The sequence below is a fragment of the Perognathus longimembris genome, chromosome 2 (assembly GCF_023159225.1).
Source record: "Perognathus longimembris pacificus isolate PPM17 chromosome 2, ASM2315922v1, whole genome shotgun sequence".
Taxonomy (NCBI): domain Eukaryota; kingdom Metazoa; phylum Chordata; class Mammalia; order Rodentia; family Heteromyidae; genus Perognathus; species Perognathus longimembris.
In genome coordinates, this window is record NC_063162.1 from 136,251,318 (window position 1) to 136,388,609 (window position 137,292).

A 137,292-nucleotide genomic window follows, 5' to 3' on the forward strand; every position below is an offset into this window, starting at 1 on the left:
CCCCTTCTCTCCCTTCTCTCCGGCCATGGACCACCTCGGCCACAGGCTAGCAGTTTGGTAATAAACTTTACCGGCTACCCACTTTAAAACCTAACATTGAACTCAGGGCCTGACCACTGTCCCTGGCTTTTTTTGCTCAAGGCTAGCACTCTACCACTTGAGCCACAGCACCACTTCTGGCTTTTTCTTTATATGTGGTGCTGAGGAATTGAACCCAGGGCTTCATGTACACGAGGTGAGCACTTTACCACTAGGCCATATTCCCAGCCCCTGGTATTCTGGTTTTACACAATGACCTGTTTTTACAGATCATTGCCAGTTTTGTGCTCCTGAGAGCAATACCACCATGATTGAAACATACTAGGACTAGAACTGTTGGGACACAAAATATGTATGTGTTCAACTTCACTAAATTCATTTTCCACAATTTGTTTTTGTCAGTCTCTGTTATCTACCTATGGTCAACTGTGGTCCAAAATATTCAACAGATTGGCTCATGCTTGTAATCCTAGCTACTCAGGGGGCTGAAATCTGAGGATCACAGTTCAAAGCCAGCCTAGGTAGAAATTATCTCCAATAAACTATTCAGAATAGGCTAGAAGTGATGCTATGGTTCAAATGGTAGAGTACTGGCCTTGAGCAAAAGAAGTTCAGGGACAGAATCCAGGTCCTGAGTTCAAGTCCCAGCACCAGTGCACATACACAAAAAATTCAACAGAAAATCCCCATACAAAATGATTCATAAGCTTTAAGTTGTGTACCATATGAGTCCCATGATGGAATCCTGCTCCATCCTGCTTCCTGCAGCCCAGGGTGAGAACCTTCCCTTTACCCAGAGTATCCATGCTGTATATGCTACCTGACTATTGCTCACTTAGTAGGCATCTAGCTATTGGATCAACTCATCATGCTTATTTTACTTCAAAATTTTCCTGAAGCACAAGAGGAGTAATTCTGGATATGCCAAAAAGAAGGTATAATTGTGTGCTGGTGGCTCATGCTTGTAATTCTATCTATTCGGGAGACTGAGATATGAGGATCACAGTTCAAAGCCAGCCCAAGCAGGAAAGTCAGTGAGACTCCTATCTCGTTGCAGATAAGTAACAGCTGGAAGTGGCACTGGGGCTCAAGAGGTAGAGAGAGCACTAGCCTTGAGCAATAGAAGCTCAGGAATGGCGCCCAGGCTCAGAGTTCAAGTCCCAGGACAGGCCAAAAAAAATGTACAAAATAATTCCCTTAAGTGAGAAGGTAAAAGTACCCTGAGAGACCACAGGCACACAATTGTTATGACAATTTTATGCTATAATGGTCTATTTTATTAGTAGTTGTTAATCTCTCACTGGGTGTGATTTTTTTTCTTTTTGCATGCCAGTATTGGAGCTGGAATTCAGGGCCTCTATTCTCACTTGGCTTGCTACCTCATGGCTGGCTCTCTACCAACAAAGCATTTTGTTGGTTAATTAAGAGATGGAATCTCACAGACTTTTATGTGTGGGCTGGCTTCGAACCTCAATATTACAGCTTTTGTCCTCCTGAGTGACTAGGATTATGGGCATGAGCCACAGGTGCCTGGAGTGCCTAATTTATAAATTAAATTAAACTTTATCTCAGCCTGGGGTAGCTCAGTAATAAAGCTCTTGGCTAACATGCACAAGTTCCTAGGTTTAATTTACAGTACTGCCAAAAAGCAAACACCCACTGTGTAGAATGAATCCCAAAGGATGCATTCATACATGCATGTACACGTGAGCACGCATGCGCACACATACACACACACCTTTAGTTCCCAAGCTGCCTTGGGAATCCTTCAGCCTCAGCCTCACAAATGTTGGGATTACGTGTGTGTGTGTGTGTGTGTGTGTGTGTGTACTACCATGCCTGGGTTTTTGTGTTTCATTTTGTTTTGTTTTTGCCAGTCCTGGGGCTTGAATTGTTGTAGGGAGCAGAGCTGACACCATTTTGATTAGGGAAACATGGTAGGAAATGTTAGGGGGAGTAGGTCAACCTGACCCCAAAATTCTGCTTCTGTAAATGGCTTGCTTAACTTGTTTGTTGCTTGCTCTTCCCCCTGCATCAACCTCCTACATCTGTGCCATGCTTGCTTGTTAATGTTTCTTGCTCTAGCCCCTGCGTCAAGCCCCTACATCTGTGCTATGCTTTTACCTTTATGAACCCCAATTTGAGGACTGCTCGGGGTCGCAGTGTCAGCTCCTGAGTCTTCCCTGTGTCCCTGGCTGGTCAGCCCACTTTTCAGGGACATAGTTTCAGCTCCCAAGTCTGTGCTGCGTCCCCAGTTGGGCAGTTAAACCCATCTTTTTGCTTGAGACTGTCTCTGAGTGGTGGACTCTTGGGGGAACATAGAACCTCCCCCCACCCCTCCCGGACCCTGTAACAGAACTCAGGTTCTGAGCACTGTCCCTGGCTTCTTTTTGCCCAGGGATAGCACTCTACCACTTGAGCCACAATGCCACTTCTGGCCTTTCTTGTTTATGTGGTGCTGAGGAATCAAACCCAGAGTATCATGCATACTACGCAAGCACTCTACCATTAAGACACCTTCCCAGCCCTATACTGGAATTTTTTGACATGCCCCAGTCCTTTTTGCATTTTAGTTATTTTTCAGATGAGATCTTATGCTGGCCCTCTGAGTAGTTGGGATTACAGGAATGAGGCACTTCCCCTTGCTAATCTGTTTTGTTTTTTATAAAGACATGGGTTGTATTGGATTAGTCCTACCCTTAAGACCTCACTTTACCTTACTTCTTTACAGTTTCCATCTCCAGGTTTAATAACAGTGGGTCAAAATCACTCTTGCTAGGTGCCAGTGGCACATGCCTATAGTCTTTGCTACTTATGAGGCTGAGATTAAAGGATCAAGTTTTGAAGCTGGCTCAGAAAAACACAGGACTCATATATAATAAACCATTAAAAAGCCTGAAGTAGAGATGTGGCGCAAGTGGTAAGAATACCAGTCTTGCATAGAAAAAAGCTAAGCAAGAGTGAGGTCCTGAGTTCAAACCCCAGTACTGGAACACACACACACACACACACCCCTCATAACTTAAGCCAGTCTAATTAGAATTTTTTTCTTTCTTTTTATTTTTTTGTCTGAGACCAGGGATCAAACTTGGCATTTGATACTTGCTTTCACTTATTAGCTGGTGCTCTATGACCAGAGCCATGCCTCCAACCTCTCTTTTTTCTTGTTTTTGTGTTGTTTTTGTGTTTTGTTTTTTTTTTGATCCAGTCCTAGGATCTGAACTAAGACCCTGGGCGCTCTTCCTGAGCTTTTTTGTTCTAAGCTAGGGCTCTACCAAGTGAGCCATAGCTTCATTTCCAGCTTTGTAGTGTTTAATTCGGGGTAAGAGTTTCATAGACTCACTTGCCCTTGCTGGCTTCAAACTGTGATCCTCATATCTCAGCCTCCTGAGTAGCTACCAGCCCTTGGCTAACTGGTATTCTTTCCTTCTTTCCTTCCTTTCTTTTTTTTTTTCTTTTCCTTTTTCTTTCCTTCTTCACCCCCCCCCCTTTTTTTGCCAGTCCTAGGGCTTGAACTCAGGGCCTTGGCACTGTCCCTGAGCTTCCTTTGCTCAAGGTTAGCACTCTACCACTTGAGCCACAGCTCCACTTTCAGCTTTTTCTGTTTATGTGGTACTGAGGAATCAAACCCAGGGCTTCATGCATAGTAGGCACTACTATGCACTCTACCACTAAGCCATATCCCTAGGCCCCTCTACTTTTTTTTTTAAGATAGGATTTTTATTGATAAGATTTACCTTTACATGATTACACTTTACAAATAAAAAATTGTTTTGTAAAAAAAAAATGAAACATTTTCTGGATTTATCATTGTACAGATGAAACAAAAAACTATAATATATAAATATGAAGGTCATTTTCCAAGTATTAGAATACAGATGGAATTACTTCAATAGTATTGTTTTTGGTGCGGCTGCCAGCCCCTCTTCTTTCCTTTCCTTTTCTTTCTTTTTGCTATGTAGCCCATTCTGGCCTCAAGCTTCTAATCTACTTACTTCAGTCTCCCAACTGCTAGAATTACAGGCATGAACCAGCATGATCCAAAATTGGGATTTTTTTTTTGTTTTGTTATCTGTGATTGAGAACATCCTAGTTCAATTACTTTCTGAAATGATCTTACTTACTAACTAATTCATTTACTGATTGTATAACCAGATTGTCAGATTGTCCATGAGGGTAAGGACCTAGACTAGCTTGTATCTTGCTCCATCTCTGATGCCTAGTGTCAGACTAAAAATAGACACTCCTATGTAAACAAACAATGCCTAGTCACCGCTCCTTAACCCTGTTACTCTTGTTAATCCTGCTCATGTTTTGTATTTAAAAACCAGCTGGTGACTCACACCTGTAATCCTAGCTACTCAGGTGGCTGAGATCTGAGGACTGCAGTTCAAAGCCAGTCCAGGGCTGGGAATATGGCCTAGGCAAGAGTGCTTGCCTCATATACATGAAGCCCTGGGTTTGATTCCTCAGCACCACATATATAGGAGGCGAGTTTAAGAGGCGAGCACTTTACCACTAGGCCATATTCCCAGCCCCAGCACCACATATATGGAAAACGGCCAGAAGTGGCGCTGTGGCTCAAGTGGCAGAGTGCTAGCCTTGAGAAAGAAGCAGCCAGGGACAGTGCTCAGGCCCTGAGTTCAAGGCCCAGGACTGGCCAAAAAAACAAACAAGCAACGCCAGTCCAGGCAGGGCTGGGAATATGGCCTAGTGGTAAAGTACTCACCTCATATACATGAAGCCCTGGTTTTGATTCCTCAGCACCCCATATATAGAAAAAGCTGGAAGTGGTGCTGTGGCTCAAGTGGTAGAGTGCTAGCCTTCAGCAAAAACAAAGCCAGGTACAGTGCTCAGGCCCTGAGTTCAAGCCCCAGGTCTGGAAAAAAAACAAAACAAAGCAAAAAAAACCAGTCCAGGCAGGAAAGTCTATGAGACTCTTATCTCCAGTTAACTACTAGAAAACTGTAAGTGGTGATGTGGCTCAAAGTGATAGAGTGCTAGCCTTGAGCAAAAAGAGCTCAGAGAGACAGCACTAAGGCCCCAAATTCAAGCCCCATGACCAACAAAAATAATAATAATAAAATTAAAACCAGACTCCAGGAGCCAGAGCTGCCAATCCCTCGGCAAATAAGTTTTCTTTTGGAGATCTAGTGTCTGAACAGTTTTGATGAAATCTTTGTTTTATAGAGAGGCACAAATGACACTGGCTTCCATCTGCACCTCAGCAGTTTCCAGTTTCAATCAAACCCAGAAGCAAGGATCCAAGAGCATGTGACTGGTTAGGACACCAACTCAGAGCTTGCTGTGAATCAGAATCACCTGGAACCTTGTTTAAAGAAAACAAAAACAATTCAGTTGTTGGGCACCACCCACGAGTCTCTGATTTAAATGGGGCCCAGGAACCTGTGGCTTTCTTTTTTTTTTTTTTTTTTGTCAGTTTTGGGGTTTGAACTCAGGGCCTGGGCACTGTCCTTGAGCTCTTCAGCTCAAGGCTATGCTCTACCACTTTTTTTTTTTTTTTTGGCCAGTCCTGGGCCTTGGACTCAGGGCCTGAGCACTGTCCCTGGCTTCTTCCTGCTCAAGGCTAGCACTCTGCCACTTGAGCCACAGCGCCGCTTCTGGCCATTTTCTGTATATGTGGTGCTGGGGAATCGAACCTAGGGCCTCGTGTATCCGAGGCAGGCACTCTTGACACTAGGCTATATCCCCAGCCCTTATGCTCTACCACTTTGAGCCACAGCACCAGTTCTGATTTTTCTGATGGTTAATTGGAGATGAGAGTCTCAAGGACTTTCCTGCTCTGGCTGGCTTTGAACTGTGATCCTCAGATCTCAGCCTCCTGAGTAGCTAGGATTTCAGGCGTGAGCCACCTACTCCTGGCTTAAGGAACCTGTGTTTTTAACAAGCCATCTAGTTGATCTTGACAATCACTTGCATCTTAAGCCCAGGACTAGGGCCTGCTGGAAGAGGAGTCTGAACTGGGGAAGGAAAATATGCAGCCATTGTCAGTCCTGGTGATATGAGGATGCCTCTAACCTGCTCTGGAGGGCCAGGAGCTTGGGAGGATTATGACCAATTTTCTGTGCAGGCACAATGGTGGGGCCAGATCATGGATAAAGAGCCATCAGTCACCTCAGACACAGGCCTGGACATTAGCCTGTGTGTGTGTGTGTGTGTGTGTGTGTGTGTGTGTGTGTGTGTGTGTCTTGAACTCAGGCCCTGGGTGTTGTCCCTTTGTTCAAGGCTTGTATTCTACCACTTGATCCATAGCTTCACTTTCTGGCTTTTTGGTGGTTCACTGGAGAGAAGGTTCTCACAGATTTTCCTGCTCTGGTTGGCTTAAAACTGAGATCCTCAGATCTTGGATCTCAGCCTCCTGAGTAGTTAGGATTATAGGCAGGAGCAACTGGCTCCCAGTGTAGTCTCCTATCCTTTACTTGGACCTTTGTTTTCTGCTTTTCAGTCTATTCTGAGACAGACAGACATAACTTGAGTTGCTGAAAGTTCTGCTAGTGACTTGGAAGTATGTTCAGGACTAGAGATAATCCAATCTACCACAAGGTCTAAAAATAGAACCAAGCCAGAGAGAAGCTAGCTGAGTACTTCCCAAGGCTCCTCAGCAATGGCAAGGCCTCTGAGGTGCCTCTGTTCTCAGTTCCACACCTTAGTAGTTCCAACATGCAAGCAGTTACCACCTGACCCCCAAACAAGCCACTCAAGTAGGCAGGCTGCCAGATTCAGGCCCCTGTTGTATTGGGTTAGCTGGGCCTCTATCAGCTTTGCTGTCAGTTTTGCTAGCTTGCTCTGGCCACCAGGAAGCCTCTGTCTATTTTAAATCCTGAGAGAACAGCCCCAATGGAACAGCTGAAACAAGCACTTAAAATAGAGGGTCCTCTGTTTCCTGTGCCTACCCCACTCACCCCCACCCTGCTGTCTGCCGAGCAGAGTAGTATGAAGACTCACTCCTCTTGACTTTTATTTTGGGGAACAGGAGGAAGAGCAGACATGATCACAGGAAATGTACTCACCAGGAGGGGTGGGCAATGGGCTTTCATCAGTTTGGGAAGTGTTTATTGGGACACAGAACTAGTATATGTGCATGCAGGCTTTATTCTGGATTTATTTATTATTATTATTATTATTATTATTGAGTGCATATCATGTGTTTTGAGCTTTCAGGTACCATGACAAACAGAAGTACATCTATGGTCCTTGTTCCTGGAAATCCATAACTGTGGCTGGAAAATTACTCACCAAGTTTTCCTGTGTGCCAGGCTCTGTTCTCCATACTCATCATGTCCCAGTGCACTGAATTTTCATACACTGACAGAATGGTTTCCAGCAAATCACCGTGGTTATTGTCCCTATTTTAGGGGCAGAGCTGAATCTAGCCTCTGGCCCCTGACGGTGTGTTGGTCACTGTGGTACTCCACTGACCTTACACATGGTAGGTACCTGCTGGGTGGTTCAAAGATGCTGCCGGAGTCCCCCTCCTCCTCAGGGAGCTCATCGTGAGGAAGGAATGAGATTGTGAGGTGAAAATAGAGCCATCGGCTTGTAAAAGGAACGGTAGGGTTATGGAGTGTGGCTACTCTGCTGCATGTGTTTTGGAGCCTTCTATCCCAGTCCCTGCACTGTGGTGCCAGGGGCCTCTAGTGCTGCACTTGCAAATTCCAAAGACCTGTGTGTGTGTGTGTGTGTGTGTGTGTGTGTGTGTGTGTGTGTGTGTGTGCGCGCGCCAATCCTGGGGCTTGAACTCAGGGCTTGGGTACTGTCCCTTAGCTTTTCTGTTCAAGGCTGGTGCTCTACCACTTGACTCACACTCCACTTCTGGCTTTTTGGTGGTTAATTGGAGACAAGAGTCTCATGGACATTCCTATCTGGGCTGGCTTTGAACCTTGATTCTCAGATCTCAGCTTTCTGAGTAGCTAGGATTACATGTGTGAGGCACCAGCTCCAGGCCAGAGACTGTTTTTGTGCAGGACAAGAATCAACCTCCAGAGAGACTGACAATTCATTCCATACTTGCCTACAATGTTATTACCTAACTTTATCTCACAAACTATTTGCCAGACTTTGCCTTTTGGCTATATCATTCCTAGCTTTGCCACCTCTGAGGTTATTCAAAAGAATGTGCCAGAGGCCCTTGAAGTTACTTCAGGAGAAGAGCTATAAAACAAAACCTTCTGAGCAAGGGAAGCCTTGTGACAAGGGTTGGTCAGGTTTTCTCCCCACCCCCTCATTTTGCAATACTGAGGATTCAACTCAGGGACTACTTGCCTAGCCCATCTCTTGTCTTATTTATGGCTGGTACTGGGACTAGAACTCAGGGCCTTGTGCTCTTGCTTAGCTTTTTCCCATCAAGGCTCCTACCACTTGAACCACAACTCTACTGGATTTTTGCTGATTAATTAGAGCCAAGAGTCTCTTGCATTTGTCTGGGGCTTACTTTAAACTGAGATCCTCAGATCTCAACTTCCTGAGTAGCTAGAATTACAGGTGCAAACCACCAGTGCCAAGTTTCTTGTCACTTTTAGAAGGGAGCATTCCTTTGCATGTTTCAATTCTGTAGAGGGTCGTCTTTGCCCCTCTTTGCTCTCTGGATAGCAGATGTCTACTTTGTCCACTGTGGTATCTCCAGTATGTAGCACAAACTTTGGCTTAGAGCAGTGCTAAAGAATGCTTGCTGAACAAACAAGCATGGACTTTCCTGCTTGAGCTGGCTTTGAATTGCAATTCTCTGATCTCAGCCTCCTTAGTAGCTAGGATTATGGGTGTGAGCCATCAGCACCTGGTCTCACTAATTGTGTGTGTGTGTGTGTGTATATATATGTGTGTGTGTGAGGTTGTATGTTAATTGCATCACAAAGCATGTTTTCAGTGTCATATACCAGGATTTCAATTTTTTTTTTTGGACAGTTCTGGACCTTAAACTTAGGGCCTGGGCACTGTCCCTGAGTTTCTTTTGCTCAAGGCTAGCACTCTACCACTAGAATCACAGTGCTACTTTCAGCTTTTTCTGTTTATGTGGTACTGAAGAATCGAACCCGGGGCTTCATGCATGCTAGGCAAGCAAGCACTCTACCAAGCCACATTCCCTTCCCTAGAGTTTCAATTCTTTTTAAAGTACCCATTATGGTATTTATATACATTTTGATCATTCATTTGTGAGCATCTGGGTTGGTTCCACTTTTGGTCTTGTGATCAGGGCTATTCTGTACGTGGTATATAAAAGCAGTGATATTTTGGCAGTAGAGCTGAGTCCTGCAGTGGGGACACGACTGAGATAGAGGGCTACAGGAGGGGCATGGAGCATGGGAAAGGCAGGGAATGGAGGCTCAACTGAGGGTGATTTGTTTGCTATATACATGTGTAAATCACTCTTTTCAGAAAGCAGAAACAAGACCAGAAACACTGAGTGTGGTAGTATACAACTACAATCCCAATACTCAGGAAGCTAGGGCAGGAGGACTTTGAATTCTAGGGCAGCCTGAGCTACCTAATGGGATCCTACAGAGTGAGAGGGAGGGAGAGGAAGGGAGGAGTGAGATACAGAAGGAGGAGGAAGGAATTGACCGAAAAACTTGAGGATGGCAGTAGCTCAAGGCCAGTGTTCTACCACTTCAGCCAGAGTGCCACTTCCGGCTTTTTCCTGTTTATGTGGTACTGAGGAATCGAACCCAGGGGTTCATGCATGCAAGGCAAGCCTGTGTGTTTTTTTCAAAACAAACTGTGTGTGTGTGTGTGTGTGTGTGTGTGTGTGTGTGTGTGTGTGCGCCAATCCTGGGGCTTGAACTCAGGGCCTGGGCACTGTCCCTGAGCCTATTTGTGCTCAAGGCTAGCACTCTACCATCTGAGCCACAATGCCACTTCTGGCTTTTTTTTTTTTTTTTGAGTAGTTTATTGGAGGTGAGTCTCACAGACTTTCTTGCCCAAGCCAGCTTTGAACTGTGATCCTCAGATCTCAGCCTCTTGAGTAGCTAGGATTATAGGCGAGAGCTAGCGGTGCCCAGCTCATAACAAACATTTTCTAAGATGGGTTGGTTCAAAGGCTCTGGGCCACAAGTAATAACAGCCCTCCTAGTAAACTACGATTTAGAGAAGTTGGTCAGTGGATACTGATAGGGGCAGAGAGCATTGTCAAGAATGGACTTTTATGTAGTCTTAAACTATCTCAGCACAAATTACTTATTAATTACAAAAGAGAGATAATAGCCATACAGAAGAGAAACAAAACAATATCTTAGCTAAGTAATCTAAACAAACATTTAATTAAAAAGTACCATGTAGGGCTGGGTATATGGCCTAGTGGCAAGAGTGCTTGCCTTGTATACATGAGGCCCTGGGTTAGATTCCCCAGCACCACATATACAGAAAATGGCCAGAAGTGGCGCTGTGGCTCAAGTGGCAGAGTGCTAGCCTTGAGCAAGAAGAAGCCAGGGACAGTGCTCAGGCCCTGAGTTCAAGGCCCAGGACTGGCAAAAAAAAAAAAAAAAAGTACCATGTATCATGCCAGGTGCCAGTGGCTCACACCTATAATCCTAGCTTACTCAGGAGGCTGAAAATTTAAGATTGTGGTTCAAAGCCAGCCTGTATAGGGAAGTTCATGAGACTTTTAGCTCCAATTAACTACCAAAAAGCCAGGTGCGGAGCTCAAGTGGTAGAGCCTTGAGTAAAAATGCTCAGGGATGGTCAGATGGTCAGATCTTGAATGAATAATGTTGAGCGAGACAAGCCTAGAGCACAGAGGACAAAGGCGCATTGTCTCCCTGATATGTGGTTGTTGGAGGGGGAGGGGAGAACAGTAGAGATCATGTCTGTAAAATAACAAAGTTGTATTTCTACATGTTTTGGTCAGCGACTTTACATCATGTCTCTAAAACCAAACAATTACTAAATAAACATAAAAATGTCTAGGATAGACCTGCCAGGAGCACAATAGCTCAACAGCTACATACAAATGGTTATATAAGATGAGGCTAAGCAAAATGAACTCCAAGAGATGGAAACAGGAGGATTTTACTGTTGTCATTATGTTTAATGTACTAGATGAATTTCCTTTGACGTACTCCCTGTGGTCACTGTATATGATTCTGGTACACTGGATATTGTATATATGCTTATCTGAACTGGAGAAGGGAAAGAAAAATGAGGGAGGATATAACAAATATGACAAGAAATGTACTCACTACCTTATTATGTAACTATACCCTCTCTGTACATCACCTTATCAATAAAATTTAATTTCAAAGAAAAAAAATGCTCAGGGATGGGGCTGAGAATATGGCCTAGTGGCAAGAGTGCTTGCCTCATATACATGAAGCCCTGGGTTCCATTCCTCAGCATTACATATATAGAAGATGGTCAGAAGTGGCGCTGTGGCTCAAGTGGCAAAGTGCTAGCTTTGAGCAAAAAGAAGCCAGGGACAGTGCTCAGGTCTGGACAAAAAAAAGAAAATGCTCAGGAACAGTGCCCAGGCCCCGAGTTCAAGTGTTAGGACTTGAACTTGTGAAAATACACACACACACACACACACACACACACACACACACAACTGATAAAATTAGAATATGGACTATAGATTAAAAAAGACTATTAGGTAAGTGTAAACCTCTCTAGATTTTATAACTGGGCCATGGTTCTAAAATATTATCATATTATTATTATTGTTGTTGTTGTTGTTATAAATTGAGTCTTGCTGTGTTGCCCTGAGTGGTCCTGAAATCCTGGACTTAAACAATCATGCTTCAGCCTCTTGAGTAGCTATGCCACAATGCCCTTCAGAGAACACATAATGTTTGGTACTGGGTTTTATCCTCACTTGAGCACTTAAGCTATGTTTCCAGCTCTGAGAATTATCTTGTTCTTAGGAAATATATGTGAATAAAAATAGAAAAAAAATTCCTGAAGAATTTCCACCCTATCAATATTCACTCTCAAAATATTCAGAAAAATTGTTTCCATTTTTTTCTGGGGGGGGGGCAGTTCTGGGGCTTGAACTCAGGGCCTGGGCATTGTTCCTGAGCTTCTTTTGCTCAATGATAGTACTCTACCACTTGAGCCACAGCTTTACTTCTGGCTTTTTCTGTTTATGTGGAACTGAAAAATCAAACCCAGGGCTTCATGCATGCTAGGCAAGCACTCTACCACTAAGCCACATTCCAGCCAATGTGTGTGAATTTTATATGTAAGATTAATTCATTTATGAAATAATTTGTTTATGGTAAAGCACTATAAAGGTTAGTTATGATTATTTTATTGTGACAGTCCTGGGGCTTAACTCAGGGCTTGGGTACTGTTCCCAAACTGTTTTGTTTGCTCAAGGCTAATACTCTACCATTTGAATCACAGCTCCACTTCCAGCTTCACCTGTGAGTAGTTAATTGGAGGTAAGAGTCTCATGGACTTTCCTGCCCAGGTTGCTTGGAGCCCCAATTCTCAGATCTCACCCTCCTGATTAGTTATGATTTAGGCATAAGCCACTGGTGCCTGGCAGTTACACTTATTTTATTTTTGCCAGTCCTGGGGCTTGAACTCAAGGCCTGGGCATTGTCCCTGAGCTTCTTTTGTACACGGCTAGCATTCTACCACTTGAGCCACAGTGCCACTTCTGACTTTTTCTGTTTTTATGGTACTGAGGAATGGAACCCAAGGCTTCATGCATGCTAGGCAAGCACTCTATCACTAAGCCACAAGCCCAGCCCAACCCTTAGTTTAATAAAAAATAAACTTAAGGGATTGCACAGTTCTCCTCTTTACCTTCCCAGGTTGAGGAACAGGTGCTATGGAAATATGCTATGTCCTAGCTTTCCCAGTGGGATTTGTCAAAGTCAGGCCACAAATGTGTCCTCTTCATTTCTCGGCCTAAACATAATTTATAGCTCCAAGTTTCCCCTTCCTGGTGATGGTTACAATCCTCTTCCCCTTCCTACTCTGCTCTTCTCATAGAGGTGGCTAATCTTCCAGACCCCTCTTTTTTTTTCTTTCTTTCCTGTTTTCTTTTGACAGTACTGGAGTTTGAACTCAGGGACTCAGGTTTACAAGGCAAGTTCTTGGTAGACTCTGCCACTTGAGCCATATCCCATTCTCTTTTTTCCTTTCTTTAATTTTTCTTTTATCATTAAAAAAAAGTGACAGGTCTATTATGTATCATAGGCTAAACTCAGAATCCACTTGCTTTAGCCTCCCCAGTGCTGGAATTACAGGGATATACTATCACATCCTGCTTCTAGACCTCTTTCAAAACAGGGTCTTTCTTTTCCTTCCTTTTCTTTTTCTTTCTTTCTGTCTCTTTCCCTTCCTTCTTTACTTCCTTCCTTCTTGCTTTTTTTTTACTTTTTGTATTTAGAATCAAACCCAGGGCCTCCTTGTACCTGGTTACCATGTGCTCTACCACTGAATTACACTCTCATCCCTCCAAAGTAGGTTCTTCAAAGGACCAGAGTGGCCCTTCGTGCCAGGCACTGTGTGTGAGTACTGAGGATACAGGCATGGGGAAGAAACATGGAGCCCAGAGTTAATAAAGCAGCCTAAAGGTTGAGAGATCAAAGGTCATCTTACCTAACTGAACTCCTTTCCACGCTCCATTCCCCTTCCTTATTCCCATACCTTGTAACGTTATGCTCCATAGAAACTCAGCCTTGAGACTTGCAGTGAGCCCCAGGGAACAATCAAAATCAGCTTCTCAATGGAATGCTATTCCATTGCCAACTTCTCTTTTGGACACCCGGTACTTGTTTTTGGGGGTGGGGGAAGCACTAAAACTGATCTTGCAGATAAGAGGAATAACTTCTTCTGAGATAGAATGCTGGATGTGTCCTGCTCTAAGGGCTGAGAAGACAGGTGTCCCCTCTCTCTTCTGATCCTCAGTCTCAGTGCCAGCTCCCCTGGTCTGAGCACAAGTGTCCAAAGCTGACTCAACAGTTCATCAATGGCCATGGTTGAAGATGATGCACTAAAGATTTGAGAAACATTGACAAAACTTGGCACTAGGCTGGGATTGTAGTTTAGTGGCAGAGTGCTTGGCTAGCATGCATGAAGCCCTGGGTTTGATTCCTCAGTACCACATAAACAGAAAACCTGGAAGTGGCTGTGGCTCAAGTGGCAGAGAGCTAGCCTTGAGCAAAAGAAGCTCAAGGACAGTGCCAGGCCCCAAGTTCAAGTCCCAGGACTGGCAAAAAAAAAAAAAAAAAAGAATAAAACTTGGCAATGACTTAGGCATATCATTATCACAATAGAAGCATGACTACATTGTCTCCCTCAAGTAGCTTAGGGGTGAAAGGCCAGCAAATGGAGTCAAAGCCATAGACAGAGGACTTGGTGACATAATAGTGGTGATCTAACAGTGGCCAAGGGAAAGGACTTCCTCCACCTCGGTCCCCAATTCTCTTGCTTTCTTCCACCCTAGCTAAAAGGTCTCAACCTGATTCATTAGGTCTTTCTTCCTAGGGCCTTGAGTTTTCATGTCTTCTCTGTCTCCTGATATTTTCCTGGTTTTGTCTCGGGGGATCAAATCCAGATCCTTGTATATGCTGCTTGTACATGCCACTGAACTACATCTCTGGCCTTAAAAAAAAAAAGTCTTTTGTTTTGTTTTCTGTGGCTCAGGCTAGCCCCAAACTTACGTTATTCCTGCGTCAGCCTCCTCAGGCCTAGGAGTGCTGGGATTACAGGTGCACCAGGCCTGGCTTCTTGCCCTGAACTTCTTGATTCATTTACTAGTCATGGTTAATTTCATTGGTAAAACCTCCCATCCCCAAATCAAGTCCTCATATAACCTGCTATACTTCTCATGGGTTGGGTATGCATGTGTGATAGTTCCTAACTTTTCCCAAAAGTTTTAGATATGTTCTAAACATCAATAAGTTGTTCTGAACATCCTTAGATACTCCTGAGTAACTTTTGGACAGATATAGAGAATGAAACAGAGACTGTCTTTCTTCAAGTCCCCAGGATGAGAGCCAAGGCTGGGCACCAGGACAGCCAGGCAGGCTCCTCCACACCACGTTATCTGCATTCTGACCACCTGACAAGTCTTCTAGGCCAGTCCTCCTGTGCATACTTTTTCTCTGACACAGTCTTACTTGGTGGCTCAGACTGGTCTCAAAGTCTTTGATTCAAGGCGATGTTCCCTTCATCTTCATCTCCCCAGTGGCTAGGAACACAGCTGTGCACACCACACTCAGCTGGGTAGTCTTAGTTTTTCTTTTTGGTGCGAGTACTGGGGCATCCTAGAGCTCATTTTCTTTTTTTTCTTCCTTTTTTTGCCAGTCCTGGGGCTTGAACTCAGGGCCTGGGCACTGTCCCTGAGCTTCTTTTGCTCAAGGCTAGCACTCTACTACTTGAGCCACAGCGCCACTTTTGCTTTTTCTGTTTATGTGGTGCGGAGGAATGGAACCCAGGGCTTCATGCATGCTGGGCAAGCACTCTATCGCTAAGCCACATTCCCAGCCCAGGACTCATTTTCTTGCTTGGCCTTTTCTGTTCAAGGCTGGTATTCTACAACTTGAGCTCTATGTCTACAACTGGATTTTTGGTGGTTAATTAAAGATGAGTCTAACAGATTTTTTTTTGCTGACTTTGAACCTTGATTTTCACATCTCAGCCTCATAAGCATCTAGGATTATAGGTGTGAGCTACTGGCACCGAGCTATAGATAGCCTCATGTTTGGTTTTACTTTTGAGACTAGGTTCTGATATATTGCCCAGGTTGGGTATGAACTTGCTACATATCTCACTAGACACTATGAACTTGCTACATATCTCACTGTCCTAGAACTTTTGATCTTCCTGACTCAGCCTCTTGAGTACTGGGATTATAGGAGTATGCTACCATGCCCAACTCAACCCATTTTAAATTATTATATTGTCTTTATGAATTCAGTCTCTATGTCCTAATTTTTCTAGCAGAATATATGGTGATGAAAGTCTTCTTGAGTCACAGACCCAAGTTATGTCCTGGGAGTCACATTATCAGGTCCTGTTTAACAGATCATGAATGTTGGTGCCACCCTGACTGAAGGCTGATTGCTCCCTTCCCACCAAGAGCCACAATACCCTTGATGAGGCCATGTTGAAGGCTAGGGTGGGGTGGCACCCCAGGTTAGCAGATTAACCTGAACACCAGTCATTATGACTCTGAGGTCATGTTTTAGTCAGCCAGGCCAGAACTAGATCCCTCTCCACCCTCCTCCCCATCCCTTCTCTCAGGCTCACTGCATGACCAACTAGAAAGCATGATAGGTTATGGGTGGCAATGAGGGCTGAGGCAAAGGGTGACACCACCTCTCTAATGATGTGGGAGCTGCCAGGGGAGATGGGAGGGAAGAAGTACCACAACTCAGGGGAAGCCGGCCTGCCTCATGCATCTCCCCCACCCCCCCAGGCCTCTCAGTTTTTCTTATGTTGCCTGTGGCCTTCTGATCTACCTATGAACTCACTGCCTTATGACACTGCTTCCTTGCTTCCTGTGGCCCTATATCACACACAGGTGTGCCCACTGGAACCTGCTCAGGTACCGGGAAATGGTCTCTATGTGGAAATCCCCTCAGGGTGGAAATGTTTGGCTCCCTCCTCCCCCAGCCCCTAAGGGTGCCCCACCTTTCCCCTTTGACTAAGTTCTTGCTTCCCTAACCAGTAAGTCAGAAGCAGCAGGGTCGTTTGTTTTAAAATTTTTAAATACCCTTTTTACTTTGGAAAAACCCCTGAATCGAGCTTGTGGTAGTTAAGCCCAGATCATAGTTGACAGGCAAGTTGGGCTTGGGTAGAGACGAGATTGGCAATTGAGCCAGGAGTCACCTGAGGGGCAGTGGGATAGAGGGAGGGGACTGGTGGCATGGGAATATGGTAGAGATGAGGGAAGCCACTGTCCTGCCCATTCCTTACTTCTCTCTTTCAACCCTGTACTCTGTGAGGTGACTTTCCAAAGACTCGGAAACCTTGGCATTCATTCTGCTTTCTGCAGAAAGAGCCTAGGGGGTCTTTGGCTGTCACCAGGCCTTGGCCAGGCTCTTTACCGGTTTGGAGCTACATCTGTGGAGCTAAACTTCCTCGATTGCCTCAGGGGAGAACAGACAGGAAGTGTTGGCACCTGCTAGCCTCAGCACACAGAAGGCATTGCAGACTCCCTGCCCTGGCAGCCTGCTGGTCCAGCTCCAGGCCCAGGTGGCTCCAGGCTCCAGGATAGATGACTCAGGTAAACTGTGTTGGACAAACAAGCCAGTGTTCTCAACACACCAGGGTGATCCTGTAATTAGCCCTCCTGTTGTCTTTGTTCCATACCACCACCACCAAAGGGTGACCTTGCCAGGCTGCAAGCCAGGGCTGGAGGAGACTGGCAGGAATGTGGTTCTCTTGCTGTGTTTTGTTGCCCCAGGTGCTTCCAGATGCCTCTAAAGCTGGACTTGGAGCTGAACCACTAGCACCTGCATAGTCTGATGAAGTCAGGGAGGCTGATGGATTGAAGGAGCCCTGTCTAGAGCAAAGACAACCACTGAAAAAATGATGGGATATCTTTTTCCTAATTCCAGGTCTAATGTTACAGTTGCTTCCACAAGCTGGAGACTGATTGGCCAAAGAGAAGACTACCCAACAGGGTAGCTGGGTAGCCAGGTGTGCAGTTTAGGATTGCCAAACAGCTAATACTGAGCACTACTATGTTCTATATGCTGTTCTAAGCATTTTGATATCTCATTTAATCTCCACATATCCCTATGATATAGCCTCTGGTATTGTCCTCATATTACAGATGAAGAAGCTGAGGCTGAGGAAGTGGCTCTGAAGCACATGGCTGGCACACAGTGAGCCCAAAAGGGAAACTAGACAAACACATCTAGAGTCTGCTAGGCTTTGATCTCTCACAGACACTGCTTCTTTTTTTACATCGCTGTGACCAGGAGAGCAGGAAAGGGACATAGAAAATGAGGTCACACCTATGTGACCTTGGCTGTCACTTCCCTATGCTGGCCTTCAGCTTCCTCATCTCTGAACTCCTGGCAGTTTGGCTATTATGTTTCTATTTCTAAAGATCTACTAGCTTGGAGAAGGCCCTGAGCCCTGGTCCCTCTCTTCTGTCTGGTCATCCCCATTGGAAACATTTACTCTCCTGATTATCAAGGGCAGTTTCCTGGACATTAGGGTGGGATGCTGAACAATCGCTCCAGATGCCACTGACTAATGGAGCAAAGCTGCTTCCCCACTCAGTCCTCAGTTTCCCCACTGATCCAGTAAAGATAATGACCTCTTTGTGTCCAAGGGTTGCTGTGAGTCAGAGTTAATTAGCATGAGTCACAGACATTGGAATCCTCACAAGCAGAGGGGTCACTGGCTGGGTCTACACTGCACTGTACCCGGGATGACATGCCACTTTGGCCTGTGGCCTGTGAATAGGCAATCAAAGCTTCATAATTGGCTTGCCTTCCTCTGTGGGTTGGCCTTGGGGTGACCCAGCCTGAGTGTTGTGTGGTGGCGGGACACGAAGATGACACCTTGGGATGGCTGCCTCAGCACTATCCTGCCTGCCGAAGTGGCTGCCAATGGCTTATCTCTCCTGGTTTCCTTTTTCAGCTGCCTTCCTAGTCAGCCAGGTTTTTAACCTTGCGATTTGTACCTCTATTCCAAAATGTCAGGTTATTTTCCTTCCCTGGCTCTTTAATAAATATCCATTCTCTCCATTTCTCCCTATCTTCACTGACTCCCTCAATGCTTTTGATTTCTTTCTTGCTTGCATTTTTTTTTTTTTTTTTTTTTTTTGCTTTTCTGCTAGTCCTGGGGCCTGAACTCAGGGCCTAGGCACTGTCTCTGAGCTTCTTTTGCTCATGGCTAGCCCTCTAACACTTGAGCCACAGCACTACTGGCTTTTTTCATTTATGTGGTACTGAGGAGTCAAACACAGGCCTTCATGCATGCTAGGCAAGTACTCTACTACTAAGCCACATTCCTAGCCAGCTTTTGATTTCTTTTCCAGTAACTGGTCTAATTGACAATGCAGACCAAGCAGCTTAAGCCTTGAGCAGCTGAATTGAAACTGGGTTAGAAAGCAAGACCTACAACAAAATAAAGACAAGCAGGTGGCTCACGTCTATCTCAGGAGGCTGAGATAGATGTGAGAATCAAAGTTCAATGAAAGCCCAGGCAAACAAATAAGAGACTCTCTTTTTTTTGTTAGTCATGGGGCTTGAACTCTGGGCCTGGGTGCTGTCCCTGAGCTCTTCAGCTCAAGGCTAGCACTCTACCACTTGAGCCACAGTGCCACTTCCAGTTTTCTGGTGGTTAACTGGGGATAAGAGTCTCACAGACTTCCCTGCCTGGGCTGGTTTTGAACTGTGATCCTCAGATCTCAGCCTCTCGAGTAGCTATGATTACAGGTAGGAGCCCCTGGCCCCTGGCTATCTCCAATTAACCAGCAAAAAGTTGAAAGTAGCACTTAATCAAGTGGTAGAGCCACAGCCTGGAGCAGAAAAAGCAAAGCGTGTAAAGCCTTGAGTTGAAGCCCCAGTACTAGCAAAAAAAAAAAAAAAAAAAAAGGACAAAGTAAGAATGATGCTAAAATGAGAAGCCATTTGAAAAAGGGAGTGATGGGGCTGGGAATATGGCCTAGTGGTAAAGTGGTCGCCTCATATACATGAAGCCCTGGGTTCGATTTCTCAGCACCACATACATAGAAAAAGTGAGAAGGGGCGCTGTGACTCAAGAGGTAGAGTGCTAGCCTTGAGCAAAAAGAAGCCTGGGACAGTGCCCTGGCCCTGAGTTCAAGCCCCAGGACTGGCCAAAAACAAAACGAAAAAGGGAGTGCTGTACTGCTCACCACTGTTAATTTGCTAGTGACTGGTAGGCAAGTCCAGAGGCAAGGTTTGTTTTGCTTTTGCAATCCATGGGAAGTCAGTATGGGACACTGGCAGCATCTAGTGGCTCTGGTAGGTACTGCTAGCACTATGACTGGGTCCTCCCCCCAAGTCTCCCTCCCCTGGTCCTAAGGTTTGAATTTTGGGACTAGGAGCTAACTGTCCTTGAGCTTGTTTTTGCTCAAGGCTAGACTCTCATGGACTTTCCTGCCCAGGCTGGCTTTGATCTCAGCCTCCTGAGTAGCTAGCATTACAGGCATGAACCACCTGTGCCTAGCCTACTGGGTACTTTTACTTTCAAGTAACCTACAGTGGACTTAGTCTCCGGGTTTTGGAGACTTGAGAGATGACATAGTCCTCAAGGAAAAAAGATTTTCTTTTTTTTTTGGCCAGTCCTGGGCCTTGGACTCAGGGCCTGAGCACTGTCCCTGGCTTCTTCCCGCTCAAGGCTAGCACTCTGCCACTTGAGCCACAGCGCCGCTTCTGGCCATTTTCTGTATATGTGGTGCTGGGGAATCGAACCTAGGGCCTCGTGTATCCGAGGCAGGCACTCTTGCCACTAGGCTATATCCCCAGCCCAGAAAAAAGATTTTCTAGACACTTGACATCTAGTAAGTCATTTTTTTTTTTTTTTGCCAGTCCTGGGGCTTGAACTCAGGGCCTGAGTACTGTGCCTGGCCTCTTTTTGGCCTTTTCTGCTTATGTGGTGCTGAGGAATCGAACTCAGGGCTTCATGCATGCTAGGCAATCACTCTACCGCTGAGCCACATTCCCAACCCCGTCACATTTCTTTTAATATCACAGAAGAGATATCTCACTTTAGTTTCACAGCTGTTTTCTTCACATATTCAAAAAGGGGCAACTTAAAAGGGTGAACAAGTACTGGGTACTGGTAGCTCATGCCTGTAATCTTAGCTACTCAGGAGGCTGAGATCTGAGGATCACAGTTAGAAGTCAGCACAGGTAGATAAGTCTGTAAGACTCTTATTTTCAGGGCTGGGGATATGGCCTAGTGGCAAGAGCGCTTGCCTCGTATACATGAGGCTCTGGGTTCAATTCCCCAGCACCACATATATAGGAAGTGGCGCTGTGGCTCAAGTGGCAGAGTGCTAGCCTTGAGCAAAAGGGAGCCAGGGACAGTGTTCAGGCCCTGAGTACAAGCCCTAGGACTGGCCAAAAAAAAAAAAAAGACTCTTATTTTCAGTTAACCACCAAAAAGCCAGAAGTGAAGCTGTGGCTCAAGTGGTAATGTCAGCCTTGAGTGAAAAAGCTAAGGACTGCACCCAGGCCCTGAGGTCAAGCCCCAGTACTGACACAAAAAACTATTATTCTATTGCTATTGTTTCTCAACTGTCTTCTATTAGAGATATATAAACAACAAAAGAAACAAAGTGTATAATTAAAATAATACTGGGGGAGGAGAGAGAAATGCTAGGTTACAGATTCTACTGTTTGTTGAACTAGAAAGATAAGAGAAATTTTTATTTTTTTAATTTTTTGTGCCAGTCCTGGATCCTGCCCTACCACTTGGGCCATGACCTCAGTCTGGCTTTCTGTTGATTAGTCTCTAGTAAACTTTTCTGCCCAAGTTGGCTCAAACCACGACCTGCAGAACTAAGTCTCCTGAGTATCAACAATTTTAAGTGTCAGCCACTGGTTCCTGGCTTGAAAAGGACTTTCAGTCTTTGTGATCCTGGTTTCCTTCCTTGTAGGGGTGTCTTGAGTTCCTTCTATGTCCCCCATGTAAGGTTTCTACCTCCAATATCCTGAGGGTTGCCGCTGCTCATGAGAGAACAGTCTGTTCCCACACATTTGCTACCTGGATAGCATTAGAGGGCTGAGTAGAAGTGAGCCCAGAAAGTTGGCACTATAATAGTTTACAGTGCTCTGAGTCGTCTGATAAATGACCCAGAGGCCTTTGTGTGACCCCTTTCCCTCTACTGGTTTCAGCTGTATGGCAATCAACTGAATGGGAGAAGCAGTATGGAGAGAAGCAATGGCCACCATAACTGTAGGATGGGCAATGAGGAAGGAGAGACCACAGGCTGAAGATGAAAAGACGGGTCCCTCATTAAAGGGCCCATGTCCAGCATTTTTGTCTTAGGGCATGGGTCAGCTGGCCAGATGATGGCTATATAAAGCCACAGAGAATCCAGAATAGCAACACAGCTAAAAATAGAGAGGAAAGCTGAGGAGGAGGAAGTGTCTGCACTTTTGTTGTTGGGCAAGCTATACACGCAGCTGTTTTGCTGCTAAGTGGGATGGGGTGGAAGAGATTTGAGAGTAAAGAGAGGACCTGGAGGTAGCTGCCACTGTCCAGAGCACAGGGTGAAAAGCCCTCAGAGAAAATGCTCCATTTACTCAGTCTAGGAAAGATAGCTAATGTCTAAAAAGAGCTAGGAGGGGCTGGGAATGTGGCTTAGAGGCAGAGTGCTTGCCTAGCATGCATGAGGTCCTCAGTACCACATAAACAAAAAAAGCCAGAAATGGCACTGTGGGTCAAGTGGTAGAGTACTAGCCTTAAGCAAAAGATGCTCAGGGACAATGTCCAGGCTCTGAGTTCAAGCTTCAAGACTAGCAAAAATAAAAATAAAATAAAAATTTAAAAAGCCTAGGAAGATTCCCTTCTGGACACTAGTATCTCATGAGCCATTTTAACAGATCCTTTCTATTATAAGAGACAGGGCTCAGGTTTTTGAGTTAGCAGCAGAAAAATCATAGAATCACACTGCTTGACAGATATTTCTAGCTGGTGAGAGCAATAGAGGTCAATCTAACTGAAATATATGTGCATGTAAATTACCATGGTGAAACCCCTTTGTACAATTAATGTACACTAAAAAAATGACAGGACAGTAAAATGTTGGGGGGTGGGTAACATTAGGAGTGGGGAAGGCCCAAAAAAGAGGGTGAAGGAAGCTGAATTAGGGTCAAAGTACTTTATATACATATTATATATATATATAGAGAGAGAGAGAGAAAGAGAGAGAGAACAATAAAACCTGTTGAAATTGTTGTGAGGCAAGTGGCACTGTGGCTCAAGTGGTAGACTGCTAGCCTTGAGCAAAAAGAAGACAGGGAAAGTGCTCAGGCCCTGAGTTCAAGCCCCAGAACTGGGGGGAAAAAAATAAGCAAATAAAATTGTTTTGTGTGGAATAAGGGAGAGGCAGATAGGGCGTGAAGCTGGTAGAGTGTCTTGTATACATGTGTGGAAATGTCATAATAAAAGCCTCATTGTACAAAAAATTTTTGCAAGTTAAAAAAAAATCTTGCAGGGCTGGGGATATGGCCTAGTGGCAAGAGTGCTTGCCTCGTATACATGAGGCCCTGGGTTCGATTCCTCAGCACCACATATACAGAAAATGGCCAGAAGTGGCGCTGTGGCTCAAGTGGCAGAGTGCGAGCCTTGAGCAAAAAAGAAGCCATGGACAGTGCTCAGGCCCTGAGTTCACGGCCTAGGACTGGCCAAAAAAAAAAAAAAAAAAAAAAAATCAAAAAAATCTTGCAGTGAAGCTATTGACAATATGACAGGCAGGCTAGACCTTTAGGAAAAGAATGTGGAAGCAGCCTCTGAATAGTCTGGTCCACTAGCTGAAGCTTGATCTGGGACAGAGAGTAAATGTCTTTTGCGATGAGAAGGCACCAGTGGCTCATGCCTATAATCCTAGCTAGTCAAGAGGCTAAGATCTGAGGACCAGTGTTTAAAGCAATCTTGGTCAGAAAAGTGCATAAGACTTACCTTCAATGAAACACACACACACACACACACACACACACACACACACACACACACACACACGCGCACGTGTGCGCGCCAAAAGTAGAGCTATAGCTCAAGTGGTAGAGTGCTAGTTTTGAGAAGAAAAACTCAGGAACAACCCTTATACCCTGAGTTCAAGCTCTAGGATCAGCACTAAAAAACCAAACTAAACCAAAACAAACAAACAAAAAAAACCCCCCACTTTGCCTGAGCCTTAAGAAAGACTACACCTCTTTGAGTAGAATTACAAATAAGTCTTCATTTCTGCAGCCAATTGGAAAACCCAAAGTTCAACTCTTTTCACTGTTCTCTGAAGTATGCAACCCACCAGAACCCACCAGACTAAAGGAAAACAGTTTTCTAGCAGGAAGAATTGTAAGAAAGCTTTTATTAACACACTTGTGTTCCTGGGATATGAGTGCTTATAACACTGCCGTACTACAGCATAGACTGGACGTTGCCATTTGGGTCTTCCATCTGCTTTTCTAAGACCAGTCTTTCCATAGAAGGCAGCTTGCTTACCTTCCCTGTTCACATTCCTGTGAAGCAACTTGCCTCTCACTAGCACGGATGACTGACATGTAATGTCTTTGTGAATGCAGGGACTCCTGTGGTTAAGCCAGGATGGAGACAAACAGCATGGGCTGACCAAAAGGGAATTCTGCCTCTGTTTCAAAGTCTCTCTCATTCAGTCCTCTTGCAAGGGCTGGTATATCTTCAGGATGAGGATAAAGATTCCCACTGCCGGAATATCCGGAACACTTTCCTTGATTTCTCCGAGAGACTCTATAGAGAGAAAGATATATTATTAGGATTAAATTCTTTTGTAGAGACAAAAGCTAGGAGATAACTTTAGAACATTTCTCCTACAATGATCTAGATATACCTAGGATTGAATAAAAACTATTTATTTATTTACTGTGTCAATCCTGGAGCCTAGGCACTGTACCTCAGTTTGTTTTGCTCAAGGCTAGTGCTCTGTCTTTCCCTCTCCTCCTCCCCTTCCCTTCCCGCCCTCTACCACCTTAGCCACAGCTCCACTTTCAGCTTAAAAAAGTTAATTGGAGATGAGACTTTCCTGCCTAGGCTGGCTTCCAACTGCAATCCTCAGTCTCTTTTGTTGTTGTTGGTTGTAAGGCTTGAGCTCAGGGCCTGAGCACTATCTCTGACCTCCTTTGCTCAAGGATAGAGCTCTACCACTTGAGCCACGGCACCACTTCCGGTTTCCTGGTGGTTAATTTGAGATAAGAGTCTCAGGGACTTTCCTGCCTAGGCTAGCTTGGAACCGTGATCCTCAGATTTCAGCCTCCTCAGTAGCTAGGATTACAGATGTGAGCCATCAGTGAGTGCCTGGTAGATCTCAGCTTCATGAGTAGCTAGGATTAGAGGTATGAGCTCCTGGTGCCCAGGAAACTAATTTTATTCTATACTATGCATAATGAACAACTGAAGTAAAATAACTAATAAAGTTTATATTCTACTGTGAGACTGATGCCAACTCTGAGCTTCCAAAATGTGTCTCACAGCCTCCTTTCTATCTGTATGTATCTAATCTGTGTATGTGTGCCCTGACTCTTCTGGCTTTGTGCAACATCTATTCTGTACTATTCTTTTTTCTTTTTTTGAGGGGGGCAGTAATAGGGTTTGAACTCAGAACTTTGCCAGGCAGGCATCAACCCCGTTTGCTTTGGATATTCTTGGAAAGGGATCTAATGTTTTAGAAAAAAGGTCTTCATGTCCTGAACCATAGTCCTCCCACTTATGCCTTCCATGTAGTTGGGATAACACGGTCATACCACCATGTCCAGCCTGTCTGGACTGGCTTTGAATTGATCATCCCAATTTCTGCTTCTTGAATAGCTGGGATGTCAGGTCTGAGCTACTGCACCTGGCCATATGTTTATTTATTTTTGTTTTGTGTAAATCCACAATGCTTAAATTGTCCTAGTGCATTATTTCTTCTTTTTTTTTTTTTTGCCAGTCCTGGGCCTTGGACTCAGGGCCTGAGCACTGTCCCTGGCTTCTTTTTGCTCAAGGCTAGCACTCTGCCACTTGAGCCACAGCGCCACTTCTGGCCGTTTTCTGTATACGTGGTGCTGGGGAATCGAACCCAGGGCTTCATGTGTACGAGGCAAGCACTCTTGCCACTAGGCCATATCCCCAGCCCCTAGTGTATTATTTCTTGTGAACAAGGATTCACATTTATGTGACACCAGGCTAAGACACCAAAGCTAAGAAATAAAGTTGAATGACCCCTAAGAGTTTCAACTATGACCTTGGCTTTCTCAGCTCAGGTTTTAGCTAGCAGAGCTAAAAATAGGAAGACTATCATTGCCACTTGATTATACTTAGGAAGTGCTCTGAGGCTATGAGAAATGGTGTTACGGGGAGACAAAGCAATTTAATAGAAATAGAAGTTCTTAGTAAGTCAGAACATGGTCTTCTCAGCCTCTGAGAGTAACAATAGAGCACAGATTTCCCACACAGACAGAGCCTTAGGGAGAGGACAAAGGACATTTAGGGAGACATACACAAGCTATGACCAGTTCCTAACATAAGATGGCATTTCTATTTTTCCCTTATCCTCTTATGGATAAGGATTTCAATAAAATAAAGTTCCAGGAGCTGGGCATTGGCCCATGCTTGTAATCCTAGCCTCTCAGGCTAGCCTGAGCAGAAAAGTCCCTGTGAGACTTACTCCAATAAACTATTCAAAAAATCTGGAAGTGGCTTTTGGCTCAAGTGGTAGAGTACTAGCCTTAAGCATAAAGAGGCTCAGGGAAAGCACCCAGGCCCTGAGTTCAAGCCCCAGGACCAGCAGAAAAATAAATAAATGGAAAATAAAGCCTCAGGATGGAAAAATTTGAGTTGGGACCCAAGGGAGTTTGGTTTAGTGACAAAGCTGAAACTACTTTGGAAAAAAAATAATAAAACCATCAAGATCCTTCCTCACAGCTCCATTAGGATTTGTATCACCCACAGCAGTGAGGTTAATAACCCACTTCCGTAATGAACCTGAAAAGTCCCAGAATCCAGAGCCAATTAGGACATGCTGCAACTCTTTCTTCTGACAATAACACCCTCACCATTACACATACAAAAGCCCTGGGTTTTTTTGTTTGTTTTACTTTTACATGTGTGCTAGACCTGGGGTTTGAATTCAAAGCACTGTCCCTGAGCTTTTTAATTTTTTTTTGTGTCAGTCCTGGGGCTTGAACTCAGGGCCTAGTCACTATCCCAGAGCCTCCCTGTACTCAAGGCTAGCACTCTACCACTTGTGCCACAGGAACACTTCAGTTTTTTTCTATTTATGTGGTACTGAGGAATAGAACTCAGGGCTTCATGCATGCTAGATAAGCATTCCAACACCAAGCTACATTCCCAGCCCTCCCTGAGCTTTTTGCTCAAGGTTAGCACTCTACCCCTTGAGCCACAGCTCCACTTTTGGCTTTTTGCTGGCTAATTAGAGATATAAGTCTCACAAACGTTCCTGCCCTTGGAACCATATTCCTCAGATCTCAGCCTCCTAAGTAGTTAGGTTAACAGTGTAAGCCAAGTACCCGTGTTTTTGTTTTTGCCTTTTTAATTTGACAATATTAAAGGGGAGTCTTAACAAAAGCTGACAAACATTATCTCCTGAAGACTTAGGCAGAGAGAATTTGTAAGCAAAGGTAGATTTAATACCTCCAAGTTGAGTGCCGGGTCAAATATTTGTCTTTAAATAACTATGTATTCCTAAAGGATTTTTTTTTTTTTTTTTTTGCCAGTCCTGGGGCTTGCATTCAGGGCCTGAGCACTGTCCCTGGCTTCCTTTTGCTCAAGGCTAGCACTCTACCTCTTGAGCCACAGCACCAAGGCTTCGTGCATGCTAGGCAAGCACTCTACCACTAAGCCACATTCCCAGCCCCTCTAAAGGATTTTTTAAGTTGAAAGAAAATGCAGGCTTTATTTTTCCATGAGCAACTTGGAAACCCTCAATATTCACTGAGGGCATTCATGTATACTGCTGAGCTTTTAGCATCCTTTCAGCTCCCTCTTGTGGAAGCCTGTGGTCCTACCAAGACCACAAGAGACCATGAATGAAGGCATGCAGGCCAAGTGTTGTTCACTTATTATTTACTTGGGAGGGTGTGGAGGTCAGTAACATATTTACAGTAGGCTACAAGACAAATGTGGAACCAGCCTGCAAAGGAAAAAGGAGTCCATGGTGGTGACTTCTTTACGTCTGTGAGCTTCATTCTTGACCCAGAGCCAACATGTTTTCTCAGTTATTTCATGAGCACAGCAGTCTGAAAAGGCTGGCTAAGGATGGACTGGAAGATATATGTGTAGGCTATGGACCAGAGTAAAGTGATATATCCTACACAAGGAATGGACCCTTTTGAGCTCCAAATGGAGAGATACTAACTGACAGAGAAAGTAGCTGCTCTGCATACTGCTGATCCAACTAATTCCCTTTCTGCATTCCTTCCCTTCTTCTCGTCTTTTAAGTTGAGAGCACAAAGAATTTAGCAGAATATAATGGAATGTCATATGCTAAATCGCAGAAGGACTGACTCACTCTCATGCTTTTCTCTGACATATAAACAACATGAGTGCAATGACTTAGGAAAGCTTCAGGCAGGTAGAGAAGAAGTACAGGACAAGCCTCTGGGCCCATCTCATGGACAACAAGAGCCCTAAACATGCAGGGCAACCTCTGCTCACCATGGAGTCTGGTTCAGCTGGCTGCTTAGATTGTTTGTAGGCCAACAGGATAGACAGCACTGCCCTCCAGCCTGGCTCTGACGGAATGCTAGCATCCACCTCTGTTTCACCTTTCTCTCTGATTTCTTTACCAAATGTGATATTCACCCAGGGGCACCAGTCTCGATGCTGAGAGGTGGGATCAAAGAAACTTCGGGAAGATGTGTCCTGAGGGCAGATGAAGAGACATAGGGTTAATGCAGGACAGATGCTAGGTCTATTCAGAGAAGCAATTGCCTCAAAATCTTTTTTTTTTTTTTTTGGCCAGTCCTGGGCCTTGGACTCAGGGCCTGAGCACTGTCCCTGGCTTCCTTTTTGCTCAAGGCTAGCACTCTGCCACTTGAGCCACAGCACCACTTCTGGCCATTTTCTGTATATGTGGTGCTGGGGAATCGAACCCAGGGCCTCATGTATACAAGGCAAGCTCTCTTGCTACTAGGCCATATCCCCAGCCCCTGCCTCAAAAATCTTGCAACTGCTTCATTTCTAGTTTTATGTTCCTATTTATGCCTGTCCTGGGACCTGAACTCAGGGCCTGAGTATGGTCCTTTAGATTTTTCACTCAAGGCTGGCACTCTACCACTTGAGCTACAGTTCCACTTCCCACTTTTTGGTAGTTAACTGGAGATAATGAGTCTCCTGAACTTCAAACCATGATCCTTATAAATCTCAGCCTTGGGGCTGGAAATGTGGCCTAGTGGTAGAGTGCTTGCCTAGCATACATGAAGCCCTAGGTTCAATTCCTCAGCACCACATACCACACATACAGAAAAAGCCAGAAGTGGAGCTGTAGCTCAAATGGCAGAGTGCTAGCCTTGAGCAAAAAGCCAGGGACAGTGGTCAGGCCCTGAGTCCCAAGCCCCAGGACTGGCAAAAAAAAAAAACACAAAAACAACAAAAAACTCAGCCTCCGGAATAGCTAGGATTACTGGAGTGAGACATCAATGGCTGTCTTACGTTCCCCTTACTTATTTCTTATTTAATTTTAATTGTTATTATAAAGGTGATATGATATACAGAGGGGTTACAGTTACATAAATCAGGTAATGAGTACATTTCTTTTTAGAGAATGTCACACTTCTCTGTTTTTCCCTCTCCTATAAGTTGTTTAGTTCATTTAGCAGTGGCTAGCTAGTGAGTACTTCGGCTGCAATTTGTTAACACTTTGTCCCTCCATTTCTGTGCTTTCCTTACCCTCACAAATTTTATTTTTATGCCAGTTCCAGGGCTTCAACTCAGGTTGTGGGCACTGCCCCTGAGCTTCTCCTGAAGGCTTGAACTCTACCACTTTTGGGTGACGTATTGCAAATCAGAGTCTCATAAGCCTGGCACTGGTGGTTCATGCCATGCCTGTAATTCTATACTGAGATCTAAGGATTGTGGTTTGAAGCCAGTAGGAAAGTCAATGAAACTCTTATCCCAATTAACCACCAGAAAGCTGGGAGTAGAGATGTGGCTCAAAGTGATAGAGCACTAGCCTTGAACAAAAACTCAGTGAAAGTGCCCAGGCTCTGAGCTCAAACTCCAGTACCAAAACAGGAAAAAAAAAAAAGTCTACGAGACTTTCCTGCCTGGGCTGGATTTGAACTGAGATCCTCAGATCTCAACTTCTTGAGTAGTTAGTTAGGATCACAGGTGTGAGCCACCGTTGCCTAGCTTTATTTTTATTTGAGACAAGGTCTTGCTTTATATATATAGCTTAGGTTGGCCTCAATTTCCTGATTGTCGTTCCACATTTCTGAGTACATTCTTATTTAACTTCTCTTTTTATTTTCCTCCCTTTCTCTCTTCCTTCCTCCCATTTCCCTTCCTTCTTTCCTTCTCTGCTTTCCTTTATTTGCAGTACCAGTGTTAGAACTCACAAGCTTAGGCTTGCTTAACTGGTGCTCTACAACTTGAGCTATGCCTCAAGCCCAGATTTTTGCTGGTTATTTTATTTTATTCTTATTATTTTTTTCTTGCCAGTCCTGGGGCTTGAACTCAGGGCCTGGGCACTGACTCTGAGCTTCTTTTGCTCAAGGCTAGCATTCTACTAATTGAGTTACAGCACCATTTCCAGTTTTTCTGTTTATGTGATACTGAGGAATTAAACCCAGGGCTTCATGCATGTTAGGCACACACTCTACCACTAAGCCACATTGCCAACCCCTGGTAGTTATTTTAGAGATGAGAGTTTCACAGACTTTCCTGCCTAGGTGAGCTTCGAACTGTGATTCTAGGCTGGGAATGTGGCCTGGGTGCTTACCTAGCATGCATGAAGCCCTGGGTTCAAATCCTCAGTACCACATAAACAGAAAAAGCCAGAAGTGGCGCTGTGCCTCAAGAGGTAGAGTGCTGCCTTGAGCAAAAAGAAGCCAGGGACAGTGCTTAGGCCCTGAGTCCAAGCCCCAGGACTGGCAAAAAAAACCTCACCGAGCTGCTGGAAGAGCAAAGACGAGCTCGTTTGGCTTTCCGGAGAGGGCTTGAGGGTACATCAAGGCCAGTGCTGTCTCCTGTTCCCATGCTTCGAGTCACTGGACGGCTTCTGGTGGTAGGGCTGGCTGCCTCTGGCTCAGGCCGCTCAATGGGACTGGAAGAGTCCCAACTTCGGGTTCTAGAGACAATGAGACCTGGGCTCTTTTCAGTCTGAAAGAAAAAGGGAAGACAAGGAGGTATATAAGTGATGATGATAGTTATGATTGGAAGTTCTTTCAAAAGCAGGTGGTCTAGTATTTTATAGTTTAAATGATAAAAACTTAGCTTCTGAATTGTCAGCATAGCCACTATTGTCACAGACTATTCTATTTTGATACTGAATTTCTGAAACATATTTAGTTTTTCCACTTATGAAGAGAAACATGATGGAAGAGCCTGATCCACAGGGTTACAAGTAAAGCCAACTGCTGGGTGCGGTGGTACAAGCCTGTCTTCCCAGCTAGCCAGGTAGGCAAAGGAAGCAAAAACCTATCTCAAAAGCAAGATAAAAGCAAAAGGGCTAGGGACATGGCTCAAGTGGTAGGGTAGCATGGGTAAGGCCCTGAGTTCAATTCCCAGTACAACAAAAATCAACAAAACAAAACATGGATGTGATGACTCACATAAAAAATTCAACTACTGGGGCTGGAGATATGGCCTAGTGGCAAGAGAGCTTGCCTCCTATACATGAGGCCCTGGGTTCGATTCCCCAGCACCACATATACAGAAAACGGCCAGAAGTGGTGCTGTGGCTCAAGTGGCAGAGTGCTAGCCTTGAACAAAAGGAAGCCAGGGACAGTGCTCAGGCCCTGAGTCCAAGGCCCAGGACTGGCCAAAAAAAAAAAAAAAAAAAATTCAACTACTGGGGTAAGAATGTGGCTTAGTGGTAGAGTGTTTGCCTCACATGCATGAAGCCCTGGGTTCGATTTCTCAGTACCACATACACAAGAAAAAACTGGAAGTGGTGCTGCAGCTCAAGTGGTAGAGTACTAGCCTTGAGCAAAAGAAGCTCAGGGACAGTGCCCAGGCCCTGAGTCTAAGCTCCAAGACTGAAAAAAAAAGATCCAACTACTCAGGAGCTAGACATTGGGAAGACTGTGGTTTGAGGCTGGCTTGGGCAAAAAGTTAGAAAGACCCCCATCTCAATTAATAAGCTGGGCATGGTGGTTTATATCTTAGGTTCTAGCTATTCAGGTTATAGGAAGGAGGATCATGGTCTGAAGCTAGAACTGGGCAAACATTTGAGACCTTACCTGAAAAATAACTAAAGCCAAGAAAGGCTGGGGGGTGTGGCTCAAGTAGTAGAGTGCCTACCTAGCTAGCAAGTATGAGACCCTGAGTTTGAAAAACAAAAAAAAAAGGTGAAGACTACAAGTCAATTTCCAACTTTCTACCACTAACACTTTTAGCAAGAATGCTGTTAAGCTATGTTAATACCTGATCTGAAGCTGGGAAAAACGTGGCATCCTGGCTCCGAGTCATCATCCTCCTAGGAGATTCAGGCACTAGAGGGAAGCGATCTGGCCGACCCTCAGTGCCTGAAATGGGGGAGCTGGAGAAGCCAAAGGACGCATCCAGGTCAGTCACAGACGACTCAATCTGCTGGAAGCCCCAGAGTCCCACCTTCCGCATACACTGTGAGCATGTCATCAGGGAGAGCTGCATGGGTTCCAAAGAAGAGCTAGGAAGAAGTGACAAAGAAAGTGTGTGTTTCCAAAGGAGCCAGTTCCACGCAAAGTACATGCTTTATATGTTTTACCTCATCAAACCAACCCTGACTGGTCTAGTGGTCTGGAACCATGTCCTCGGCTCTAACTTCACCCACATATTTTCCATATATTTTGATGTGCTCTCTCCCCAGGCTATTTACTTTTTGGAGGGGTTGTGGCTTTTTAACTTTCAAAGGATTGTATGAAAGGGTTACAATTTAACATTCCTCTTTGTGTCCAGTGCATTTTGATCAGTCACTCTTTTCATCATTCTTTGCCATCTCTCCTACCCCTTTCCCTGGAGTTCTATCAAGTCTCCACTTCCTTTTTCTTATATATACACTGAGTGTTAGGACTGTATTAGTCCTCTATTTCCTTGTCCATTCACCCACAAGCTACCCATTACCCCCCATTAGCTGAAACTGTTTCAGATTCCTGATAATCATTTTAGAAAACTGTTAACTGTTAGAACTCCATGGAGTTTCACAGCTGCATATACTATACTTTAGTTAATGTCATATACTGATGTTGTATATGTGCATATGCCCTTGTGTGCATTTAATGGGAGACTGTATATTAAGCCTAAGATCCTCAAGGCTATTTTGAAGTTTGTTTCATAAAGCTATCGGGTCCTCTTAAACTCCTTCCTTAATCTACTGCAGAAAGCATGTTTGGGGTAAACCAAGGTCGGTTCTAACAGCCTTCACCTCAGAGGGAGGCCAGCCAAACTGGCAGCTGGGATGGAAATACCAACAAGGGGAACGTGGGGAACTCCAGCTGGTGACTCCTTTGCTAGCGCTCATCAATTAAACTTATTTTCCTTCCTTTCTCACAATAGAAAGGAGCTCATTTTCTTTCTGTTTTTAGAGAAGAGCTTCACTGTTTATAGGAACACAAGTTTCCAGGTGGGAACTGGGAATACAAGATAGGAAACTTAGGTGTAAACACCATGCCTTCTCAAGTTTGGATTCTCCCCTCCTCCCACCACCAATATTCTTTGTTTCTTTTCTCACAGAAAACATCACCTGATTTCCAGATACAATGAGTGACTACAATATATAGGTATGTGTTGTTGTCATGGTTCACACTGTCAGACAGAAATAGCTGACTAACCTCCATGCCCAGCCACACAGAGAAAGAACACAGGCAGTGACTTGGACTTGGATGTCTGAGCCTAATTTGCTTGCTGTTTTCCTCTCTTCAGTTATAGGGTCAAGTTCATCTTCAAGCAAATGTAGCAGATGACTGATCTTGTCTTCTGTCAAGCACTGAACAGAACCAAGGTAAAAAACTTGAAGTTTCAACCACCATAAAAAGAAAATGTATTCAGGATAATGCATGTAGATGGGAGAAGGCAAAATCCTGGGTAGAAAGGACAAATAGAAAGGCAGCATTTCCACAGAGAAGACTTATTCTAGGACAGGGCTAAGGGGTCACATAGCAGCTTTCAGAGCTGCTGACCTGCTGACCCAGAAAGGGAGTGGTTTTCCTGGAATTATCAAACTAAATTGTTTTCAACTTACCAATTGTAGTTCTTCTCTAAAACCTATGAAATTTAAACCCAAACAATGAAAATAGTCCTATTTATGTCTTGGCCTGACACTGAATTAACTTTCTGAAAGAACAGAGTTTGTCAGCCTTAATTTTTGTGCTAAGAACAATAGTAACTATGGGAAACAGGGGATGACTTGACCAGGAACAGTGTGATATTTACAAAAGACAACAAGGTTAATAGTTGACTGCTAAAAGCTGCAGCACAGTGTTAATTTAAACAAGCAAAGGCTGGAAATGTGGCTTAATGGTAGAGTGCTTGCCTAGCATGCATGAAGCCCTGGGTTCGATTCCTCAGTACCATATAAACAGAAAAGGCCAGAAGTGGTGTTGTGGCTCAAGTGGTAGAGTGCTAGCCTTGAGCAAAAGAAACTCAGGGACAGTGCCCAGGCCTTGAGTTCAAGCCACAGGACTGGCCAAAACAAAAGCAAGCAAAATAATCAGCTTTTACTTCCTAAAATACACTTCAAAGAGAACTCACAGGCTGGTAATATGGGTCAGTAACATTCAACTTCAAAAAAGAGAAAGGCTAGAGCATTTCAATGTTTCTATTCCCTGGAAAAGGGAGTTTTTAGTCCCCTAGCGTTGGGAAAATTGTATGTAATAAACCATTTGCAAGGGCTAGGAATGTGACTTAGTGGTAGAGTGCTTGCCTAGCATGCATAAAGCCCTGGGTTCAATTCCTCAGTTCCACATAAATAGAAAAAGCCAGAAGTTTCCCTGAGTTCAAACCCCAGGGCTGGCAGAAAAATAACAAAAAATTGCAAGCTGTATGCTTGTGGCTCTCGCCTGTAATCTTAGCTACTCAGGAGGCTGAAATCTGAGGATCAAGGTTTGAAGACAGCCTAGGCCAAAAAAAAAAAAAAAAAATCTGTGAGACTCTTATCTCCAAATAACCAGCAAAAAGCCAGAAGTAGATCTCTGGCTCAAGTGGTAGAGCATTAGCTTTGAGCAAAAAAGCCAAGGTGATAATAATAATAATAACAACAACAACAACAACAAAAGCCAAGTAAGAATGTGAGGCCTTGAGTTCCAGCTGTAGTACAGACATAAATAAATACATAAACAAGCCTTTCACAGTCACATTTCAGTATTTTCTATCAAATAGTCAAATCAAAATAAAACTGAATTTATGCCACTGAAAGAACCATTCTAAATGTTCAAATGGAATTTATTTACTCAAACTCTCCACAGCTGCCCATCTGGTAGTTCTTTTCCCAACAATCTGCACCTTCCTGGCATTAAAAGAAATGCTCGCTACCAACACTGATGACCCCTACAGGCCGCTATAACCCTGCCAAGAAAAACTCACCATGGTCTTCAAATCCTCTGACCTCAAGGAAGGAAGTTGAAGGTCCAAGTGACAAAGGCTTTGAAAACGGTCTAGGAATTCATTGACAAGGACATTAGGCTCATCCAATGGCAATGTCCCAAATCGATCTATGGACCAAGTAACACAGAAGATAACATTGGTGTTAACAAGTAAACACAAATGGAACAATTAGAGAAACATGAAATGGAGGGGAAGAGGTATTTGATGATACTAAGAAATTATTGTATTGCTGTTCACAAAAACCCAACAACATAAGATGGCACTGGTGGCTCACGCCTGTAATCCTACTCAGGAGGCTGAGATCTGAGGATCACAGTTAGAGCCAGTCTGGGCAAGAAAGTCCCTGAGAGTCTTATCTCCAATAAACTACTCAGAAAAGGCCAGAAGTGGTGCTGTAGCTCAAGTGGGAGAGTGCTAGCCTTATACCAAAGAAGCTCAGGGACAGTGCCCAGGCCTTGAGTTCAAGCCCCAGGATGGCACAAAAACAAACAAACAACAGCGGTGCCCAAGAACACATGGATGGATAAAGAAGATGGAGCACAGCATATATAAATATAAATACTTACATAATATGGAATGTTATATAGCCATAAAGAGAAATGACCATTGTGTCATGTGTAGGAAAGTGGATGAATTGGAGTGTAATATATTACAGCATATTAAGCAAGACTAATCAAGCTAAAAACAACCAGATAATGTATGTTTTTGCTCATATGTGGAAGCTAGACCTAAGACATACATATTCATGGACAAGAACAGACATATATATAGTCCCCTATACATCATTACATATATAAACACAGAACTGAATCTAAGGGATTACTTAGGAGGAGAAGGGAAGGAGAAGGAAAAAAGAAAGAGGGTGAATTTTATAATATATTGCAAGAACATATGCAAAGCTGTTATTGAAAGCTGTTATCAATAGGGATGCGAGGGACCAGGGAAGAGAAAAAGGCTCTGTGTTTGCGGGGTTAGTACTAGCAGAAGAGGGTTGGGCTAACAAGGAGGATGAAGATAGATTATTTGCAACTACGAAATCTGAACAATGAAACCCACTGAAATTGTTTTGGAAAGGGGAAGGGAAAGTGATATATAAATTATATAATGTTCTATATAATCTAATTTTATGTAATTTAACATGAAAGATCTACAGATAAATAGAAGATCTTGGAACCAATCCTTCATGGCTAACAAGGGATAACTGTAACAATTTATATAAAAATATGAATCAGCCAGGCTCAGGCCTGCAATCCTAGCTACTCAGGAAGCTGAGATCTGAGGGTTGCACTTCAAAGCCAGCCCTAGCAGGAAGTCCCTGAGATTCTTATCTCCAGTTAACCACCGGAAAACCAGAAGTGGCACTGTGACTCAAATGGTAGAGCACTAGCCTTGAGCAGAAGAGCTTAGGGACAGCACCCAGACCCAAAGTTCAAGCCTCATGACAAAAAAAACCCAAAACCCAAAACATGAATCATTTTACTAAAAATGTCCCTTCTGCTTAGCATATATGAGACATTGGGTTCAATTTTCAGCACTACAAAAAAGAAAAAAAAAAGAAAGAAAGAAAGGCAGGAGCCAATGTCTCATGCTTCTTTCTTTTTTTTATATTTGTTTTGTGCCAGTATTGGGGCCTGAACTGAGGGCCTGGGGACTGTCCTAGTGAAATGCCTGGCTTCGTGTCTGTATGTCTAATTACTCAGGAGGCTGAGATCTAGAGGACTTAAGTGTGAAGCCAAACCAGGTAGAAAAGTCCTCAAGACTGCATCTCTACAAAAATCAGCAAAAGGGCTGGGAATATGGCCTAGTGGCAAGAGTGCTTGCCTCGTATACATGAAGCCCTGGGTTCGATTCCTCAGAACCACATATATAGAAAAGGCCAGAAGTGGCGCTGTGGCTCAAGTGGCAGAGTGCTAGCCTTGAGCAAAAAGAAGCAAGGGACAGTGCTCAGGCCCTGAGTCCAAGCACCAGGACTGGCAAAAAACAAACAAATAAAGTAAATTTTTTTAAAAAAATCAGCAAAAGGCTGGGCTGGAGGTATAGCTCAAATGGTAGAGTGCCAGCCAAACAAGCAAGCTGAGCAAGCACAAGGCCTTGAGTTAAAAACTCAGTTCTACATTGTCCAAAAAAGAAATATACTCATCATGTGACTTAGGAAATGGTGATTCCTCTGTACAACATCTTAATAATGCAAATGTATAACAAAAACAATCTCAGTACTAGCAAAAAAAATAAAATAAAAGGGAAAGGCATATATATATATTAAAAAATCAAGAAAAAGCTGGGTATGAAAAAGCTTGGGAGGCAGAGGTAGGATTACAAGTTGAAGGCCAACTCAGGCTGCATAGTTGAGATCTTGTCTCAAAAAACAAACAAACAAATAAAGTTGAACAATAAAACATGCTCTGGGGCTGGGAACGTGGCTTGGTGGTAGAGTGCTTGCCTATCATACATGAAACCCTGGGTTCAATTGCTCAGTACCATATAAACAGAAAAAGCCAGAAGTGGGGCTGGGAATATGGCCTAGTGGTAGAGTGCTTGCATCGTATACATGAAGCACTGGGTTAGATTCCTCAGCACCACATACATAGAAAAAGCAAGAAGTGGAGCTGTGGCTCAAGTGACACAGTGCTGGCCTTGAGCAAAAAGAAGTCAAGGACAGTGGTCAGGCCCTGAGTTTAAGTCCCAGGACTGGCAAAAAAAAAAGCCAGAAGTGGAGCTGTTGCTCAACTGGTCAAGTGGCAGAATGCTAGCCTTAAGCAAAAGAAGCTTCCGGGACAAAAAGCAAAAAACAAAACGTACTCTGATGACCAGGAGCTGAGGTTTGGTTTGGCAAAACTTGGGAGAAAAAACTAGGTCTGTACACTTTTCTGTACATCTTCTAATTCAAGGTTTAGTCTAACTGCTACACTACTTAGAAATTCACAGTAAAATCTTCTAGAAACAAGAAAAAAAAAAAAAAGCATACAAGCTGGGTGATGCTAGTTCATACCTGTAATGCTAGCTACTCAGGAGGCTGAGATCTGGAAGATTTGAGTTTCAAGCCTGATGGAGCAGAAAAGTCCAAAAGAGGAAGTAGAGAATGATAGAGCACAGAAGTTCAGAGAGAGCACCTCAAGCCCTGAGTTCAATCCCCCAAACTAGCAAACAAAATAAAATAAAATAAAAACTAGCCAGGTGCTGGTGGCTCATGTTTGTAATCCTAGCTACTCAGGATCTGAGGATCTTGGTTTGAAGCCAGCCTGGGCAGAAAAGTCTGTGAGAATTTTATCTCCAATAAACTATCCAGAAAAAGCTGGAAGTGGCACTGTGGCTCAAGTGGTAGAGCCTTGAGCACAAAGAAACAGGGACAGTGGCCAGGCCCTTAGTTCAAACCCCAGGTCCTGCAGGGGGAAAAAAAAGTCCATGAGACTCTTATCTCCAATTAACCAGCAAAAAATGATGGACTGGAGGCATGGCTCAAGTGGTAGAGCACTAACAGAATGAGAAATCTAAGCAAACTTGAGACCCTGATTTCAACCCTTGGTAGTGATAAAATAAAACAAGAAGGTATGAGTCACCCTCAAAAGTGAGGTCTGGAAAGAAATTAGATATCCTCAAGGAAGTTAAAACCGTGAATGGGGTCAAGAAAGAAAAGCATGTAACAACAAGAGCTGGGGACCAGTAACAGAGCTCTGGGCAGAACCTAATACTTGCACTGAGTACAATGATAGGTTCAAATGCTCACAAGGTTGAGCTGTGGGAAACATAGGCCTATGGCAGGAAATCCTTGTTATAGGATCACCTTCACTTAAACAATTTCATCAGAGGTCACCTTCAACCATTTTTTTCCCTCTTAGTGGTCACTCATTCCTAGCTATCACTAACCCTGGAATTAACTTGAGCTCTCCAACTTGAAATAAAACCTATACCTACCCTGGACTAATCCTGATCAAGGTATAAAAGGTATGAACACTGTTGTTTTGTAACATGGAGGAAGAATTTTGTACTTGGTGAGATTTCCCCACCAGAGGGCTCTGCTGTTGAAGGTCTCAGCAGAAATAGGCCTGCATGAACAACAAACTATTCTAATATCCCAGGGGATACTAGGTTGTGCGTTCTCTTATTCAGAAGTCCTCAGCATACACACCAGTGTTTCCTATTTCAATAGAAACAGTGTCCTGACACTGATACTGGGAAGAAACCCAGAGCATGGACATGGCCCCTCCTGATGCCTGGCTGAGGCAGCCTTGGGCTGGGATGAGGTCTTACCTCAGTGTGGCTGCTAAAGTATACTGTTTTGCTGTAGTAAGCTGGGAGTCTTCCACAGCCATCATTAGTACAACTACTGAATCTTCCTTTTACAGGAAGCCGAGGTAGAATAGGAGCTGCTCAATGGGTAGGAGAAACAGAATTAGGAACCAGAGAAAACTATAGACATGGCATTTCTCTAGTTCATTTTAGGACTTCTGATTCTTAGTTTCCTCACCCCAAACAACTAGTTGATGATAGCTGCCTCCTAGGGTGCTTGTGAGGATTCAACTGGCACTTGATAAAGTTAAAACATAAAATAAGGGCTAGGAATATGGCCTAGTGGTAAAGTGCCTGCCTCATATACATGAAGCCCTGGGTTCGATTCCTCAGCACCACATATATAGAAAAAAGCCGGAAGTGGCCCTGTGGCTCAAGTAGTGCTAGCCTTGAGCAAAAAAAGAAGCCAGGGATGGCGCTCAGGCCCTGAGTCCATGCCCCAGGCCTGGCAACAAAAACAAAAAACAAACAAAACATAAAATAAAAGTGTAATCAAGTTCTTGAAAAGTACAAAGAGAGGAAAAACAAACTTCAAAGAATAGGTTTTTTCACAAAGTAATGGATGATATTAGAGAAGAGATCTAGGAGAGATGATAAATGGAAATTATCACAAGTAAGTACCTGGAGAGGGGCTGTCTGGCCAGAAACAGAACTTTTCATGGGCAGTGCACAGGGATTTTGTCAGCTCAGCACAGCGTTCCTTATCTGAAATCCACACAGGTAACATGACTTAAAATTGTTCACAAAGTAAGTTAAACTGAGAGCCTAAGATCAACACAAGCATATTAAATAAATTATTAGGGCATTTCAAAGTGTGAGCCTTCTAAAAGTCCTGTTTCTTTAAGATTATAAATTTAAAATAAACATTCCACTATCAGTTACTTAGGATATATAAAGTCAATATATCAAATCAGGTAGAAAAACAAGGGAGGGGGGAGCAACTATGATAAGAAATGTACTCACTACCTTACCTTACATATGTAACTGTAACCTGTCTGTACATCACCTTGACAATAAAAATAATTTTATATATATATCAAGTCAATTCAGCTGCCTGGAATTACATAGCCTAGGCTGGTCTTAAATCTTCCATCCTCCTGCTTTAGTGTCCTGAATGTTAGGATTTCAGGTGTGTCCCACATGTCCAGCTCTAAAACAATTCAGTCTTTGTGGAGAAAAATATAATCTGTACTTTATACTTACATCTGTCAAAGTCAAAAGCTGGCTGCAAACTGGCACAGAGAAAAGCTTGGCAGCTGGAACATTTCAGCATGTCACATTCAACTGTGACCCAGCCATATTTCGCACAGACAAGTGGAGATAGCTCAGGGGGCTTCCCTGCCCATTTTAAAGAGTATTCATGTTAAGAAAAGCAAGAGTACAAGTAAAGAGCAGTGAACAGAATTAAAACTTTAATAAGCACATTAATGAGATAAGCAGTAAGAAAAATTACAAACCAATTTCAAAGTATAGACACATACTTTGCAAAATGATGGTCATTTGAGCATCAAGCAGAGTAATACATTAATTTTACCTCTAGGAAGCTTTTTCTCTATATATACAGACACATATATATGCATATTACACACATATACATAGGTGTACACATGTATACTGTATATACACATGTGTGTATGTGTATATATGTATGTATACATATGTATATGTATGTATAAGATATATATTGGCTGGCACTCTACACTTGAGCTATGCCCCCAGTTCAGGCTATATTTTTTAAGTTTTGTCCATTGTGGGGCTTGAACTCAGGGCCTGGGCACTGTCCCTGAGCATTTTTGCTCAAGGCTAGCACTCTACCACTTTGAGCCACAGTGCCACTTCCAGTTTTGTCTGTTTATATTGTACTGAGGAATCGAACCCAGCACTTCATGCATGCTAAGCAAGCACTCTATCACTAAGCCACATTCCCAGCCCCCCAAAGAAATTTAAATAGAAAAAAGAAAACCAATACTAATTTTCATAGCCAGATACAGTGATTCATACTTATAATGCTCACTACTAAGAAAGCTGAGATGGGGGGACTGCAGTTCAAGGTCATCTTGGGCAAGAAGTTTTTGAAACCCCCATCTCAACCAATAAAAAAAGCTGGTGCTATGATGTGGGCTGTCAAACGAGCTACACAGGAAGCATAAGCTAAAGGACTACAATCTAGGACAGATTAGACAAAAAGGAAAACTTTATTTGAAAAAAAATAACTAAAGTGGGCTGAGGATATAGCCTAGCGGCAAGAGTGCCTGCCTCGGATACACGAGGCCCTAGGTTCGATTCCCCAGCACCACATATACAGAAAACGGCCAGAAGCGGCGCTGTGGCTCAAGTGGCAGAGTGCTAGCCTTGAGCGGGAAGAAGCCAGGGACAGTGCTCAGGCCCTGAGTCCAAGCCCCAGGACTGGCCAAAAAAAAACAAAAAAAAAAAAAACTAAAGTACAAAGGGTTGAGAGTGTAGCTCAAGTGGCAGAACATCTGTCTAGCAAGCACAAAACCCTGATTTCAAATCCTACAAGTACTAAAACAAAATTTTCATTATCCTCCCAAGTTTACTATTTATTAATATGCAGGTCAGTAATGTCTTTTCTTTCTTTCTTTCTTTCTTTTTTTTTGCCAGTCCTGAGATTTGAACTCAGGGACTGGGCACTATCTTTTGCTCAAGAGTAGAAATCTACCACTTGAGCCATAGTGCCACTTCTGGCCTTTTTCTCCACTCCAGCCCTGAGTGAAAAAGTTGCATGAGGTCCTGAGTTCAAGGTCCAGTACCAGTACCCCCCCCCCCCCAAAAAAAAAGAATTTAAGTCAGGCACCAGTGGCTCATGCCTGTAATTCTAGTTACTCAGGAGGCTGAGATCTGAGGACTGCAGTTCAAAGCCAGCCCAGTCAGAAAAGTGTAAGACAATCTTATCTCCAATGAACCACCAGGAAACCAGAAGTTGCAATGTGGCTCAAAGTGGTAGAGGCTTGTGCAAAAAGGGCTAAGAGGCAGCGCCCAGGACTGGTCAAGCCCTATGACCACCCCACTACCAACAACAACAAAAGGATAATTTACTGGGCTCTAATGGCTCATGCCTGTAATTCTAGCTACTCATGGGATCCTGATCTAAGAATTGTGGTTCTTAGCCAATAGGAAAGTTGTGAGACTCCTTCTCCAATTAACTACAAAAAGCCAGAAATAGAGCTGTGGCTCAAGAAGCAGAGTGCAAGACTAGAGAGAAAAAGCTCAGGAACAGATCCTAGGCCCTGAGTTCAAGACTCAGGATTGGCACAAAAAAAGAAAAGGGAGGATTTAGCTGAAATGTAGGAGACAAAAGAGTAGTATAGTTTTTAAAAAATTAGATTCTAATCCTGCTCTGTCATTTGCTACTAGGTTGTCTTGAACAAGTCATGTAATGATTTCTTAAGTAAAATGAATACTAATAAAGCCTTCCTAGAGGTAAGGGGAAGATGAAATTGATGTGAACACAACCAATATACAAGTATCAGTATCATTCCTTCTCTCATGTTCACTTTTGCTTTTGTTAAAAAAAAGTTTAGGGGGCTGGGAATATGGCCTAGTGGCAAGAATGCTTGCCTCCCATACATGAAGCCCTGGGTTCAATTCCCCAGTACCACATATAGAGAAAATGGCCACAAGTGGCACTGTGGCTCAAGTGGCAGAGTGCTAGCCTTGAGCAAAAAAAGCCAGGGACAGTGCTCAGGCCCTGAGTCCAAGGTCCAGGACTGGCAAAAAAAAAAAAAAAAGTTTAGAAAATCTCAAATGTCCTTTTGAGGGAACATATTACGATGCTAATTTTCCTATAAAAGTTCTTACCAAGACTGACTTTAGTTTAAAACATCAGAGTAAGCCAGAGATCAGTGGTTCAGGCTGAGATCTGAGGATCAAGGTTGGACGTCAACGTGGGTATAGAAAAGTCAGACTCTTACCTCCAATTAGCCAGGCATAATGCCTCTGATCATTTAAAAACTATTTATCAAAACGAATTCCAGGATATACAAACATTTTTTTGTTATTGTTGGTGGTAGTGGTAGTTGTGTTGATAGTTTTTGCAGGGTTATGGGATTTTTTTTCTCTGTCTTTTGAGGGGAGGAGAAAGAGAGGGGTCCAGGAATAAAGGGAGGGAGGATGAACAAAGCAGACATAGTACTCAGTAGACACTATGTGAAAAATGAACTATGCAACTTGTGGACAAGGACAAGAGGGGGACAGTGAAGGAAGGAGTGGCATTATCTAAAAAGAAAACTGCTCTGTATAACACCTTAATAATAACAATTGTCTACAGTATAGTAATAACAATAATCTATCTACATATATATTTATATGGACATATCTACAGAAAAAAAAAGATGAACTGGAAGTGTAGCTCAAGAGGAAAAGTGCCATCTTTCTTGAGAGCCTGAGGCTCTGAGTTTACAGTCTAATAACAGCACAAAATAAAATAAAACAGCACAGTAAGTAGTCTAGCATCCTAGAGGAATGACAATTCCAGGAGCAGGAGGAACTGTTTAGGTTCACTGCAAAAGGATATAGAAAATGTTTCAACTCTGTTAAAGAAAGCTTCTTTGCTGGTAGATTCCAACAGGGGTTGCTGTGCTTCAGGTGATCCATTAGCTGGTTGGTCTGTGGAAGATGTGTCCTTCCTAAAATAAAGTAGACTGGTGGGCAATCTTTCATTGTAACATTATTTAGTTTATCTATACATCACAGTACCAATCACACCCAAACTATATTTAATTTAATTAATTTATTTATTTTGTAAGTTGTGGGGCTTGAACTCTGGACCTGGATACTGTCTTTGAGCTCTTCAGCACTCTACCACTTGCGCCACAGCGCCACTTCTGGTTTTCTGGTGGTAAATTGGAGTTAGGAGTCTCATGGACTTTCCTGCCCAGGTTGGCTTTGAACCTTGATTCTCAGATCTCAGCCTCCTGAGTAGCTAGGATTACAGGCATGAGCCACCAGGGCCTGGCTATATTTTTATTTATGCACTATTGGAGTTTGCTCTTGTTTAGTAGGCACTCTAAGTGAGGCCATACCTCACTTTCAGCTCAATTTGCTTTAGGTACTTTCTTTTTTATTTTTATTTTTTTCTGGTCCTGGGGCTTGAACTCTAGGTCTAAGCACTGTCCCTGAACTTTTTACTCGAGGCTAAAGCTCTACTACAAGAGCCACAGCTCTACTTTCAGTTTTTGGTGATTAAATGGAGATAAAAGTCTCATGAAATGTCCTATGCTTCCAACTGCCATTTTCTGCTCAGCTTTCTGAATAGCTAGGATTACTGGTTTTAACCACTGGTGCGCAGAGTCTTTAGACACCTTTTTGTTAGGGTCTCCAACTTATTGCACAGGGCCAGCCTGGACATCCATCCTACTTATGCTTCCAGCTGTAGTTGGGTGAAAGGCACCCACCCCAGCTCCTTGCTTTCTCTGTTGAGATTGGGGATAGGATTCCTATCAAATATTTTGCATGGGCTGGCCTGGAACTGAGATCCTCTTGATCTCAGTTTCTAAACTGGTGAGATGACAACCTCATCCAACTACTGGCTAAGATAAAGGCTCAGAAACTTTTCAAACCTGCAGTGCTCCTGATCTTTGCCTCTCGAGTAGCTAAGATTACAGGCTTGAGCCACAGATGCTCCAGCCTAGGAATAAATTCTTTTTTTTTACCAGTCCTTAGGCTTGAACTCAGGGCCTGGACACTGTCCCTGAGCTTTTTTTGCTCAAGGCTAGCACTATATCACTTGAGCCACAGGGAGACTTCCGGCTTTTTCTATATATGTGGTGCTGAGGAATCGAACCCAGGGCTTCATGCATGCAAGGCAAACACTCTCACTATCACTAAGCCACATTCCCAACCAGGAAGAAACTCTTGAAAACTACATTCCAACATAAACTAGTTTAATTTGGTCTCAAGTTATTTGTTTTTATACATTTAAAGTTTTTTTTTTTTTTTGGTCCTGGAAAAGAAGTTCCTAAGCTTCACCACCAGAGTGTCAAAGGGGTTCCACAGAAACGTTCTTTAGAACACCAACTAAGAGTAGTCAGGTGCACTCATTCATTTAGCGGTATTCCCCCCCCCGCCCCTTTTTTTCCCCTTTCAAAAGCCCTCTGACAAGACTCTGAAACCGACCAATCATGGCAACCCTAGTCTCCTTCAGAGTGTAAGAACAATTCATCTCCACAGACGAACTCGCGGGCTAAGAGAGAACCCACCCCTCACCCCACCTCCCGGCCGCTCCCACTTCAGGCCCATAGTTTCCCGCCGGACCCAGGGAGGGACTGAGAAACTCACGCTTCTGCGCTTCCATCTTCCGGGGCAATCCCCTCGTCTATGAGCTGCCGGACTTTTTGGGGGGTCCCTTCTGGGGAACGAACGACTGTACCCCAATTCTTTTCAATCCCCGCGGCAAACGTCTGCTCCTCGCTGGGCGCCGCCATCTTGGTCCGTTGCAGAATTGCTTCCCCGAGGGTTTGAAGGCTCCGGAACTTCCGTTCTGGCAGCTTAAGATCCGCCTCCTGCGGCGACCCCAGGAAGCGGGAGTCCGCTGAAGGATCCTTCCCGGCCTGGGCTTCTTACAGCGAGGGAGGTTGTACTGGTTAGGACTAAATCTATATATTTTTTTCATGAACTAGTGTATTTAGGTTTTAAAGGGATGCTTAGAGTGATGTGTCCTCAAATTGACCAGGGATGAAGGGTCCAATGCAACTTTCAAGTTTGGCTCTTCTAAATTATTGTTATTAATTATTATTATTATTATTATACGAACAAGGACATAGCGACCTTCGTTGCGAACAAATACTTTGGAATTCTTGCAACAATCATGCAAGAATCGTGGGTGGAATAAGTCTGTGGTATTTGACCCTACTGAGCATTCCCTTCCTTATCTAACAAGTATTTGTTCAACTCAACATGACATTGTACTAGGCAATGGCAATCACAATAAAGAGCAGGAGAGATGTAGGTAGTTTGTTTGCAGTGTTGGGGATCAAATCCACACCATGGAGCTACATCCTTACATAGATGTAGGTAATTTTTAAGGATGTTAGATTTACTTATCGTTCTATTGTTTGTTTTGTAGATGTTCAGTGTTAACCCCAGCGCCTGATACTAGTACTGTGGCACTGAGCTATCTCCCCAAAGACCCTGCTATAGTTTTTTTTTTTTTTTTTTTTGGCCAGTCCTGGGCTTGAACTCAGGGCCTGAGCACTGTCCCTGGCTTCTTTTTGTTCAAGGCTAGCACTCTGCCACTTGAGCCACAGCGCCACTTCTGGCCATTTTCTGTATATGTGGTGCTGGGGAATTGAACCCATGTATAGGAGGCAAGCACTCTTGCCACTAGATCATATCCCCAGCCCCCCTGCTATAGTTTTGAAATTGAGTGTAAGTGCTCCAAAGAAGGCTTACCACCAAGGATATAATAGGAGGACCAAAGGTTTGCAGAGTCGGCTGAGAGAGTCAGCACTGAAGTTGAGATGAATGAGATTGAAGGGAAGAAATCTGGACAGAATCTTCTAACACCACTGTTGGAAGACTGATGTGACTGAGCAATGGGCAAAAAGGAAACTGTAGCAGCAGGCTACAAAATAGTCCCTCCTCCCTCCCTTCCTTCCTTCCTTCTTTTCTTTTCTTCCTTCCTTTCTTTTTGTGCCTACACTGGGACTTGAACTTAGGGCCTGTGCACTGACACTGTGACTTTTTGCTCAGGGCTAGCACTCTACAACTTGTGCTACAGCTTCACGTCTGGCTTTTTGGTAATTAATTGAAAGTAGGAGTCTTCCATACTTTTCTACCCTGGCTGGCTTGGGACTGTGATTTTAGCCTCCTGAACAGCTAGGATTACAGGCATGAGCCACTGGCACCTGGCTTAAATGTTGTTTTTCACTGATAGATTTAGGTGACAGAATTATGGAGTTCATTATGTTATTCTTTCTACTCTTGAATACATTGGAAAATATAAAAATAGCAAAATGAAAGCACATACTGTGTTTTTAATTCCATGAATTGTTGGTTTTCTAAGGGAGGTCTCAAAAAAAAGAGAAAAGAATCTATATTAGGAGCTAGTCTGTAACTCGGTAGTAGAGCATTTGCCTACTATGTGTTTAATCTTCAGTATTACAAAAATGTTAAGCTTATTCTTTGTAGTAAATGTTTTACATATGTATTATATAGTTGGAATCAATTTCTTAGGATTCTAGAGGTAGTATATTGATTACAATTTTATTGGCTTCAAGTAACAAAGCCAATTTGCTCTACTTAAGGAGAATTTGGTAGAACAGCTTTTCTTTTTTTTTTTGAGATTTATTTTATTTTTTGAGATTTGATTTGATTTTTATTTTTTTATTTTTTTTGGCAAGTCCTGGGCCTTCAACTCAGGGCCTGAGTACTGCCCCTGGTTTCTTTTTGCTCAAGGATAGCACTCTGCCACTTGAGCCACAGCACCACTTCTGGCGGTTTTCTTTATATGTGGTGCTGGGGAATCGAACCCAGGGCTTCATGTCAAGAGTCAAGCACTCTTAAACTCTGGTTTCTTTTCAGATGGTATAAATTTTTTGCCTTTTACGAGTCAAGCACTCTTGCCACTCGGCCATATTCCCAGCCCAGAATAGCTTTTCTTTTTTAAAAACTTTCTTGTAAAGATGATGTACAGAGGAGTTATAGTTACATGATTCAGGTAATGAGTACATTTCCTTTTGAACAGTGTCATCCACTCCCTCATTTTCTCCCATTTTTTTTCCTCCTGACTTCCTTCCCCCCGAAAGTTGTATAGTTCATTTCCAACATAGTGTCTAGTGAGTTGCACTGATGAATTGATTCATCCTTTGTCCGATTGTTTCTGTGCTTCCCCTTCCCCTCCCCAAATCAGATAAACATATATAAGACAAAGGGTACAGAAATAAAAAAAAAACAGCCACAGAAAGGAATTAACCAAAGAAAAAAGGAAAGAAGAAATGAACTGCAAAGAGTATAATTTAAAAAACACTTATTTCTTGGAGTTCATTTTGATGAGCATCGTTTTTTTATATTTATTGTCAGTCGTGGGGCTTGAACTCTGGGCCTGGGTGCTGTCCCAGCTCAATGCTAATGCTCTACCATTTGAGCCATAGCACCACTTCTGGTTTTCTGGTGGTTAATTGGAGATAAGAGTGTCACAGACTTTCCTGCTTGGGCTGGCTTTGAACCACAATCCTCAGATCTAGATCTCAGCCTCCTGAGTAGATAGGATTACAGACTGAGCCACCAGTGCCTGGCTAAGCATCATTTTATACAATCTTATTCACATAATTATTGAGCCCTTGTGATCTTCTCCTAAGAATATCCTCCTTTGTCCTCACTGTATGAATGTTTAGATTGCTGTTTAATTCATCATGTCCAGATGTAATTATTTGTCTTTTACTGTCCATTGGGTTTACTTGTAGATTTGTAGGCACATTCTAGTTATTACAAATGAGGGAAACCATGTAGCCTGTTTCTTTGAGTCTGGATTACTTTGCATAGTATAATTTTTTCCAAGTGTTTCCATTTCCTTACAAATGGGGCAATGTCATTCTTTCTGATGGAATCATAGAATTCCTTTATGTATATATACCACAATTTCTCCCCCCCAATTTCTTGATCTGTTTGTGCACTGAGGAGCATCTGGGTTGATTCCATATCTTGGCTATGATAAACAATACTGGACTAAACATGGTTGTGCTGGCAGCTTTGGTATAGTCTGGTTTGTGGCCAATTAGATAAATGCCCCAAAGTGGGATTGTTGGATCATAGGGAAGCTCTATGTTTAATCTTTTTGAGGAACCTCTGAGAGTGATTAAACAAGTTTACCTTCCCATCAGCAGTGTAGTAGCATTCCCTTTTGACCACATCCCCACCAGCATCTGTGATTGTTAGTTTTCTTGAAATTGGCCAATCTAAAAGGGGTGAGGTGGAATCTCAGTGTTGTTTTGATTTACAATTCTTTTGTGGCCAGAGATGTCAAACATTTCTCCTGTGTCTATTGGCTATTCTTATTTCTTTTCCAGAGAAGTCTCTTTTTAAGTCTTTAGTCCATTTATTAATTGGGTTGTTGTTTCTTTGAGGATTTGTTTTTGGGAAGTTTAATTTTTAAGCTCTTGACTATGCAGTCTTTGTTTGATGCATAGCTAGTAAAGATCTTTTCCCATTCTGTGGGCTTTCTATTTATCTTGCTAGCTATGTTCTTTGCCATGCAGAAACTCTTCAGTGGGATGCAATACCATTTATCTAGTCTTTCTTTTATTGGTTGTGTTTCTGGATCTTTACTTAGTGTTGTTGCTGTTTTAATTTTACTCAGTGTTTCCCCTATTCATTCCTGTAATATTTTCAGGGTATCTGGTCTTACATTGAGGTCTTTGAGTCATTTGGAGTTGATTCTGGTGCATGGTAATATATGAGGCTCTAACTTCAGTTTTTTGCATGTGTATAACCAATTCTACCAGCACCATTTGTTGAAAAGGCTGTCTTTCTTCTATCCTGTGTTTTTTGGCTCCCTTATCAAATATTAGGTGGCTATAGGTCTGTAGATTCATTTCTGGATCTTCTATTCTATTCCATTGGTCCTCAGCCCTATTCTGTGCCTGTTTTTATTACTACAGTTTTGAAATAGAGTTTTGAAGCTTGGCATTGATATTCATCCAGTGCTGTTCTTCCTGCTGAGGATTGTTTTTGCTATGCAGAGTCTTCTATATATTCCATATGACTTTTTGGATTACTTCTTCCATATAATTGAAGAATGTTGTTGGGATTTTTATGGGTATTGCATTGAATTTGTAGACAGCTTGGGGCACTATTGCTATTTTCACAATGTTAATCCTTCCAATCCAGGAGCATGGGAGATTTTTCAGCTTTTCTTTTTTACTTTTTTTTTCTTTTTTTGATCCCCTTGACTTTCTTTCCTTTCCTTTTCCTGAACTCAGGACATATGTGTTCACTGAGCTTTTGTGCTTACTCTGGCACTCTACTATTTGAGCCATGACTTCAATTCAGCTTTTAATTTTCTTTTTCTCTCTCTTTCTTTCTTTCTTCTTTTTTTTTCCCCTGGCTAATTAGAGATAAAAGCTCTCAGACATTTCTGTCTGGGTTGGCTTTGAACCACTACACTTCCTAGGTATCAGCCTCCTGAGTAGTTAAGATTTACATACGTAAGCCACAGGCACCTGGCAGGACAGCATTTCTTAATATTTAGTAATGTTCTTACTTTTTAATTATATTTATCCTGTTTCAAAGGTAGAAAAACCTCTTTCTCAATGCTGGCAAATTATGTTTGCAAAATGTTACTTATATTTATAAACTATTTATAAGTTCTTTATGTTTATAGTGCTTATATAAATGCAAAATCAGAATAAATCTAAAATTAAGTAGCCATAAAGTCTAAACAATTCCATTAATGACAATTAATTAATTAACTGCTGTTGCTTTGATAAAATATAATCATGATAACTGGGTGCCAGTGGCTCACATCTATAATCCTAGCATCTTATGAGGCTAAGATCTGAGGATCACTGTTCAAAGACAGCTTGGTTAGAAAAGTCTGTAAAACTCTTATCTCCAATTAACCACCAAAAAAGCTGAAAATGGAGCTGTGGCTTGAGTGGTAGAGCACTAGCCTTGAGCCAAAAAGTGTTTGGCACAAGCCCTGAGTTCAAGCCCTAGGACCAGCATATACACACACATACACATTACACACACACACTTGTGCGTGCACATGCGCACACGCACACGTGCGCACTGTATGTATATACATATATATTTATGGAAAAAGTAAAAAAAAAACCTACATCCACAGTGTAGAGTCTCTACTTATTCTGCTTGTATATTTTAGTTTTAAGATTAACACATGTAGAACACGATGCAGAAAAGCTTCCCACACCAAAAGTACAAAGTTAGTATAATTCCAGGGCTTTGTTTACTTGTTCAGGATAATTGGACTTAATAGTCCACAAAAATGTGGCCAGACAGTGTTCCTGTAATGTCAACTTAATGAGATGTGACATGGTATCTTCAAAACCTGTCTTGTTCTCATTGTAGTTAACTTAGTGTTACTGTAATCTGCATTAGATAAGTATCTAAGCCAATTATTGCTGGACCCAGGAACAGGAAATAATATGTAGACTTCAAGTGTAATTATTGCAGATATTGAAAAATGGATCTGGCACTTTCTATTAAGATTGTTAAAACAAAGAAGGAAAAACAACTGTCTCATTCATTTCATTTAAAAGTTGATTGACATTAATCAGTTTTCTTTTCAAGCATCTAGTTTTTATTAGACTTGAAATATTAGAACTAAGCACTGTGAATCATGCTTTTGAATTGTCTTCTGTGATGTCATGCAGGTTTCATTTGGTATTTATATATTTACATATTATTTGGCAGCCTTTCTTCTTTTATTATTGGCCTGTAACAGTTGAAGTAATAAATTGCTTAATCATATATCATTTTCATGATGCCCAATAGAAAAAAGTGGAACTTATTAACTTTTTTCATTTATAAAATACTATAACAAAAGCAGAGTCTTTATAAGTGATAGCTGTAAAATCATATGACTTAGTGATATTGTACTTAAATCATAGTCTAAACACTCATTGTGTCACATGATTAGTATGTCAGGTGGATGGCACTTGAAAACAGAGCTCTTTCCCTTGGGGCTGCAGCCTGGGGGTGCCATCACCCATGGCAGTGGGCAGGTCCCAGTACCAGTTCTCAGTTCACTAGACATAGTCTAGTCATCTTTGGAGACATAACTATTAATATGTCACTCCATTAGGATTCTGTCTAAGCTCCTTGTCTTCCCTACATTTTTTTTTTGCCAGTCCTGAGGCTTGAACTTGGGCCTGGGCACTATGCCTGAGCTCCTTTTGTTCAAGGCTAGCACTCTTCCATTTGAGGCACAGCACCACTTCTGTATTTTTCTATATATGTGGTGCTGAGGAATTGAACTCAGAGCTTCATGTATACAAGGCAAGCACTCTACCACTAGGCCATATTCCCTGCCACTGAGTTTTTTGTTTTTGTTTTTTTAATATAAGCCTCAAAGGCAAATTCTGGGATGTGGGCTCTCTCTCTCTCTCTCTCTCTCTTTCTCTCTCTCTCTCAACTTCCCCTCGCTGGGGGGGGGCAGGGGCTTGTCCACCCCTTCCTGGGTGGTCCATTATCGCTCACATGGGAGTGATGGCCACAGGTAGCCTCGGTGGCGTGTGGCCGCAGGGTGCCCCAAAACCGCCAAGAACGACACGGATGCACAGGCCCCTGGAGAAAAACCTCTAGGGCTTCTGTTTATTCAAATGAGGAGCCTCCCAGATATACCCCAAAGGCGGGCACAAGAGAGGGGCCCCTGATTGGTCCCAAGGGGCTGTCCCTCAAGTGATGTCAGACTTCCTTCTCTTCCTGTTAAAGACAGGAAGGGGAGGGACCGGCTGAGGTCAGCTGTGGCCCCTTAAAGATGCAGCTGACCCCAACACTGGGAGAAAGGGGGAGATTGGACAATGGGTACCAAAATACAGCTAGACAGAAGGGATATATTAATGTTCTTTTTTTGTTGGTCATGGGACTTGGAACTTGAACTCAGGGCCTAGGCATCGTCCCTGAGTTTTTCCGCTCAAGGCCAGAACTCTACCCCTTTGAGTCACAGCTCTACTTCCAGTTTTCTCGGGGTTAATTGGAGATAAGAATCTCATGGACTTTCCTGCCCAGGGTGGCTTTGAGCTCAAATCTCAGCCTCCTGGGTAGCTAGGATTACAGGCATGAGCCACCAGCACCCAGCTTTTCTCAATGTTCTATAGCACAGCAAGGTGATTATAGTTTACAACAACTTATTACGTATTTTATAAAGAGCTAGAAGAGAGGAGTTTGAAGTATCTCAGTACAAAGAAATGACAAATGTTTAAAAAGGCAATGCTGCTTTCCGTGATATGATTATTATACATTATGTAAATGTATCACGTGATCAAATGGTACTTCCTAAATGTATACGATTGTGTTATTTATTTATTTAATGCTTTAACCTTGGCCTTATGCCTGTTAATAAAGTATTCCACTACTGAACTCCAACCCTTTATTCAAACTTACTTTCTGAGACAGGGGCTTACATTTTTTTTTTTTTTTTTTGCCAGTCCTGGGGCTTGAACTCAGGGCCTGAGCACTGTCCCTGACCTATTTTTGCTCAAGGCTAGCACTCTACCACTTGAACCACAGTGCCACTTCTGGCTTTTTCTACATATGTGGTGCTGACAAATTGAACCCAGGGCTTCATGTATGTGAGGCACACATTCCCAGCACAAAGCCTTGCGTTTTATCTGAGTGTGTGCCTTGATTTCAATTCTCCTATTTTATTATTTCGACTGTGCCTTTACAACAGATACAGGTAACCAGGCCTAGTTTTCTTCTGTTGAAATGGAGTCTCTTGAAAGATCCTCCCCCCAAGCTCATTGGTATGACAGATGTTCACTAACATACCCAACTATTGATTGAGAAGGGACTCTCATGAATTCTTTGCTTGGGGCTGGCCTCAAACTGCAATCCTTCTGATCTCAAACAATAAATGCCAAGTACCCACAATCCAGCTACATTAAATAGCAACTCACTGTTTTATCTGCATTGTTACCTCACTCCATTTAATCTGCTGTCCCCACTCCATTATGTTGAAGCACATTCTAGATGTCAGTGTTTTGCCATTAAGAACTTTTTCAAACAAAACATATCAATAATACCTATTAATTCCTCAATATAATCAAATATTCAAATAAATTTCTCCATTGAAAATAATTGGCTTCAGGAGGCTGAGATCTGAGGATGCAATTCAAAACCAGTCTGGACAGTAAAATTTGAGAGATTCATCTTCAATTAGCCAGCAAAAATGCTGGATGAGGGGCTGGTAGAGTGCTAGCCTTGAGCAAAAAGAAGCCAGGGACAGTGCTCAGGCCCTGAGTTCAAGACTCAGGACTGGCAAAAAAAAAAAGCTGGACTAGAGGTATGATTTAAGTGATAGACTATCAGCTTTGAGAAAGTAAGAGAGCTCGAGGCCATGAGTTCAAGTCCTCAGTACACACACACACACACACACACACACACACACACACATACACGGCTTGTCTAATACCCAGACCAAAGAGTGCACTTGGCTAATATTTGTATATCAAAGTTTGAATAGGGTATAACTCTAATCTGCTGGTTCTCATTTCCTCTTTCTTTCCCTTGCAAAATAATGTTAAAGGAAATAGTTTGTTTTATACAGTTTTCTGTATTATGTAGGTTACAGATTATAGCAACAACTTTTAACATGTTATCTGTCCTTGTTGTCTTTGCATTCCCCCCCCCCCCCATGTACTGGGACTTGAACTTAGGGCCTGGGCACTATCCCTTAGCTTTTTCCATGAAAGGCTGGCACTCTACCACTTGAGCCATACCTTTAGTTCCATATTTTGCTGCTTAATTAGAAGACTTATCTGCCTGGTTGGCTTTGAACTGTGATCCTTAGATTTCAGCCTCAAACATACCAAGCACACAATCTACACTAAATTAATCTCCTAGGCCCTCTCTCTGCTTCACTGTATCTTTTATTTTCTATAAACTGGTAGTTAGAACAAAAGGCTTGATTTTATTCAGATTTGCATTCTTAGTAAGATCACATATAGATGATTGTGTGTACTTCTGTCCAAAGGTAATGTCTAAGTAGCTTAGGTTTGCCTCAAATTTGTGATCCTCCTGCCTAAGCTTTCTCAGGACTGGGATTACAGGCTTGCAAACATCACATATGTCACTTCAATTTATAGATTTCTCCCTCCAAATGTCTTTTTTACTTTAAATCTATTTTCTTGTCATGTGGAATTTCTGTAGCAGATTTTGCTGTAGCATTGTTTAACATGTTTCTCTTCCTGTGTATTCCCTGTAAACTGGATAGAGATGTCTGATAAAACTCAGGTTTAGTGTATTTTCTCATTTATTTGCTTGCTCATAGCTGGCACTCTATGTGACTCATGCCTACAGTCCTGCATTTTAGTTGGTTTCTTGGAGATAGTCTGTTTCTGGGTGGCAGTGAACTGCAGTTTTCAGATCATAGTCTCCTGAGTGGCTAGGAAGGATTACAGACATGAACCCTTGGCATCTATCTGCCTTGACTTTTTCCCCCGCTATAAGACTACTTCATAAACATGCTTATGATCTGGAGGTACATACTGAGGGGATGATAGCACGAGTTGATATTCACTGAATAAATCTCTCAACTCATTATGGGTTGCAAGACAATGTTATTCTGTCATTATTAGTTGGAACATTCCTATAAAATTTCCTTCTGCTATTTGGTTATTCAGTTGTCTAATTTTGGTTATACAATTTATTTAGGAAAATTACTTATTACCTTTGCTTTTCATATTTTAGAACAATTGTTTTCTTCAGGTTTCAATAAGCAGGGGGGGAGAAAGGGGTCTGGTGGGGCTGGCTGTTGGCTGCTTAAAATTTGCAAGCTAGGATCAAAAGGTCTTCTGCAGCCAAGCAGTTTCTTCCTTTTTTTCCTCTCCAACACGGAGGGTCCTCCTCTATGAAACATCGCGGGAGGAAAAATCCATCAGATCTAAAAGCTTTGAAAAAAAAGTTTGCTTCCCTTTTCCTCATCATTCATAAACATCAGCGAGTACTCTTCATGTTCCCACTTTGCATTGCGCCCTGCAAGCTCAATTTTGTTTAATTTTGGAACAATAGATTTTGATCTCCACATCTGTATTTTCTTCAATCTAATCGTCCCTCCCTGTTGTTTAATTTTGCACTTGTTTTTTTTATTGCATATATTGTATGCCGATTAGTTTTTTTTCTGTGAGCAAAAAGGGTTTGATGAACAAAACCGTTTACCTAGCTACCAGCCATCTATTAAGAGTATCTTTTTCTTAGCACTCTACTCACCGTTGGGTGTTTATTATTTTTTTTTAAGAACGTCTTTATTGATGTAATAACCCAGAAGTGGCTTTTCATTAGAGTTTGAAATTTTATTTCTATTGTTACTGGTGAGATTGAACGTTTTTCCCTATTTGCTAATCAGATTTAAAACTGCTCTCAACGCCGTTTACACGGGGAAAAGACCCGCCAGTTCCCCCCCACCCCCCCTTGAAAGACAGGACGAATGATGAAACCCGGGAAGATTTTGTTTTTCTATTTAGGCTTTGGCCCCGCCCCTGTAGCTTCGGTGGCGGGCGTGGGGGGTGGAGGACGAGCCCTTTGTGTGTGCACTGTCGGGGACTGGGATCTGGGTTTGCAAAGCTGGCAGAAAATCGTGTTACCCTGAAGTACATGCCTGTGCGCAAACCCTGCTTTCGATTGCAGTGTTTATGAGGAAGACTTCCAGAGTCCCAACCATGCCTCGAGTATCAGCCTCGGTCGAGAGCCTCTCTGCAGGCGTGGCTTCACCTACTTGGGGTTTGATTGACCAGCCTGATCTCGCTGGTTCAGCGGGGTAGATGCGATCTGGGCGTGGCTACTTCTGCCTGGCTCGGCCCCTACCTTTTTTTTTTTTTTTTAAGCTATAGCTATGGTTACCACGTCTCTCTCCGCCTCCCTCCGCCTTCCAAGAAGACGACTACTCATTGGCTGTCTGTCACCAAAGTGGTTTGTTATTGGTCGTCGGGGACACCCGGCGCTCCCCCCGCTTCCCTGTCTCTCCGGTCTCTTGAGGAGCCCAGGAAGGAGGCTCGGCTGGTGCCGCCGAGTCAGGGGCTGTGCCGGGACCGGGCTGCGGCAATCGCTAGCGGGTCATGTCGGCCGCCCAGGGCTGGGACCGGAACCGCCGGCGGGGAGGAGGCGCGGCCGGCGGTGGCGGCGGAGGTAGCGGGGCCGGCGGGGGCAGTGGGGGCAGCGGGGTTCGGGGTTCTGGCCAACTCAACCGCTTCGTGCAACTCTCCGGGCGGCCGCACCTGCCAGGTGAGTCGTGGGCGCGGGTCCCGGGTTCCGGCGGCGTGCGGGGAGGCGGCCGCGACTGGGGCTTTTCCTTGGGAGGAGGACCGGCCAGCCCCCACATGGCACCGGGAGTGGGAGCGAGGGAACTGGGAAACTGTCTCGGAGACGGTCCGGGGGAACCTGAGGAAAGTCTTTCGGCGGCGGCGGCGGCGGCGGATGTGTTCCGAGGTCCCGACCCGGAGTTGGGTCTGTCTTTCCAAGGGAGCGCCTCTTGTCTCGTTGACATTCCCAAATGTTTCTGGCTTACTCGATTCCCAATCTCTTCCCCCTTCAAGATCACGGTTTGATCTTGTGACAAGGGAGACATTGGCGCCTAACTGTGGAAAATTATTTCAGAAAGTGCTCAATTAAGGACAAAAGACAGAAGAGCATTTCTAGTGGCGATTTTGGTGTGAAAGAAACACAAAAAACCACCCGAGTGTGAGAGAGTTAGGCATTCTGAGACGGAAGAAAGAAGCGGGGGAGGGGGAGAGGTTGTTGGTTTAGGCTGTGTTTCAGCCAGAGAACTAAGAAGATTCAGGAAAACGAGTTGGATTATTAATATTTTGGAATGTCCAGAGACAGAATGGATAATGGTGCTTAGATGTTCATGGAAGGGGGAAGGTGAAGATCAAGAATATGCTTAACGACAAAATTATGCTGTGTCTTCCATAAGACAACAACAGATTGAGAATTAAAAAAAATGTTTTCCAATGCAATAAATTCATATTTTGGCCTGCTGGTCCCTATCTTTGAATTCAAATGCCTTAAAAGACAAAACCAAATCAAAGTGATGCATGTATGTAGACAATTTTAAAGAGGTCCGTCTATTTGAAAGTGAATATTCAGTGTAAGCAGAAAGAAGGTGGAGAATTAAATGCTGCACCAAAAGCCAAATATTATATTGGACAAGCTCTTTTTTTTCCATGAAGAAAACTGTCATGAATGATGTGCTAGTCATACACCATTTTTTTTTGTGAATGACGTTGAGTTGGTCATATCACCGATATATTTGTATAGCTGATGAGTTTTCAGAAAATGATGGTTTTGAATTCTTTCTACTACTCTGACTTGTGCTTCTAAGTAGTAAAAAATTCCTGATTTAATTTAAAGATAACAAAGGGAATTTTGCACAGAGGTATTTGCTAATATTTGTCATGAGGTTATTGACGCATGCTGGAAATGTGGACCAACCCATTTTTATGTACCTCTGAAACTAAAATGACTATTTGTATATTGGCAAATATGTAATATACCATGAGTTGGATTTGAAATGACAGTGTCAGCCTGGGTGAATTAGAATTGAGCAATATGTGTGTTTTAATGTGAAAAAGAAAAAAAGGGGAAATCTTTTATCTTGTCCAAAATTAATAGCAACCACTTAGATTTTTGCACATTGAGAGATTAAAAGGTAAACCTCTTGGAAAGAACCAATTTGCCCTCTGCCACTGCAGTCTAGGTCTTTGGTCATGGATTAATTATTACACCATGGTCTTCTTGTGGGCACATACCCAGGTTCCTTGAAGCTGGTGGGTGCAATTCCTCACTGCTACCATATGAGGGCAGTAGAAGCCATGATTTCAGATACAGGCTTTAGGTGTGGACTATTTCTGCATTCCCTTAGCGCACAAGGCCAGTAATAGCCATTTGCCCAGTGGTAAAGATAAAACGTGTCTAAACTGTGAAAATTCATGTAGTGGAGTCATCACTCTTCTTCTGCTTCCTGATGCTTCATTCTTCCTTCTCTGTTTAGGCACCTTTTGTTTTTTTATTTGCAAAAATTGGGAAATTATCTGATATTTAAATAGACACTTTGAAATTCTTTCATGCTAATTATTCTCCCAAGTATTGCCTTGTAGGTACTACCCCATATCACTCTATTCTGAGATATTTAGAAAGATTTGAGGTGATGAGGAAGAAGAATGTCTACATCTGTTGTATGTGGAAGCATCTATTTTTAAGGTCTAACTTTGTGTCTTTGACCTCTAATCCCATTTCCCATTTTTATTACTTCTCTGAAGACTTGCATATATTGGAAGATCCCTTTCTTTTCCTTTCTGCATTTCTGGCTTGCCATGAAACAAAATGAATCAACTGAGTCTTCCTGACATGTTCTCCCTTTCCCGCAGTGATGGCATCGTTAGTCTTGCAGTTACGCAGCCTGAAATTTGGGTGTCCCTCCTTTGCAGTTTTCCATGTCCTTCAGGTGTAATCAATCACCAGGTTCTCTTTATTTTATTTCCTTCCTAACTCTAGTCCCTGCTGCCGTCATCTTTCACTTAAATCTCCTACAATAGCTGCTGTTCTTGCCTTCAATTCATACAGCACACAAATCTTTCACATCCACAAATCTGTCCTCATCCTTATTTATAATTCCTGGCATATGTGTATGTGCGTGTGCGTGTGTGTATGTGTATTTTCAGGGCTGGTCTCATTATGTAGCTTGGGCTTGCCTTAAATTCTTGATCCTATTGCATTAGTATCCCATGTGGTGACATTACAGGTGTAAACCACTATGTCTAACCTTTCTTAGCTTTTCATTGCTCTTAAAATAAGGCAAGAATCCTTAGCGTGATGTAAATAACACCATATAGTCTGCCTCTGTTCACCTCCAGATTATTCTTCCATTATATTCTCTTGCTTTTTGAATTTTCTTCTATCTCTATTACCAAAGAGCCCGTTGCACATATGAATTCATCAACAAGGACCCTTCTTATTTTTCATTTTCTTATTTATTCTCTTGCATTGGAGCTCATCACATTTTTCCCCCATGTGTGGGAGCTTTCTCTGATCTTCCCAAATTGGCCTCTTCTGCCTCTGCACTCTCCTGGTATCATGTGGGTCTCCTTGGGCATATGTAACATTTGTGTGTGACTCCTTGATAGTCATCATCTGATAGTCCTTAAATGAAAATATCAAGTATATATACATTTATATATTTATGTACATATGCAGCTCACACACATGTATTTAAAAATTCTAAATTAATGCACTAGCATTACATGCAGGTCACACTAGTGTGTAGTGAATTTAATTGATTACTATGATTCCTTCTCCCGTGACCCCACTGACTATGGACAGATAAAAAGCAAATTCTTAAACACCCAGGATTAGACTGCATCCATTGTTCCAGTGCAAGTGATACTTTATGAAACCTAGAGTACCTTCTTGCCTTTCTGTTTGTTACTGAAACACAATATGGACGATGTGGTTGTCTTATAGGTTACAGAATTCATAGCTTCTTCATCTGAATGATTGGTGATTTCTCTGCACCCAGTAAAGAACAGGGAAAGTGAGTTTTTGTAGAATAGTCTGAAGAGATAGAGCTCAAGAGCAAGACACCGGGTAATGAGATGCAAGTAACTATGTGAGTGTGATTAAATGGAATGTGTCCAGCAAACAGTTAAACATCCATTCTAACACAGAGTGGAGGAAAAACATACAATTGGTAAAGCTGGGTAAAAAATAATACCAAAGTCTTAATAAGTGTAAAATCCAAATGATACAAAAGAACATATGGTAAAAGGCAGGTTTTCCTTTCATGTTTCACTTGAGCTCATTGCCTTCCCTAGAAACGAAAATAGCGTTGTATGTGTGTTGTTCGAATGAGCGTTTTAAATGTTTATACTCTTAGTACAATCAATGGTACAATGAATATCTGTGTACATGTAGAAATTTGCACAAAAAAAGTATGTAGGACCTTTAAGATAATTCCTAGAAGTGCAATTGCTGGGTCAAAGGATGTGTACTGTTTGAACTTTAATTAACTGTCCAATTGTCCTCCGTAGAGGTTGTTCCCGTTCCTGTCCTGCAGACGGTGACAGAGCGCTTGCTAGCTGCTTGCTCGTTCTCTTGGTAATGAATGTAGTAGGTTTTTAAACCCTTTTTAAAATTGCCTGCTTAATAGGAATATTTTTCTTAACCCTCTCTTTAACAAATGGGCCATATTTGTTTTTTATTAATATTCTTTGAGATGTTAATGTTTTTCTAGAGATGTTTTATATGGTTTATAGGATCTCAGGTTTAAAGAAAATTAGTTCTTAGTCTTTGACATATGATTGCAGATATTTCCACAGTTCTTTCACATCTTTTGACTTTATATTACATTTTTTCCAGTAAAAATGAAAAAAATTGTATTTAAATTTATATCCTCTTCAGATGCTAAAGATTTTTACCATAAGAAAAATCTTCCTTAGACCAATTTCAAGTTAAAACTAAAATGAGTGTTCTTGTTTATATTAGATGCATTTATTTGTAGAAATACAGTATTGAGATTGGGACCCAGGTTTGCCTTTCTTCTAGGTAGCTCCCCAGCCAGCACAGTAAAACATTTACTGAGCAGTCCAGCTTTTTCCTACTGACTTGAGGTCTTAGCTACAGTTGCTTTATATAATTTGGTACTACTATTGGAAATTTATTTTATTTTGCTCATCACTTTACCTATTTTTTTTTTAAGATCTTTTAGGTGTGTTTTTTTTTTTTTTTTGGCCAGTCCTGGGCCTTGGACTCAGGGCCTGAGCACTGTCCCTGGCTGCTTTTTGCTCAAGGCTAGCACTCTGCCACTTGAGCCACAGCACCACTTCTGGCCGTTTTCTGTATATGTGGTGCTGGGGAATCGAACCCAGGGCCTCATGTATACAAGGCAAGCACTCTTGCCACTAGGCCATATCCCCAGCCCCTGAATTTAATTTTTGTATTTTTCTTTTTCTTTTTTTGCCAGTCCTGGGCCTTGAAGTCAGGGCCTGAGCACTGTCCCTGGCTTCTTTTTGCTCAAGGCTAGCACTCTGCCACTTGAGCCACAGTGCCACTTCTGGCTTTTATCTATATATGTGGTGCTGAGGAATCGAACCCAGGGCTTCATGTATACAAGGCAAGCACTCTTGCCATTAGGCTATATCCCATCCCTAATTTTTGTATTTTTATAAAGGTAATATATGAAGGGTTACCATTACATAAGCCAGGTAAAGAGCACATTTCTTTTTGGATGTTGTTACCCCTTCTATCACACTTTACCTATTTATATGTCATGGTCCCTCTCCCCTTTTTATGGTTTTGGTTATTCTCCTTCATTCTTCTCAGAGTTATGAGAATATTTCCATATCAGCTAGAGTTAGGTAATAAAGAATTAGCTAACCACACCCCTACCAACATGTTTTGTTGTTGGTGGTGTTGGTGTTACATATTCAAGATAAGGTCTCACTATTTTGTGTGGGCTGATCTGCTATCAGTCTTAGGACTATAGGTGTGCACCCCTACCATGCTCAGCTACCATGTATATACCTATTAATAGAGCATTACTTGTAATAATCGATATGTTTTTGAAGTTTAAGATCCAGCTGTAGGGCTGGGGATATAGCCTAGTGGCAAGAGTGCCTGCCTCGGATACACGAGGCCCTAGGTTCGATTCCCCAGCACCACATATACAGAAAACGGCCAGAAGCGGCGCTGTGGCTCAAGTGGCAGAGTGCTAGCCTTGAGCGGGAAGAAGCCAGGGACAGTGCTCAGGCCCTGAGTCCAAGGCCCACGACTGGCCAAAAAAAAAAAAAAAATCCAGCTGTATATTAATGTTTTGCGTTAAGGAATAGGATATATATTCGTTTCTTACTGTCAATTCAGTAGCTTTTTTTTTTTTTTTTGAGGTAGGATTCTTGCCATGTTGCCAGATTGGTCTTAAACCCCTGGACTTAAGTGATCTACTTGCTTCAGCCTCCCCAGTATTTAAAGTATAGGTACCATACCATACCTTCCTCTTCAGTAACATTTCAAAGTTGTTCTGTTACATTTTCTGCTATGAAATGGCGCTGTGGCTCAAAGTGGTAGAGCACTAACTTTGAGTTGGAGAGCTCAGGGACAGTGCCCAGGCCCAGAGTTCAAGCCCCATGACCGACAAAAAAAAAAAAAAACAAAGAAAAAAAATTCTGGGGCTGGAAATATGGCCTATTGGCAAGAGTGCTTGACTCATACATTTTCTGCTATGTTTACCCTTTGGTAATTTTTCCTTTCTATGCTATTATAAATGCAGTTTCTATCTTTTTTTTTTTTCCAGTCCTGGGGCTTGAACCCAGGGCCTGAACACTGTACTTGGCTTCTTTTTGCTCAAGGTTAGCACTCTACCACTTGAGCCACAGCACCACTTCTGGCCTTTTCTGTTTATGTGGTACTGAGGAGTCGAACCCAGGGCTTCATGCATACTATGCAAGCACTCTATTGCTAAGCCTTATTCCCAGCTCAGTGATCTACTTTTGTCAAATTAATTTGGATATATGTATATTATTTTATTTTATTTATTTAAATTTTTGGTAGGTCATAGGGCCCGAATGCTGGGCCTGGGTACTGTTCCTGAGCTGTCCAGCTCAAAGTTAGTGTTCTACCACTTGAGCCACAGTGCCACTTCTGGTTTTCTGGTGCTTAATTGGAGATAAGAGCATCACAGACTTTTCTACCTGGGCTGGCTTCGTGTTTGGTTTTTTTGGCCAGTCCTGGGCCTTGAAATCAGGGCCTGAGCACTGTCCCTGGCTTCTTTTTGCTCAAGGCTAGCACTCTACCACTTGAGCCACAGCACCACTTCTGGCTCTTTCTATATATGTGGTACTGAGGAATCAGACCCAGGGAGGGCTTCATGATACAAGGCAAGTACTCTACCACTGGACCATATTCCCAGCCCCCGGGCTCTGAACCCTGATCCTCAGATCTCAGCCTCTAGAGTAGCTAGGATTACAGGCGTGAGCCACTGACACCCAGCAAAGTGCATATATTTTTATTATGCTAAAATATTAGTTTTAATGAGGTCATTACTCAAGTGATAGTGACTGCCTAGCAAGCACTGGGCTTTGAGTTAAAAACCCCAGTACTAGAAAAACAAAAAGACCTATTACCATTTAAAAGATTCTATCTATCTATCTATCTATCTATCTATCTATCTATCTATCTATCTATCTATCTATCTGTTTATTGCCTGTCCTGGGGCTTGGACTCAGGGCCTGAGCACTGTCCCTGGCTTCTTTGCTCAAGGCTAGCACTCTGCCACTTGAGCCACAGAGCTACTTCTGGCCTTTTCTATATATGTGGCGCTGAGGAATCGAAACCAGGGCTTCCTGTCTGTATACAAGGCAAGCACGCTTGCCACTAGGCCATGTTTCCAGCCCAACTTTTTAAAAAATAAATGGAAATAAAATTTACCCCTGCCTTTCAGAGTCTATAAGAATTTTTATTTAATTTTTTCTTAGATCTACTTTTATGGTGAATTATATCCATATATTTACTGCTACCAGACTATCCCTGCATTCCTGAATCAACTTGTTTAACCTTATGGTATATTACAGTTTTAAATGTCTTGTTGGATTCTGTATGCCAAATTTAGAAAGAAATTTTGCATAATTCTTTGTAATCTTAAATTGTTATTTTTATTGGATTATGTCATTTTCACAAACATATTTTAAAGCTTGCTTTCCTCTGTGCATTTTTTTCTCCTTTCTGGGTAAATGGTATTGAATAAAGTTAAGAGTTTGGTTGAATTTCCATGAAACAATTTAGTCATTGTTTGTGTCTTGGCAGAAATAGCTCTTGGACAATTATATCTATTATGATCATTTGGCCTGGTGCTATACATATTTTGTTGTTCTTCTTTTTCCTCATCCTTTTTTTTTCTGTGCTTGAGGAATTGAACTCAGGGGCCAGGTGCTATCTCTGAACTTTTTTGCAAGGCTAGTATTCTACCACTTGAACCACAGCTCCAATTCTGGCTTTTTTGCTAGTTAATTGAAGATAAGAGTCTTGTGGACTTTCCTACCAAAGCTGTCTTTGAACCATAATGATCAGATCTCAGCCTCCTGGCTAACTATGATTTCAGGCATGAGTTGCTGGCACCCAGCATCCATCGTTCTCCTTCCTTCCTTCCTTCCTTCCTTCCTTCCTTCCTTCCTTCCTTCCTTCCTTCCTTCCTTCCTTCCTTTCTCTTGGACTGTTTTACTCTTCTAAGTCCCTTGCAATTTGATAAATTTTGAATTATTTTGTTTGTTTATACAAAGAAATTGACTGAGATCCTGGTTGGGATTGCATTGAATCTGTATCTCAGTTTGCCGTTTTGATCATGTTAAGTGGTAGGGCCATGAACATCAATGTGGGGTATTTTTTAAATTAGATCATTAATTAACTTTAACCAGTGTTTTGTGCTTTCCAGAATGCATTGATACTTTGCTTGCTTTTCCTAGTCCTGTAGTCCATATCCCTTTCTAGGTTTTCAGCCAAGCCTGTATCTCCTTTGTATTAGTGCAATGGAGACTTCGTTGGTCTTGATTTTAGTTTTCTCTTTTATCTCTTGGTTATAGTTTACTTCTTTCTGTTGGCAATCTTCCTTTTTTTTTTTCCTGGTCCTGGGGCTTGAACTCAGGGCTTAAGTATTATCCCTGCTCCTCTTTGTGCTGAACTAGCACTCTACCACTTCAGCCACAGTGCCACGTCAGTTTTGTTTTTTTTTTAAGTAGCCTATTAGTGATAAGAGTCTCACTGACTTTCTTGCCTGAGCTGTCTTTGAACTGTGATCCTCAGATCTCAGCCTCCTGAGTAGCTAGGATTTCAGGAGTGAGCCACTGGCACCCGACTTGGCAATCTATCTTGAATTAGAATCTCTTGAAGTATTTTCTGCTCCTGAAGAATTACTAGTTTTTATAAAGCTTTTGGTCTCTCATTATCTGCTACTACTACTGTGAAAGGAATACATGCTCAATTACTAAAACTGGAAAATACAGAAAAATTGAAACCAGAGAGAACTATCTATGGAAATTCTACTTGATGACAATCACATCAACATTTTGACATTTTTATCTTTAAAGAACTAAAAGGTTCTTTATTAGTGATTATGTTAATACTATGTAAATAAATGTATAGCTGGGTAGATGCTTAAAAATCTTAAAATTTCAGTATTTAAATGTTTAGCTCTCAAGGATTGTTTGTATTTTGTTGTTTAATTGGTAGAAATAGTTTCTCTTCAGCTTACTATCTGAGTGACTTTTAGGATTTTTTTCCTCTAGGCAAAGGCTAAATATTTCTCCTTCACAGCTAAGCTTTTTTGGGGAAATAAACTTTGTTGTTTAAGTTTATTCTTCATTTCTTCTCACTTTATTCTTTCTTCTGTTCTGTCTTCTCTTTTTCTTTTCAACCTATTGCACTCTCATTTTATGCCTCTCTTTCTGCTCAAGTGTTCTTGCTAAGGCAATAAATTTTCTAATTGATAAATCTAGTATTTCTTATACTTTGCCCTGGTTAATTTCTCTATAGAGTTTTAATTTAACTACTTCCTAGGCTAGAACTGGGAACACATAATAATTAAGAGTCCTTATTTATAAAGAGCTCTTAGTTATCCTATTATCTCTTGAGTTTCCCATTTGTTTTCCTTTATCTGCCTCAATACATTGGTATCTAAGAGTATATCTTTTTCATTTGTTTGTTTCTCCTCACTCATATTTTCTTTGAGTGATACCCATAATCTTTGACAGTGCCCAGAACATCTCCAGCTGACATTTCTCTTCCTAACGTATTTGCTAATGGTTACTAGACATTTCCATCACTTGACCAGTGACCTTAAATCCACCATATGTACAGAATAATGTTGTCACACTTCCAGTCAAACCTGTTCTTCCTCATGTCCTCCTTCCAACATCCAGTGAGCCAAACCAGAAGTAGAGTCACAGTAGCTTCCTTCCTTTACTCACCAGTTACCCCATTGGTCACACAAAGGCCTATTGATTTTTTTTCCCTTAACTGTTTTATTTGTCCCTTTCTAAGGCCATTTATGTCTTTAATTTTATATTTTATCTATATAGAAGTATTTATAATTGTCTAATTATCCTCCTCCTCCTCCCTCCTCCCCTCCCCCTCCCCCCTCCTCCCCCCCTCCTCCCCCCTCCTCCCCCCTCCTCCCCCCCTCCTCCCCCCTCCTCCCCCCTCCTCCCCCCTCCTCCCCTCCCCCTCCTCCCCTCCTCCCCCCTCCCCCTCCCCTCCCCCTCCCCTCCCCCTCCCCCGCCTCCCATCCCCCCTCCCCCTCCCCCTCCCCCTCCCCTCCCCCTCCCCCTCCCCCTCCTCCTCCTCCTCCTCCTCCTTCTCCTTCTTCTTCTTCTTTTTGTCAGTCCTGGGGCTTGAGAACTTTACCTGGCCTCTTTTTGCTCAAGGCTAGCACTCTACCACTTGAGCCACAGCACCACTTCTGGCTTTTCTGTTCATGTGGTGCTGAGGAATTGAACCCAGGGCTTCATGTATGCGAGGCAAGCACTTTACCACTATGCCATATTCCCAGCCGTGTCTAATTCTTCTTGACAGGTAAGTTGAGAGGAAGGAACTTAAAAAAAAAACCTTACAATATTAAGCTATGTCATGATTCTGGTTTTTCTGTTTGCTCATTTGGCTTGGTTTGGTTTTTTTGTACTGAGGTTTGAATTCTTACTCTTGGAAATGCTAGTCAAGCTTGTCTAGCCCTGCTTCATGATTCTATACATACAGATACATACTGTTTATTTTTCCAACCCCCACCTAAGACTATGTTTATACATGTTCTCTTTCTTTAATTTTTTATTGTTATTATAAAGATGATGTACAGAGGAGTTACAGTTACTTAAGTCAGGTAATAAGTCCATTTCTTTTTGGAAGTGTCACTCCTTCCCTCAGCCTCCCATTCTCTCTCTCTCTCTCTCTCTCTCTCTCTCTGTCATAGAGATTGAACTCTGGGCCTGGACTCTGTCCCTGAGCTCTTCAGCTTAAGGCTAGCACTCTACCACTTGAGCCATAATGCTACTTCCAGTTTTCTGGTGGTTAATTGGAGATAAGAGTCTCACAAACTTTCCTACCTAGGCTGGCTTTGAACCTCGATCCTCAGATATCAGCCTCCTGAGTAGCTAGGATTACAAGCGTGAGCAATGGGCCCCTGGCCCATGTTCTTTTTTAATGTACAGTTTTAGGGGGTAGAGGTGTAGCTCTTTGGTAAGGCATGTGTTGAGCCACATGCTAAGGCACCAAAAAAAAAAAAAAAGGATTATTTTGTGTTGAATATCATCAGAAATAGTTGTAGCATCCTTTCATCTGTGTCATGATTTCATTTGTTCTTTCCGAAAATTTACTTTTTTAAAAACTTTCCTATTTTGTGCTTTACCCTCTTTCTCTCCATTGATACAGCCTTTTAACTTGCTTGAGTTTTCTCTCTTCTGATTTCCAGTCCTGGGGCTTTAACTCAGGGCCTGGGCACTGTCCCTGGCTTCTTTTTGCTCAAGGTTAGTACTCTACCACTTGAGCCACAGCCTTTTCTCTATATGTGGTACTGAGGAATCAAATCCAGGGCTTCATGCATGCTAGACAAGAATTCTGCCATGAGGCCATATTCCCAACCCCCATGAGCTTCTTTTGTTCAAGGCTAGCACTCTACCACTTGAGCCACAGCACCACTTCTGACTACTGAGAAATCGAACTCAGGGCTTCATGCATACTAGGCAAGCACTCTACCACTAAGCCACCTTCTCAGCCCCTGTTTTTTATTTTATAGCTAAGATTATGCAAGTATTGCCTAGAATTGCTAAACCAAATGAGCATTTAAAAGACCCTATTCAACATGATCTGTCTCCATTAGTCCCTATCTTTTCCCTTCGGTTTCCCTGGAATCAGTCTTGTTTTCCTTTTATGTTTGGCCCTATCCTCAGTCTTCGTTAGTAGTTCTTGCTCTTCTACTACATGTTTAGGAATTTGAGTTCCCCATTATTTCTTTTCAGTTCTCTTCCATGTACTAATAAATCATGCCACTTTATAATTTGGGCTCCAACCTCTCTTTTAAGGGCTATCCTCTTGCCTTTTCCATGTCTCTGCTCACATTCAGCATATCTAAAACTAGATGTGGTCTTTTATTGAAGGGTAGCTATTGGATCGTTTTGGTTATTGAAGTATTATGATGAGGTTTACCTTCTTCAAAGTTCCTCTAGTTGCTGATGGAGAAGTGGTGGTGGCAGATGGTGAAAATGCAGCATGGAAGCTATTCAGAAGACTGGCAGAATTTTAAAAAGATGGTGGCCTAGAGTAAGGCATGCTGATTCAGTGGTGAGAGTGATTGAATGTGAGATATATGTTTAAATTGACATCAACATGATTTTCTATGATGGATGAAAGAATGAGACGAATTATCATTGATTCGTGAGTTTTTGTCTTAATGGATGGGTGGTGATGTCATTGTGTTATGATATGGAACAGACTGGAAGGAATGGGATTATGGGAGTAAATCAAGACTTGTTTTGGCTTTGTTAAGCTTGAGATGCCTACTTACCCCTCATAAAGAGGATACAGGGCAAACAGGTTTGTGTAACTGAAACTCAAGGGAGATGTGAAGTCTCAATGTATACATTTCAGAATTACTGGCATCCAGATGATATTTGTAACCATTGCACTGAATAAGACCATCTGGAAAAGTTTTTTAAAAATTGAGCAAAAGTCTATGACTCTTGAAATTGGCGAAGGTAAGGAGAAGCAAGAAGATGAGTAAGTTAGAAGGAAGGCCCAGCTGTGCTATGTGGTTTCATGGATAACAAAAGAAGAAAATGTCTAAAGGCAAGAAGTCACCTTGTCAGGGACATGCCTGAAAGTTTGAGTTAAAGCTACCTCTAAAACAGCCTCTACTACCATTGGTACCCCTCTATCTTATAACTGAACATCGTAGGATTTAGGGGGCTGACTCAGGACCTGTTAACTATTTACAATATGGGAAAACATACTCAGAATTTCAGATTGCCAACTAATAAATTAGAATTTAGAAACACACTGTCATTTTTCATAGCCTGTACTCTTCCCTAAACTATTTTTAAGGCCAACTCCCCACATTTTAAAATGATTTAATAGATTTGAACCCTTAGTGTCATCTGTGCAAGACTAATTTGGAGAACGCTTAAAGGTTATGTTCACTTAAATATTTTGACTTCCCATTATTGAACTCATCCTATCACCCCTAGAAGTTTTTTCTTCATTAAAATTTTAAACTGAGAAACATTACAGACATGGTAAAATTGGATACTATCAAGAAGTCTCTGTTCACTTGAGATCCAGTCTTCTTTCCCACAAGTGTCATCTATTATGAGTTTCTAGGGCTGGGGATATGGCCTAGTGGCAAGAGTGCTTGCCTCGTATACATGAGGCCCTGGGTTCGATTCCCCAGCACCACATATACAGAAAATGGCCAGAAGTGGCGCTGTGTGGTTCAAGTGGCAGAGTGCTAGCCTTGAGCAAGAAGAAGCCAGGGACAGTGCTCAGGCCCTGAGTCCAAGCCCCAGGACTGGCCAAAAAAAAAAAAAAAAAAAAAAAGAGTTTCTAGTATATCCTCAATGTACATACTTTATATCAAAGCAAAATTAGAGTATAACCTAAGATATTCCTTCATACTATTCTTTTTAAATTTTTTCTTCTTAAAATGCATTTGAGGGATTGTTCTTTGTTAGCATATTTTGACTTTTCTTATTCTTGTTCATGGCTGCAAGTATTTTATGCATGTTACAGATTTTATCAGCCACCCAGTAATAGATAAATTCTTTGTTTTGGTTTCTACTGTTTCTAAACATTGCTGCAGTGCATGATGATATTTTCGACCCGCCCTTTCTTCAAGTCACAGAACCTTCAGACTCATAATTTTTTCTTTCTTTTACTTAACTTTCCTGTCCAACTTGTTTTATTGTAATATATGTTTAGGTGCTTTTTCAGTGTTAGTATCAAGGCTTGAACTCAGGATCTCTTGCTTTCACTTGAGTTTTTGCTCATGGCTGGCTATCTACCACTTGAGCTACATCTCTAGTCCAGTTTTTTTTTTTTTTCTGGTTAATTGGAGATAGTTTTTCAGACTTTTCTGCCCAGGCTGGCTTCAAACAGCAGTCCTCAGATCTTGTCTCCTTACTGGCTAGGATTACTGGTATGAGCTCAGCTAGCAGGTACTTTTAAAAACATTCACTCATAACCCATTGTGAGGGGTAGGTACTATTTGTTTTTTTATTTTCATTTAATTTTGGTGGGGATTTGAAATAAGGGCTTTGTATTTGCTAAGCTGGTACTCTACCACCTGGAGCTATGCTTCCAGCTCTGTTTTTGGCTTTTATTTTGTGGAGTCTAGACTTTTCTGCTTGGGGTCTGGTCTTGAACTTCAGTCTTTGAGATTTAGTGTCTTAGCTAGGATTACAGGTATGGCATAGTGATTCCTGTCTTTTCTTCTTACGGTCTTGAGAATTGAACCCTGTGCCTCTAACAAGCTAGGCAAATGTTCTACCACTTAAGTCATACTCTCAGTCCTTTTTTTTTATTATTTTGTCTTTGAGTTAGGGTCTCACTAATTTTGCCTAAGTTGTTCTCAGACTTGTGATCCTTCTGCTTGTACCTTCTGAGTAGCAGGGCCTGTAGGTGAGTGCCACAACCTGGCTCAAAGTGATGCTCTTCACTCTGCTGCTTTGAACCTCCAGTTCTTTCTATTGCTGCTGTAGTTCAAGCCTTTACTGCTTTATGCTGGATTTCTTTTTCAATTCTTAATCTTCCTTTCCTCATCTATCCTGTATATTAAAACAAGATAATCTTCTTAAAGTGTGACAGTTATTGTACTGTCAGGTTGTTCCCAGATCAATCTTTCAGTGGCTTTACATGCATTGAGAATCCAGCCTGATCTCATGTTTGTCTTTTTGATATTTACTGTACCTCACTAAATTTTCTCCAAGCTTTTTATCTAAGATTCAATTATGAATTGTCTATAAGACTAGGTAGTGAAATGAGACATTTGATGACTAACAAGAAAATGACATTATAAATAATCTTTGGAGTGGAATAATGCTTTTTCTTTGAGTTGTTTCCCTTTTTACCCAAAGTAGCTCCTTGCCATATGCTTTCATCAACGAACTGTTCATTGAATGAATGTGAATCAGATAGAAATCGATCCTATGCTGACCACTCATATAAGTGTCATATAAAACAAATTCTTTAAAAAAAACAACCCACATACAAACCTGATCTGGACTTTGAAATTTCTATTGTACCCTGAACTTGGAAGTAAAATATAGTTAGCTTTTGTCACTGGTAGTGAGTAGGGATAAGAAGGCACTGTTGTGTAGTGAGATGAAATGTACCAGTTGCTAGTCTTCTTTAGTATAGCTATTGTGCCTAAGTGTTAATACTCACACGGGGGTCTGTTCAGTCTCTGTGGTCCGAGTGTTGTTATTTCTCTTACTACTGCTATTGTTGTTCCAATCTTGGAACAAAGTCCTCTATTCTACAACACTTGACTAAACAAGGAAAATGGGTGCTAGGTGTCTGATCTTCTGTGACTTCTGTGTTCCCCCAAGCAGTCATGCTGTAAATTTTGTAAAAGTTTCAATTCTTCTTTCTGTCTTCCATCTCTGGGCTTAATTTACCTTAGTTTAAACTAGGTCACCAAAACTTGCTCTAGCTTTTTTTTTATTCTGCTGTTTAGAACGGTGTAGTTTTTCCTGTAATCTAATTCTAATAGCTTTTCATCTTTCAGTGATTGCTCATAGTTTTAATCTACAAAGGGCATTTCTTGTTTTCTTTTAATTATGGATTTTAAAAAATGACTTGAGGGCTGGGAATATCCCCTAATGGTAGAGTGCTTGCCTCATATACATGAAGCCCTGGGTTAGATTCCCCAGCACCACATATATAGAAAAGGCCAGAAGTGGCACTGTGGCTCAAGTGGTAGAGTGCTAGCCTTGAGCAAAAAGAAGCCAGGGACCAAGGACAATGCTCAGCCAAGCCCCAGGACTGGCCAAAAAAAAAAAAAAAAAAAAAAAAAAGACTTATTTACAATACTTTGGGGAGGGCCAGCTTGCTTACTCAGCTTTTGTTCTTGGTTCAGTGAATGGTTATATATTTTTATGGTGAAAAAACTTCACAAAAGGAAGAAAAATGAAAGCAAGTAAAATAATTGGTGAAATCATTGGAAAGATGTTTTTCATTTTAAAGATTGTCTTTGAAGCAATCACTAATGAAAATCAGCAGTTTGAATATATGTAAAAACTTTAACAAAAAGTTCAAAGCAGGAATGTATTTTATTTATTTGAAATTGAAAAGGCATATGTTTCTTTAAAAATACATATTTGTTACTGTTACACTACTGTGCTGCTGTTTTCTGTTTGTTTCTTGCTCTTTGGGTAAAGGAAGAACACATGGGTTCTGAAGTCAGTTCCCACTTCCTCAGTCACCTCTGTGGAGTCAGCATTATCCTGTCTGTGCCTGTGATAGTAGTACTGTTTGCTGAGAGAGAAACATGCCAAAGGTGTTTGACACATCTAAGAAAACCTGAACGATTGTACATGTTGATCAAGTGCTCTATCACTGAGCCAGCCCCAGAGGAGCTGGTTATTCTCTCATTGTTATTCTAAAATAGTTGAGATTTCATACGGCACATAAAATAATATGGCATACAATTTTTGGATAACGTAACTCCAACCCCAGTCATAACCACTGTTAACATTTTGGTATGTTTCTTTCCAATATTTTAAAAATTATACTTTAGAAAAAAATTAATGTGGTATTGTTTTTCTTCCAGTCCAAAAGTAATGCCTACTCAATGAGAGAGCTTGGAAAATAAAGACCAACATAAAGGGAAAAGCCAAAAAAAATCAATCATTCATAATAACCACCCAAAGATAAGCAGCCACAATTAAAATTTGATATGTATCTTTCTTGTATGTTTCATGAACATATACTTTTTATTTACTAAAATTATATCATACCTTAATATCATTTTGTAACTTGTTCTTTTACAAGATATTGCGAAACATTTTGTCATGTTGATAAATACTGTTTATATACTTTTAAGAGTTTTATAGAATATGAACATATTTAAGTATGTTTATTTAACATACTTAACTGTCTCCCTATCATTGGACATTGAAGATGTTCTTAATTAATTTTACCATTATAAATATTACTACCATAGTTAGTTTCCTTGTCCATCCATCTTTCCATGCATCTATGATCATTTCTTTAGGAATAGATTCCTAGAAGTGGAATAGCTGGGTCAAAGGGTATGTACATTTTAATGCTTTTGATACATAAAAATTTTAAGCTAATCACTTGTTATATTCTGTCTTGTATTGCTATCTAACTGTTTTTCTGTGTCTGTCTTGTCTCCCTAATTAGAGTATGTGCTTGAGGGTAAGGGAAGTTTTTTTTACATGCATGTTATGTAGCTTTTAACAATATGGTTTCCTTGTACTGTATTCAGGAATCATCAATGCATACCGTACTAATTCAGAGCAGTGTTTCTTCAGTAGTTTGGATATCATAAACCCATAAGTTAAAAAATACATAAATGTAGATAGATCTAAGTCTATATGTCTCTCTATATATCGACATATAGACCTAGATTTATATGTATACATATATATTTAGGGCAGATGTAGGCTTGCAAATGCTGTTTTTCTAAAGAAAGGTATTAAAAAATTAACACCATTTTCCAATACTGTCCTTCCATAAAGTAAAGAATTTTAACAGTAGAAAGGTTCTAATCTGGGCTGGGAATATGGCCTAGTGGCAAGAGTGCTTGGCTCATATACCTGAAGCTCTAGGTTCAATTCCTCAACACCACATATATAGAAAAGGCCAGAAGTGGTGCTGTGGCTCATTGGCAGAGTTCTAGCCTTGAGCAAAAAGAAGCCAGGGACAGTGCTCAGGCCCTGAATTGAAGCCCCAGGACTGGCCAAAAAAAAAAAAAGGTTCTAATCTATGGAGAAAAGGGTAGGCCTTTGAAGGTTTTTACTCTTGATAAACTCGCTACCTTGTCTATAGTTTTCTTATTTTGTGTAGGTTTGGTAATCTTTACTTAAGCCTAGCAGTGGATAATAGACCAACATTTGGGAACCACTAACTTAAAATATTTAGAGGATTAAAAGATGAACCCTTTTGCAAGCAAAGTAAATCTTCTAACTTACAAGCATCTTTTCTCCATGATATTAAGGAAGCAAGTTCAGATAATGTCATAATTTACTGTGCAGAATTTGTGACCAGGCACCATTGGCTTATACCTGTAATCCTAACTACTCAGGAGGCTAAAATTGGAGGATCACAGTTCAAAGCTAGCCCGGGCATGAAAAGTCAGTGAGATTCTTATCTCTAGTTAACTACCAAAAAAGCTGGAAGTGTAGCTATGGCTCCACTCCTAGCCTTGAGCCAAAAAGCTCAGGGACAACACACAGGTCCTAAGTTCAAGCCCCAGGACTGGCACCAAAAAACAAAAAAGAATTTCTATATTCCAATGTAAACCTTCTTTGGCAGACAAACTAGATCTTGCTGATGAATATTTGAATATGTTTCCAATTATCCAAAACAAGAACTAGTCACGTTATAGGAAATTTGAGACAGGATATGTGTGGTTTCTAAAAGAAGGCAGCCAGGGATAAGGAGCCTCTTGGCCTTCAGACTAAATAAGGTTGGAGAAATCATTTGGTACATGATAAGACAGACACATATGCTTCTCATTGGCTGCCCTTGGCCATCTGCCTGTATTGATCATTTTCTATGGCCCTTAAATGAATGATATTATGAATATCCAATTGGCCCTTGGCAGAAAAAAAGGATCCTTGATTAGGTTTAAGTTTTGGCCCTGGCCTTTACTCACTTAATTTTCCTTTAGTGTCCTCACTTAGAAAATAATTATGATAATAATCTTCTTGAAAGTGGTGTTATAGCCTCTGTTCCAACAGTCACTTCACTGTAATGTAATTACTTGTTTATACATCTGTCTTGCTCACCACAGCATGGGCTCTTATGGGTAGGAGCAAGTCACTTCCTTCTTTTGCAGTTCTGGGTTCTAACACAAGGCTCCAGGCATGTTAGGTACTTAGTAAGATGAGTGCTAGATCAGTTCAGGAGTATTTAGAGAATTATGACATAACATATGTCAATTAGGACATATTATAATAATTATGTCATCAACTTTAAATGCTATGAAAACATTGTTTTATTATCAATAAGCGCTGTCTTTGATATTATCAAAACTTTGGGCAGAAAAAAAATCACCCCATTTAATTGTTCTGTAAATGTATTGCTTTTTTCTTCTATAAAAAACAAGTTCTAATTGGTGTTCCTGTGGAGCTGATTGCTTCTTGGAAAGACATGTGTATGTCCAATATTTCACCCCATAGAAATGCCCATTTAGTGAATGTTTATTTGGCTATCATACAATTTTACTTATAGTAAGATCAATTTATTTCACATTTAGAGGCTGGTGCCCATTGCTGTATAACTAATACCAAATCTTGAGACCAAAAGCCAGCTATGTCCAATTACTTTTCTGTAGTGCTCCTTTTTGGATATTCAGTGACTTAAAAATTGTTTCTAATAGTTTGTAAAGCTCTTGGTGGTTTTGCCACAAGATGGCAATGGTGGTTATTGAGTACACATACTATTGACTCAGAATCCTGAGAAAAGGTACATATGGTTGTTCGTATTCTTTTGGGGATGAGTTGAAAACCTTCATCGCTGCTTATAAATTGACTTAATTTTTACTTTCAAAACAGTTAAATGCTGCTTTTCATCACTTCTTTTCTGTATTCAAGTATTGTTTTGTTTCCTGTTTTTCTGTCTTTATAATACAGTAACTATGTATTATTTGCCATGTTTGTATGTGTCTGACTTATTGCTGATAATTGTGGTAACAGGTAAGAAGAAAATACGATGGGACCCAGTTAGGAGGCGCTTCATTCAGTCCTGTCCCATCATAAGGATCCCTAACAGGTTTTTGAGAGGTGGGTGATAACTAGCAAGAGATCTGTGCTTCATATGGGGTAAAGGGAATTTTGAATGAATTTTCTAAACTCAAAACTCTGTTGTTCTTTGTCTTAACAGCTAAAATTGGAATAAGGGAAGTGTAGAATTTAGTCTTAACCTATGTTTTGTATTGATTATTGAAACTGTCATGATAAATTTGGGGGAGTTAGAATCTCTTAATGTTTATTAAATGGTAGAGATAAATCATCTCACCAGTATCAGTGGCATTCCACTGTAAACATATTAGAAAGAACTTTGAGAAGTTTATAAAAATATGAGTGGGGAAAATAGGATTACAAATATAATTGTAAGGGAGAAACAAAATATTAGTCTGCGTAGTAGTATAAAATAAAAACCCAAGGTGTCAAGCCATAAATAAAAGGGGAAAGTGTTTGGTATTTGTTACAAATGGTTAATACAGTACCATAAATATATAAAGAGTGTTTATAAACCAATAGACTAAAAGCAAATGTCCAGTAGATAAATAGTTAAAAGGATATGAATAGTCAACTCATAAGAAGTGCTAAGGAATACAAGCTTTAATGTTGTAACATGACAGTTATAACAAAAACAATCTTTACTTATTAGGTTGACAAAAACTAAAAATAAGAATGCCCAAGGTTGGCAAGTATAAGGGAAAATAAAACTCAAGTATTGAGCTTTGATGCAGCCTTTTTCTATCTAACTTGGCAAAATGTATCAAAAAAACATAAAAATGCCAGGCACTGATGGCTCATGCCTGTAATCCTTGTTACTCGGGAGGCTGATACCTGATGATCGCATTTCGAAGCCAGCCTAGGCAAGAAAAACCATGAAACTCTTATCTTCAATTAACCACCACCACCAAAACAAACCCAAAGTGGAGCAGTGGCTCTAGTGGTAGAGTACTAGCTTTGAGCAATGAAGCTCAGAGACAATGCCCAGGCCCCGAGTTCAACCCCCAGAAGTGGCACCAAAAATCAAATCCACAGAAAAGTTTTTTTGCTTTATAGAAAGATTATATTCTTATAGAAAGACCAGGTTCCTCCTACCTTTAATATTTTCCAGCAATACTTAATCCATACTAAAATTTTAAAAATATATAAGAAAAGGATTAAAAACTGGTTTATTCACTTTTCTAACTGTAGCAAATCATCAGGGAAACATGTATAATTTTATAATTATATAATTTATAATGTGTCTAATTTTAATTGGAGAGGTTAAAACAAAACTAGGAAGTTCTACAACTGTAGTTATTTCTACATCTAGTGTCCAATTCTTTAGATCCAAGCTCTAGAGAATGATTGAAAAGACTAGGCCTAAGCAGACCATGATAAGAAATAAGATGTGTGCCACATCAGTAGTGTTATTGATAAAAATTGAGAGAGGTTTTCATGTGACAGATAAATCATTTTGTGCATGTGACCAAGCAGGCATGCCTAATTCTGTACCATTTTTTTCTTCATCCTAATTTATAAATTAAAAAGGTTAACTTACTGTTTTAATGAGAAGTTAACTTGGTCTGAAAGAAGCATAAATTAAGCTTTATTACTTAATAGTTAATATTACTTTTGCTATAACTTATTATGCTTACTCAATATAAGCATAATTAAGAAATAATTAGGATTTAAAATACAATATAATCATGTAAAAAAGATAAACATTTAAAAAACAAAGGAAATAGTGAAATAAGTGGTTATATCTGGAAGGTGGGATTTTTTTAAATAGTTTTTATCTTTCAATTTTCTAATCATGGGGAAAAAAGATTGCACAGGTAAGTTTCATACCATTGGTTACTTGTAAGCCCTAATTTAAACAGTGGCTAAGAAAGCTGGTCATTGATAATTCTGAGAGGAGTGTGGTGCGCTGTGGTCAGCAGTAGAATTGATCACCACGGACCTTTTTCAAATTAATGCCCTGTCTTACTTCTCACCTTCTTTGACCAGTCTGGAGTGTTTGCAGCTGTTGACAACCTATACTGTCTTAAAATTTTCTCTATTATTGGAATGAAATACTGTCTAGGATCCTAGATGTTTTCTTCTGCTTCCTTAGTTGTTCATTGTTTCCCTCACTGGTTTCTTTCCACCCACTGAAGGTGGGTGTTGCTCCTGTGTTCTGTCCTCCCCATCATCTCCTTTGATTGTCTCATCAACTTTATTAGGTTTGGCTATCTTGGTTTGTTCATTGTTCATTCTTTCATTATCTCAGTATTTCCTGAAATATGTACCAGGAACTGTGCTGTAGAGGATCAGGTAAAGAGACAATTACAGCATATTTGAGTCTAATTCTTTGTGATGAGGATCCTGATGAGGTAGCGTGGGTTTGGGACACACAGGAGAGGTTTCCAACTCACCTTGGGGAGGAGGAAGGTGAGACAAGAGGAGTGGACCTCAAGATGACTGGCCATAGGGATATACTTAGGGGTTAGCAAGTGAGGGCTGGAATTTCAAACCACCGGGGCCAAGTACCTTGAGTAAAGGCATGTGGACAAACCCAGGTGGGAAGGAGGAGTTGAGAACCTGGAGCTCCCAAATGGAGAGGGTACCATTCAAGGGGAGTGTTCATGATCAGACTTGCTTTTGAAGCTAGAGACGAGATTTAATTGAAAGACTAGTTGCAAGATAATAATCTAGATATCAAGGTGAGAGATGATGGAGCCTGAAATGAAGGTAGTTATAGTAGATGATTCAGAGAGTAGAGCATGAGTTTGAAATATGAGGATGTTAAATAGAAAAGACTTGATTACTAACTGAAAAATGTGTTCCAGTTGTCTGTGTGGACCATAGCTGTTAGATGGGTAGGTGTTAAGAGACTAGATAATGAACTTGGTTTAATCCCTGCAAGCCAGTAATAGAGTATTATTTAACCTTTAGTCTAACAGTTATTCCCAGAAAAACCTCTTTGGTTCTTTAACACTAAGTCTAGTAGTTATTTCCAGGGAAACTTCCTTGACAGGCTTGTTCCCTCTGGTCTGTGGGCATCACCCTCTATGCACCTACCTATATTCACATTTATCACTTGGAATTACAGTTGTTTCTTTCTTCTCTTGTCTGTGCTTCCTGTTAGATTGTGAGCTCCACAAGGGCAGGAACAGTGGATAGTGCCTTTCACTTCATAGCATACTGCATGTGGTAGGAACATTACACGTGTTTTGAGTTTTATTGAATTATTAAAAGGCTGCTATTGGACTAGCCTGGGTCTAAAATTTTAGTGCATTCTTAGCTTCTCTCTAGTGATACTGACAGAATGTTAAAATGCTATTGTTTAATGTTTCATTGGGTGTTTTCCTTTGTTTTTCTTTTTTTCTTTTCTGTTATCTATACTTTAGAAATAGGGAGTCCTATATGTTACCACTATTGATAACTGAAAACAGTTTCATAGGGCCTGTTTTCTGTCACTAGATTTCTTCACTAGGTTCTGCATCTTCTCAAAAGAGATTTCAGCTGGGTGCTGGTGGCTCACGCCTATAATCCTAGCTACTCAGGAGGCTGAGATCTGAGGATTGTGGTTCAAAGCCAGCCTGGGCAGGAAGGTCTGTGTGACTCTTATCTCCAGTTAATCACCAGAAAACCACAAGTGGCACTGTGGCTCAAGTGGTGGAGTGCTAGCATTGAGCTGAAGAGCTCAGGGACAGCTCCCAGGCCCCAGGTTCAAGCCCCACAACTGATTTTTTTTTTTCAAGTGTGGTATTCTGAGACCAGTGGGTTTCCGTCATGAAGTGAGGAACTGGAAGTACTCATTTAACTTCCTCTACTCAAATAGCACTGAAAATGACAAAACAGACAAAAGATAACAAATCATAGCTGTATTACAAAACAAAATAAACAAAAAACCCCAACAAACAGAAAAGGGTGATGTCTGAATCCAGGCTCAGCCATTTGTCAGTTGGGTAACCTTGGGCAAGGTGCTTGATCTTCTTTTCATCCCAGTTTCCTTATTTGTGAAATTAGGATATGATACTAGAACCTGTCTTATAGAATTATTATGAGGATTCAGAGAGACAATGTGTGCATGGCACTTAAGTGTATTTTACATTTAGCAAATGCTTAATTAATGTTAGCTGCTATTGTTATTATAATAACACCAGGGATTTTGAAAATTTTTAGGGTAACCAAAAACAACTAGAATCATATTGGGTAAGAAACCATTACTGGATAAAATGTAGTCTAGCTCCTGCTACATGAAGAAAAGTTTCTTAGTACTGAGTTTTTCCTGAAGCAGTTAAGCTTAGAGCAGCAGACAAAGGAGAGCAGGTCTGGGGGAAGATGGAACTGAGGGCAAATAAAGAAAGAATTGCCTGTGAAACAGTTCCTTTCCCTACGCCTTCTCTTTCTTCCTTCATATAAAGGGCTGTGGCCATGACATTAGTTCCCAGGGTGAATCTGTGAGAGCAGGATCTCCAGCAACTAGTAGATTCGTCTTGAGGAGGGTTGGACAGGCTTGGTGACCATTGAGAACACACATCTTAGTGCCTTTGGTAATGAATGTCCACCAGAGACTGGATGAGCAGGGTAGAGTGGGAAGAGCAGGAAGAGTGCTCCATCCATCAAGAATTGATTTACATACATTACATGGCCATGCCGTCAAAATAAGATCTGCTTTACTTCAAGAATAATAGGGAGAAATTGCTTTTCTTTCTATACTTGTAAAATGAAACCTATCTGACAGTGCACTACTTACCTGCAGACACCCACAAGACCTCTTTTGGAGGTTTTAGAGACAGTAAAACAACTGTTAGGGAAATGTGCATTTAAACAAAAAGAAGTAAAATCAGTGTTAGCCTTCCATTTTATCAACATAGATAGGTGATCAAATTTCACCAGATGTTTGAGGGAAACTAAACTTGGAAGAGGGTGCCAAGATGAACAAATACAGCAGCTGCTCATGGTAGAGACAGAAAGCACTGTGGAACACTAGGATGCTCTAATCTTGTATGCTCACGGAGCCAAGAGTGAATTGCATAAAAATCTGAGATAAACAATGATGAGATAAAAAATACCAGGTGCCTTGGCCTACCTATGGTCTTAGCTGCTCAGGAAGTAAAGGCAAGAGGATTGAGTCCAGAAGTTCAAGGCACACGTGTGTGTGTGTGTGTACACACACACACACATATACCTATACCTATATATATATATATATACACACATGCATACAAGTTCTACATTTAAGAATTGATTGCTGAAGTAAAAACTCATTTGGAAGCTAAAAGTCTTAAATTCAGTTAATTTTACAAAATTAAAGTAGAAGAAATAAGCAGACCATGAAGTAAGAAGACAACAAGTAGAGAATATATGAGGAAAACCATGCTTTAAGGATAGATCTCTAATGATCCAATATCTACTTCTTAGGAGTTACAGAAGGAGAGATCTGAGTATAGAGGGAGAAAATAAAGACTTATTTTCCTTTTTTTTTTTTTTTTTCCAGTCCTGGGCTTGGACTCAGGGCCTGAGCACTGTCCCTGGCTTCTTTTTGCTCAAGGCCAGCAAGATCCTATCCCAAAAAGCCAGCAAAAAGAAAAGGAATAAAAAAAGAGGGAGAGGCACTTCCATACATGTTTCTGGGAAACCAAGTGAAAGAAAAAGGGACACAGAGAAGAAAAGAGGGAGAGAAGAAATAGGCACTTCCGTATACATATCTGGAAGTATACACTGGTCCAGATTTTTTTGGCTCTATAACAGTATTTTATCTGTATCCATTTTAAATGTGTTTTTCTTTGAGAAATTCAGACAGACATGTACATTTACATATGAATATTTAGAATTATTTTAAAATATTATTTGTAATAATGAAAACATTGAGAGGAGCCTAATTATCACATTATCTCAGTTTCTTTTGGTCTTTGGGCTAAAAATTAAAATCTATTTTCCTACTTCTCTTTGGTATCAAGAGCAAATATTGTGACTTGAAAGAAAAGATGGCTCAGATACCAGAGGCACATAATCCCCTAGCCATTCTGCCTATTGAGAGTTTATTTCTACAAGGAGAGTAAATCAATCAATATAATCAATATACAGGAAAGATACCTGCATTCCTATGTTCATTACAACACTGTTCATAGTATCCAACCAATCGAGTCAGCTGAAGTACCCAACAGAGGCGTGGATCTCTCTCTCTCTCTCTCTCTCTCTTTGAAGTATTATGTAGACATAAAATAAAATCATTTGCAGTGAAGTGGATGGAATTGGATATCATATTGAGACAGACCAAGCTCAAAAAACCCCAAAGTATTTTAGCCTGTAGCTAGATCTAAAAGACATATATATTCATGGACATATACCTGTATACATATTATGTGTATGGTTAAGCATAGAACATGAATCTAACTAAAGGGCTACTCAGGAGGAAAATGGGAAGGGAAAAGGGGGAAAAGATAGAGAATAAGTTTGAGATACATTGCAATGTATATGAAAACATAGTTGTTGGTTATTAATAAGAGATTAGGGAAGGGGAAAGAAACTGACTCTGTTGAGGGGGTCCTAGTGAGGGGGATGGACTAACAAGGGTGAAAGAGGATGAATATAGCTGAAGTAGATTGTTGGCATGTCTGAAAATAGAACAATGAAACCTGTTGAAATTGTATTAGGAAGGGGTAGGGTAATGGAGAGGTGATAGAGTGAGATTGATTGGAATGCTTTGTGTGTATGTGTACAGATGTCACAGTGAAGTACCCCTTGTACAGTAAATGGATGCTAATAAAAAACAGTTTACTTCTAATAGGTTCAGTTTTCCTTTTTTACTTCTGCATTTCTAATGGGAGTTCAGAACCAGATAAACCAATTCTGTGGGCAATTTTATTAGCATAAGTAATTATAAGGAAAGAGATTTGTACATGGAGATTTGAGGAAAGGATTCAGAGAGCTACTTTAGACTAAAACCCAATTTCATTTTGTCAAGGTTGAGAGCCATACTATATTCTATATCATGAAAATTAATGCTTAGTTTCCATAGCATTTGCCCTGACAATTTTCCATGATTTATTCAAAATGGAATGAGTTCCTAATATATTAGTCACTCTTGGGCTATAAATATGAGAAAGAAATCTGTAGTTCCTGACTGAGAAAGAGGAATAAAGTTACCACTGACTTCTAGCTGTAAGACTCCTGACAGAATGGAAAGAAGGGAATAGGGGGAGAGAGAAGGAGAAACAAGAAAGAGGGAGAATGTGTATGTGTGTGTCAGGGCCTTGTGCTTGCTAGGAGCTGTACCACTGAGCCACACCTCCAGCCCATTCTTCTGCTGATGTTTTTGTTAGATGCACAGTAGTTTTAACTTAGGTTCTTGTGCTTGCTAAGCAGGTGCTTTATAACCCAAGCTATTCTGACACTCCCTTTGGGCTTAGTTGGTTATTAAAATTTTGTTATTTTATAAAGGTGATGTACACAGGAGTTATTGTTTCATAAGTCAGGTCATAAGTACGTCCCTTTCCTTTGTTCTCTCCTAGTTTTTTTTCCTCCTGTCCCCACCACCTTGCTCAGCCATTGGATGAGATGGAGTCTTTCAAACTTTAATGCCCAGGCTGGCCTTGAACTGTAATCCTCCAGTCTCTGCCTTCCAAGTAGCTAGGATTACAAACATGAGCCACTGCTGTCCAGCCAGGTTATTTAATATTTATCAAACAAAAATCAGATGCTCTTTATCCAGTCATTTCATTTGTATAGATCATGAGATTATTAACAAGACAGAAGTTGGGTTAAATCATCACTGTTTGATCAAAATAGTATGTGAAGCATAGAACTGAAAGTTGTTTTTGTCAGTTATGGGGCTTGAACTCAGGGCCTGGGCACTGCCTCTGAACCCTTTTTGCTCAAGACTAACACTCTACCATTTTGAGCCACAGCTCCTCTTCTAGTTTTTAAGTGGTTAATTGGATATAACAGTTTCACAGGGACTTTTCTGCCTGGGTTGGCTTTGAACTGTAATCCTTAAATTTCAGCCTCCTGAGTAGCTAGGATTACAGGCTTGAACTACCAGTGCCCCATAGAATTGAAAGTTTTGTAGTAGGTACATTAAAAAAGTTAAAAAACAAAATTAATATTTAAATAACTTATGTATGTAATGTTTTATATTAATTTTATTATTTATATAAATGGTATTTTATTATTACTTTATTTACAATAAAGTATGTCTATAATTTGATGGATATATTAAAATAATCTAAAAATTAGTCATTTGAGATTTTTCTTGGGTTATTAAGTTTTTGAAATCCAGTTGATATTTTACATTTTAGACACATCTCAGTTTGGACCAGCCATATGTTAAGTGTTGAATAACCATTTGTGGCTAGTACCTACTGTGTTGGACAGGATGGAGCTAGAATATAAGCTCCAGAGGACAGACAGTAATTGTCTCATTGTAACCCCACACCTGGTGCTCTAACATTGTACACAGCTGGCAAATAGTAATATTTTTTACTTAATGAGTGAACAAGCAAATTAATTTTATATAAAATTATCTTTTCATTGACTCAACTTATACCTATGTGAGTCAGCTGTATTTGTCACACATAGTGAATGGAAAACTTAGAGCACTTTCCCTACTCTGTAGATCCATGTAGGGAAAATCTTAGAACATGCTGTATTTCTTTTCTAATATAGCTTTACAATTAATCTACTGGCTCCAGGCAACACAGCAAATAAATAATGTTATTTAGAGATTTTTTTTAGAGTTCATGTTTGTTGACCATAGCAATTCTTATTTTAGTTTGAGAAAGGATCTCACTATACAGCTCAGACTGAGTTCAGACTCTTGATAGTCCTGTCAAAGCTTCCTGGGTGTTGGGACTGGCATGTGTTACTATGCCTGGCTTGTTTCCCTTTTGTTTTGATTTTTTGTTAGTTTGTTTTTTTAAATTAGGTCTTACTATACATAGCCCACACTGGCCTCAAATTAGTGATCCTCCTGCCTTAGGTTTATCTTACTAATTAATAAGCATTTGTGTTTTAAAAAGATGATTTCATGGGAGAGGGAGGGTAGAAGGGAAAACTGGGAGAAAATGGGAAGAGGTAACACTTCAAACAGAAATGTACTCATTACCTGACGTATGTAACTGTAACCCTCTGTACATCACCTTTACAATAACAATAATAAAAAAGATTATTTCATAATCTAGAACCTGACCCTTGATCATTCTCATCCCTGCTGCCCATATCCCTCCCTCCTTCCTTTTCTGTTTTTCTGTCTTTCCCTTATTGCTAGAGATTGAAGCCATGCCCTTGCACATACCAAGCACACAGTCTGACACTGAGCTACATTCCCTTTCAAATCTTGTTGTTTTTTTTTTCAAATCTTAAATATAATAACATCAAAGTCTGCAGAGAGAGTTGAGCAATGTTTTGGTCATCCTTGTCACTGTTTACTTTGACCTAGGGTTAACGTTAACTTTTAGGACCTGTTTTGTTTCTCTGTCTAAGGTGTTGTGGATGATATAGGATAATTGTGACACATGATCTTTGCCCTTGAGGAGCTTATTATCTATTTGGAGAAGAAAAACAAATTGATGAAGTAGAGTAATACAAATTAGTTCACTTTCAACTTTGTCTAGTGTTTTCTAGGTTTGGTTATATATAGAAAGGTGAATATAGATCATTCCTCTTCCCTCAAACAGCTTACAGTCTCCTGGAAAATAGACTAAACTACTGAATGTGTTTAATGTAGTTGTAATAAATCTGTGAGAAACAGTACAATATCCCCATGTACAGATGAGGAAGCTGAGACCCAGTGAAATTTGGTGGCTTGCTCAATGTAGCAGTTACAGAGATCTTGGATTCAAACCCAGACTCAGTGCTTCCTTGTTCTGCCACACTGCTCTTTATAGAGTCCTAGAAAGATGCAGAGTTCTTCATTTCAGGTAAATCATGGTGCATTAGTAAATTTGCCCACTGATGGAAGTTTCCCTGATGCTTTACTCCTATATTTACTCCTATATTTATATTTATGAACAATCATCTTACTGATTATACCCATCTAGTGAGTATAGTATGGTACTGAACTGGAAGGGTCATAGGGCCTCATTATTGAGAATGATCTACACTTGGAGGCATTTCTCCCTCTAGAGACTGAGGGTAGGACCTCTAGGCCAAGGTGTAAAGGACTAGGCTTTGCCAGCAGAGAGGCTGACTTAATGGATGGTAGTGAATGTGAGAGATAAGCTAGGTCAATAGAGAGGGCTTTGAAATGCTGGGACCAGAATTGGTCCTTGAGCAATGAGGAACCATGAAAGACTCTTAGGATTATAGAACTGACTTGGACCAGAATGACTCATTGATTCATTGTTGTTGTTTTTTTTTTTATTTGCTCTATTCTGTGTGTAATTTCTTTTGAGTTCTATTTTAAAAGTATACCCTAAAAAGTGGAATTTTATTTTTAGTATAAAACCTTATTAGCTTGGTCATGAATGTTTATTTATAGAACAGATGTTTCTTTTAGGTTTCTAATGTTGTCATAAATATTAACATCATCCTAGTATGAATTACTAATGAGGAAGTAGATCAGTCCTTGGAGTATCAAGGTAACCACAGTAGCATCTTATTTCATCCCATATATACTGATGATTGTTGGTTCTGTAGCTACATGAGGGTTTGTGGAGACTAGTATAAAAATTATAAAGATAATGCAGGTGATGTAAGGTTTTATTTTGTTCTTTTACTTTAAAATAATGAAATAACTTCATGAACTAATTGATGTAATTTAAGCTTCAAGAGGGGCATGGATGTAGCTCAGTGGCAGAGTACCTGCCCAGCACATGTGAAAACCTTAGATTTGACTCCTAGCACCAGGATGGGTGGAGAGCACTTTACAAACTTTGAAATCTAAATTATATAAATTGCCTTTCTTAATGCTTTTAGTAAAATGATGCCTGCTCTTTGAGATAAACATAAAGATTTTCTTTGCTAAATATTTGGAATGGTATTTAAATTGAAAATTTTGCCAGGACCCCTTGAAAACCAGTTTTTCTTTTAAGTGTACACTTACATATTGTGGAAAAATTATAGACTTTATGTGTGTGTTTTTGTTTATACATTACTCATTCACATTTGTAGTTATATTTATGTAGTTCTCCAATATTCACCGTTTAATTTGGTTTGCATATTTTTTTTCTCCTCTAAAGAAATAAGAAAATTTGTCCTGTTAGCTTTTGGATTACTAAATCTCTCCTCTTCCTTTTCTTGAAAATTCCAAGTTGTCAACCATTTTCTTGAGGTTTATAGCATGCTATGTTGACTCCCTTGGGAAAAATCTTTTCACAGTCCTTAAAATTTAAAAGTATTCATAAAATATAAAAAATGGGACTAGCTTCTTAAAATGTTAAGTAGTATGTATGAGTGCATGCAGTATCCTAAGCAAATAAAAAGCCACCCTCCTTGATTTCCTGTTAAAGCTCAAATGGTTGTTATTATGCGGTTTGAGAGTATGCAGGGCCACTTGTGGAGACCAGCCCTCTTCTTTTCTAGGCCATAGACCTCCCCCTGCACGCAGTGGACATCGTTGTGTGGCAGATAATACCAACCTCTATGTGTTTGGAGGTTACAACCCAGACTATGATGAATCGGGAGGACCAGATAATGAAGACTACCCTCTCTTTCGGGAGCTTTGGCGTTATCATTTTGCAACAGGTGTCTGGCATCAGATGGGCACAGATGGCTACATGCCCCGAGAGCTGGCATCTATGTCACGTAAGTTCAAGGAGTCCTAGACTTTCCACTTTACAAACTACCTGAGAGGTCAGATTCAGTGTTGCATGTTCCTTGTTAATGGCATATAATATTGTAATCCTATTAAACTGTTTACTATAGTGATAATATAATAAGGTGACTCAGGATCACTTAGGTCTTGAATCTGAATTTGTCTGCTTACTGTTGCCTTGCCAGGTGAGTCTTTAGTTTTTGTTGTTGTTGTTGTTTTTTGCCAGTCCTGGGGCTTGAACTCAGGGCCTGAGCACTGTCCCTGACTTCTTTTTGTTCAAGGCTAGCACTCTACCACTTGAGTCACAGCGCCACTTCTGGCCGTTTTCTATATATGTGGTGCTGGGGAATCGAACCCAGGGCTTCGTGTATATGAGGCAAGCATTCTTGCCACTAAGCCTTATTCCCAGCCCTCATAACTTTATTTTGTGACAGTACTGGGGCTTGAACTCAGAGCTTACATTCTCAACTTGGCTTTATCAAGGCTGGTGCTCTAACCCTTGAGCCACACCTTCACTCCCGAGTCTTTAGTTTTAACTTGATTAAAATGGAGGGTTTTTAATATAAACTTTTGTGTCTATGCTAAACAAACAGTAGTCAGAGATAAAAAAAAATGGGGTTGTGACAATGATAATGACTAGCCCTTGAGTGAAATACTTTATACATGTTGTCTACTTAATCCTCATAATGCTATGATTGCCTTTGTATAAATGAAGAACTTGTGGCTAGGAGAGGCCCTAGGGTGATGGCAAAGGGTGCAGGCTCTGGAGCTTATTTCCTGGGATTGAATACAGCTTGACAAGCTTTTTTTTTTTTTGACAAGTATTTTTTAGGAAACCCTTTAAAATTACTTCCTGCCTCTGTTTTGTCATCCAAAAAGTAAAACAAACACTAATTCATATGTACATAAATTAATATCGAGGCTGAAAAGAACTCCAAAAAAGCAAAGGACTTCTTCGTAATTAGTCTTAGAGTATTTAGAGGACCTTATACTCTTTACCTCACACATGGTGATACACGTGCACATCTGAAAGAAGCTGGGAGGAGGGCACAGAATGAGTGGAAAATGCGGGGGGAAATGCAGTAGAAGGGGCTCAACAGCTGTAATGGACACTGATGAAAGCAAACTAAGCAACTCAAGGGCAGCAGGGAAGAGGGAAGAAATGAGAGAAAAAGAAGGAACAGGGCTGGGGATATAGCCTAGTGGCAAGAGTGCCTGCCTCGGATACACGAGGCCCTAGGTTCGATTCCCCAGCACCACATATACAGAAAACGGCCAGAAGCGGTGCTGTGGCTCAAGTGGCAGAGTGCTAGCCTTGAGCGGGAAGAAGCCAGGGACAGTGCTCAGGCCCGGAGTCCAAGGCCCAGGACTGGCCAAAAAAAAAAAAAAAAAAAGAAGGAACAGATTACACTAAGCAAAAGGAAAGAAATATATATGTATATGTCACCCGATCTGGAAGGAATTGTTTTATTGTTAATAATTATATGAAGTCATAAGCATTGTAGACTGGAATGACAATGTCAAGGGGAAGATTTTTTTAAAATGATGAAAGCAGAAGTGGTGCTGTGGCTTAAGTGGTAGAGCACTATCAGGGACAGTGCCCACACCCAGAGTTCAAGCCCCACGGCCGACCAAAAAATTTTTTTAAAAGAAAATAATAATAATAATAAAATAAAAAGCAAATGGTATTTAAAAATGATGAAAGCAAAAAGGGGAGTTGGGGGAAAGGGAAGGAAGGAGAAAAATGAGAAAGGGGATAAAAAGTATGACAAGAAATGTACGGGCTGGGAATATGGTCTAGTGGCAAGAGTGCTTGACTCGTATACATGAAGCCCTGGGTTCGATTCCCCAGCACCACATATATAGAAAACGGCCAGAAGTGGCGCTGTGACTCAAGTGGTAGAGTGCTAGCCTTGAGCAAAGAGAAGCCAGGGACAGTGCTCAGGCCCTGAGTTCAAGGCCCAGGACTGGCAAAAAAAAAAAAAAGAAAAGAAGAGAAATGTATATGCATTCACTATCTTAAGTATATAACTATAACCCCTCTGTACATCATCTTGACAATAAAAAAAATTTTTTTAATGAAGATGGGATGTAGTGGCAGAATGCTTGCCTAGCTTGCCCAAGACCTTGGGTTTTATTCCCAGAAACACACACACACACACACACATGCGCGATGGTAATAGTTCCACTGTGTAGAATTGTTGTGAATGTTAGGGAGTTCTCTGGCTTTACTGAGGTTATATTGGAATTTAAACCCAACCGACACTGGTTCTAGAGCCATATTGTTGATAACTATGCTATATCAATTAAAGAACTGGTTAAAAAACAAAAAGCTACAGAAAATACAAAGGCAGTAATTTAAGAGAGAAGAAAGAGATAAAGATCACTAGTGTTACTTCAGGATATTGGTGTGTTTCTATCTGGTGGTGGGTTAAAATGGCATAAACCATAATTCAAAATACAGAGATCATTCCTCTGACAAATACAGAATGATCCTTTAATTCCTTCATCCAGATGCCTCATTGTACTCTGCTTTCTATATACTTGAACTGTTGTGGCATTGCTCTAACCACCATTTAATTAATTCCACAAATGCATACTATGTGCTATGTACCTAATGATACGTCATATGATCAAACCCATACAGTGTTAATACCTTTTTCTGAAGAATCATGTAGTTAGATATGAGTGGTTGTCTTAGGAGAACATTAGACACTTTGGGGCTTTTCAGATATTCTGGTTTATGTGAGAACATTTTGCAGATACCCAGTACAAAATTGAATTTGTGCTTCTTTTTCTCCAGTCGTGCTGCATGGAAACAACCTGTTAGTGTTTGGTGGTACAGGCATCCCATTTGGTGAAAGCAATGGCAATGATGTGCACGTCTGTAATGTGAAATATAAGAGATGGGCTCTACTCAGCTGCCGTGGGAAGAAACCCAGTCGTATATATGGACAGGTACCAATCTGGCCAGTTTTAGTGAGTGTGTGTGTGTGTGTGTGTGTGTGTGTGTGTGTGTGTGTATTTAGTTGCTTGTGGGGCTTGGACTCTGGGCCTGGGCACTGTCCCTGAGTTCTTCAGCTCAAAGCTAATGCTTTACCACTTGAACCACACTACCCCATCTGGTTTTTCTGGTGGTTAATTGGAGATAAAGAGTCTCACAGGCTTTCTTCCCGGGCTGGCTTTGAACTGTGATACTCAGATCTCAGCCTCCTGAGTAACTAGCATTACAGGTGTGAGCCACTGGCATCCAGGTTTTGTTCATATTTTTATAGTTTGAAGTGATGTCAGAATATTTATATTGTGTGTGTCTGGTCTGTTTGTTGGTTGGTCCTGGGACTTTAACTCAGGTCCTGGGTGCTGTCCCTGAACTTTTGTGCTCAAGGCTTTAGCTCTAGCACTTGAGCCACAGCTCTACTTCCAGCTTTTTCTGTGATTAATTGAAGACAAGAGTCTCGGGCTGGGAATACGGCCTAGTGATAAAGTGCTCGCCTCACATACATGAAGCCCTGGGTTTGATTCCTCAGTAGCACATACATAGAAAAAAAAGCCAGAAGTGGCGCTATGGTTCAAGTGGCAGAGTGCTAGCCTTGAGCAAAAAGAAGCCAGGGAGCCAGGACAGTGCTCAGGCCCTGAGTTCAAGCCCCAGGACTGGCAAAAAAAAAAAAAATAGAGTCTCAAGGACTTTTCTGCCTGGGCTAGCTTCAAACCATGATCCGCAGATTTCAGCCTCCTGAGTAGCTAACAGGCATGAGCCACTGGTGCTACCATTTTTTTTTAAAAAATGGAGAATAAATTCATTATGGTTAATATTAGATTTTCCAGTTCCGGTGTGAAACTACAATTTGTAGACTTTGTCATTTCCTCTTGTTCCCACTGTTCCTAATCTAACCTGAGATTGCTTTGAATTAGAATCTCACCTGTATACCATGTCTAGTGAGAGACTAGTTTCTAATTTGGTCCTAGTCCTGTTGTTTTTACAGTGACAGGATCTGGTGAAGAGCTTGCTGTCCTAAGTAGTAGATGATCCCTGCACTTACAGGTCTGAGCCAAAACATCATCTAGAGATTACATGGTAATTAGGTTTCAGTGCTTCAACTTCAGGTTTGTAAAGTTAAATCCAGAAAGAAGGGAGCCAGCTACTCACCTTATGTTGTAGACTCTTAAGGGTAACAACTAAGCTTAAAATAGCCCAAAGTAGGTTTCTTTCTCAACTATTTGGCACTGGTTTTAATAAACATTTCTGAGTTTTCATTTTGAGAAGGGCATTTCCTAGACCACTTTATCCCACCACGGAGGCACTTAGATTCTAAGAAGTGGCCATGACAATAGCTAAATTTACATGGAAGAGTTTGATGAAACCACCATCTCTGGATTTCCTGCTTATAGGATTCTGGTAACTTGTTTGCATGTCACTGCTAGTTTTTCAGAGTTCAGAGTTGTTGTTGTTGTTGTTCTCAGATAGCTTAGAGGAAGAAGTAGCTTCAAATGGGAATGCTCATGTCCATGGTCCCTAGTTCTAGAGAGAACTTACAATTCTTTATCTTTGTAAAGGTAATAACCAAGTTCTAAAAAGAAACCTTAGGTTCTGTCGAATATTTAGTCCATTAAGAATCTGGTGTTCTTTCTTTTTTTTTTTTTTTTTTTTTTTTTGCCAGTCCTGGGGCTTGAACTCAGGCCTGAGCACTGTCCCTGGCTTCTTTTTGCTCAAGGATAGCACTCTGCCACTTGAGCCACAGCGTCACTTCTGGCCATTTTCTATGTATGTGCTACTGAGGAATCAAACCCAGGGCTTCAAGTATACGAGGCGAGCACTTCTAGGCCATATTCCCAGCCTTTGTTTCTTTCTTTGTTTACAGCCAAGGTCTAGTTATGTCAACCAGGCTAGCTTTCTACCTCTTGGCCCCAAGTGATCCTTTCACTTCAGCCTCCTTTATAGTTAGTATTATAGGCTATGCCAGTACAACAGATTTTATGGTGACAGGTCTCAAATTCACCATTTTCTTATCCTCCTGTGGGCTGGTATTACAGGTGTGAAGCACCACACTCAGCTTGGGGACTGATACTTTAAAGGGTTAAAAACAAAACAAAACAAATAACTAGGTGTTGGTGGATCACACCTGTAATCCTAGCCATTCAGGTTGAGATCTAAGGATTGTGGTTCATTGCCAGCATGGGAAGGAAAATCTGTGAGACTCTTTTTTTTTTTTTTCATTAAATTTAATTTTATTGTCAAGGTGATGTATAGAGGAGTTACATACGTAAGGTTGTATAGAGGAGTTACATATATAAGTAGTGAGTATTTTTCTTGTCAAACTTGTTACCCCCGCCCTCATTTTTCTCCCACTTCCCCCCCTCCAAGTTGTACAGTTAATTTCCAACATATTATTTTTATTATACTATGTGAAATTATTTCATTTTTCTTTCCTATGGTATATCCCCTGTTGTCACTGTATTTGATTTTGGTACCCTGGGTATTGTATATTTGTTTATCTGAATTAGGGAAGGGAAGGGGAACACCAAAATGGTGAGACAAAGGACAAAGGGTAAACTACTGCTACAGTGATACTCCCAAGAAAATATGTTAGAGACTCTTATCTTCATTAATTACCAAAAACCAGGAAATGGTACTATGGCTTCAAATGGTAGACCACTAGCCTTAAGCACAAAAGCTCAGGCACAGTGCCCAGAGCCTGAGTTCAAGCCCCCAGAATAGGTACCAAAAAAAGGAAAAAGAAGAAAAAAAATTATAAAACATGATTTAGGGGAATCTGGCGAGTTGTTTATATTCTCTGATCAACAGATTTGTTAACAGATTATTCTTGTTTACCTTCAGGCCATGGCTATCATCAATGGCTCCCTTTATGTCTTTGGGGGGACAACTGGCTACATTTACAGCACAGATCTGCACAAGTTAGATCTGAACACCAGAGAGTGGACACAACTGAAACCAAACAACCTGTCTTGTGACCTGCCGGAGGAGAGGTAAGGTGCTAGGTCTAAAGCATATTTAGTCTTTCTTGTGAGAATTGACCTCTTTCAGAACAGTGGTAATGAGGAAAACCAAAGGGCCCTAGGTAAAAGAACCAGTTGGGAGATAAATCTCAGGTCAGTAGTAAAGATCGTATATCATTAGTAACAAAAGATCTACTGAGAAGTTGGTATTTTCCTCTGAACTGTGGGAAAAAAAATTGTCATGTTATTTCTGCTTGTAATTTTTAATTTTTTGTGTGCCAGTCCTGGGGCTTGAACTCAGGGCCTGAGTGTTGTCCCTGAACTTTGTGCTCAAGCCTAGCTCTCTATCACTTGAGTGAGCCACAGTTCCACTTCCAGATGTGTGTGTGGGGTGTGTGTGTGTGTGTGTGTGTGTGTGTGTGTGTGTGTGTGTGTGTGTGTGTGTAATTGGAGATAAGAGTCTCAGGGACTTTCCTGCTGGGGCTGGCTTGTTAAGAGGATTCTCATGAACTTATCTGTCAAGGTTGGCCTCAAACCAAGATCTTCCCAGTTTCAGCCTGCCAAGATTCTAGGATTACAGACATGAGCTACCAGTGCCCAGCTTCTGATTGCCTTCTGCAGCCCAGGATCTTTCACTTTTCTTTCCTAGTAATAGTTGCCTTTTCTTAGAATTAAACTTACTGAGAAATTTGAAAATCTTTACCCTCCAGTTAGATGCAAAAGTTACTTTTTATTCACTTTGTTTACTGCTGTGTTCCAGCTTAAAATAACTTGTAGGTGCTAAGGAAGCGCTTGTGCTATACATCTTTATTATAATAAGTTAGTAAGCTGCCTATTGCAGAACTGCCATGAGAGGACTTGAAAGATGACCTGTTACTGGAATGTTTTATGTATTTTTTTCTATCAGGACTAGAGCCTTCAAGGAAAGAAGTAAAGAGAATTAATTGTTTTTTTGTTGTTGTTTTTTTTATCAATTGTGGGGCTTGAACTCTGGGTTTGGGCACTGTCCCTAAGCTCTTCAGCTCAAGGCTAGCACTCAGCCACTTGAGCCACAGTGCCACTTCCAGTTTTCTGGTGGTTAATTGGAGAGAAGAGTCACAGACTTTCCTGCCTGGAACTTTCCTGCTTGGGCTGGCTTTGAACCACTATCCTCAGATCTCAGCCTTCTGAGTAGCTAGGATTACAGGTGTGAGCCACTGGCACTTGGATTATTCTTGTGTGTATGGGGTACTGGGATTTGAACTCAGCACCATGCTCTTGTTAGGGAAACCACTTGAGCCATGCCTCTAGCCCTGTGCCTGCATTTTTATTAGTTGTATGCCAGTCTATTTTACATATATTCTGTAGCTTATTTAACCAATCCACTATTGTTAAACACTGGTTATTTCTAATAATTTTTATTATAAATTATCCAATAAATCTTACAGCTAAATTTTAGGTAGACTATTTTGTACTTAATTATAAACGTGTTTTATTGTATATTTTCAGATACAGACATGAAATTGCTCATGATGGTCAGAGGATTTACATCTTGGGAGGTGGAACTTCCTGGACAGCTTATTCTTTGAACAAGGTATATTTAAAGAAAAAAAGAAAGGAAGACAGAGAGGGCAGGAGAGAGGAGGATAGATAGGAGACATGTACCATATTGGGCAGGTTAATTCAGGTACTTTAAGTATTTAAGCTTTTGAATCAGCTTTGTCATCAATACATGTTCTTTCTGATAAAAGGTTGAAACTACTACTCCTGTTAGGCTTTCCAGTTGACAGCTGCATTTATCGCATGCAGAAAGTACTTTATGAAAATTTCCCCTTTTGGGATACATTGTATACATGTATGGAAATGTCACAATGAAACTCCCTTGTATAACTAAGGTATGCTAATAAAAAATTGTCAACATCAATTACATGCTGGAATAATATTTTTTTTAATGGTGGGTAACCTACAATACATTGCCATTTTTAAAAAAAAGCAAATTGTACTGGGCGCTGGTGACTCATTCCTATAATCTTAGCTACTCAGAAGGCTAGGAGCCAAGGATTGTGGTTCAAAGCCACTCTGGGCAGGAAAGTCCATGAAACTCTTATCTCCAATTAACCAGCAAAAAGCTGGAGGTAGAGCTGTGGCTCAAATGGTAGAGCACCTGCCCTGAGCAAATAAGCTCAGGGATAGTACTCAGGCCTTGAGTTCAAGCCCCAGCACCAGCACAAAAAAATTAAATAAATAAATAAATAAATAAATTGCCCCCTCCGCTAGATAAGGAAAGTGACTAGAAGGAATATGTAGTAGTTTGAATGAAGCAAGTAATTAGATTTGAACTTGAACTAAGATTCTCCCTATGTCATTTTCTCGCCCTTGTCAGTGATGTGTCTGAAAGGGAAAAGGTATGCGTAGGGATGCACATCACTTAACTTTAAAAAGCCAAGGTCTGAAGGACTTTCATTCATCTATCTCTGTGGCATTTCTAAAATGTCATGGTTATGAATCCCAGGGGAAATCCCAGGCCCCAGAGCTCCAAATTGGCCTGGGAATCTTAATGGTCTTTTGAAGTTGTGTCAGAATTGCATTCCCGTTTCTCAACACTTACTTTTTCCTTGTTGTTATCAAAATAATACACGTTCATATAGAAAATATTAGCTACAAACAGAAGAAAACCAATACTCCTGTGCTTTGCTTCTCATTCCAACTTTTTCCTTGATGCTTCTTTCTGTGAATTTAAAAAATCAATATCACATATGCGCTTAATTTTCAACTACTCTATTTAGTGTTTACCTTGCATTAGACTTAGGAAAGTCAGAGAAAGCATAAGAAAAGAAAGGTCTTTCAGCCAAGAATGTATGTTTGAATGAATATGTGTTTGTTAAAAGTCTAGTTGCCTATATGCGAAATTGCTCTACCTTTTGCTCAATTTTTATAAAACTGCTCTAAAAAACTATAGTCTATGTTTTAAATTCTATTTTCAGGCTAGTGAAAATGACAGTTATTTATCTATGCTTGTTTCTTTTTTCCCCCCAAGATCCATGCATACAACCTTGAGACAAATGCCTGGGAGGAAATTGCAACAAAGCCCCATGAAAAAATAGGTAAATTAAAAATATTGATTCATTTGTCTTTCACAATAGTATTTTACACTTTTACTTGTTTGGGGGGAGAAAAAGTAGTTTTCTTGAATGATACAAGAAAATGTTTTTTTGAATTAGGTATTAGAATCACTCATATTCCTTAATTCAGTTATTCTTTCTTAGCAATTAAGCAAAGAGAATTTTAGCAAAGAATACTGAAGTGGGAAAATAGGGTGGGTTAATCAAAAGCTATCTATTTGTGGCCCAAAGGCCTGTAACCCCTATCCCCACCTGAGTTAAGCCTTGTTCTCTGTGATGTGGCTTTTGCAGTAAGGCTGACTGGAAGGACTGGTCAGTGTTCACCAAATGAAACCAAAGCATTGTTCTGCATTACCCCTAGTATGGCTTTCATTATGTCATGCAGTGTCATTTCTTGCCTTTCTGTGAATAATGGAATTTCTGTGTTTATGTTCTTGGCAGGTTTTCCTGCGGCTCGAAGATGTCACAGCTGTGTTCAAATAAAAAATGGTAAGTATTCTAAATAACATTTCAATTTCCATTCCTGTAATTGTATCTGCTGAGAATGACTGATTTCCTAATCACAGCTCCTCAAGAGAGGTGCATAACTTTGGGAAGCATCTAATTTTTGTACTTTAAACTTAAATGGAAATCTCCAGGCAATTTTCATAATATAAGCTATTGTTGTGTCTAGGCTCCCTCAGTTTTAAGAAAACTCAACAATTGGCAATGAATTGGCTTTTATTGTACCTCCCTATCTTTCAGCACCTGACCTGGGTGGATACCTGTGGTTATGGTTTGTAACACTAATAAAGTGACTGCAGATACAATAGAGACCTCCGTGTACACTGTATTAAATTTGTAAGAATTCCTTCCGAGTTTCTTTTCATAAAGTTTATTCTGTTCTCTGTCTTATGTCAAAACCCTGAGCTCATTCTTTGGCCCTATTACAACAAAGGACTTGATTGTATGGCTTCAGAAAGCGGCAGCAGTTATTTTAAGTGTGATAAATGTCTCTTCTCTGGATAACCTTCCTGTCTTTTAATTTACAGCTTATTTTATAGTTTTTATGGTTTGATATAATGCCTTGAATTTTTTTCTGGGAGGTAGAGGTGTATAAATGAATTTAATAGCCTGTATCTTTTCAGCAGACTAGTTCAGATTTAACTAGGATTATTCTGCCATCTGTAGTACAGAGGGATTGCTTTTTGGATAAGATTTATACATAATGGCATTGTTTGACCTTGCCCTTCTGAGAATGAAGCTATGCTTTCAAGTTTTCCTTGAATTCTAGCTAGAAAAGTTTTTGGTATGTTATATCATTTAAGTATTGACTTAAACTTTACTCAGATCTAATTTAGACATTTATTTGTTTGCTTCTTTGAGAACAAGCACCATACAAATTCTGCATTAGTTGGGGCATTTCGTTTCACATAGGTTCATGTAGCTTTGTTCAAGTTGACTAAGTAGTTACAACTTACTAGTTTTCCAAAAAGAACATCTAGCATTCTTTTTTGGAAAGTTGTTTTCCTGGCAAAGAGCTACACAGGTCATTTGAAGCTTCATAATGTTTCTGTTTGGCTGAAGAAAGCCAGGGAAAAACCTCTTTTGTGTTCCTGATTTGCACATCAGAGCCAGCTTTTCTCCTCAGGTTAAATGTCCAGGAGGCAGACATTTGTCTCTACAGGCAGATAGATGTGTTTTTTTCTAGAACTCTTATGTACAAGAAGAGTTTGCAAAATGATGTGTGTAGATGTGTTTTGTTTGGATCCTAAACTTGTTAAAAAATTGGGGGAGTTACTGATCAATATGTAAAAGTAAAATGTTTCATTAAAAAAACACAACAAAGAGGTGGGCTGGGAATATGGCGTAGTGGCAACAGTGCTTGCCTGGTATACATGAAGCCTTGGGTTCGATTTCTTAGCACCACATATATACAAAATGGCCGGAAGTGGCGCTGTGGCTCAAGTGGCAGAGTGCTAGCCTTGAGCAAAAAGAAGCCATGAACAGTGCTCAGGCCCCGAGTTTAAGGCCCAGGACTGGCAACAACAAAAAAAAAGAGGTTGAGCTTATCTTGAAAAATGGGAAGATCTGGCCTTGGCTTACCTGAATCCATCTATGCTGTCACTAGGTGGGAGCTGCCTGGCCTGCCCCTTTGCAGAGATCTGCCCTGGCTTGAGCATACCTTTTTGTTTTCCCCAGACCCTAAGCTCCTTGCTTATTCACTGTCTGTGCTGGGAACCTAAAGGTACTTGAATTTGAGAACCCTAACATGAAGTCTCGTAGAGGCTGTGTCCTTAGTCCCAGTGAAGTGTCTAGTTTCTATCTAGAGACCCCACAACTGAATTCCTCTCCGTTATGGGTCAGTCCACTTAGTTGTCCCCCAGCCTATGGCTCTTTTCCTTTGTGTGATCTTGGCTTTCTTTTTTCTTGATAGATGTATTCATCTGTGGGGGCTATAATGGAGAAGTGATCCTGGGAGACATCTGGAAGTTGAATCTGCAGACTTTTCAGTGGGTGAAACTCCCTGCTACCATGCCAGAGCCAGTTTATTTCCACTGTGCAGCTGTGACACCTGTAAGTTTTTACTTTCATGGCTTCGTTACACAGTTATAGACTATAGAGCTACAACAAGAAAGAAAAAGGATGCTGGTATTGGCAAATCTGAGATCAAGAATGTGGGTTTTGGGTTAGGGGATGTGGCTGAAGTGGTAGAGCACCTACCTAGCTAGTGTGAGGCTCTGGGTTTAATTAATCCCCAGTACCAATAACCAAAAAAGTGGTTTTAGACCTTCCTTTTGAAGTAAGTCCTTTGAGAAAAGGGAAGGAAAATACCATTACGCTTAAAGAATAACCCAAATGTGAAAGAAACATTACACGTGGTATTTCAGGCCCTGACAGTAAACACACACACACACACGGAGGATATATAGATTTACCCTCTAGTGCAATATTACTAAAGATACTACTGCAAATCCCTATTCTCATCTTTGAAATCCTAGCATTTCACATTTTGGATACTTAATGTAGTCTAAATTTAATGTTTCTTAGTAGAGTCAGAAGTTGTAGTTAAAAACAAAATCAAGGGCTGGGAATATGACCTAGTGGCAAGAGTGCTTGCCTCCTACTACATGAGGCTCTGGGTTCGATTCCCCAGCACCACATATATGGAAAATGGCCAGAAGGGGCGCTGTGGCTCAGGTGGCAGAGTGCTAGCCTTGAACGGGAAGAAGCCAGGGATGGAGCTCAGGCCCTGAGTCCAAGGCCCAGGACTGGCCCCCCCCCCAAAAAAAAAAATCAAGGAAGTGGTGCTGTGAATTAGTGGTAGAGCATTCATTATTAGTCTTGAGTGAAAAAGCTCAAGGACAGTGCTGAAGTCCTTAGTTCAAGCCCTACAACAACCACCACCAACAACAAAAGAATGTAGAAAGGCAGTAAGAAAGAAGGCTGTTTCTAAAGTTCGGTGTATTATTTTATCTGTTACTTCAATTTCTGGAGTTTCAGATATGTGCAACAAACTGTGGTCTAAAATAGTCATTGGAGGGCTGGGGATATGGCCTAGTGGCAAGAGAGCTTGCCTCATATACATGAGGCCCTGGGTTCAATTCCCCAGCACCACATATACAGAAAATGGCTAGAAGTGGCGCTGTGGCTCAAGTGGCAGAGTGCTAGCCTTGAGCAAAAAGAAGCCAGGGACAGTGCTCAGGCCCTGAGTTCAAGCCCCAGGACTGGCCAAAAAAAAAAATTTCATTGGAAAATTATAAAAATAATTCACAAAAACAAAATCTATAGAGCCAGGGATAGTATTACATTACATCCCTATAATCCCAGTACTGGAGAGGTTTGAGATGGAAGGATTACTTAAGCTCATGAGCTTGAGGCAATATAGCAAAAACTTGCTTCAAAACAAACAACAAAAACTTTGCTTCCTTAGAAACCTGTTCATTATTTAAGCCTTACATTGAGCTCAATGGGAATTTTTTTTTGTTTGCTTTTTTCTTTCTTTTTTCCCCTGGTGCTAGATATTGAACCTGAGACCTTGTGTCTGCTATGCAGTGCTCAGCCACACATTGAGCCACACCTGTAGTCTGAAATTCTTTTTGTTTCATCTCATCTTGATTCAGTCTACTGTGCTTTGTTCTTCCTTGCTGAGTCTTCAACTGTATGTTTATTTCTCTCGCATTTGAATTTGTCCCTAGGCTGGCTGCATGTACATTCATGGAGGAGTGGTGAACATCCATGAAAACAAACGGACTGGGTCACTGTTTAAGATCTGGCTGGTGGTTCCTAGCCTGCTGGAACTAGCCTGGGAGAGGCTGCTCGCCGCCTTCCCCGGCCTAGCCAATCTCTCCCGAACACAGCTTCTGCACCTCGGATTAACACAGGGACTCATCGAGCGCTTGAAATGAGGAGTTCTGGACTGTTCATTGGTACTGGAAATGTTAATTTAAAGAGACTCCTTTATTTATGGGCAGTGTAGAATGTGCTACAAAGAGGATTGGTTACCCTGATCAAGGCCTTATTCAGAAAATACATCAGATGCCTTTCCATAAATTGGTTTTTAAGTTTATGGACATCTCGCTTTCCCATGTGCATTCTGCTTTTTTCTCTCTCTCCTGCCCATCACACACCCACATACTTATACACTTCCTCTTTCTTGATGGAGTCGAGGGAAAGGCTGGAAGTACCTTAATTATGTTAGGAATCAAGATAAGATAAAGAAGTTTTGAAAAAGAGAATTCTGAACATATTGACCATGTTAGCCACTCTTCACCAATAAAAACAATTGAAAAAATTTTAAATCTGGCAATAATAACAACAATAAGTAGTTTGAAGATAGAAAGATTGACTTTAAGATTCTTGCAGATTATTCATAAACCTTGAATATTTAATTGGTGTTTCCAAGATGTGTCTGGTTATTGGCAGCCATGATTGACATCTTGCTGCCTTGATAACTAACCCTATCTTTCGGCTTTAGGGGGAAGTTAGGCAGCTTAGCAACTCCTAACTTGTGACTTCTTTTCTTATGGTGCCAACAGTATTAGAATCAGTTTGTTAGAAGACTTAATGTGTATGTCATGGTCCTGTTCTTTGTGGTTGCTCTTAGAAATTATGGCACCAAGAAGATTTCAAATGGAGGAACTTAAAAATCATCAAAGTTCTTTTTTTTTGGCAGTTTTGAGATTCTGTGCTTATTGCTATCTCTTTGACTTCATGGAGAGTAAGTGGTGTTGATACCATGGGGCAGGAGAAAAGGGTAGAAAGCCTGTCCCTTTCCCTTGTTAACTTGGCTTCTCCTGGGCCACAGGTTTTCATTGTCACATCAGCCATTTCCTTTTCAGCACTTGTTTCCTTTCTAATCTCCAGACTGCGTTCCTGCCGTTTTCCCAGGCAGTCAGTCCTAGATTCTCCCCTTGGCTTGTTGCCTCCTTTTTTTTTTTTTTTTTTTTGTCTGTTTTAATGTGCATGGTGCTGTAATTATCTAGTAATTGTACAAAAGGTCTTGAGGGAAAAGTCACAGGTCATCCTTCTTGAAGAACCAAATATCACTTAAAAGACTAGCATGAGGAAGGAATGAAACTGCGTGTATTCACTTTTTTTAAAATAGGGGGTTTTAGTTCCTGTTTGTTTTGTTAATTCTGAAAAGACAAATGACTGAAGTTTTACTTGCTTTGCAATCAGGCTGCTAGAGGAGTTGAGTGTGTGTCACTTGCCGTGACACTTTGGACACCATCTGTGTACTCAAGGTGCTGGAGTCATTCAGGAGGGCACTTGCTGACCCTCCTGCAGTCCCCTCAGAGCAGGAGATTTGGGACACATCTTTCCTTTAAGTGCCTCTTTTTCACCTAGCTTTTAAAGTCATTCACTATTATTATTATTTACCCCAGAAGGGATCTCTTTAGCTTAGGTGTGGATTTAAAATCACCTCTGAGTTTTGTCTAAAAAGTTATCATCTAGTATTGAGCTCTGGGGAAGAGGAACCCGTGGCCTCTGGACACTTCTGACCTCCAGCCTTACTGTATCCCATCCATGTTGGGTTGAACTCATGCACTCTGCTGTCTTGTGATAAGCAGTCATATATGAGCTTAAAGCCTTTCTGGGGAGTGAGGAGTGTGAGGGAGGCTAGAAAAGGAGCAGCTCCTCTGGGGTTCCATCCCCCACCTGTTACCATTCCCAACCCATAGGACATTTAACCTCTTAGTACCCACTGCCAGCTTTGTTCCCAGAGGCCTCTCTCCAGAACATGTCAGAGCAACTGCTATAGTTCAGAACAGAGCTTTGTAGTGTGACTCCATCTTGGTCTCTAGATATATGGGGGAATTATACCCCAAACTAAAGTTAGCCTGACTAGGGTGGCAGAAGGATTTTTGTTGTTTCTATAGGGACCAAAGACTGAAGGCTTGGCCTCTATGTTTAGATTTCCATGGTCCTTGGGATACAAACAGGTCTCTGGTTCTGCTTCACCAGAAAGCTGGAGAGAGGGTGTCTGATTCAAGCCACACTTGCTGGCATCTTTTTAAAGCCTTCTGAGGGTAGTCTTTTTTGACATAGATATTGGAGGCCTGACATCAAAGACCTTGTGTGTCTTAAAAGTACATGTCTTTGGTCTAAAGTGTCTTCTTTTGCTATAATACTAGTGAAAATGATGTAGTATGTGATCAGCTCTGAGTGCTAGAGATCCACTCATATACACATGCTCTGATGCCAAATGAGCCTGTGTGTATGCAGACCTGCAGGAAGGTGATGGGGTTTTATATAAGAGTTACTGGGCATTTGGTGTATCTGTAACCAGCACCTGAAAGTCCTGGCACTGTTACCTGAGGTGGGCCAGTTAAGCCTGCTGCCCGACTCTTTGAGGTACCCCAAGCCATCTTCCTGCAGTCCTGGAAATTGAAGTGCAATATATAGAAACACATATGGATATATACTGATTATGTAGAGAATGTGACTGTAAAGCAGCTACACTACTTTTTTTTTGTATCTATCTTGAGGAAGCCAGTTCATTACCTAGAGTAAAATTATGCCAAGAATTTCTGATGTGATTATATGCCAAATCTTGGTAAAACTGGGTTTCCAAGTACATGTTTTCTTACTTCAGTTTAGTTCATAGATTGATTGATCCTTGGGTTTGTTAGAGTTGAGAGTTTTATTCCCAGTCACCTTTGTATCATCTCCTGTTTGAATGTCTTGTCCAGGAATAAGAGAGTCCACTTGTAAGGTATTCCTAAGTGGAGAATTAAAACCTAATATTTAGTAATAGCAGTTTATCTGGGAATGTACTACCTTATAATTCAATGAAAAAATGATGTTTTCTCTATTTAATGAAGTATTTCCACATCATGGAAAAACTACAAATTGATACAGAATACATTGAAATGTTAACTATTCCTTGGGGGGGGGGGTTGTCATACAAAGCCCTTACCATTGATAGAATCTTCTTTCTTCAGACCTCAGTGGTTTGTTGTAAAACTTTTCTCTATACCATTTATGTCCACTACATAGTTAGATTTAAAAGTATAATCATAAACATATTAGCATTTCTAAGCAAAAAGGTACATTGACAGTGACCTTTGGTTACCCAGAGTAAAGCACAGATAATTGAAATCTCGAGATAATCAGTGTTTCAACTTTCCTATTAAACAGTTCATTCATTTGTATTTCTTCCCACCCCCCACCCCCGTCCCTTGCCCACAAGTACCTCCTTTTCAATGGGATGAGTAGTTAGAAAAGGTGATTCACAGGGATGCTAGCAGCCAGCCAAACACCTAAGCAGCCCTATGAGCTCTGTTGGAGAATTAGACTGCTGTTGAGCACTGAGATAAGGAGCCACAGGTAGAAACCTTGAGTCTAGATGTTACCTTCAGCAGAATCTCCTGCTTGAGTTCTAGGCTGTCTCTTCTGAACCACCAAAGAATGCTTAGCACCTGTGGAAGAGAAAGTGGTGTATGGCAGATATGGGAAATATCATCAGAGCACATTTCTCTCACACATCCTGGCTTCTTTGTTTCCTTTGGAGTTACCTTCTCCAGCCTTGTAGCCTGGCATATAGGAAAGATTGGACTGTCCTCTCTGTGTTGTTCTTTTAATCTTGTAATACCAGTTTGTTTTCATGTGGTCTTACAGATGTTTAGAAAGTGGCACAGGTTACTGAATTCTCTACCTGCCAACATTCTGATGTAGCACAAAAGCCATTTTCTTTTTTTAAAAATTCAATTTTATTTTTCTGGCATTGAGTTCCAGGGTGGATGAGGGTATATGGTCTTATGACCATAAGTATCAAGAGCTGATTGCCATTAGTGTAAATTGCTTTGGTTCCCCAAATACCTTAGAACTCTAGGAGTATTGGCAGGGCCCGTGGTAGGCTCGGTAGATAGAGTTCTGGAACCTCCATGTGTTGCTTCAGATCCTGCCCCCAACAGCATTTTCCTTCTAAGGTTGTGAGATTTGGCAGAAAGCCACCTCTTCCCTTGTCTTGTGTTATAAATAGAAGTTCTGAGTTGTGCTTTCAAAAGTGGTATCTTTTTAGTGTAATTGTTATGTTTTTAAGTACTTAAAACTTTAAGAAGCTTCTTAAAGGCCCTGTGTAGTAATCATACAGGATAAGTCAGAGGCAGTTTTCAGAGGAAATGCCCGTTTCACCAAGCATTACTATTGCTGTGTTACTAGTTACACATGGGAAGTGCAAAGGAGGCACACTGACTCTCTGTAAAGCCACTTCCTGTGCAAAGTCTCTTGCATGGAGAATTCAGCATCTTCCTGTAAAGGCACCTGCCACTGGTTCATCACTGGAAGAATTAGGCAAGAAAGCCTCTCTGGAACACAGCCTCTGAGGGTGGGCTTACGTTTTACTTTTCCTGCAGAGTACGCTGGGGCCACACACAATGCTTGCCTTACTTAAAAGCTATTTGCCACAGTCTTGTTAAATAGTGTGGAAGTCTTTTTGCAGTCTGGTGTGCATGCCATATGATCAGGACAGCTTTCCCACCTCCCCTGGTTTCCTACAAGCAAGTAGGAAATATAGTGAATTTCCCCTGAAATGTCCAATCTGTATTTATGTACCTTGTCAGTGTTTTGCTGTTGGTTTTCTAAAACAATCGGATCAATAAATCTCATCCAAATCTACTTGGTTCAAGCTACCATGATTGTGTGACAATAATTTGTGTGTACGTCGGCTCACCTCCTGCTACCACCCTTAACTGTCCCCGCTGCGGTCAGCATTTCTCTATAAAATCCGTCATCCACCCCCCACAACACCACTGTTGGCTCTTGTCTGCTCACCATCTGGAGCTCCTGACTCCACAAGGACATCAGCAAGGGAGCAAGTGAAGGACAGGCACACATTCTCTAAGCCAAACTCCACATTCCCCAGGACACTGCTGGACAGGTTTGTGTGGGTGTGCCTAAACTTTTTGAAAGGGTTGGAGGAACTATAGGAAATTTGAAGGGAAAATGGTAAGAGTCATAGGACTTTACAGTGCAAGGGACTGAGTCTTGTGCAAGGGTCCTTTGGGCATTAAACCCCAATTTTTACCATTGGCCTATCTTTAACATGCTTCCCTCTTGGTACTTAACCCTCTCTGACCCTTCTTCCAGCAATGTTGACCCAAGCCTGTTAAGTCTGGAGTAGACAAGAACACTGATAAGATTTCTTCTTCAGAATTTCACAGAAGCCTCTTTTTAGCTTCCATTGGCTATTTTGACCCACAGCACACCTTCCAAGAAAAAAAAACACAAAACAGTTGTTGCAGTGTAAATGTACAAGAGAGCGGGGGAAAAATTCTACCCAGTCATGCATTATTTAAAGCAGAAAACCTACCAGGAACAAGAAGTGAGCCCTTCCCCAAAAAGTAAGACTCTTGTAACTTAGACTTTATGAGGCCGAAATTAGGACTGCCAGGCTGGGTAGAAGATGGTGGCCTGGATGGCTCCAACATGTGGGTAAGGGGGAGGACTGACTTAGAAAGATTCCTGTATCCCTTGGCAGGGAGGTAGAGGGAATGGCTCAGCAAGACACATGCGCCCTTCACTGGTATGGCCCAGTGTGTCTCATCCAATCAGGAGTCCCTTCTATACTCCTGCAGAGATGGGGGAAACCAATCACAGGACTCAATAACCTGCTTTTTACCCCTCTACCAATTGCCCTAAAGGGGTGTGCCCCCCTCCTTGTATAAGGAGTCCATTTGGCTGTTTCTTTCACTTGTACCTGAACCTAAATGGCTTTGTGTAGACCAGGGAGAGTTTTGAAATAGGCTGCTTACTTTGTTTTTGTTTGTTTGTTTGTCTTAGGGCTTAAACTCTGCGCCTGGGCCCTGTCTTTGAGCTCTTTAGCTCAAGGCTAGCAAGGGCTCTACCACTTCCTGTTTTCTGGTGGTTAATTGAAGAAGAGTCTCACAGATTTTCCTGCCCAGGCTGGCTTTGAACCTCAGATGCCCAGATCTCAGCCTCCTGAGTAATTAGGATTACAGGCGTGAGCCTGGTGCCCTCCTGGCTGTTTACATTTGACTGGGTTTTTAGACAAGCCTTTAGGCCCATCTTAGCCTAGGGGATGGGTTCCAATGGGTTTGGGTGGTTTTTCCTTCTGATGAAAGGCCTAGTCACACTTAGACGAGTAAGAGTTTTCCACAAAGATACTAGTATTTCACACCTGCCCCAGGGGCAGTCTCTAGCCACATGGTGGCTATTGAGCATATCAGTGGTGGCTAGTATGGCTGAAGAACTTTTTAATTTGATTAAATGTATTGAAATAGAGCCTCACGTGGCTAATGACAAACCTGTTAGTGCAATTCTAGAAAGAGATGTAGGGGGGAGGCGGCATGGGACTCAGCATCCAGGTGGGAAGGAAGGGGCAAGGCCTGCCCAGTGGGGAAGGACAGACCGTAAGCACCCCAGCCTAGCTCCAACACGAGGGAAGAGAGAAGGACAGGGACAGCTGGGAGCCTTTGGCCACTTGCTATTTTGGGATCCCACATCAGGCCAGCGGCGGTATTACAAATGGCATCTGTAGAGAAGCAAACACGGCTGCCATTCAGTCTGTGTCTCCTCAGACAAGACGGACAAATTAGTTTCTCTCTCTCGACCCTCCCACCTAAAGCTGCTTGACTTTTGGATCTGTGAATGCTCTTGTGCCCCAAATCTCCTCCATCAACTTACTGAAAAAAAAAAAAAAAAAACCCTAAAGAAAAAGCCCAGGCATGGAGCAACCGCTGCCTCTTAGTGACCACCTCAATCTCCCTGTAAACAGCCAAACTCGGGATGTCATTCAGAATGTCCCCATCCGTCTCTTTCTCACCCTGCACTGGCCACGGTGACCAGGCCCCCAGTGGGTGAACAGGGAGGCTGGCTGCTCCCGCACCTGGGTTCTCAGACCCTAGGTCAAAGTCCAGGAGTCTCGTATCCCATCACGTGTCCCCATGCGCCATAGAAAAGGGACACGGCCAAGGGCAGAGAAAGATGTGTAACATGGCAGTCGTCGGACTCCCTACATCTTCAGGCATGTTCAGGGGTACACTGCTGGCTCATGACAGGAACCGGGAGGAAGGAGAGGCCAGGCCGGGCGGGACCCCGGAGAGCTGGGTGAACACTAGAGATGCTCCCTGAAGAGCAGTGGGAAGCTTTAAGCCCCAGAGCCAACAAGAAGGGGAATCCTCCTTGGTAGACATAGCAGGAATGCAGGCAGGGGGACAAGGGTGACTGTCATCAGGGCCTCCCAGTACCCCTCTGGGGGGGGGGGGTGTCCAGTGTAACGACAACCTGCAGAACGCAGCAGCAATGCAATCTCCTAGAGCTGCACCCCCAGACCCTGAGCCTTGGCCAGGAGGGATCCAGAGAGGCCCCCCTCGGACCTGAGACGGGGCGGGCTCAGAGCAGCTCCGCAGTGTGCTGCAGATGCTGGAGGGGGCCGGTTGGGGGGGGAGGCGGACCTGGGGAGGGGTGGGGGTAGGAGCCGCTCTGAACCGGAATGATCTGGTTTAGGGCGGACTAGCTCTCCCTCCTGTCGTCGTCCTGTCGCCCCCCTCCCCACCCTCCCAACATACACACACTGCTTTTTGCCGCAGTGCCCTACCAAGGTAAACAGGGGAGGGAAGAGGAAAGAACCTTCCGTTTCCATGGCAACCCACAGGGCGGTCGATGTGGTTCTCTGGGATGTGAGAGAGTGACTTCAAGGAGAAGAAAAAAAAAAAAAGGCTCCCTGGGAAAGCAACGGGGAGGACCCCGATGGGGGTACCCGCTGAGGCCTCCAGCTGAGAGAGGAGCCGGCTCAGTGGACACTGAGGCAGGGGAGGGTGTGTGTGTGTGTGTGTGTGTGTGTGTATGTAGGTGGGGCGAGGAGTTGGTGGAGTCATACCGCAGATGTAACCATGAACTGAGAGAGCTGAACCTGCCCTTTCCAGAAGACCCTTCTGTAGCAGCTAAGCCAATGAGTAGCTGACAAGTGGGACTTGGAGTCTGGAAGAGAACCCTCCACCCCCCCCCCCCCTGCCCCTTACTTGGAGTGTGTTGGCAGAGGGTACTTGCTCCCCAGAAGCCCTGACATTCCCAATTCTTCCCCCATCCCGACCTGCCCTTCTACCCCCACCCCCACCTCCGGGGAGGCTAACACCCCAGGGGAAGATCCTGGCTGCTAGGAAGGGTGGGCCTGAGGGAGCACGGTGACTCCGGTGTGGATTCTGGGAGCGGCTCACAGCCGAGCAGCCCCCTCCTGACTGTCCTCTCTGGAGCAACCCCAAGGAGTCAAAAACCTCTCCTGGCCCAAGGCTACCTAGCAGACTCCTCAGAACCATGGGGGCTGGCAGCTTGTCACTGGCTCTCACCTGTGTAGCCAGGGCTAAGAGAAATGGGGACGGAGGGAGGTTGTGGGTAGCTAAGGTTTCTGCCTCAAGAAAGCTGTGTGAACCCGGACAGCTTCTGCCCAGAGGCAGCAGTGGAGACTCCACGGGCAGCTGGACAGAAGTCGCCTGAACTTCTTTTCCCAGGGGTCAGGCAGCCACTTTAGAGCGGGGTTTCCATGGCTCACAAACCAAGGCACCAGGCTTTTCTGACAAGGGGCCTGGGATGCACAGCCTCTGGGAGACAACTTCAGGACAGGAACAGATGGCAGGCCTGTTGCTTTGCCCTTACCCAACACCCAGAAAGGCCACACTTTCTCAGCTCTTTCCCTGGCCCACAGATCCCAAACTTCCCTGACCAAAAGTCTATTTCTGCCATTTTTGCTCACTATGGTCCAGGCTCAGTAGCCTATCTGCTGTTGGCCAAACAGTCAACCCACTTCTTGGGACTTTGTCCCTTGTGGTTCCTCCTCCACTATGTGTCATTCATCACCTCGGTTCTTTATTCAAAGATTATTGTAATGAGGCAAAGACTGGGTCTAGGTGCTGCCGATAAGGCTTTCCTAGATGTCTCAATTTCAGTTTTATACTTTCCTCTGCCCAGCTCCCTGATTCCTATTTTGTTCACTTCCTGTTAGAGTGGAAGTGTGAAGAGGACAGCGGTTGTCTCTGCCTTGTTCTTGTACCGTTGTATTCCCCAGAGCCGGGTGCATGGTTGGTACAGGGGTAGGTGGATGGTGCCCCAGGTTTAGTAAGTTTGTGCTCTTCAACTGTTATGCAAACAAGTGAGATAGTGGGTTTCTGCCTTTGAACCTGCTGCAAAGAGACATGAGACTTCTGGTTAGGTATGTACAGGTCACACTACTAAATAAAAAAGGAAGAAAGTAGCTTTAACAAAAAGGATGCTAGTGCTACTTCTTCCAGGCTTGATTGCTCTAGGCAGGCTGTCAATCCTAGGCGACACTGACTATAGTATGGTTGGAGTGACAGCTCTGCGCATTTGGCTATAACAGGGTGGGCAACAGTGTTCATGTGTGCTCCCTGCCTCCTGCCATGCCAAGGACTTTGAGGATTGGACAGGGTTGGTGGCAGTGCAGGCTCTTTAAGCTCTACGCTGGAATAGGGTGTGCTGGGTGAAACCCACCCTGAGGATCCGATGAAGACTTGAGAAGGGGAAGAAGGGAAGAGACCACCGCTCAGAGCCATGCTGACTCTTCTCCCAGACAAGGGGCTATGACGTCTGCATCCTATTCTGCTAGCTTCCTCTGCTTTTGAAATTACTAATGTCCCTGCTGTATCTAACCAGCGGCAGCAGGTTGTAACATTTCCATCAGATGAAAGCCCCCGCTTGCAGTATGAGTCACCTTCAATTTCCTGCCTGCCTGCCTCTTTCCTGATCCACCTGATAAATTCAGGACAGCTTTTATTGCTTTTGGCAAAAAAAAAAAAAAAAAAAGCCCTGCCATTAAGATTTACAGAGCCAAAAGCTGGTCCAGTGTAATCGTCAGAGTAATTTACACAGTGAGTTACAAAAGATGAAAAGTTAGCATTTTAGAGGTAATTTCATAAAAAGGATGATCAGATTAATCACGATGTCAATTTAATAGTGAAGTCTAAAATAATGAATCAGCTTTCTTAAAGTCACCAATGCAAAAAAAAAAAAAGAGCTCTAGAAGGAATACACATGGCTGTATCAGTTGTAAGCAGGTTTTGAGCAGTAGATCTGGGGAGAACTCATGCTGGAATTACAGTGGTGGAGAAGGCGGTGGAGAGGCTGCTGGTGGTGGAGAAGCTGGTGGTGGAGAGGCTGGTGGTGGAGAGGCTGACTTGGCTGCACTGGCCCCAGACAAGAGAAAGCTACTGCACAGAGTACCACATCTCAGGGACAGCCTTGAGATGTGACTGCGGCAGGCTTGTCTGTGCCTGTTGAGCAAAGGCTGACCTGCTACGTGTTGAATTGTCTTGTGTCACCTGAAAATGTGTCTTCACCAACCCGTGCAGATACGCTGACAGGTTGCTGTGAGGGAAGCTTCAGGTGTGAATTGCAGTCTGCTTTGTGAAATTACCCGTGAGTGCCTCAACGCGCAATGTGGTCGGTGCCCACGGGGCTGGATATAAGCATGTTCCTCACAGTGTGGAGTCCGCTGCCATGATTCAGAGTAAGGCTATGTCCTCACTGCTGTTATGGGAGGAATGATGTAGTTTCTCTGTCTCAGAGAAAAAAAAAAAAAAAAAAGAGCAGGGCACCCGGTGGCTCATACCTGTAATCCTAGCTACTCGGGAGGCTGAGATCTGAGGATAGCGGTTCAAAGCCAGCCTTGGCAGGAAAGTTGTGAGACTCTTATCACCAGTAAACCACAAGAAAACTGGGGCTGGGAATATGACCTAGTGGTAAAGTGCTCGCCTCGTATACATGAAGCCCTGTGTTCAATTCCTTAGCACCACATATATAGAAAAAGCCAGAAGTGGTGTTGTGGCTCAAGTGGTAGAATGCTAGCCTTGAGCAAAAAGAAGCCATGGACAGTGCTCAGGCCTTGAGTTCAAGCCCCAGGACTGGACAAACAAACAAACAAAAAACAACAAAAGGAGGAAACTGGAAGTAGCACTGTGGTTCAAGTAGCAGAGCATTAGCCTTGAGCTGAAGAGCTAAGGGACAGTGCCCAGGCCCAGAGTTCAAGCCCCACGACTGACAAATATATGTTGAGTTCTAACCTAAAGAACTTCAGTTCAGAATGTGGCTTTACCTGGAATTCTAGGGTCTGTAAGGGCTAATCAAATTACAATGAGATTATTAGGATGGGCCCTAATCTAATCTGACTGGTATCCTTTAAAGAGTGAACATTTGGGATTGTTGACTGCCTAACATGCATTATCCTCAGCACTGCAGAAGAAAAAAAAGAAGTGTTGGGGGGGGGGGTAAGAATTTGAACACACACACACACCTAATAGGCTTACCTATACTGAAAGAACCACATAATGGTGAAAGCAGGGAACATCGGACTGCCAATCCAGGAAAGACCCATGGAACAGAGTCCACTCAGTCCTCACAAAGAACCAGAGTCAGGTGCTGGTGACTCATGTCTGTAATCCTAGCTGCTCAGGAGGCTGAGATGTGAGAATCTGTATCAGAAGCCAATGGGGCAGACAAATCTGAGAGACTCTTTAACCCCAAGTAACCAGCAAAAAGCCAGGAATGGAGGTGTGGCCAAGTAGTATAGTACCACCCTAGAGTGAAAAAATCCAGCAAGAGCAAGAGGCCTAGAGTTGAGGCCCCAGCACTAGCAACAAAACAAAACAGGGAAAAAAACAGGATCCAACTGGGCCAGCACTTTGATTTTGGGCTTCTGGTCTCAGAACCAGGAGAATAGTTTTCAACCATCCAATTGGTGGTACGTTATCACTGCAGCCCCAGGGGACTGAAACTCTGGGGACCAAGTCAAGACTTGGAGATGGTATTCTTTATGTCCTTGTCCTTTTTCATTTAAGATTTACATAGGTTTAGGGCAGAATACATAAAAGTATGACAAATTCTCTATGTTTTATGTTTTTCTTGAATTGAAACAAGGCAGTTTCTTTTTAGTGCACTTGCTGATCTGTTCATCTCTGAGCATGCAGCTACGGGCGGCCATGTAGCTTCTGCTTAGGGGACAGCCTTCCCAGAGTAGAACAGGACAGATGGCTGTTTTAGTGACATGGGCCTCTGCAGCAAGGCTCTTTGGTTTTGAACAATACATGTTCATTTACAGTGGGATTTTCTGGGCCCGGACTTCCTTTACTCTCAAGAGGTTACATGTCTCCAGCACAAGAATTAAAAACAAGGTGCAAAAATGTGCCAGGCTGAGGGCATACGGTTGGTTGGCAACACTTTTTGTAGCCTGGGAAAAGCTGTGGCTCTGGCCACCTAACCACACACCCAGGCCCCTGGAGCCCTTGTCCTTCCCAGGCTCCCCCTCTCACCTTCAGGGAGAAGGCTCTTCCATGCTTCCACTTCTTCACACCTCAGACTGGCTTCCCAGCCTGTGTGGCCTGGAGGACTCCCTGAGAGGGCAGCAGTCAGTTCCTTCAGAAAGGATACTGATGGCTGGGAATCCAAGGACCTGCATGGGGACACCTACTTGTAGTACTGGACCAGCACTGGTGGTGGGGTAGAGTTGACGGTCTTCCATCTTTTCCAGGCTTCCATAGTCTGTGACGAGAAGTCTGAGGAGGGTAGTGAGTTGAAAGTGGAGCCAGCCAAGGGGCTCAAGACTGCAAATATATCCTTGGGTGGGGGGAGTCTGTCCCCAGACAGCCTCTTCCATGACAGTCCAAGCTGCCTCCACACAGCACTTCTGAGAGCAGAGCCTAGGCCCAGCTCATGTCCATCTTACCCCCAAGAACTATACCACTGGGGAGGGGTTAATCTATTACCATTGCTTAGGAGGGTTGGGAGATCCCCTTCTGTGAGTATAGGCATCTTGTCTTTCTTTCCATGGCTCCTTGAGAAAGAGAAGGACAATCACTACCAGAGCTTTCCTAGACAGGCACTCATAGGCATTTCCTCTTCTCCATCTTTCCCTCACAGCTTTAGGTTTCCATTTTTTCCCCTCTCCCCACACAGCAAGATGGATCTGGGAAGAGAAATGGTAAGTTCTAGACTTGAGTGTCAGGGCCTTGGGCCTTGGGAAAGAGTGGGAAGAACTTCTATCTTGTCTACCAGCATTATTGACTTCTGCTGTTAGATTCTCCCATATGTCTCTACCAGGAGCCTTCTGAGAGGTCTTGAACCTCCACCCTTCTTGAAGTCACACTGGAATGCTGAGCTTAGAATAGGAAACAGAGAAGAGCTGACTTGAGGTGGGGCCAGTGGACTGCAGATAGCCAGTGACATTTTATATTTATTTTATTTTATTTGCTAATCCTATGGCTTGAACTCAGGGCCTGGGCACTGTCCCTGGCTTCTTTTTGCTCAAGGCTATCACTCTACCACTTGAACCACAGCTTCACTTCTGGTTTTTTCTATATATGTGGTGCTGAAGAATTGAACTCAGGGCTTCATGTATGTGAGGCAAGCACTCCACCACTAGGCCATATTCCCAGCCTGCCAGTGACATTTTAGGTACAATGTTTTGTAAACTTGGTCCTAAAATGATGTCATGGTTTCCAGTATTTTATTTTATTTTTTGGCCAGTCCTTGGGCTTGAACTCACTGCCTGGGCACTGTCTCTGACTTTCTTTTGCTCAAGTCTAGAGGTCTACTACTTAAACCACAGTTCCACTTCTGGCTTTTTCTCTTATTAATTGGAGATAAGAGTCTCACGGACTTTCCTGCCTGGGTTGGCTTCAAACTGTGATCCTCAGATCCAAGCCTCCTGCATAGCTAGGATTATAGGTGCGAGCCACCAGCACCTGGCTGATGTCCAGTATTTCTGAGCCATGGCCTGCTGGGAGGGAAGGCTGGCCCAGATGGTACCTCCACCGCAACTCCAGGGACTCCTGCTAGATCTGCAAGTCTCTCCCTACCTTCTCCAACTTGTCACCATTTTCTTTTCTCTGTGTGTGTGTGTGTGTGTGTGTGTGTGTGTGTGTGTGTGTGTGTGTGTTATACTGGGTTTTGAATTTGGGGCCTTGTGCTCTTGCTTGGCTTTTTAGCTCAGGCTGATGCTCTACTAGTTTTGTATCACCATTTTCTTTCATCAAGCAGTTTAGCATGGGCTTAGAACCCCAAATTGAGTCTAGGGGTGTAGCTCATTAGCAGAGTGTTTTGCTAAGCACACAGGAGATTCTGAATTTGATTCCTAAGCATCAAAACAAAACTAAGGGGGGCTGGGGATATGGCCTAGTGGCAAGAGTGCTTGCCTCGTATACATGAGGCCCTGGGTTCAATTCCCCAGCACCACATATACAGAAAATGGCCAGAAGTGGCACTGTGGCTCAAGTGACAGAGTGCTAGCCTTGAGCAAAAAGAGGCCAGGGACAGTGCTCAGGCCCTGAGTTCAAGCCCCAGGACTGGCAAAAAAAAATACAAACAAAAAAACCCCCAAAAAACTAAGAACCCATATTAGAGGGCAGAGAGAAAAAAAAGGAAACAAAAAGAAGTAGGAACCTACTCTCAGAGGTGTTGTAAGGCAGTTGGGAAATAGATCTGCCTGCAAAATGGCCTAAGAACAAATGACTGGCTGGTTTTAGGCACACAAGCCATGAGCTTCAAAGGGTATAGTGTGAGGGGAATGATCAGAGGTGACAATGAAGACTCAGGAACATCAGCCTGCAAGGACAACAGTGATGGGGAAAGGTTTGCTGACAGTTGTGGATGTGAGCCTTAGTCTGCACATGCCCATCAACAAGTGGTAGGGGCACCCATGTGAACTCTGCAGATGGCATCCGTGCTCTGGCCTGATGCCAAAGAGCCCTCTGGGATGAGCTATTGTAAAAACATCAGGTGATGAGACCCAGTGCTAGAGTGGCTGGCTTAGGAACGCCAGGTGAGCCCCAAATTGCACCCTTCATAAGGGCCATCGAAGGGGTGCCAGACACATTATGGAATGCACCTGGGGCCTTTCCCCATGGCAGTCACCTGGAGGCCAAATTTATGGAGATTCCCACAGCTTGATGCTCCACATACCACAGCACACCCCTCATGCCTCAGGTCCAACACCTCCACAGCCACACTCACGCCCACCCCTACACCACACTGTCCCCTTACACACCACACCGTCCCCCACACCACACACATCACACCCACAGCGCCTCCCCCCACAAATGGCACATGCTATACCATTTCCCTACAAACCACACACAGACCACACAGACACCAGACACCCCCCCCCCAAACCAGGCATACCCATAGCTCACTCCATATACCATACCACCTACAGCCTATACCATGAACTAGGAACATAGCTTGTGCACCCTGTATACCCCTACAGCACACATATCACATGTATCACACAAATAAACTTACCCCCAACGCACTACTGTGTATTGTGCTTACCCCCAATACACAGGTAACCCATTCACTCCTGGCTTGGATAGGAGTCTGTGACAGAGACTCGTCCTGGGGGATCTGGGACAGGCCAAGTTTGCTGCCCAGGCAGTGAGGTAGTGAGCCAGCCAGGTGTCCTGACATTGACTCAGCTCTGTACATTTTGGCCATGAGAGACCAACTGCTTTCCACTGGCCACGGTTGTACAGAGTAGCGAAGGCCCCTGGCTGTCGTTCTGTCACCAGGATTGTTAACCAGCTTCCTATCTCCACCTGGAGAATTACTGCAGAGGGAGAAAATGGACACAGAGAAGGAAAGAGAACAGCCAAAGGTGAAAGCAGCCAGGGCTCTGGACAGATGAAGAATTCAAGAAGTCTTCTGGGGGTTGGGGATATGGCCTAGTGGCAAGAGTGCTTGCCTCGTATACATGAGGCCCTAGGTTCGATTCCCCAGCACCACATATACAGAAAATGGCCAGAAGTGGCGCTGTGGCTCAAGTGGCAGAGTGCTAGCCTTGAGCAAGAAGAAGCCAGGGACAGTGCTCAGGCCCTGAGTCCAAGCCCCAGGACTGGCCAAAAGAAAAAAGAAAAAAAAAAGAAAAAAGAAATCTTCTGGCTGATGCAGTGTGTCTGCAGAGGACAGCAAGGTGCTAGCAGTGGGCTGGGAGGTGGCCTAGTGGTAGAGGGCTTGCCTAGCATGAAGCTCTGGGTTCCATTCCTCATACCACATACACAGAAAAAGCCAGAAGTAGCACGGTGGCTCAAGTGGTAGAGTGCTAGCCTTGAGCAAAAGAAGTTCAGGGTCAGTGCCCAGGCCCTGAGTTCAAGCCATAGGACTGGCAACACAAACAACAAATAAAGGTGCTTGCAGCTAGGTTCCTCCCACACTAGGCAGGCAGTAGGACAGAGACTGAGCAAGACTTGCCCTCTCCAGGGGCCAGCAGAGAAAAGGGGTGGTCTTCAGCTTCCTGAGCACCTGAAAGTCCTCCCACTCCCTACCCAGGCTGGCCTGGCAGGAGAGGGGAAAACCATAAGTGACCATGGTGGCTTCACCAGCCAGTGCCTCAAGTCAGAGCACCTGAGACTGAGTTACCAGTCAGGGCCAACTTCCTCCCTTCAGAGTGAGCGGCTGGCCTGTCCAGCTGCCTGGCCTCTGCCCTGTCAGAATCTCCACGAGACAGTGGCTGTCCCAGATGAGGGGCACCAGACACTGAGGGGACCCTGTGGACTGGCTGCTTCTGTTTCCCAACCATGAGTCACAGCTCTCCAGAATCCATTAGTTGCAGTTTGATGGGGGACAGTGAACTGGGGGGTCGGTGAGCAGGGGACACGTGAACAGTATGGCCTCCAAAATCAGGGCCTGCTCAGAAGCCATGAGGGGAAGCAAGGCCCAAAGGCAAAGATACCAGGTGGCTCTGGAGTCAAGCCAGGAGCAGGTGGCTATTAGGAGCTAGGCTCCAGGCCCATCCTCAAGAGGCCCCACAGGAACCCTGGCCCCTTTGCCAGCACCAGCTGTGCAGCCTGGCATGGAGCCGCACCCAGGAGGGCCTCTGGATCATGCAACTGCCCAGGGGACTGGAAGTGTGATTCACTTGCTGCTTGCTAATCACTCATTCTCCTCCGCCTGGCTTCTCGCATGGCCCCTGGAGGACAGCGTGCCCATCTGGCACCTCACCCGCCTGCACTTGCCACGGCCTCTGTGCAACCTCCACATCGAGCCCCCTGTGCTCTGCGCCTGCATGGTGCCATCCAGGTGAGTCTTGTGCTTGGCAGGACTGGAGCCTCTCCAGCCACATCAGCACACAGGGCAGGACCCCAGCCTCCAGGTGTTGGTGGGCAATGAGTAGCAGAGGGAAGTGGTCAAGCTTTTCCCTTCTCAGGCCACCATGGGCCTGCCTATGATTCCCCTAAAGGGAAGCAAGCACAAAGCACCTCTTATTTCCACTGTGACTACAAGCTAGAAGAACAGTCTAACCCAGCTAAGCAGTGAGAGGTCCCAGATGTGTCACACGAGGCCCATAACCTGGATTGGAGCCAGCCTCACAGTGGAAGGGAAGAAGAGGGGAAAATGGCTGCCCTCTGCAGCACAGCCAGGCTGGCTCCTGACAGATAGGCCTCTGGTGCCAGTGCCAAGCAGGGCTGGAGCACTCCGGGTCCTCTTGGGCTTCTAAACCATCCATAAAATGAGACAGTCCAACTGCTTGATCTCCAAGGCCACTTCTAAGCTTTCCTGAGCCAAGCCAAGAAGGTAGAAAAGGAAGAAAAAAAAGCTGAAGCAAACAGAAAAATGGACACTTTTTGTATGTGTTAGGTCATAAATATAAACAGCACCTCCTTCCCTTCTCTTCTTCCCTTCCCTTCTGTATTTCCCTCCCTTCTTTCTGTGCCTGTTCTTGGCTTGAACTCAGGGCCTGGGTACTGTCCCTAACCTTTTTTCACTCAAGGCCACATCTCTACTTCTGACTTTTTGGTGGCTAATTGGATAAGAGTCTCATGAACTTGCTGCCTGGCCTGGCTTTGAATTGTGATCCTCAGATCTCAAATCCTGAGTAGCTAGGATTCCAGGCTTGAGACACTAGTGCTCTACTCAGCAATTTTATTTTGTTAGGGTAAACACACAAGTGGCTTCATAGCACTCTAGATCATCTCATAGGATCCTGCTCTTGAAAGGGTCTGGATTTGTTTAATGCTCTATGATGGCTGTCTTAAAATTCTAGAACAAGGATCTCTGTGTTTTCATTTCTCTCTGGGTCCTGCAAATTATGTATCTGACATGGCTAAAAAATACTTAGATTGTTGGTTAAGAAGACGGTCTGTGGCCCAAGTCTGCATTAGTTTTGTTTTAAATAAATTAATCTTATACTCAGAGCAGTCACCATCCCTGAAGTCAGACACAGCCAAGGCTCTGTGGACTCTATGGCCCTCCCTCAGCAGTAGGCTATGTTTTCTGACAGCTATCCTTCCTCCATAGTGCCGAGATTATGACTGTGTTGCCATGGTGAACAAAAATGAGTTTTCCCAGATTCCCTTGCAGCTAGATTTATCCATATGATGAAGTGCTGGCCAGTAGAATTTATGTGAAAGGACCCCCCAATACCCAAACTTTCTCAATAAATAGTGACTGCATGCCTTTTCTTCTCAGTTTTCTGTAACAGAGGAAATGTTGTAAGCCTGTGGACTAAAGCCAGAAAAACATATGCCTACCTAGGTCTTAGTGGCTCACACCTATAATCCTAACTATTTGGAAGTTGAGAATGGGAGGATCAGAGTTCAGGGCTAATCTGGGTGCAGTGACACGTGCCTGTCACCCCAGACTACAGAGGAGGCTGACTTTGGGGGATTGTGTTGCCAGCCTAGCCATCTCTGAGGAAGAGAAGCTGGGCATAGTGGAACGTATTTGTGATCCCAGCATAATGGGAAGCCTAGAATAGGAAGATGGTGACTGAGGTGTACTTTGAGGCAGGAAGAAAACCCTATACTAAAAATAACCATTGAAAAACAGGGCCGCAAGCGTGGCTCAGTGATATCATTCCAGCCTAGCAAAGGAAGGCATTGAGTTCAAATGCCTGTACCACCAACTCCCCCACTCCCACCCCCCCCCCAAAAAAAAAGTCAGTATGCTATTTGTGGTGATATTTCACAGTAGAAATCAGGGGAAGAAGAAACAGGCCCTGAGTCGCTTTTTAATGTCCAGATCTTCAGGAAGGTGAGTTCATTTTAGGTAGGGGAAGTAGATAGTAAGTTGAATCTCAGGAACGGGCAATGAAGAATAGCTGAGCAGGAGAAGGGGGATATTGAGTGATGGGCTGCTGTTTTGGGGGGGGGGGCAAGGAAAAGCATAGGGAGGTGCTATCTGGACAGAGATCTTAATGAAGATGTGAAAGTAGCTGAGGGACAAGAATTCCCTTTTTAAGAAGGGGGGAGAGGGGACTTCAAGATGTTCTGTCTAAACAAAGGATCTGCTACCTAGAGTTCAGAGGGTGTGTTCCCATCCACAAGGACAACCTCATACATGTGAGTATCATTTGACCACCATCTTCCCAGTCATGGAAATAAACCCCTTGAATTTGGGGCAATGGGTTCCCCAGAATGACTACTTTTCTTCCACACTTGCTTTCCATCCATTCTTACTACTTCCGTAGGTCAAGGGGCCTCCCTGCCTCCACCTATCCATCTGCAGGGCCATGGTTATAGTCATCTTCCAGAAGCACTGTTTCCAGATAATTCTCTGCTCAACAACAAGCATCGACCTCTCTGGGAATAATGTCTTATAGGCTAGCATCTTGGTCACTCCTTTTTTTAAAAGTCTGTCTCCCCATTGAGGAAGTTCCATTGGGATGATCCAGTTTCCTAAAGACATCTCTCTTTCCATCTTCACTCTTGCTATAAGCTTCTTCTCACTGATGTTCAAAAGCCACTGCGCCCCTCAAGTCTCGCCCATCAGCTTCTCACTCAGGACAGCTTTCTCTGCCTTTGCCAATCATATTTGATTTGCACCACTCTTTCAACTTTCAATTTTGAAAGCAATGTAACATTGAAAAGCACTTCAAAAAAAAAATTGAGCACAGAAAAGCAATCACCCAATCCATGTTCCTACTTCCACAAGTGAGCTTACATTCGGATATTCTCTTTCAGTCCTTGGCGATATGCGTGCATATTTTTACATAATTGTAATCACAGTAGACATACAACTTTGATTTGTTTTCACTTCTCTCCAACATTTCTCTCATTATTCTACATAATCTTTTCAAAGTTGTAGGAGTTTTAAAAAGAGGTCAAAATAAAAGACCATTAGCATCTCATCATGGCATTTCAAGGTTATATCTCATGGAGTTTGATGTACTGTAATTTATCACAGCCTTTGCCTGGCCATTAGGATGGCTTTGTTCATAGTTATTATACACTAGGTGCTATTTGAAGGAAAAGAGAGAATAAAGCCTTTAAATTTCAAGCACCTAGAAGAATGCTTTAATCAACATCTATTGGATATATAATGAATAAATGCACACAATGAACACTTTTAGGCATAAATATATTTTTCTGTTGAATATGTTTCTAGGATCTGTTTCTAGAATATGTTTCCTGATATCAGTGAGTCAAAGAGTATTAATATTTTTGGCATTGCATATTATGGCAGACTGTATTTTCCAAAAGTGGCCAGACCAGTTTATATATGTTCCATGCTACTGACATGGTATGATGTGGGACCATTCTTCCTTGAGTTGTGGCCTTCCTTTAAATCTGATCAATTTTTTATAGCTGCCTTGATTGAAGAAGCAGTGAAAAAAACAAACAAACTGCGCACCGGTGACTCACTGCTGTGATCCTAGGTATTCAGGAGGTTGAGATGTGAAGATCACAGTTGAAAGCCAGCCCGGGCTTGAAAGTCCATGAGATTCTTATCTTCAATTAATCACAGAAAAAGCCAGATGTGGCATTGTGGTTCAAGTGGTAGAGGGCTAGCATTGAGCAAAAGGAACTCAGGCCCTGAGTTCAAGCCCGAGGATTGGCAAATAAATACAAAAACAAACAAATAGCAGTGAAGAAATACTATGGAACTTCCCAAGCTTCTCTCTCAACCCTGTCCTTTGAATGCCGCCATCACGCTGTGAGCAAGCAGTTAGAACCTTCATCAACTGTTGGTGTAACTTGCGGGACACTGGACACATGAGCTTTAGTAGGCTCCAGTCTTGAAGCCCCAGGTATTGGAGAGCTATCCCCACTGTAGCTGGTTGAATTCCTGAACCAGGGAGAGATGATGATTGGTTCTTGTTGTTTTTAGGGCGTTCTTCAGCTGGAAGGACGGAACATACATGTATTACCCCGCTGCATTCTCATGGGGTTGTGCTGCTGCACAGCCACCAATGGTAGAGAGTGTGGCAGGTGCCCTAGGCCTCGTGAGCCTGGAGCTTGTGCTCTCAGGAGCACTTATCTCTCCACATCCTATCTCATCTCTGCTTCTAAGGAGCCAGGACCTTGAGGAACCATGATTGCTTTTGTTTTTTTTTGAGTGCTGGGGATGGTTCAACATGAAAGGCGTGTTTCCTGTACACTCCAGTGCAAGGAAGCAAAGGGCGACTTTTCTAGTGAATTCTGTTTACTTAGTCCAATGATAAACTCAGTAAAAATTTACTGAGCACCTCAGCAAAAATGTACTGAGTACCTCACGTACACTTGAGCTGAGTCTTCGAGGACCCACACGTAGTCTAATAGGAGCTGCAGCTGGAAACTAGTCCTCTTTCCTGGGTGTTCATGCTAACAGTGCTCCACCATGCACCCACTGGAAAGGCCCATCAGTAGCACTTGCAGACCCCTCCCTGACAGAGAGTACTGGGACGAAGGGAGAGAATGGGCAAATGAAGGATTGAGGGGAGGGGAAAGTAGGACTTAACCTAGAAACAGAATTTCTCTGGCCACACAGAGACTAGTGTCTTATTTAAAAGATACCATACTGCAGGATGTAGGTTTGTGTCCAAATTTGATTCACGCCAGTTGGCCTTAGTGGAAGCCTAATCACTACTTTAAGGCCCTTGGTTTCAGTAATTTCCAAAACAGCATTAAAAAGGGAAAAAAGTTTAAAGAACTCATGCAGAACGTTGAACTGGCATCAACATGTGCTGAATGTAAGGGTGGCCAGCTAGTCTGAGCTGGAAGCCATGTGACTCCATCTTAAATCACCAGGCTTGGGGTTTGATGGTTTCTGCCCCAAGTCTTCCTTCTGCCAAGTCTCTGATGAGTTAGTGGGACTCCTCCAGCCACAGCTGCCCACAAATGCTGCCCCTCCCATGAGAAACACAAGGGGCCTTTCATTGGAGCTGGAGCTCAGTGAGCTGGTGACTGTATTCTGGGCCAAAAGCAGCACAGAGCTGCCTGATTTCAGTCTCCACACCATGTGTTTGAGGAAGAGTCACGCCTGGCTGCTGCTCTTGAGAAAACAAGTTTTGCCCCCAACAGAGCAGATCGCCACCTTCTGACTTTCCTCCTATGGATGCAATTCATGAAAGCAGAGTCTGATTCAGGGTTGTTATTTTTTCCTTCTAGTTTGGAGGTGGGAAAGGAAAGAGGCCATGTTTTCTTGCTATACCAGCAAGTCCAGCCTGCAGAACACAAGGGCCATACTGTCCTCAACTAAGATGGCAGGTCTGGGCAGGGAAGCAGAGGGGCAGCTGGGCTTGGTGGCTGGAGTGAGGTACGAGCTGTCAAGGCCAGCATCTGTATTTCAGCACGACCCAAGAAAGGGATGACATGAATCAAGATGTACTCAGAAGCTGACATGTTGAATAGGAACCCCTTTTTGTACAGCTACTTCAAGATAATTTTTAAAATGCAGTTAAAAATGAGATAGTTGCTTTTCAACGCCAAAGGACTGTTGGGGACAGCTGTGCCTTTAAGAGGGGACGGCCCACTTAGCCGTCCCCCCCACCTTCCGGCTTCAACCGGAAGAGAAGCAAAGCAACCCCCACCTCTCAGCTCGGCCACATGTGTAATGGCGGGGGACCCCAGAAACCCGGCCCTTGGGGGGGCTGTGGTCTCCGCCCATAGAGGACGTTCCGTGACATCACTTGATGGACAGTCCATCAAGCCAATTGTTAAGATCCAGTAGCCCCTCTCCTCTGGGGGTATAAATTGTTAGCCCCTCCCTTTATTAAACCAGAATGCCCCAGAGGCTTTCTCCGGGACACCCACGGGTCCCTGTCTTCCTTGAGATGGGAAGGGGACAGGGCGTCCTGCGACCACACGCAAACTGAGGCTACCTGGGGTCTCCGCTCCCGTGATTAATCCCTACTGGCCAGGGGACGACGTGACAGAGCGAGAGAGGACCACATGGAAGAGGCGGACAAGCCCAGGACCCCCCCCCCCACACACACACGTGGATGGAGGGGGGGGTAGAGCAAAGCCCAGCAAAGGACCATTTTTTAGTTTATACCAATCTGGCATTTGAAAGGCTCTGAGGCTGTTTTCTTCCCCCCAAAGCTCCACATTCAGCTTCCCCACTCCCTCTGAGGTTTGAAGGGTATCTGGATCTAGTGATCAGATATCCCTTGTGAAACTCTTTCTCATGGCGGCTGCTGGGTGAGCAGCTACATCAAGATGAGCTGAGCATTTCCCTCCCGGCCTCTTGGCTGTCAAGAACTCATTGAAGTGGGTGATGAGCACAAATTTCCTGCTTTTTTAAAAAGAAAAATAAGAAGCACATGGCCACAGAAATTGCTGCTGATGCTCTGGATGAAGGATTGGTAGGTTAGGTGATCCGACTCAGTGGCGGGGAAGAACAAGTTTTCCCATGGAACAGAGGGTCTTGGACCCCATAGGATTAAGACTTGAACCATGGAGTCTGCCTGTTATTAGAGGCATTTCTCCTACAGACTAAGGAGAACTGAAGAGAAAATGCATTGTGGATGCCAAGGTGTTTTCAACTTGGTGAGAGAAAATAATAATAGACTGACAGATAACTACTGTACCACATCATCTGGGGCCCCCCAAAGCTGGCAACCTTTTCTAAAGAATGTAATGTCTACCAATAGGTTGTCAGGAAGCCCTTGAACAAAGAAGGGAAGAAACACAGGATCAAAGCACCCAAGATTCAATGTCCTGCAGCACCAACATGGGCATATTGTTTGGAAGAAACAATGCTCTAAGAAGATGAGGAGAAGGCAGAGTATGTTAACCTTTTGGTTAAGATGATGAAGGAAGCCAAGGAAAATGCCAGGAAGATTGCTGAGATGAAAGCTATCTTCTCCAGAGCTCATACTTCTGAGTCCCATCAAAATCAGAATCTTAAGAATAACCAGCAGGGCTGGAATGTGGCTTAGTGGTAGAGTGCTTGCTTGGCGTGCATGAAGCCCTGAGTTCGATTCCTCAGTACCATATAAACAGAAAAAGCCAGAAGTGGTGCTGTGGCTCAAGTGGTAGAGTGCTAGCCTTGAGCAAAGGAAGCTTAGGGACAGTGCCTAGGCCCTGAGTTCAAGCCCCAGGACTGGCAAAACAAACAAAAAAAACCAAGCTAGCTGGGCGCCAGTGGCTTATGCCTGTAATCCTAGTTACTCAGGAGGCTGAGATCTGAGAATCATGGTTTGAGGCCAGGAAACTCTGTGAGACTCTTATCTCCAATAAACTACTCAAAAAAGCTGGAAAAGTGGCACTGGGGCTCAAGTGGTAGAGCAGTCACCTTGAGCAATAGAAGCTTAGGGACAGCGCCCAGACCCAGAGTTCAAGCCCCAGGACAAGAAAACAAAACAAAACAAAACACAAAAAAGAAGTAACAAGCTGGGCATTTATGGTTCATGCCTGTAATCCTAGACCTCAGGAGACTGAGATCTGAGAATTGTGGTTCGAAGGCAGCCAGGGCAGGAATGTCCCTGAGACTCTTACCTTCATTTAACCACCAGGAAACAGGAAGTGGAGCTATGGTTCAAAATGGTATTATGCTAGCATTGAGCACAAAAGCTCAAGGACAGTGCCCAGGTCCTGGGTTTTAGCCCCATGACTTACAAAAGAAAAAGGAACAACAAAACCCCAAGTATCAAATCGCAGCACTTGGGAGGCCGAGATGGGACGATTGTGAATCTGAGGCTAGTCTAGTCTATATAATGAGACTCTGTTTAAAAAAAAAAAATAGTATGTGGAAAAGTGCCCCTCCCTGCCTGCTAGGTTGGTGGTGTCAGGCGGTGCAGAGCAGTAGCTCTTCTAGGCAGAATCACTTTGGAATATGCCCTTTGGTTTGGAGGTGGGATGGAGTCACTTCTAGCTTTAAGTTTCACAGTGATTGTGATTGCTTGCATGAAGGCTCTCCTGGGTCATAGATGTGCTCGGTGGTGTACCTGGGCTACCCCCATCCTGCGGTATTAGGCTTCTTCTTACCTTTCCCACCCTCTGTGGACTGTCGCTGTCACGTTGTAGGTCAGTACAGTTGGAATTACAGTGACCATCCGGGGTCTGGTGAGAGATGTAACTCCGACTTGCTGCTGCACAACCCTACAGACCTACAGAAATCCCTGCCCCACACAGTCAGTGGCTTGTGGCATTGTCATGGGGCCCAGGCAAGTCATTCGTGAGGCAAGCAGCACAAACCCCAGCATTCCGAGGGGGCAGAAGAGATACCCACGGGTCCTGCATGAAAAGAAACCTCCAGAGAGCGAGCCTGCTGTGCTCAGTACCATGTCCTGACCAGTCCTGATGTACCACAGGGTGTGGAGCTGGCAGCCTTTCCTGGGTGCTCACACCCATCCTTGTATCCAGGACAACAATCTGTAGTGGTCTCGCTGCAGCTCCCTGAGGAAGGCCTCGGAGCATACGGGGTCAGCTGCGGCATCCTCCCAAATGGTTGACTTTTGGAGCAATGTCTGCTGCAGCTATGCAGGCCTGGGAATGCTGCGTCCTCAAGCCTGGCCTCGCCACAGACAGCAAGCCAGTGAGCCTGGCTGGTCCAAGGTGCACTTGGAGAAGGCACCCTCTTTCCTAGACCAGGTGGCTTTCACTGTCAGCAAGTACTCCTCAACAGCAGCACTCACAGGCCTGCACAGAACACTCCGGTCTCCTGTGAAGATGAGACCGGAGAGGACTACAGATAGAAATGCAGTCATTTCCAACTCTATTCCCTGCGCTGCTGTGTGCCAAAGGCCACCGGTGGTCTCATCGTCCTGGGGCAGAACGCCCACCAGCTGGTGTGGTCAGGACCAAGTCCAAACAGAAGGTTTAATCAGTGAGTCTCACAGCAGGGGAGGGGGGGTGGGGGTGGGCTTGGACCAACTCTGCGAGGGGAGGGTATCCCCAGGGAGTGATGGAGATGGGTGGGAGGCAGCACTGCTCTCAGGGAGCGGGGCTCAGTGGCAGGAGCCAGGGATTTGGGTGCAGAAGGCCAGGCTGGGGCCAGATTGTGGAGAGCTTTAAATGTCAGCCGAAGGAATTTATCAGGGAAATGGAATGATCAAACAGGTGTTTCAAGAAGATAAATTTGAAGAGAATGTGCAGGATGAATTGGAAAATCTGGAAGCGTGGCAACAATTAGGAGGCTGTGAGATTAATTAGGCTATTGCAGGTCCTGTGTGAGTTGATAAGGGTGTAAATGAGAGGAATGGAGGCAGAAGCGGAAAGGGGACAGCTGCAAGAGACATTGTTAAGGAAGAATGGATGAGGTTTGCTGCTTGATTGGATTGGGGACCCAGGGAGCTCAAGGAATCAATGATGACACCAGAGTTTTGAGTGGGCAACTCGTAGTACACTGAGCAGAGGAAGAGGTGTTAGAAGGGGGAGCTGGTTTTAGTAGGTGTGAATTCAGCTCCAGACACACATAGTTCACATGAGTCCCAACTGCAAATGTCTGACAGGTACCTGAAATGGAACACCAGAGCTGGAGAGAGACGGTGCTGATGACTCTGGGGATCAAGTGGAGAAGTGCTAAATGAAGTAGTGCAATGAATGAGATCACTGAGGAAAAATACACACAGTGAAACAGGCCAACGCACTGCCCCTTCAAGAATGGCCACTTAGGAAGGATGCTAATTTAGAAAGTGTGACCCTACCTGCTACAGGCCTTCACCATTAAAATAGAAGCTTAAAGTACACATTAGTTTGACAAAAACCAAGCAATGGAACATTTTTATGTCTCAACAGGAACTCAATTATAAATACCCTAAAACAAATGTAGGTTAACTAAAAGCTGGTATGGAACTAGGGATGTGCGTAAGTGGTAGAGCGCTTGCTTAGCAAGTTCAAGGCTCTGAGTTCAAACCCCAGTTCCCCCTATTTCTAATATATATTGTATATGTATGTATGATATACATATATTATGTATGTATCAAGAAAAAGAGAAATGACATCATTAGTGGATCTGATCCTGCTATGCAATAAAAAGCAAAACTTGCTAGGCATGGTGGTACATGCCTGAAATCCTAGCACTCAGGAGAATTGAAAGTTCAAGGCTAACCTGGACTATATCTAGTGAGATCCTTTCTAGCCCCTTCCTTCCATAAAAATGGTAAAGGAAAACTTGTGATGTATATACTAGAAAAAAATGGGGGTATTTGTAGTTATTGACTCAATTTAGTTCAAGGACAAAAAATGTTGCTATATTTGGGAGTGAGGGTATAGCTCAGAGGTAGTACTGTATACTTAGCATGCGTGAGGCCCAGGGTTCCGAGCTGGGAGTAGTGCTGTGCACCTGTCATTCCCAGCTATATAGGAAGCTGATTCAGAAGCTCGCAGTCCTAGCAGAAAAGTCTATCGGAAGCCCAGGTAGAAAAATCGAAGGGGCTCCATCTCTGTGGAAGGTAAGGTGGATCACAGCTCAGTTGTCCCCAGGCAGGAAGCAAGACCATATCCAGTGGAAAGCAGGGTTGTGGCATGACACAGTGGTATTGTGCCAGCATAGCAATCACAAGGTTCTAAGTTCAAAACCCCCAGTACTACCAAAAGCAGCCATAACAACAAGGAAACAAACCTCAGAGGTCCTGGGATAGAGTCTAGCAGAAAAAAAAAAGTCTGTTTGCAGTGCACTATCTTTAGGGTGAATTCAAACTAATTCAAAGCTGTTTATTTATTTTTTTTAAATTAACTTACTGGGCCTGGGAATATGGCCTAGTGGTAGAGTGCTTGCCTTGCATGCATGAAGCCCTGGGTTCAATTCCTCAGCACCACATATAGAGAAAAAGCCTGAAGTGGCGCTGTGGCTCAAGTGGTAGAGTGCTAGCCTTGAGCAAAAAAGAAGTGCTCAGGCCCTGAGTCCAAGCACCAGGACTAGCAAATTAAAAAAAATTAATTTACTTTATTGTTACTATAGAAGTGATGTACAGAGGGATTGCAATTATGTGAGTCAGGTAATTAGTACATTTCTTTTCATACCGTGTCTTCTGTTCCCTCATTTTCTCCTAGTCCCTTCTTCCTGTCTCTGCCCATGAGTTCTTTCATCAGTGTTCAGTGAGCTTCACTGCTGCACTTTTTCACCCTTTTCCCTTGAGTTCTGTGCCCCTTCACCCTCCTGAAGTTATATTTGTGAATATACTATACATAAGGCAAAGAAGACAGAATGATCAAAAAAATAAAATAAAAAAGTGGGGGGGGGGAAGAGAAGGAAAGAAGTCTCTTGTTTCCCTATGTTGGAGTTCATTTCAGTAGGCATACTATTTTATGCAAATATGATGAGGCATTTGTACAATGAGCCTTTGTGTTTCCCTCCCAAGAGTATATTCTTTTGGTCTCACTGTGTGACTATCTAGAATCCCAGTGCATTTTAGATCTAATTTCCGCAAATCCAAGAGAACATGCACCATTTGTCTCTCTGAGCTTAGCTTACCTCACTTAACATTTGTTCTAATTCTATCCATTTCCCTGAAAATGACATTATTCTTTCTAATGGCTGTGTAAAAATCCACTGTGTATAGGTACCACACTTCTTGGATCCACTCATCTATTGTGGGGCATCTGGGTTGTTTCCATACCTTGGCTATTGAGAATAGTGCAGCGATGAACATGGAAGTGCAGGTGTCCTCATCACACCCTGGCTCTGATGTTCAGTGTAGATGCCCAGGAGTGGTATGGATATGGCTGGGTCATAGGCAATGTCTGCTTAGTTTTCTGAGGAATCTCCAGACTGCCGTCCAGAGTGGTTGTACTAGTTTACATCCCCACCATCAGTGCAGTAAGGTTCTTTTCCCCACATCCCCGCTAATATTTGTTGCTCAGTTTTGAGCAATCTTACTGGAGTGAGATGGAATCTGAGTGGTTTTGATCTGCATTTCCTTTATGGCTAGGGATGATGAGCATTTCCTCAGGTTTCTTTGCCATTCTTCTCTCTTCTTCTGAGAAGTCTCAAGCAGGGACCCAGCTTTAGTTTTCTGCATATAGATGTCCAGTTTTCCCAACACCAATTATTGGAGAGGCTATTTCCCCCCCACTGTTTGTCTTTGGCTCCCTTATTAAACGTCAGATAACTATAAATGTATGGTTTTATTTTTGGGTCTTCTATTCAGTTGATCTATTGGGTCTATTTCTGTGCCAATACCATGCTGGTTTATAAAAAGTTAATTTTGTCAAGGTGATGTATAGAGGGGTTAGTTATATACGTAAGGTAGTGAGTGCATTTCTTGTCATGCCTGTTACCCCTTCCCTTGTCTGTTTTGTTACTATGGCTCTGCAGTAGTTTGAGGTCTGTATCCATGAATATGAAAGGTCTTTCCATTTCCTGGTATCCTCTTTCTTCAGATTTCTAGTTTATACTATAAGGATCTTTTACATCTTTGGTTAGGTTAATTCCTGTCTTTTTTTTCTCCCTTTGAAGCTACTGAAAATGGAGTTGTCTGCATGTTTTCCCTTTCGGCTTGTACACTGTTGGCATAAGGAAGGCTACTAATTTTGATACTGAGTTTTGCAACCTACTCTTTTGCCCAAATGGCTGACCAGCTCTAGGAGCTTGGAGATGGAGATTTTTGGGTTCATTAGGTGTAAGATCATGGTATCTACAAATAGGGATAGTTTGATTTCTTCTTTCTTTATGTGAATCCCTTTTATGTCCTTTTCTTGCCTTATTTCTCTGCCTAGGAATTCTAGAACTATATTGAATCCTTGCCTTGTTCCTGATTTTAAGGGAAATGGTTTTAGATTTTCCCCCATTCAATATGTTGTTGGCTATTGGTCTGTCACATATAGCCTTTGAGGAATGTTCCTTCTAGTCTAGATTCTCCAAATCTTTTTAATATGAATGCATCTATTGAGATGATCATGTGGTTTTTGTCTTTGGCTCTGTTGATGTGGTGAATTTCATTTCTTGACTTGTGTATGTCAAACCAGCACTGCATCTATGGGATGGAGCCCACTTGGTCATAATGTATGATTTAAAAAAATTTGTCCCTGGATTCTGTTGGGTGGTATTTTATTTATTTATTAATTATTATTATTATATTTTTGGCCAGTCCTGGGGCTTGGACTCAGGGCCTGAGCACTGTCTCTGGCTTCTTTTTGCTCAAGGCTAGCACTCTGCCACTTGAGCCACAGTGCCACTTCTGGCCGTTTTCTATATATGTAGTGCTGGGGAATCGAACCCAGGGCTTCATGTATGTGAGGCAAGCACTCTTGCCACTAGGCCATATTCCCAGCCCGAGTGGTATTTTATTGAGGAGCTCTGTATCTGTGTTCATCAGATCAGAGGAATTGGTCTGTAGCTCTCTTTTTTTTTTTGGATCCTAACCTGGTTTGGGGATGAGTATGAGATTGGCTTCTTAGAATGAGTTTGGAATTGCTCCCTCTGTTTCTATTTCAGAGAAAAAGCTTAAGGAGTATTGGTGTTGGTTTGTCTTTAAAAGTCTTGTAGGGCTGGGAATATGGCCTAGTGGTAGAGTACTTGCCTCGTATACAGGAAGCCCTGGGTTTGATTCCCCGGCACCACATATACAGAAAATGGCCAGAAGTGGCGCTGTGGCTCAAGTGGCAGAGTACTAGCCTTGAGCAAAAAGAAGCCAGGGACAGTGCTCAGGCCCTGAGTCCAAGCGCCAGGACTGGCAAAAAAAAAAAAGAAAAAAAGAAAAAAAAGGTATTGTAGGATTCAGCAGTGAATCCATTTGGGCCAGGGCTTGAAGCCCTATTTTTAAAACACTGTCTACTATGTAGCCTAAGCTATTTCCAACTCAGGACCTCCTGCCTTAGCCTGTTACCTATCTGGGATTATAGACAGGTCTCCAACTGAATAATTTTTTTTTTTTTTGGACAGTCTTGTGGCTTGAACTCAGGGCTTGGGCACTCACTGTCCATGAGCTTCTTTTGCCCAAGGCTAACACTGCCACTTGAGCCACAGGGCTACTTCTGGCTTTTTCTGTTTATGTGGAACTAAACCCAAGGCTTCAAGCATTCCAAGTAAGCACTCTACCACTAAGCCACATTCCCAACCCTAAATTATTTTTTAAAGTTATAATTAGGGCTGGGGATATGGCCTAGTGGCAAGAGTGCCTGCCTCATATACATGGGGCCCTGAGTTCGATTCCCCAGCACCACATATACAGAAAATGGCCAGAAGTGGCGCTGTGGCTCAAGTGGCAGAGTGCTAGCCTTGAGCAAAAAGAAGCCAGGGACAGTGCTCAGGCCCTGAGTCCAAGCCCCAGGACTGGCCAAAAAAAAAAAAAAAGCTATAATTAAGTACAAACGGACACAAACATTTTAGAAACTGAAGTTAATATAGAAAAGCTACTAAAGCATATCCACTTATATTAGCTTGCAGACAAAGTATCTTTTCTTTTGTATGTATCCCTAGTCATCATACATAATACATCCATTTACTATATATCTTTTTTTCCCTTTTGTCAGTTCCAGGACTTAAGCTAACTCAGTTCCGATTATTCTCTAATGGCTAGTGTTATACCATTCAAACCATACCTCTAGCTCTGCTTTTTGCTAGTTACTTTGGCGATGGAATCTCAGATTTTTCTGCATGCGCTGGCTTTGAACTAGGATTCTCTAACTTCAGAGCCCTAAGTAGCTAGAATTACAGGTGTGAGCAACAGGGATCCAGAATTTTCTTTTTAAAAACATGTATGTACGTATGTATGTATGTCAGTTGTGGGGCTTGAACTCAGAGTCTGGGCTCTTTTGCTGAGCTCTTTTGCTCAAGGTTAGTGCTCTACCACTTTAAGCAACAGCAGAACTTCCAGTTTTCTGGTAGCTAATTGGATATAAGAGTCTCATGGACTTTCCTGCCTGGCTTGAACTACAATCCTCAGATCTCAGCATCCTGAGTTGCTAAGATTACAGGTGTGAGCCACCAGTGCCAGGCCTTTTTTTTTTTTTTTTAAGATAGTTACTTGTTGTATGGTGAGAAAATGGAGGATGGAGAAGCCACATTCTGAGAGATCAAATCTTGGAGTTTTTATTAAAAGGTAAGTGGCTGCATAGTGGACTCCTGTCTCAAAGACCAGCAGCCAGCAAATACACTCAACAATGTTAGGAAACTGAGCCATGAAGGCCGGAGAGGAAAGAAAGGACAAAAACAATACCAACAAACCAGTTCAGCTCCAATAGAGAGCTGAAGTGGGATGCCATGGTGACCGGAGAACAGCCAGGAGACAGGACACAAACACGGAGACCGTGGCATGGTGTACTGGGGCCTGAGCTGGTCTGGGCCTAAACAGGGTCAGGTCAGGGTCACAGCAAACTCCCAGTCCCAGGCACTGGACTGGTAAGTTTAGTAACCTATCATCCAAGTCCCTCCCCCTGCCTCCAGGGACCCAGGCACACCCGTCCCCTGGGAGGTGGAGCCTTCATCTTCCCCCACCAGGAAGACCAGACACTGACCTGCCATCCACCATGTGACCAATATGGGCATCAGCCAAACCCCATCTCCCCCCAAAATCAAGAGCATTCTCCAGGAAAAGCTTTCCTAAGGCTATGACATGTGCATTTCTCTGAAGCAGAGCCTTCCTGGCTCACCTTGAGCTAGGCATCTGCATTCAATGAACGACCTCTCTCACCTCTAGGCTTTTGGCCTTTATTATTTATTTATTTATTTATTTTTGCCAGTCCTGGGCCTTGGACTCAGGGCCTGAGCACTGTCCCTGGCTTCTTTTTGCTCAAGGCTAGCACTCTGCCACTTGAGTCACAGTGCCACTTCTGGCCATTTTCTGTATATGTAGTGCTGGGGAATCGAATCCAGGGCTTCATGTATACGAGGCAAGCGCTCTTGCCACTAGGCTATATCCCCAGCCCCTATTTTTTTATTTTTAGCATGGGTAGAGAACTCCCTTCATCTAGCAAGAAGCCCCAGGATGGCTGTAAAGAAGTTACTTAGTCTTAGCCTCCTTAGTTCACATAGAAAATAAAATATTATAGGCTGGGGTGTGACTCAGCAACACAGTGCTTGTCTGGTGTGCGTGAAGCCCTGGGTTTGATCCCCAGTAGTGGCACTAAAAAAAATAAAGTTTATGTGTATACCTTTGAATTTCTAGATTAAAAGCTACTTTAAGTCCTATGAAAGAAAACATGATGTATTTTTCCCCTTTAGCATTTTTAATAGAGGACATGCAACAGTACAGTTTAAAAGCACAAGTGTTACCCTATGACATCTTCCATACCTTTGGAAATCAGATTTTACATAGACCCTAAATTGTTAAAAGAGCTCCATTCTTTTGGACATTAACTTAAAAAACAAACAAACAGGAACAACTTTTTGAAAAACCATATGCATATATAGTACTTCAGAAGACATGGGTTTTAGCCAGGTCCAGGCGCACATCAAGGCTTTGCAAGCGATGTGTCCACATGCAACTGCTAGCTGTTTCACACACACACACACACACACACACACACACACACACACACACACACAGAAAAAAAAGGCAGAGTCAAGCAGAACTTACAAATGTACAATCGTCTCAGAAGTACACTATTTGATGAAAGTACTGTAAACATCTTAAACAAAATAGACATCAGTGCAATAAGACAGTGAGATTGACTTTGTACAGTGAGATTGGCTTGCTAAAAACCAAATCGTGAAGTTTTCTTGTTGTCTGCAGAATTTAACTAAAACCTAAATAATTTAATTCTACCAGATAAATTTAATCTGAGCTGGCTTTTTAAACAATACTGTCAAGATTGTTTTCTTTAAAAAAAAAGAAAATCTACCACCCAGCACAGCAGTAAGTCCCCCCAAGCACCCCTTCTTCTCTTCTGGCTCTTGTCTCCCTGTGTAGCTGCGGACAGCTCTGGAGTAGAGTTCAACTGCCCAGGCCTCCCAGGACCTCGAGGCTCTGGCCTGTGTGTGGGCAGAAGGTGTAAGACACTGCCTACTTGGTGTTTTGGCAGGGAGTGGAGCCAGGTGCTGGTTCCAATGCTGACCCCACTGGATGCTGAGTTTGAAAAGTGGCTGACAGTGTTGAAGGAAAACCACTGGGCATGGGGTTCCCCTGTCTGTTCGGAGCAGTGCTCTAGCAGGCGGAAAGCCCAGGAGAACCCTCCTCCCCACAGCGCTGAAGGCCACTTGCCGGATCTGTACATCGGGCTGCCTGCACTGCCTACTGCACAAGGAACAAGGACGGTGAGGATGTATACGTGGATGAATTGGTACATTTCTTAGAAATTAATTTCTTTAAATACGGGCCTTAGGACCATGGACAGAACACTGGGAAAGGACAGAGCAAAGCAGCAATTTTCTTTCTTTTAAAGCATTCAAACTACTAAATAACAAAACTACAACACACTTCTGTGGTAAAGGGTCATCCATGTGAATCATGTGGCTGATTCTCTTTAAGGGGTTACAGTGAAAGGGGCTTATAAATGTATTTAATCAAAAGAAACTGTACACGTCTGTGCCCCAAATCCCAGCCATTGTCAGGCGCTGGTGGCTCAGGCCTGTAATCCTAGCTAGTCAGGAGGCTGAGATCTAAGGATTG

At 42.5% G+C, this 137,292-nt stretch overlaps 2 protein-coding genes across 5 annotated transcripts; one reads left to right on the top strand and one right to left on the bottom strand.

The window, feature by feature from the left end:
- Window positions 1–24,014: 24,014 nt before the first annotated feature.
- Window positions 24,015–46,182, bottom strand: Zc3hc1 (zinc finger C3HC-type containing 1). 3 transcript variants are annotated; one of them, XM_048340217.1, is made up of 10 exons: window positions 46,021–46,182; window positions 44,258–44,369; window positions 40,927–41,077; window positions 40,345–40,428; window positions 35,416–35,543; window positions 33,666–33,820; window positions 32,281–32,524; window positions 30,802–31,014; window positions 28,351–28,557; window positions 24,015–24,429 (listed from the first exon to the last, which is right to left on the bottom strand). In XM_048340217.1, exons 1-10 carry the CDS (start codon window positions 46,164–46,166, stop codon window positions 24,361–24,363), a joined length of 1,509 nt encoding a protein of 502 aa, XP_048196174.1. In that variant the 5' UTR covers window positions 46,167–46,182; the 3' UTR covers window positions 24,015–24,360. The 3 variants fall into 3 exon arrangements, with proteins under 3 accessions (XP_048196174.1, XP_048196176.1, XP_048196175.1); XM_048340219.1 differs by having other exon boundaries at window positions 28,498–28,557; window positions 40,927–41,078; window positions 44,259–44,384; XM_048340218.1 differs by having other exon boundaries at window positions 28,422–28,557; window positions 40,927–41,078; window positions 44,259–44,384.
- An 11,185-nt stretch (window positions 46,183–57,367) lies between these two features.
- Window positions 57,368–107,258, top strand: Klhdc10 (kelch domain containing 10). 2 transcript variants are annotated; one of them, XM_048340220.1, is made up of 10 exons: window positions 57,368–57,645; window positions 77,331–77,417; window positions 88,869–89,090; window positions 91,904–92,058; window positions 94,937–95,085; window positions 96,544–96,628; window positions 98,072–98,138; window positions 98,598–98,645; window positions 100,573–100,712; window positions 102,335–107,258. In XM_048340220.1, exons 1-10 carry the CDS (start codon window positions 57,480–57,482, stop codon window positions 102,542–102,544), a joined length of 1,329 nt encoding a protein of 442 aa, XP_048196177.1. In that variant the 5' UTR covers window positions 57,368–57,479; the 3' UTR covers window positions 102,545–107,258. The 2 variants fall into 2 exon arrangements, with proteins under 2 accessions (XP_048196177.1, XP_048196178.1); XM_048340221.1 differs by lacking the exon at window positions 77,331–77,417 and having other exon boundaries at window positions 57,369–57,645.
- The last annotated feature ends 30,034 nt before the right edge of the window (window positions 107,259–137,292 follow it).

What these genes read in the sequence shown, in the direction of transcription:
- Zc3hc1 (XM_048340217.1), bottom strand. Translation starts at nt 46,166, where the DNA reads ATGGCGGCGCCCAGCGAGGAGCAGACGTTTGCCGCGGGGATTGAAAAG. An exon ending in TTTTCCCAGCTTCAGATCAG is followed by an intron (nt 31,015 to 32,280) that starts GTATTAACATAG and finishes TTTTTCTTTCAG; the next exon opens with ACTGAAAAGAGCCCAGGTCT. An exon ending in TTTGCTCTTCCAGCAGCTCG is followed by an intron (nt 28,558 to 30,801) that starts GTGAGGTTTTTT and finishes ATCTGCCCTCAG; the next exon opens with GACACATCTTCCCGAAGTTT.
- Klhdc10 (XM_048340220.1), top strand. Translation starts at nt 57,480, where the DNA reads ATGTCGGCCGCCCAGGGCTGGGACCGGAACCGCCGGCGGGGAGGAGGC. An exon ending in CGGGCGGCCGCACCTGCCAG is followed by an intron (nt 57,646 to 77,330) that starts GTGAGTCGTGGG and finishes TTGTGGTAACAG; the next exon opens with GTAAGAAGAAAATACGATGG. An exon ending in ACTGTGCAGCTGTGACACCT is followed by an intron (nt 100,713 to 102,334) that starts GTAAGTTTTTAC and finishes ATTTGTCCCTAG; the next exon opens with GCTGGCTGCATGTACATTCA.